General features: G+C 50.3%; 3 protein-coding genes, 1 long non-coding RNA gene and 1 pseudogene across 4 annotated transcripts; 2 read left to right on the top strand and 3 right to left on the bottom strand.

Annotated features, from left to right (window-relative positions):
- Nucleotides 1–33,800: 33,800 nt before the first annotated feature.
- Nucleotides 33,801–66,390, bottom strand: PPME1 (protein phosphatase methylesterase 1). The gene is made up of 14 exons (XM_038762068.1): nucleotides 66,211–66,390; nucleotides 52,664–52,757; nucleotides 51,094–51,186; nucleotides 49,424–49,481; nucleotides 48,544–48,595; nucleotides 46,972–47,126; nucleotides 46,169–46,259; nucleotides 44,601–44,666; nucleotides 43,265–43,388; nucleotides 39,591–39,720; nucleotides 38,933–38,977; nucleotides 36,305–36,369; nucleotides 35,347–35,414; nucleotides 33,801–33,907 (listed from the first exon to the last, which is right to left on the bottom strand). The coding sequence occupies exons 1-14, from the start codon at nucleotides 66,300–66,302 to the stop codon at nucleotides 33,889–33,891; spliced, it is 1,152 nt and encodes a 383-aa protein (XP_038617996.1). The 5' UTR covers nucleotides 66,303–66,390; the 3' UTR covers nucleotides 33,801–33,888.
- On the bottom strand, nucleotides 55,397–55,520 carry LOC119941688 (annotated as a pseudogene).
- A 306-nt stretch (nucleotides 66,391–66,696) lies between the features above and the next one.
- On the top strand, nucleotides 66,697–113,110 carry C2CD3 (C2 domain containing 3 centriole elongation regulator). The gene is made up of 33 exons (XM_038761743.1): nucleotides 66,697–66,751; nucleotides 70,168–70,437; nucleotides 72,785–72,942; nucleotides 74,700–74,920; nucleotides 76,100–76,344; nucleotides 76,869–77,001; nucleotides 77,172–77,312; nucleotides 78,672–78,819; nucleotides 80,117–80,268; nucleotides 81,421–81,633; nucleotides 82,573–82,685; nucleotides 83,272–83,390; nucleotides 84,017–84,139; nucleotides 85,751–86,221; nucleotides 86,506–86,657; nucleotides 87,202–87,445; nucleotides 87,916–88,096; nucleotides 89,058–89,241; nucleotides 91,746–91,918; nucleotides 92,223–92,346; nucleotides 92,683–92,951; nucleotides 93,378–93,467; nucleotides 94,448–95,071; nucleotides 97,024–97,353; nucleotides 99,090–99,228; nucleotides 100,778–100,842; nucleotides 101,773–101,978; nucleotides 103,079–103,203; nucleotides 104,089–104,253; nucleotides 106,778–107,058; nucleotides 107,539–108,439; nucleotides 109,182–109,278; nucleotides 112,365–113,110. The coding sequence occupies exons 1-33, from the start codon at nucleotides 66,697–66,699 to the stop codon at nucleotides 112,503–112,505; spliced, it is 7,053 nt and encodes a 2,350-aa protein (XP_038617671.1). The 3' UTR covers nucleotides 112,506–113,110.
- LOC119941346 lies at nucleotides 102,918–104,238 on the bottom strand. The gene is made up of 3 exons (XR_005455201.1): nucleotides 104,072–104,238; nucleotides 103,122–103,282; nucleotides 102,918–102,977 (listed from the first exon to the last, which is right to left on the bottom strand). It is a non-coding gene; the product is annotated as an uncharacterized LOC119941346 (long non-coding RNA).
- Nucleotides 113,111–114,714: 1,604 nt separating the features above from the next.
- On the top strand, nucleotides 114,715–121,325 carry LOC119941444 (mitochondrial uncoupling protein 3-like). The gene is made up of 7 exons (XM_038761889.1): nucleotides 114,715–114,829; nucleotides 115,513–115,744; nucleotides 116,344–116,545; nucleotides 116,824–117,021; nucleotides 117,521–117,622; nucleotides 118,896–119,073; nucleotides 120,074–121,325. The coding sequence occupies exons 2-7, from the start codon at nucleotides 115,619–115,621 to the stop codon at nucleotides 120,186–120,188; spliced, it is 921 nt and encodes a 306-aa protein (XP_038617817.1). The 5' UTR covers nucleotides 114,715–114,829; nucleotides 115,513–115,618; the 3' UTR covers nucleotides 120,189–121,325.
- The last annotated feature ends 7,930 nt before the right edge of the window (nucleotides 121,326–129,255 follow it).

Raw genomic sequence — 129,255 nt, 5'->3', positions numbered from 1 at the left:
TTCTACCACCATGCCTGCATTTTCAGCTCTCTGGCCTCTAGGAAACCTACTCATGCTCTCTCTCACCACTGACATTCATCTCACAATCAACTCCCCATAATTCAGTTTCCCAGAAGATCAAGTGGACAATGACCTTCCCTGCCTCTCTTCTCACAAAACATCTCCCTCCTCTCGTCCCCAAAAACAACCTTGTGATGCAGAAGAGTCCCTTCACAGGGGCCGGGGATGTCCAGAGTGATTCTGGAGACGGGACTGTGAGCACCCAGAGATTAGACCCATCTATAGAATTAAGGGCCCCCGGGTCTTCTCAGACCCACAGTCGAGTCAAACAGAACCAGTTCCGTGCACAGAGCCCCAACCCCCATATCCAGAACAAGCTTCTGGGTGAACAGTGGACTCCTCTTCCTCACTGCTCTCTCTCCCCCCCAGTCCAACTAACCCTATCCATTCAAACACACACGGGACCAAAAAATAAATAAATAAATAAACAAACACACAGACCTTCCCTTTGAGGTGACAGCACAGCCAACAGCTCCATCTCAACAGCAGGGCAAGTCTGATACTTGACCCGATGGTCCAAACCGCAGAGGGATAGTCCATGAGGCTGGGAAATGCGCTGGGCATCTGCTATAGAGAAATTAAGAGCTAGTCAATCAAACAGCAAAGAGATGGTCCTTGAGGCTGGGAAGTGTGCAACATCTGCTGTAGAGAGTAAGTTAAAAAAAAAAAAAGTCTCTTCAGCAACCCAGCCCCCACCTTTGCACTGCCAGGCTTTGAGACTGAGGGACTTCTAGGAAGACAATGTAGACCTGGAGTGGAAGTTTACATTTATTTTGGGTTTTTTTATTTTTTTAAGATTGGGGAACTGAGGGCATGTTTGAAAGCACTGAGAAATGAATTAATTCAACACAGCAAGTGGTTGAAAATGAACAGGAAGGATGGGGGGGGTGGGCGAGAAAGGGGATTCAAGGCTTTAGGAGGGGTGTTAAGGGTAATCATCATCATCAATTGTATTGAGCACTTACTGTGTGCAGAGCACTGTACTAAGCGCTTGGGAAGTACAAGTTGGCAACATATAGAGACAGTCCCTACCCAACAGTGGGCTCACAGTCTAGAAGGGGGAGACAGAGAAAATAAAATAGAATAGGTACATACAGGTAAAATAGAGTAATAAATATGTACAGACATATATACATATATACAGGTGCTATGGGGAAGGGAAGGAGGTAAGGTGGGGGGATGGAGAGGGGGAGGAGGGGGAGAGGAAGGAGGGGGCTCAGTCTGGGAAGGCCTCCTGGAGGAAGTGAGCTCTCAGTAGGGCCTTGAAGAGAGGAAGAGAGCTAGCTCAGGGGGTTGCATAACTAGTCAGTTTGGAGGGGAATGATTTAGAATTCAGGCAGCTGTGAAAGCTTGAAAAAGAGTGAATATGATGTGCAGTAGGTGAGGAAGGTTTGGGGACAGGGCAAATCCAGTGGCTTCAGCTGTCACTGGAGTCTGATAGTGATAATAGTATTTAACACTTCCTCATTGCAGACCACTGGCAGTTACTTCACTGACAAGGAGTAGGAAGGACTGGGGATTTAATTCTATACCAGAGAGTGAAAGCAATAGGAATGGAATGGGAGTCCGTGAAGGAGATATACTATGGTTGCTGAGCAGGGGGAGAAAGCAAAAGTGAATTACTTCTCACCTCTGAAGTGGTCAAGGTAGTCCTAGTGCCCGGATTTCCCTCAACAGCAGTCTGTGGGATCAGTGCAGGAAAGGAGGTGGTCTAATGGTGCTCCTGGGGGCTGAAAAGGAAGGGGAAAAAAGTTTAAGTGCACACACAATGCAGTTTCTCAGACATTCCTCCACTACCCCAAAAAAAAGCTATTATTCAAAAGGCATCAGAGGACATTCACCTGGGCTTCTCCTCTCCCCCTCCATCTCCACACTCCCAAGGCAGGGAAGACTTGCATATAAAAGGGCAAGAAAGCTCCAGGGCAACTGCTGTCTTAACAGGGGTATGTAAAGAGCTACATCACACACACACACACACACACAAATTTGCCTTCCACACCAAATGCAACAACCCTTCAGATATGGATAGGTTCCTTCTGTGAGAGTCACAGATGGGCAAGGCAGCTCCAATGAAGGAGACTGTTGATTATTTTTGACTCTACTCTTCTACTGGACCCCTCTCTTCCCCAGGTCTCAGACCTGTAGGCCTGGTATTCCTGAATTCAAATAACCTTAACTTCTGGGTATTGTAAAGTCAATTTCTAAGACAATACCTGCATTTTCACCTTTCCAGTTCACTCACAGCATCTCATTCTGTCTCTCACCCCTGACGTCGATCTAAAGTCCCCATAACTCAGTTTCTCAAAACAGGATAAAGGTGACTGCAACCTTCCCTGCCTTTCCTGACAGAACCACCTCCCACCTCTCCTCCCCTGAAGCAACTGTCCAACACAGAAGAGTCCCTTCATGGGAGATTGAGGATGTACAGAGTGACTCTGCAGACGGGACTGTGAGCACCCAGAGATCAGACCCGTCTATAGAATTAAGGGCCCCGGGTCTTCCCAGACCCACAGTCAAGTCTGAACAGAATCAGTGCCCTGCACACAACCCCAGCACCCATTTCCAGAAACAGCTTCAGTATCCACAGTGCCCACCTCTTGCTCACAGCTCTCTCCCAACTCACTTAAGCATAATCCCTTTCATTCATACACACACACACACACACACACACACACACACACACACACTCTCAAAAACAAAAACCCTTCCCTTTGAGGTAGCAATGGCTCCATCGGTGACAGGGCAGGTCTGAGATTTAACATGGTCCAAAATGGCAGAGGGATGGTCCTTGAAGCTGGGAAATATATTGGACATCCACTGTTAAGAGAATAAGACCTAGTAAATATCTGCCTTCAATCATCCCAACCTGGCCTCTGCCAGTAATTAAGGCTGTGGGACTTGTAGGAAGACAGTGTAAGCCCGGGCTAGAGAGCTTTTGGGAGGCGGAGGTGGTGGGGGGAGGGGGGAGAGGTAAGATGAAGAAACTGTGGGCATGTTAGAAGGCAGTGGAGGTCATAGTTTGGCACAGCAGGTGAGCTTGGAAATGATCATCGGAAAGGGAAGAAGAGAGGATGTGAGTGAAGCATGGGTAATCAAAAGCTTCAAGAGACTAATCTGAGTCGGGCAAGTGTGACTTATTTGGGAACAGTGAGGATCGATGTGGAATACATGAGGAATATTTGGGGATGGGAAAAATCCAATGGCTTCGGGTATCAGATTCCTGGGTAGTAGTAATAGTTTTTATTAAACACTTCCCAAGTGCAAAGCACTGTATTAAGCACTGATAGCTACCTCAGTGACAAGGAAGGAGTAGGGAAAACTGAGGATTTACGGCTTCAGTTAGGTCTGGAATCCATGATGAAGGCAATAGGCAAGTAAGTCAATGACGGAGGGGAACCACGGTTGCTGAGCAAGGGACAGCAGAGTTGAATTCCTTCTCACCTGCTAGGAGATGGTCCTAGTGCCCAATTCGCACCAGCTTCCCTCTGAAGCATGAAAGCAAGAAGGTAAGAGATCTGTTGGTGCTCCTGGAGGCTGAGAAGGAAGTGGGAAGAAATGCAAACAATTCAGGTTCTCTAAAGGACGCATTACTCCACCCCCACTCATCAACCTATCGATGAAGATGTGAGAGGGGACACCCACAGGCAGCCTGGATTCCTCACTCTTCCTTCCCCCACCCCTAGGCTAGCTAAGGCCTCCATATAGATAACAGGAGGTCTCCAGGGCACCTGCTGAATAAATGGGGCTGAGGGAAAAACCTACAGTAGCCAGGACCATTTCTGCTTTCTGTGCTCCCTACTCCAACTCACGGAGGAGGCTATAGGGCTCCAGAGAAGAATGGGGTGGAACACACACACCCTATCTTGACACTGACCCCTCGCTTCCTCGTAAACAACCCGACAGATATGGAAAGGTCACTTTGGGGGGCACTGCAGATGCATAAAGCAGATAGAATGAAAGAATTGTTCACTATGTTCTACCCTACTCCTGCACTGGATCCCTCTCTCCCTCAAAGATTCCTCACCACCAAAAAAGTTTCAGACCTATAGGGTTGATATTCTTGACTCTAAAGATACCCCACACTTCTGTATATTGGAAAAATGAATTTAATAGCACAAATGCCTGCAATTTCAGCTTCCCAGCCTCCATGCAACTCATTCACTTTACCTCAAATTTGTCTCATGACAAGTATTTCTCACTAGAGAATGAAGTAGAAAGTGAACTTCCCTGCCTCTCTCCTAGAAGTATCCCCCCCCCCATCTCTACCCCTCCCACCCCCAGAAGCAACTGCTAGACACAGAAGAGTTCTTTTGAGGGAGATTGAGGATTATAGAGTGACTCTGCAGACAGGACTGTGAGCACCCAGAGATCAGACCCGTCTATAGAATTAAGGGCCCCAGGTCTTCTCAGACTCACAGTCGAGTCAAACAAAGCCAGTTCCCTGCACAGAGCCCCGATCTTTTTTTCTAGAAGCAGCCTCTGTGTCCACAGTGGCCTCCTTTGGCTCACTGCTCTGTCCCACAACTCAGCTAATCTTAACCCCTTTCACAGATGCAAAAAAAGGAAAAAAAAAAAGTCCCAAAACCTTCCCTTGGAGATAGCAATACAGCCTACAGCTCCACCTCCAGGACAGGGCAGGGCAGGGCAGGTCTTAAAGTTGCCCTCTTAATCCAAGTGCCAGACAGATGATCCTCAAGGCCAGAAAATGCATCAGGCAGCCTCTGTGGAGATAATAATACCTAGTCAGAGTCTGCCATTGGTCAACCCCACCCCTAACCTGTGCATAGCCAAGAATTGAGGGTGCAGGACTTCTTTCCTGGTTTCAGATTGGGGCAAACAGATGGGCAGTGGAAGACAGAGAATAAAAGGGCTTCTGAAGTAAATAAAAATACCGATGATTGGGGAAAAAGTTTAAAGCAGCAAAGCAGATTGCATTTTAGTAGGAAAATAGATTTTTAAATGGAATGCAATATAGGGTCTGGGTTCTAGCTAGCTGAATAAAGAGAATAAAATAAAGATACAGTGAGAAGGTTGGCATTGGAAGAGTAAAAGCACATAGAGTTGGAGTACAGGAGGAAGGAAGGAGGACAGGAAGAGAGAACGACTGCCTTGAAAATGGTACACATTCAACTCCACGTTGGAAACGAGCAAGTGAGGTTAAACGCAATACCTGCCCCTTGGGGAGTTTACTATCTCCATTTCCTCATCCTCTCCATCCCATCTTACCTCCTTCCCTTCCCCACAGCACCTGTATATATGTATATGTTTGTACATATTTATTACTCTATGTATTTTACTTGTACATATCTATTCTATTTATTAGTATGTTTGGTTTTGTTCTCTGTCTCCCCCTTTTAGACTGTGAGCCCACTGTTGGGTAGGGACTGTCTCTATATGTTACTAACTTGTACTTCTCAAGCGCTTAATACAGTGCTCTGCACACACTAAGTTCTCAATAAATACAAGTGATTGATTTCCCTTTCACAGATAAGATCTTTGATGACCAGAGAAGTGAAGTAAACTTACCCAAGGTCACACAGTACACCCACAGTAGAGTTGAGATTAGAACCCAGGTCCTTCTGACTCTCAGGCTTATGTTCTATCCTCTACACAGTACTGCTTCTCTAAGAAACAGCTGGTCTCTGTATTGATAAGAGAGTAAATTATAGGTATGGGGGGGGGGCGGTTAGTTGCTGGAATGAGCTTCAGGAGAGGAAAGGGCAGAAAAACCCTTATCACGATCCATACTGGATGCAAAAAGAGGAAAAACTAAGAAAGAAAAAACACAGTATTTAAATTACTTAACTGCAGGGGTTGGTTAGAAACAGTCAAGTAACCCTCAGGCCCTGGGTCAGCAAAATATCTGAAAATTAACAGAGAAAATCAGTCAGAATGAATTATTGCAGCCACACAATAGAAATAAATGAATCACCTGATCCTCAAAGCCCCAGCCAGGGCCAGACCCCTCCCCACGCAACCACCACAGCTATAATTACCCATTCCCCCAGAACAGTAGCCCCTGCCTCCCCCGCAAAAAAAAAAAGAACAGAGAAACCCCCACAAATGACCCTCACTCAGCCATCGCCAGCAAGGAAAGTAGACATTCAACAGAACCTGCAGAAACAGCCCAGTAAAGGTTGCCACCTCGCTGGAGACTTATATGGGTCAGGGAGCTTAATTGGGAGCAGCTGATTGGCGGGGGGGGGGGGGGGGTAAGCAGGGGCCGGACTGGCCAAGATTTGCTCATCTCCCGGGCTGGAGTGGGAACACCTGAGCTGGGGATGGAGGGGGCGGGAGCCTCCTGGAAGGAAAGCACAGAGGCCTCCATGGAGGAGGGGGGCTAGGGCGGGGCGGGCCCCAAGAGTCACCCCGGAACCCCCCCAAGTGAACGCACTTTCTGGAAAGCCGTGGTCACAGCGGGCTAGCCGCCCCACATTTGATCTCGTTATCGGGGGTTTGACAATGCCATTATTCCCTTTTCCACTGACATTTTGGCTGGATTTGGCCCCTCCTGAGAAGCAGGGGGTAGGGGGGTGGGAGGGATCTCGGGGAGCTGACGACAAAGCCCTCCGCCCCCACGGCTCTGCCCGGCCGGCCGCCCTGGAGGGGGAGGGGCCCCCTGCCATCCGGGGAGACGGACCCCCTTTCTCTGGATCCTCAGAGAGAGAATAATGATAATAACTGTGGCATCTGTGAAGCACTTACTATGTGCCAGGCACTGAGAGACCCCCTTCTCCTCAACACGTTATCTGACCTTGGCTTCACAGACTCCGTCCTCTCCTGGTTCTCCTCTTATCTCTCCGGTCGTTCTTTCTCAGTCTCTTTTGCAGGCTCCTCCTCCCACTCCCATCCTCTTACTGTGGGAGTTCCCCAAGGTTCAGTGCTTGGTCCCCTTCTGTTCTCAATATACACTCACTCCCTTGGTGACCTCATTCGCTCCCACGGCTTCAACTATCATCTCTACGCTGATGACACCCAGATCTCCATCTCTGCCCCTGCTCTCTCCCCCCTCCCTCCAGGCTCGCATCTCCTCCTGCCTTCAGGACATCTCCATCTGGATGTCCGCCCGCCACCTAAAGCTCAACATGTCGAAGACTGAGCTCCTTGTCTTCCCTCCCAAACCTTGTCCTCTCCCTGACTTTCCCATCTCTGTTGACGGCACTACCATCCTTCCCGTCTCACAAGCCCGCAACCTTGGTGTCATCCTCGACTCCGCTCTCTCATTCACCCCTCACATCCAAGCCATCACCAAAACCTGCCGGTCTCAGCTCCGCAACATTGCCAAGATCCGCCCTTTCCTCTCCATCCAAACCGCTACCCTGCTCATTCAAGCTCTCATCCTATCCCGTCCGGACTACTGCACCAGCCTTCTCTCTGATCTCCCATCCTCGTGCCTCTCTCCACTTCAATCCATACTTCATGCTGCTGCCCGGATTATCTTTGTCCAGAAACGCTCTGTACATATTACTCCCCTCCTCAAAAACCTCCAATGGCTACCGATCAATCTGCGCATCAGGCAGAAACTCCTCCCCCTGGGCTTCAAGGCTGTCCATCACCTCGCCCCCTCCTACCTCACCTCCCTTCTCTCCTTCTCCAGCCCAGCCCGCCCCCTCCGCTCCTCCACCACTAATCTCCTCACTGTACCTCGCTCTCGCCTGTCCCGCCATCGACCCCCGGCCCACGTCATCCCCCGGGCCTGGAATGCCCTCCCTCTGCCCATCCGCCAAGCTAGCTCTCTTCCTCCCTTCAAGGCCCTGCTGAGAGCTCACCTCCTCCAGGAGGCCTTCCCAGACTGAGCCCCTTCTTTCCTCTCCCCCTCGTCCCCCTCTCCATCCCCCCGTCTTACCTCCTTCCCTTCCCCAAAGCACCTGTATATATGTATATATGGTTGTACATATTATTACTCTATTTATTTATTTATTTATTTATTTTACTTGTACATTTCTATCCTACTTATTTTGTTGGTATGTTTGGTTCTGTTCTCTGTCTCCCCCTTTTAGACTGTGAGCCCACTGTTGGGTAGGGACTGTCTCTATGTGATGCCAATTTGTACTTCCCAAGCGCTTAGTACAGTGCTCTGCACATAGTAAGCGCTCAATAAATACGATTGATTGATTGATTGATTGATTGATTGTTCTGAGCACCGGGGTACATACGAGGTAATCGGGCCGGGCACAGTCTCTGTCCCACGTGGGCCTCACCATCCTAATCCCCATTTTACAGAGGAGAAAAGTGAGGCACAGAGAAGGAAAGTGATCTGCTCAAGGTCACCCAGCAGAGGGTTTAGTGGATAGAACACGGGCCGGGGATTCAGAAGGACCTGGGTTCTAATAACTGCTCTGCCACTTGTCTGCAGTGTGACCTTGAGCAAGTCACTTCACTTCTCTGGGCCTCAGTTCCCTCCTCCGGAGAATGGGGATTAGGACAGTGAGCCCTTTGTGGGACAGGGACTGTGCCCAACCTTGCATCTACCACAATGCCTGGGACATAGTAAGTGCTTAACAAATGCAATTATGATTATTACGTGGCAGAGTGGGGGTGAGAACCCACGGACTCTGACTCTTGGGCCCGGGATCTTTCGGCCTCCTCCAGCTCTGATCGACCGATCATATCGATTGAGCGTTTCCTGAGCCTAGAGCGGTCGGGCAGTTTTATTTATTGAATGCCAACTGTGTGCAGGGCACTGTACTGAGTGCTTGGAATTTACACCTTGTATTTACACCTGAGCTATTTAACACCATACTAAACACCTGGGTTGCAGTGTTCACAGTTTGTGTATGTTTTCTGCATTAAAGCCACAGTTTTTGTATGTTTATGCATTCAAGCTCTAGCTTTCGTAGAAAGCCTCGGGGCGGGGGACCAGGAGCCCCCCGCCCCGGGCCCCTTCCCGCACCCCTGAGAAGCAGCGTGGCTCAGTGGAACGAGCCCGGGCTTTGGAGTCAGAGGTCAGGGATTCAAATCCCAGCTCCGCCACTTGTCAGCTGGGTGACTTTGGGCAAGTCACTTCACTTCTCTGGGCCTCAGTGCCCTCATCTGTCAAATGGGGATTAAGACTGTGAGCCCCCGTGGGACAACCTGATCACCTTGTAACCCCCCCCCAGTGCTTAGAACAGTGCTTTGCACATAGTAAATGCTTAACAAAGGCCTCCAAGAGGCCTTCCCAGACTGAGCCACCTCCTTCCTCTTCCTCTCCTCCCCCTCCTCTCCTTCCCCACAGCACCTGTATATATGTATATATGTTTGTATGTACTTATTACTCTATTTTACTTGTACATATTTATTCTACTTATTTTATTTTGTTAATATGTTTTGTTTTGTTCTCTGTCTCCCCCTTCTAGACTGTGAGCCCGCTGTTGGGTAGGGACCGTCTCTATATGTTGCCGACTTGTACTTCCCAAGCGCTTAGTACAGTGCTCTGCACACAGTAAGCGCTCAATAAATACAATTGAATGAATGAATGAATGCAATTGTGTGTTTCATTTTTCCAGGGCTGGATCAGAGGGCCCAAAGACAGACCCCCCTCCTTCGGGCTATGTCCCCCTGTATTTATCAATAACAATGATGGCATTTGTTAAGCAGTTATTATGTGCATAGCACTGTTCTAAGCGCTGGGGAGGATACAAGATGATCAGGTTGTCCCAAGTGGGGCTCACAGTCTTAATCCCCATTTACAGATGAGGTAACTGAGGCACAGAGAATTAAAGTGACTGCCCAAAGTCACACAGATGATGAGAGGCAGAGTTGGGATTAGAACCCATGACCTCTGCCTCCCAAGCCCGGGCTCTTTCCACTGAGCCACGCTGCTTATTGTTCGCCCCCGTGACTGGGCCGTGAAGAGCGAAAGGTGAAGACTCAAATATGAGGTTCATGACACGAAGCCAGGCGAGCACTCAGAGGGGAGGAGTTTCTGCAGGATACCGGGGTGGATGGACAACCGATGGATGGTCTTGGGGTCCGGAACCACATTCTCTGTGTACATCTATATGGCTGATATTTAAGTGTTTACTATGGGTCAAGTACTGTGGGTCAGTGGAAAGAGCACGGGTTTTGGAGTCAGAGGTCATGGGTTCGAATCCCAGCTCTGCCACATGTCTGCTGTGTGACCTTGGGCAAGTCACTTAACTTCCCTGAGCCTCAGTTACCTCATCTGTAAAATGGGGATGGACTGTGAGCCCCACGTGGGACAACCTGATCACGTTGTATCCCCCCCAGTGCTTTGAACAGTGCTTTCCACATAGTAAGCACTTAACAAATGCCATTACATATGTATATATATACCGTAGTAAGTACACGCTGGGGTAGATACAAGCTGATCAGGGTGGGCGGGGTACCTCTCCCACATGGGGCTCACTGTCTTAATCCTCATTTCACTGATGAGGTAACTGATGAGAAGTGAGGTGATTTGCCCAAGATTACACAGTAGCCGAGGGGCAGAGCTGGGATCAGAATCCAGGCCCTCATTCTATCCCCTAGGCCCCACTGCTTCTTCAAGGGGTTAGGGTTCGGGCCTACCTGCTCTGCAGAGCCCTTGGACAGCTATAAGGAAGAATGCCGTAGAACCGTTCACTGACCTGCAAAAATGTTGGTTATGAAAGGAGCCTCTGTCCTGCCCGTCGGCAGACTCCACCCCTTAGGACGGCACAGACCCAATCCACGAACAAGAGACCACAGACAGGCCTGAGGCTGGGGTTAAGAGATTTTTATGCATTGTTCCCCGTATGAGACCAGAGGGTCCCGGGGCTTATCTCGGGGGGCACCCGAAGGCGGTCAGAGACGACCCGGGTGGACGTTCAGTGACCGAGGCTCGGGTGGTCACGGCCGGGGGTGTCGAGGAATGGTGAATCCAGTGCTTTGCCGGATGGCTGCCGGTGGATTCCGGAGGGAAGCGGTCCAGCTGGTGGGCCGCGGGCCCGCGGTCCACAATTGTGGAGTCACTGCTCTATCTATCACTGGCTTTATTTCGGTGGGGGCCGGTGGGGGAATACTGAGAGGAGATGAAGTCAAGGGAGGGAAAGAGCATGGGGGCAGGGGTGGCGGTGTGCAGGGAGAAAGAGTCCCCAAGCATTGCCTGCCTCCCTGCCCATCCCTCCCCGTGACGGCCACTGTCCCCCCTGCAATCTCTCCCTCAGGAGGGTCAGGGGGCACTTAGTGGCAGAGCTGGAGGGAGTTCAGACCCACAATCCCACCTATTCCAACCCTGTCCTCCCACTCCCCTTCACTGTGCCACCTCTACTGCCCCCCCCCCTGCAATATGGGGCTGCAGAGATGGCCTCCGGGAACAGAAGCAGACACAGTAGCACGACCCCATCGCCGGACACGGAGCTTCTCTCTCAGCCACCTCTTTGCCTCGTTCTTCCTGGAAGCGGGGATGTCCGGGTCCGCTCTCAAGCTAGAGGGTAAAAATGACCTCTATGCAGATTTTTTAGACAAAGACCCAAGACAGAGATGAAAGCCTCGATATGGAATCGGCCCGAAATTCCCTCGCCCATACAATTCACGCCACGGATCACCGGGGAGCCCTCCTCCTCTGGAAGTCTTCTCCGACCCGTCCTATCTCGGCTCGGGTGCCTCCAGCCGTGCCGCCCTGGAAGAAACTGTCTGCTGGAGGGGATTAGAATTTACAGAAAAAAATCATTCTCTTACACCAAATCCTCTGCTGAAAACAGTCGCTCGCTCTAGGCCCGACACACAGCCGGAAGAATCCCACAGACCTGTTGGTTACTCCTCCGTCATTCTGGGAGTCACGGTTGAACCCTGCATCTACAAAAAAGGCGAGAGAGAGAGAGATTTAGAGACTGTCCGGTAACTGATAGGGCCACCGATATACAGAAGATTGTCAACTCCTCCTGGGCAGGGACCGTGTCTATCGGCTGCATTATACCTTCCCCCATGCTCATTACAATGCTCTGCACACAAACGTCCATCGTGGACTGAGATCGGTTCAATAAAGGGATGCGGGAGGAATCTGATCGTGCGGTGACACATAGGCTCAACTAATCGTTGGACCTTTTTTAAAAACCAACTTCTTTAGAACGAGCCAAAAGTGAGAGCTTAGGTCTAGACTCTCTAATTCTCTGGTAGGAAATCCAAAGTTTGTTAGATCTAGAGTAATTCAATCAGTGGTATTTATTGAGCACTTACTTTGGAGACTAAGCACTTGAAAGAGAACAAGACACTAGTAGACCCATTCCCTTCACCCAGTGAGCTCACAGTCTGTAAAGGGTTACAGCCATTACTATAAATAAATTCTAGATATGGACTACATAATAAAAATGGCATTTGTTAAGCACTTATTATGTGCTGAGCACTGTTCTAAGCACTGGGGTAGATACAATGGAATCAGGTTGTCCCACATGGGGCTCAGTCTTTACCCCCATTTTACTGATGAGGGAACAGAGGCCCAGAGAAGTTAAGTGACTTGCCGAGGTCACACAGAAGACAAGTGGCGGAGCTGGGATGAGAACCCATGACCTCTGACTCCCAAACCCGGGCTCTTTCCAATGAGCCACGCTGCTTCTCTAGATAATTGTCATAGCACTTTGGGAGCCTTTTCGAAGACTTCAGAACTCAGACTGCCACTCTCCCAGAATAATAATGATAATAATAATAATAATAATAATAATAATAATGGTATTTGTTAAGAGCTTACTATGTGCAAAGCACTGTTCTAAGCACTGGGGAGGTTACAAGGTGAGCAGGTTGTCCCACGGGGGGCTCACAATCTTAAGCCCCATTTTACAGATGAGGTAACTGAGTCACAGAGAAGTTAAGTGACTTGCCCAAAGTCACACAGCTGACAGTTGGCCGAGCCGAGATTTGAACCCATGACCTCTGACTCCGAAGCCCGTGCTCTTTCCACTGAGCCACGCTGCTTCGCTGCTTCTCAGGAAAAAACTTACCCTTGAGACTTCTACCATCCTGAAGTGCAGGCTGAAAAAGACAGGATGAACTTCAGCTGGGGCTTTGTTCCTCCTGAGGAAGGGTCTCTCTGGTGTTTCCCTCTTCCTCGTCGCCGATTCCAGGGCAGCTCCAGCCTGGGCAAGGCCAAACAACGGGTATCACGGGGTCCTTGCCACCACCTCAAGTCTTCTCCCAGATAGGTACGTCCCGAAGCCGGACCCCATGCCATGTTGGGCTGCTGGTTCTGGCCGTCAGAGAGGACACTGAAGACCCTCGTGGCTCCTTCGCCGGGCTGGAGCGGGTGAAGCATCGGGGCACCGGAAGTGCAATCGAGTGCTATGGGGTTGAAGGAGGGGTGAATAAAGGGAGCAAATCCAAGTGCAGGTATTGAATCAACATGTTACAGGCTAAGAAACTGAGGTACGGCAATGTTAAGTGACTCGCCCAAGATCACAGAGCAGGCAAGAGGAAGAGATGGGATTAGAACCCAGGTCCTCCAATGCCCAGGCCTGAATCTTTCCTGCTCAGCAACACTGCCCAAACCCAAGTTTTAAGAAAAGATAAAAAGCACCCTGCCCCAAGGTCATGGTGCTTCTAACCTGTTCGGTAGGCCCAGAGTCCGAGAAATACGGTCCATCCGGTCACTGCAAAGATAGTAGAGCGGACCGGTGGGAATGATGCGGGTGGAAACTCTTCCGGTGATCGTCATCAGAATGAGCGGGAAGCTCTTCGACCCGTTGGGCCTCAAATATGGCTGAGCCCCAATACCGAGGGTAAAGTCCGACCGAGGGCAAAGTGACAAAGCCAAAGCCGTCTTCCCTCTTCCTAAAGCCCAGGCCCAAAAACCCAAATTGAGAGAATCAATTACCCAAGGTTCTAAAGCCAGTCCCTCATTATTCTGACACCAAAATTTTTCTCGCTCTGCCCGATACTCAGGCCGTTTAGACCCAATTGGGAGAGTTACATCTGGGGTTCGTGGCACTGTCGGCCCCGCTTTTGCTGGAACTCATTTTTATCGTTCTTCCCGGCACCCGGACCGTGAAGGCCCATAGGGGAAGACTCATATCTGGGGTTTGGCGAATGAAGCCGGCCCCCTTTCGCTGACATTCCTATTTCATTGTTTTTGCCGGTGCCTGGGCCATAAAGCCCCAAATGGGAAAACTGATGTCTGAGGGTCATGGCCTGAAGTCAATCCCCACCTTTGCTGGCACCCGTCATTTTTATTCTTCTCAGCGCCTTGGCCGTGAAGACCCAAAATAGGAACACTCAAATATAGGGTTTGTGGCATGAAGTCAGCCCTCCATTTTGCTAGCGCTCATGTTACTATTGTTCTTCCCGGCACCGAGGCCACAGAGACCCAAATGGGAAAACTCAAATTTTTGGTTCATGGCATGAAGCTAGCCCCTCTTTTGCCAGCCCTCGTGTTATTATTGTTCTTACCTGAGCCTGGGCCATGAAGACCCAAATGGGAAGGCTCAAATCTGGGGTTCGTGGTGGGAAACCAGCCCACGTTTTGCCAGCACTCACATTATCTGTTGCCCTTTTTGCCTGGGACATGAAGACCCAATTGGGAAGACTTGAATATAGGATTCATGGCATGAAACCAGTCCCCTGTTTTGCCAGAACCCATGTTATTATCAAGCTTTCAAATGCCTGGGCCATGAAGACCCAAAAGGGAGTCAAATCTGGGGTTCATTTCATGAAGCCACACCCTCTTTTGCCACCATTCATTTTTATTGTTCTTCTCAGTGCCCAGGCCTGGAAGACCCAAATGGGAAGACTCACATTGGGGGTTCATGGCATGAAGTCACGCCCCCTCTTGCCGGAATCAATATTTCTCTCTCGCCCTGGTACCTGGGCCATGAAGACCCAATAATGGAGTGAAATCTGGGGTTAGCAGCATGAAGCCAGTACCACCCTTTTGCTGGCATATTTTTATTGTTTGTTCCGGTGCCCCGGCCGTTAAAAGACCCAAATGAAACTGCTCAGATCTGGAGTTCGTGACATGAAGCCAGACCCCCCTTTTGCCGGCACCCAAATTTTTTAGTTATTCTCCCCAGTTCACAGGCCATGAAGACCCAAATTGGAAGGCTCAAATCTGGGGTTCATGGCATGAAGCCACTACCCCCTTTTGCCGGACCTCAAAGTTTTTAATTCTTTTCCTCCGGTACCCAGGCCATGAAAACCCAAACGAGAAGACTGAGATCTGGGGTTTGTAGCCTGAGGCCAGTTCCCTCTATCTTTATTGTTGTTCCCAGTGCCAGGGTCATGAAGTCCCAAATAGGAAGGTTCATATCTGGGGTTCGTGGCATGAAGACAAGGCCCTTTTGCCAGCATCCACATTTTTTCCTCTCCCCTGGTACCTGGGCCGTGAAGACCCAATAGAGAAATAAAATCTGGGATGCATTGCACACCCTCTTTTGCCAGCACTCATTTTCTTTGTTCTTCCCGGTGCCCGAGCCACAAGGACCCAAATGGGAAGACTCAAATCTAGGGTTTGTGGCATGAAGCCAGCCCCCACTTTAGCTGGCATCCATCTTTTAATTGTTCTTCCTGGCACCTCGGTCATGAAGACTCAAATTGGAGGACTTAAATCTGGGGTTCATGGCATGAAGCCAGTTATGCCTTTGCCGGCAGCCACAGTTTCATCGTTGTTTCCAGTGCATGGTCCATGAAGACTCAAATGGGAAAACTCAAACTGGGGATTAGTGGCACGAAGCCAGACCCCTCCTTTTGCCGGAATCCATAGTTTCAGTTTTATCTGGCTCCACAGTCATGAAGACCCAAATGGGAAGACTCAAACTGGGGGTTTGTGACATAAAGCCAGCACCCACTTTGGCCAGGATACATGTCATTATTGTTCTTCCCAGTGTGTGGGCCATGAAGACCCAAATGGGAAAACTGTGGCATGAAGCCAGTTTCCCCTTTGCCAGCACCCATATTTGTAATTACTCTTCCCAGCACATGAGCTGTGAAGACCCAAATGGGAAGACTCAAATCTGGGCTTTGTGACATGAAGCCAGTACCCCCTTTTGCCAGGATACATGTCAATATTGTTCTTCCCAGTGCCTGGGCCATGAAGACCCAAATGGAAAGACTCAAATTGGGGGTTTGTGACATACAGACAGCAACCGCTTTGGCCAGGATACATGTCATTATTGTTCTTCCCAGTGCGTGGGCCATGAAGACCCAAATGGGAAAACTCAAATATAGGATTTGTGGCATGAAGCCAGTACCCTCTTTTGCCAGCACGCATATTTGTAATTACTCTTCCCAATGCCTGGGCCATGAAGACCTAAATGGGAAGACTCATATCTGGGGTGTGTGGCATGAAGCCAGTACCCCCTTTTGCCAGGATACATGTCATTATTGTTCTTCCCAGTGCCTGGGCCATGAAGACCCAAATGGGAAGACTCAAATATAGAGTTTGTGGGATAAAGCCAGCACCTGCTTTGGCCAGGATACATGTCACTATTGTTCTTCCCAGCACGTGGGCCATGAAGAACAAACTGGGAACACTCAAATATAGGATCTGTGGCATGAAGCCAGATTCCCCTTTTGCCAGCACCTGGGCCATGAAGACCCAAAAGGGAAGACTCAGATCTGGGGTTTGTGGCATGAAGCCAGTACTCCCTTTTGTCAGCACCCATATCTGTAATTACTCTTCCCAGTGCCTAGGTCATGAAGACCCAAATGGGAAGACTCAAATCTGGAGTTGTGGCATGAAGCCAGCACCCTCTTTTGCCAGCACCCATATTTGTAATTACTCTTCCCAATGCCTGGGCCATGAAGACCTAAACGGGAAGACTCATATCTGGGGTGTGTGGCATGAAGCCAGTATCCCCTTTTGCCAGGACACATGTGATTATTCTTCTTCCCAATGCCTGGGCCATGAAGACCCAAATGGGACGACTCAAATATAGGGTTTGTGGCATGAAGCCAGTTTCCCCTTTTTCCAGCACTGATATTTGTCATTACTCTTCCCAATGCCTGGGCCATGAAGGCCTAAATGGGAAGACTCAAATGTGGGGTTTGCAGCATGAAGCTAGTACCCCTTTTGCTGGCATCCATATTTTTAGTGTTCCGCCTTGCACCTGGGCCATGAAGACCCAAATGGGAAGATTCAAATCTGGGGTTTGTGGCATGAAGCCAGTGCCCTTTTCTCAGCACCCATACCTTTTTCACTCTTCCCAGAGCCTGGGCCATGAAGACCCAAAAGGGGAAATCAAATCTGGGATTTGTGGCATGAAGCCAGCTCTCCCTTTTTCCAGCAGCTAGATTTTAATTGTTCTTCCAGGCAACGGGCCACAAAGACCCAAATGGGAAGACTAATCTGGGGTTTGTGGCATAAAGCCAGCCCCCTTTTTTCCGTCATTCTGGCCAATGAGCAGACCCTGAAGCCTCACAGGGTCAGACAGGTCCATTATCTGTCACGACAGCCCTGCCCCTCGGTGCAGTGTGGGGGCTCAAGGGTCAGACAGGAGCAACATCGGGTGGCCCTGCCCCAGGGGGGCACTTGCAGTGTCACACAGGTACGACATCATGGCAGCCCTGCCCCAGGGGCCTCTCAGAGTGTCAGACGATCACAACATCATAGCAGCCCTGCCTCCAGGGAGCTCAGAGTGTCTGACAAACCCATTGTCAGTTGTGGCGGCCCTGCCGCCTCGGTGCGGTGCAGGGAGCTCACAATGCCAGACAGGCACGACGTTACGGCGGCCCTGCCCCAGGGAGGTGCTCAGAGCATCAGATGGGCACAACATCATGGCAGCCTTGCCCCCAGGGAGCTCAGAGTGTCTGACAATCCCATTGTCAGTTGTGATGGCCCTGCTGCCTCGGTGCAGTACAGGGGGCTCACAGTGCCAGACAGGCACGACGTTACGGTGGCCCTGCCCCAGGGAGGTGCTCAGAGCATCAGATGGGCACAACATCATGGCAGCCTTGAATCACAGTGCCAGACAGGCACAACATTACGGCAGCCCTGCCCCGGGGGGGCACTCGGGGTGTCAGATGGGCATAACATCATGGCAGCCCTGCCTCCAGGGAGCTCAGAGTGTTTGAGAGCCCATTGTCACTTGTGGTGGCCCTGCCGCATCAGTGCGGTGCAGGGGGCTCACAATGCCAGACAGGCACAACGTTACAGCGGCCCTGCCCCAGGGAGGCGCTCAGAGTGTCAGATGGGCACAACATCATGGCAGCCCTGCCCCCAGGGAGCTCAGAGTGTCTGACAAACCCATTGTCAGTTGTGATGGCCCTGCCGCCTCGGTGCGGTACAGGGGGCTCACAATGCCAGACAGGCACAATGTTATGGCAGCCCTGCTCCGGGGGAGGGGGCGCTCAGAGTGTCAGATGGGCACAACATCATGGCAGCCCTGCCTTCAGGGAGCTCAGAGTGTTTGGGAGCCCATTGTCAGTTGTGGTGGCCCTGCCACATCGGTGTGGTGCAGGGGGCTCACAATGCCAGACAGGCACAACGTCACGGTGGCCCTGCCCCGGGGGGTGCTCAGAGTGTCAGATGGGCACAAGGCACAACATCATGGCAGCCCTGCCTCCAGGGAGCTCAGAGTGTCTGACAAACCCATTGTCAGTTGTGGTGGCCCTGCCGCATCGGTGCGGTACAGGGGGCTCACAATGCCAGGCAGGCACAACGTTACGGCAGCCCTGCCCCAGGGAGGCGCTCAGAGTGTCAGATGGGCACAACATCATAGCAGCCCTGCCTCCAGGGAGCTCAGAGTGTCTGACAAGCCCATTGTCAGTTGTGGTGGCCCTGCCACATCGGTGCGGTGCAGGGGGCTCACAATGCCAGGCAGGCACAATGTTACGGCAGCCCTGCCCCAGGGAGGCGCTCAGAGTGTCAGATGGGCACAACATCATAGCAGCCCTGCCCCCAGGGAGCTCAGAGTGTCTGACAAGCCCATTGTCAGTTGTGGTGGCCCTGCCACATCGGTGCGGTGCAGGGGGCTCACAATGCCAGGCAGGCACAATGTTACGGCAGCCCTGCCCCAGGGAGGCGCTCAGAGTGTCAGATGGGCACAACATCATAGCAGCCCTGCCCCCAGGGAGCTCAGAGTGTCTGACAAATCCATTGTCAGTTGTGGTGGCCCTGCCGCCTCGGTGCGGTGCAGGGGGCTCACAGTGCCAGACAGGCACAACGTTACGGTGGCCCTGCCCCGGGTGGGGGGGCGCTCAGAGTGTCAGATGGGCACAACATCATGGCAGCCCTGCCCCCAGGGAGCTCAGAGTGACAGACAAGCCCATTTTCGGTTGCTGTAGCCCTGCCCCTTGGTGCAGTGCAAAGGGCTCACAATGCCAGACAGGTACAAAGTTACGGCAGCCCTGCCCCGGAGAGGTGCTCAGAGTGTCAGATGGGCACAACATCATGGCAGCCCTGCCCCCAGGGAGCTCAGAGTGACAGACAAGCCCATTGTCGGTTGCTGTAGCCCTGTCCCTCGGTGCGGTGTGGGGTGGGTTGGGGGCACAGTGTCACACAGGCACAACGTTGTGGCAGCCCTGCCCCAGGGAGGTGCTCAGAGGGTCAGATGGGCACAACATCATAGCAGCCCTGCCACCAGGGAGCTCAGAGTGACAGACAAGCCCACTGTCAGTTGCGGTGGGCCTGCCCCTCGATGCAGTGTGGGGGGGTCACAGTGTCACATAGGCACAACATTGCTGCGGCCCTGCCCCGGGGAGGCGCTCAGTGTCACACAGGCACAACATCATGGCAGCCCTGCCCCTAGGGAGCACAGAATGTCAGACAAGCCCATTGTCGGTCACGGTGGCCCTGCCCGTCGGTGCGGTGTGAGGGGGGCTCACAGCGTCACACAGGCACACCATTGCCGTGGCCCTGCCCCGGGGAGGCACTCAGAGTGTCACATGGGCACAACATCATGGCAGCCCTGCCCCCAGGGAGCTCAGAATGTCAAACCCACCGTCAGTGGAGGTGGCCCTGCCCCTCGGTGTGGTGTGGTGGGGGCTCACAGTGTCACACAGGCACACAGTCGTGGTGTCCTAACCCTGCCCCCAGGGGGCTCACCATGGTGGATATTCATTCATTCAATCGTATTTTTTCGGCGTTTACTGTGTGCAGATCACTGTACTAAGCACTTGGGGGAGTACAATATAACAATAAGCAGACGCATTCCCTGCCCACCGTGAGTTTACAGTCTAGAGATAAGCTTACAGTGGCAGTGCCAGACAGGTCTAACGCCCTGGCAGCCCTGCCCCAGGTGGGTGCTCAGAGTGTCAGATAGGCACAACATCACAGCAGCCCTGCCTGCGGGGGGCTCAGACAGGCCCGTCCTCAGCCACAGCGGCCCTGCCCCTCGGTGAGGTGCTGGGGGATTTGGGGGGGGGGGGGGGGGGGGCGGTGGCTCACAGCGTCATACAGGCACAACATCGTGGCAGGGCTCACGGTGTCAGAGAGGCGCATGGGTCCGAGGCATGAAGCCAGACCACTTTTGCCGACTAGTATTTTTAGTGTGCTTCCTGGCACCCGGGCCAGGATGATGCAAATGGGTACCGTCAAAACTTGGGTATATGGCATGGAGATAGTCTTGCCTTTGGCCAGCACTCATGATATTATTGCTCTTCCTGTTGTCTGGGTCACAAAGATCTAAATGGCAAGAGTCAAATCTGGGGTTCATGGGAGGAAGCTACTACCCCCTTTTGCTGGCACCCAAATTTTAAAATTATTATCCCTGGCGCCCAGGCCATAAAGACCCAAATGGTAAGACTCAAATCTGGGGTTTGTGGCATAAAGCCAATGGCCCCTTTTGCCAGCATCCCTATCTTTATTGTTGTTCCCGGTTCCTGGGCCATGAAGACCTAAATGGGGAAGAGTCAAATCTGGGGCTCATGGCATGAAGCCACTTCCCCCTATTGTCAGCAACCATATCTTTATTGTTGTTACCGGTGCCTGGGACATGAAGACCCAAATGGGAAGATTAAAATCTGGGGTCTGTGGCATGAAGCCACTACCCCGTTTTGCCGGCACCCAAATTTTTAAAATTATTCTCCCCAGTGCCTGGGCCATGAAGACCCAAATGGGAAGACTCAAATCTGGGGTTCACGGCATGAAGCCGCTACCCCTCGTTGCCGGCACCAAAATTTTTTTAATTATTTTCCCTGGTGCCCAGGCCATGAAGACCTAAATGGGGAGACTCAAATCTGGGGTTTGTAGCATGAAGCCAGTCCCCCATTTTGCCGGCACCCTTATCTTTATTGTCGTTCCCAGTGCCTGGGCCATGAAGACTCAAATCTGGGGTTCTTGGCTTGAAGCCAGTCCCCCCCACAGCTTTTGCCGGAACCCATATTTTCATTGTTTTTTCCAAAGCCTGGGCCACGAAGACCCAAATGGGAAGACAAAAATCTGAGGAGTTTGGCATGAAGCCAGTCCCCGCTTCACCGGCACCCATATTTTTCCATCACTCTCCCCGGCACCCAGGCCCTGAAGACCCAAATGGGAACATTGAAATCTGGGGTTCCAGGCATGAAGCCAGTCCCCCTCTTTTGCCGGCACCCATATTTTCAGTGTTCTTCCCAAAGCCTGAGCCATGAAGACCCAAATGGGAACATTGAAATCTGGGGTTCCAGGCATGAAGCCAATCCCCGCTTTGCCGGCACCCATATTTTTCATTATTCTCCCCGGCACCCAGGCCATGAAGACCCAAATGGGAACATTGAAATCTGGGGTTCCAGGCATGAAGCCAGTCCCCCCGTTTTTGCCGGCACCCATATTTTCATTGTTCTTCCCGGCACCTGGGCCATGAAGACCCAAATGGGAACACTGAAGTCTGGGGTTCTTGACATGAAGCCAGTCCCCGCCTTCTTGCCGGCATCCATATTTCCATTGGTCCTCCCAAAGCCTGGGCCATGAAAACCCAAAAGGGAACATTAAAACCTGGGGTTCTTGGCATGAAGCCAGGACCCCCTTTCGCTGGCACTCACATTTTCATTGTTCCTCCGGCACCTGGGCCATAAAGACCCAAATGGGAACATTGAAATCTGGGGTTCATGGCATGAAGCCACTCCCCACTTTTGCTGGCACCCATATTTTCATTGTTCTTCTCAGCGCCTGGGCCATGAAGACCCATAGTGGGAAGACTGAAATGTGAGGTTTGGGACATGAAGTCAGTCCCCATTTTTGAGGGCACCCATGTTGTTGTCCTTCCCAGGACCCAGGCTGGGACAACCTTAATCTGGGGTTCATGACATCAAGCCAACCCCCTTTTCTGGCATCCAGATTTCTATTTGTTCTTCCCAGATCTAAATGGGAAGACTAAGGCCAGCCCCATTTTGCCACCACCCATATTTTTAATCATTCTTCCCAGCATGCAGGCCCTAAAGGTTTACCGTGTTACACAGGCACAACATTGCTATGGCCCTGCTCACAGTGTCACACAGGTACAACATCATGGTGGCTCTGCTCTGCATAGGCTCACAGTGTCACACGTGTAGAACGTTTTTATGGCCCCGCCCTCGGAGGGGGGGCACTCACGGTGTCCGACGGGTCCAATGTTGCAGCCACCCTGCCCTCGGCGGGGGACTCATGGTATCCGACGGGTCCAATGTTGTGGCCACCCTGCCCTCGGTGGGGGACTCATGGTATCCGACGGGTCCAATGTTGCGGCCGCCCTGCCTTCGAGGGCTCACAGTGTCACGCTGGTAAAATGTGATGGTGGCTCTGCTCTGGATGGGCTCACAGTGTCATACGGGCAGAACATTTTTGTGGCCCTGCCTTCGTGGTGGGGGGTGGGGGGACTCAGTATCCGACGGGCCCAGCGTTGCAGCGGCCCTGCCCTCGGCGGGCTCCCAGTGTCACCCAGGCACAACATCACAGCATCTCTGCTCTGGACGAGCTCACAGCTTCAGACCACTCAAAGTTGTGGCAGCCTTGCCCTCAGTGGCGGCGGGTGGGGAGGGGGCCGACAACCACAGGTCATGGCCAGCCACCCTTCCCTCAGTGGTTTCACTATGTCCGACGGGTCCCAGGTTGTGGTGGTCCACCCTTAAGGGGGCTCACTGTGTGCGACAGAGAGCCCAGAACACTAGAGTAAGCACAATTTTACATTACAGGCATTTAACAAGTGCAGTTGCATGCTAAACTTTGGGGAGGATTCAGCAGAAACACAGACCACCACTGTGCTTCAGGAGTTTACAAGTACTCGGCCTAAGGCATGTATGCAATAAATACCATGGATTCATTGTATTGTACTCTCCCACATGCTTAGTTCAGTGCCCTGCACATATAAAGTGCTTAAATACCATTGACTGCTTTGAAGGGACACAAGCATTATGATTTTTTTTTTTTTACAGCATTCGTTAAGTGCTTACTGTTTACCAGGCACTGTACTAAGTGCTGAGGTAGGTGCTTAGAACAGTACTTGGCACACAGTAAGCGCTTAGCAATCAATCGCATTTATTGAGCGCTTACTGTGTGCAGAGCACTGTACTAAGCGCTTGGGAAGTACAAGTTGGCAACAAGTTAGCAAACGCTGTCATAATTATTATAGGCATATTTATCAGTTTATCCCTGTGTCACAAGGGGCTCACGGTGTTAATCCCAGTTTTCCAGGTGACGCAACTGAGGCGGAGAGCAGCCTTGCCCAAGGTGATGCAGTAAACACATGGCAGAGCTGGGATTAGGATCCGGGTTCTTCGGACTTCTAGGTTCAAGTTCTATCCCCTAGGCCCCACTGCTTCTTTGTTGTCTGTAATTCCTTGCACCGGGCTGGAAGAGAAAAAAGAGGGAGAACAGAGATAGAACAGGAAGCAGCCCCCCACCCTCAACCCCCCACTCCCAGACCTGAGGAAGCAACACGGTCTCTGCCCAGAGGCACGGGCTCCTCGCCCACAACCCTGCGGGGGTGAGACCACCGACCCCCGTAATGCAGACACGGCAGGGGCGGCCCCTCTTCATCCTCGACCGGTACATCCTGGGCATCGGGCATCATTTTGAGTTCTGGGTTCTTTGTTTACGGTCTCTGTTAAATGTTTCCTGTGCGTCAAGCACTCTATTAAGCGTAAGGATAGATACTAGCTTATTGGACTGTGTCCAACCTGATTACCTTGTACCTAACCCAGCGCTTAAAACAGTGCTTGACACATTCTATTACTGTTAGATTATTATTATCATTAACTATTATTATGATTGGGATAAAATTATAGTTATATAATATAATTATAGATGACGTTATGATTATATATTCCATAATGTTATTATATATTATAGAATGTAATACATTATATGTTGTATTATCTAACGTTTACACATATTATTATAATTATACAATATAATCTAAAATTATGACATCATAATTATATAATAATATAATTCTAGATCATATAGTGTAGGATTATATCATATACTATGTAATATATCAAATTATACATTACATAGATATATGATATAATTATACAATATATCATCTATGATTATGATTATATTATAATTATGATAGTATAATTATAGGTTATAGATTGTATAATTATACATTATATATGTGTAACATAGTATATAATATATTAAGTAGTTGTTATAGTATAAATTATAATTATTGTGGTATTATATTGTATTATTGTTGTTGTTTTTAGATGTGTTGTTTTAGACGTGTTATTAGGTCATGTCCCACATGGGACTCCCAGTCTTAATCCCCATTTTACAGATGAGGTAACAGGCACAGACAAGTGAAGTGACTTGCTCAAGGTCACACAGCAGACAAGTGGCAGATTTGGGATTAGAATACAGGTCTTTCTGACTCCCGGCTCCACATAGGACAACTTGATGACCTTGTATCTACCCTAGAGCTTAGAACAGTGCTTGGTACATAGTAAGCGCTTAACAAATACCATCATCATCATTATTATTATTATTATTATTATTATTAGAGGGGAGTGGAGCAGACAGACCAACGTTCAGACAAACAGCGGTGTAGACAAACTGACAGATATAGACCGACAGATAGACAGTGAGCATGCATCACCTGACACTCAGCCCACAGGCCCCATGCCTCCGTCAGTAAGTCATCCTCTGTCCCAGCCCTTCGGGACCCTCGACCCGAGGTCCAACCGGCACCCCCAAACCGGGCCAGATTTTCCCCAAGACCAAGGCTAACTGATCCCCAAACCTTCCCCCAACCACTACCCCCCAACCAGCAAGGGCAGCGCTCAGCCTCCAGCCCCTTCCTCCTCAGACCCTCCCCCCAGCCCCAACCAACGAAAACAATCAGCCCCCCACACTCCCTCCCCAATTTCCCAAATCCTCCTCACCCCAGGCAATGCACAACATATATACATCATAGGCAATGTCACAACCCATTAGGCACCCAACAGCTTTCCCATGCTGCCCAACATGTGCATTTAAGTCATTTCAGAAACCCTGGAATCAACCCCTCCCCCACCCCTCCAACCCAGCAGCCCAACCCTAATTGCTCTCCCAACCCTTCTTTGTCGTCATCATCATCATCATCAATGCAATAGTCAGCAGCAATCCCAGCAATTTCAGTCCCACACCCACCCTAAAAAAATGAGAGGGGATAGCAGGAACAGCCAGAGCTCCCTCCTTACCTGAGCCCACGGCGGGCCGCGCTCTGTCTCCTATCCTCTTGCAAACTGAGGCAGGCTAGAGTCTGGAGCCTTATATAGGGCTGGGAAGCCCCCCGCCCCCACCGCAGCCTCTGGGGCCATAAAGGGCCAGTGCCTCCTCAACCCACTGGGATGCACCTGGGGAAGAAATGGGTTGGTTAGAGTTGGGGGCTGGGGGCTGCTCTGGGGCCTGGCCTAGCTGTCCAACCCGATTTGCTTGTATCCACCCCAGCACTTAGTACAGTGCCTAGCACATAGTAAGTGCTTAATACCATCATTATTCTTATTATAAGGGAAGTGAAGGCTTAATCAGGGAAGACCTCTGGGAGGAGGTGTGGTTTTAATAGGGCTTTGTAGGTAGGGAGAGTGATGGTGTGATGTGGAGTTTCTGTTTGAGGCTGCCTGTAAACTCATTGTGGCTAGGGACGGTCTACCAATTCTGTTGCATCGTACTCTCCCAAACACAGAGTACAGTGCTCTGAACACAGTACGTGTTCAATAAATGCTACTGATTGATTGATTGATGCAGAAGTGGTTGGGCAACACCTGGAGGTTCTTTGAGGAGTGGGGAAACACGGGCTGAATGCGTATTTTAGAACAATGATCTGGGCAGCAGAGTGAGGTATGGACTGGAGTGGGGAGAGGCAGGAGGCGGGGAGGTCAGTGAGAAGGTTGAAGCAGTTGTCAAGGTGAGATAGAATAAGGGTTTGGATCAGTGTGTCACCTCGCCCCGTCCTATCTCACCTCACTACTTTCCTACTACAACCCAGCCTGCACATTTCGCTCATCCCCCCGGCCCTACCTCCTTTCCCTCCCCACAGCACCTGTATATATGTTTGTACAGATTTATTACTCTATTTATTTTACTTGTACACAATTACTATTCTATTTATTTTATTTTGTTAATATGTTTTGTTGTCTGTCTCCCCCTTCTAGACTGTGAGCCCGCTGTTGGCTAGGGACCGTCTCTATGTGTTGCCAACTTGTACTTCCCAAGCGCTTAGTACAGTGCTCTGCACACAGTAAGAGCTCAATAAATACGATTGAATGAGTGACTAAACCTTCTCCCTGTGCCTCCATCTCATCTGTCTCGCCAGCGACCCCTCGCCCACGTCCTCCTTCTGGCCTGGAACGCCCTCCCTCCTCAAACCTCAGAGACAATTACTGTCCTTCCGCTGCAAACTCTTAGTGAAGGCACACTTACTCCAAGAGGCCTTCCCAGACTAAGCCCTCCTTTCTTCTCCCACTCGCTTCTGTGTCGCTCTGACTTGCTCCCTCTGTTCTTCCCCGTTTCCCAGCCCCCCAGGACTTACGTACATATCTGTCATTTATTTATGTATATTAATGTCTGTCTCCCTGCCTCTAGACTTGTTGTCGGCAGGGAATGTGTCTGTTTATTGTTGTAGGGTACTCTCCCAAGTGCAGAGTACGGTGCTCTGCACGTGGAAAGCCCTTAATAAATATGTTTGAGTGAATGAAGTGGAAGATTCCGTTGTGGCTTCCACTGAGAAGCAGCGTATTCTAATGGAAAGAGATCGGAGACCCGAGAGACGGGAGACTGAAGTTCCAATGCCCCCTGCGCCCCTTTTAGACTGTGAGCCCACTGTTGGGTAGGGACTGTCTCTATTTGTTGCCAACTCGTACTTCCCAAGCGCTTAATACAGTGCTCTGCACACAGTAAGCGCTCAATAAATACGATTGATTGATTGATTGTCAACTGTGTGCCATTGGGCAAGGCACTTCACTAACTGAAAGAGTTCAGATTGGGAGACAGAAGAACCGGGTTCTAGTCTCAGCTCCACCACTTGTCTGCTCTGTGACCTTTAGGCAAATCACTTCCCTTTCCGTGTTTTTGTTCCCTAATCTGCAAAATGGGGGCTCAATCCCTGTTCTTCCTCCTACCTAGGCAACAAGCCCCATGTGGGATCTGATGACCTTTTATCTACTTCAGCACTTAGTATATTAGAAGCACTTAACAAATACCACAATGATTTCATTATTATTATTGTCTGAGCGAGCTGGGAACGGTTTCAGCTGGTGGTAGGTGGGGACGAGGAAAACTGCTGGGAACACTGTGGGAGCAGGAAGGGATGGGGCGAGAGGGAGGGAGGCCTGCTGCCATTGGGCGGGTCAGGAAAGGTGACCTGCAGCGAATAAGTGGAGTGGGAGGGGTGGGGGCAAGGGGGTGCCCGGGCTTAGGAGTAGGGGGGATGGCGATGCCCGGGATTAATAATTAATAATAATCATGGTGGTATTTGCTAAGCGCTGACTGTGTACCAAGCGCTGGGATTGATCAGCATGGCTCAGTGAAAAGAGCCCGGGCTTTGGAGTTGGAGGTCATGGGTTCAAATCCCTGCCCCGCCAATTGTCAGCTGTGTGACTTTGGGCAAGTCACTTCACTTCTCAGTGCCCCAGTTCCCTCATATGTAAAATGGGGATTAAGACTTTGAGCCCCACATGGGACAACCTGATTACCTTGTAACCACCCCAATACTTAGAACAGTGCTTTGCACATAGTAAGTGCCTAATAAATGCCATCATCATTATTATTATTATTATCGGGGAGCCCAGAAGGGAAGGAGGGAGGGTCATCCAGACCCCTGCCTCCTGCAGTTCTACACTGTGAGCCCCTTGTCGGGTGGGGACTGCTTCTATCTGTCTCTAGCCAAGCAATCAGTCCGGTGCTCTGCACGCGGTGAGTGCTCAATAAGTACAAACGAATGTACAACTTGTACTTCCCAAGAGCTTAGTATAGTGCTCTGCACACAGTAAGCATTCAAATGATACCCAGACTGACTAATTGGACAGGGAGGATCAGGGGGTGCAGTCTGCAGGGTTTGACGGAGCAGGCTGGACATCCTGGATGTCCAAGGGGCTGGAGTTTACTAAGTCTCGTCATTTGGGGGGAAAGCTAGAAATCCCGGAGTCGCCATGTTTGGGCGGGGCAGAACCGCCACCTTTGGATAGGGCGCACTGAACCGGTTCCGCCATATTTCTGAAGGAAGGGGACGCCATCTTGAAGATGGGCAAAATTACTGACCTAGCCAGGTGAAAGAGCGTAGACACCATCTTGAGAAAGGGCACTGTAGCCAATTGTCCCATTTTATTTACGGCTTTAGCCACCATTTTTAATAAGGGCATAGATGCCGGTCGCGCCATGTTTCTGCAGAAGACGATCGCCGTCTTCTGAATGGGCACAAGAGCCAATCCGAGGAAGGGCGGAAACGTCGTGTGTTGCCGTATTTCTTTAGGGTTCGAATGCCCTCTTGGGACGAGAAGCCAGAATTGCCATTTTTCTGGAGCGTATCAAAGGAGGGGCGGAGATCCGTCTTGCCGTGTTTCTGAAACCCATCTTGAGGCTAGGAAAAATTGTCGGCTGCCTCCATGTTATCGAAAGGTGTCGGCGCCACATTAGGAATGGACAGAAGTATGGTGCCGGTCTGCTATTAAAAGATGTAACCGCTATTTGGCTCAGTGGAAAGAGCCGGGCTCCCCTTCTTTCCTTCCTCCCCCTCCCCCCCCGCCTTACCTCCTTCCTTTCCCCACAGCACCTGTATATATGTAGATATGTCTGTACATATTTATTACTCTATTTATTTTACTTGTACATATCTATTCTATTTATTTTATTTTATTAGTATGTTTGGTTTTGTTCTCCGTCTCCCCCTTCTAGACTGTGAGCCCACTGTTGGGTAGGGACCGTCTATGTTGCCAACGTGGACTTCCCAAGCGCTTAGTCCAGTGCTGTGCACACAGTAAGCGCTCAATAAATACGATTGATTGATTGTCAGAGGTCATGGGTTCAAGTCCCAGCTCCGCCAGCTGTCAGCTGTGTGACTTTGGGCAAGTCACTTCACTTCTCTGGGCCGCAGTTACCTCATCCGTAAAATGGGGATGAAGACTGTGAGCCCCCCGTGGGACAACCTGATCACCTTGTAACCTCCCCATTGCTTAGAACAGTGCTTTGCACCTAGTAAGCGCTTAACAAATACCATCATTATTATTCTTATTATTTGGGGGAAGGGCATGTAACTAGTCCCTCTAGACTGTAAACCCAGTTTGGAAGGGGATTGCCTGTCTTTATTGCTGCATTGTACTTTCCAAACCCTTAGTACAGTGCTCTGCGCTTAGTCCAGTGCTCTGCACACAGTAAGTGCTCAATAAATACGATTGAATGAATGAATGAACTCGGGAAGCAGTGTGGCTCAGTGGAAAGAGCCCCGGGCTTTGAAGTCAGAAGCCGCGGGTTCAAATCCCGGCCCCACCACTTGTCAGCTGTGTGACTTTGGGCAAGCCACTTCACTTCTCTGGGCCTCAGTTCCCTCATCTGTAACATGGGGATGAAGACTGGGAGCTCCCAGTCTTGTACATATTACTTTATTTATGTATTTTACTTGTGCATATCTATTGTATTTATTTTATTTTGTTATGTTTGCTTTTGTTCTCTGTCTCCCCCTTCTAGACTGTGAGCCCACTGTTGGGTAGGGACCGTCTCTAGATGTTGCCAACTTGTACTTCCCAAGCGCTTAGTACAGTGCTCTGCACACAGTAAGTGCTCAATAAATACGATTGATTGATTCAATTCAATTGTATTTATTGAGCTCGTCGTGGGCAGCAGTGCTTCTGTTCGTTTTTATATTGTAGTCATTCGATCGTATTAAGCGCTTGCTGTGTGCCGAGCACTGTATTATGTGCTTGGGAAAGTATAACAATAAACAGTATTAAACGCTGTATGCAATAAACTCACCGTCTAGAGGGTGCTTCTCTGTGCCTCAGTTCCCTCATCTGTAAAATGGGGGTGAAGACTGTGAGCCCCACGTGGGACACCCTGATTACTTTGTATCTACCCCAGCGCTTAGAAAAGTGCTTGGCACAGAGTAAGCGCTTAATAAATTCCATAATTATTATTATTATTCCAGGGGGAGACAGACATCAATACAAATCAAATTACAGATATATACGTCTACCCTTTCTAGACCATGAGCCCACTGTTGGGTAGGGACCGTCTCTATATGTTGCCGACTTGTACTTCCCAAGCGCTTAGTAGAGTGCTCTGCACACAGTAAGCGCTCAATAAATACGATTGATTGATTGTGAGCCCGTTGTTCATTCATTTGTTCAATCGTATTTATTGAGTACTTACTGTGTGCAGGGCACTGTACTAAGCGCTTGGGAAGTACAAGTCGGCAACATATAGAGACGGTCCCTACCCAACAACGAGCTCACAGTCTAGGGGGAGAGTCAACAAAACAAAACGTATAGGCAGGTGAAACAAAACATGTAGAGTAGGGACTGTATCTGTTGCCGACTTGTAATTCCCAAGCGCTTAGTACAGTGCTCTGCACACAGTAAGCGTTCAGTAAATATGATTGAATGAATAAGTGCTATGGGGCTGGGGGGACAGAGAGCAAACAGAGCAAGACAGGGCAATGCAGAAGAGAGGGGGAGATGAGGAAAAATGGGGCATGGTCTGGGAAGGCCTCTTGGAGGAGATGTCCCTTCAATAAAGACTTTGAACAGGTGGAGAGTAATTGTCTGTCAGATAAGAGGAGGGAGGACCTTCCAGGTCATCAATCGTATTTATTGAGCGCTTACTGTGTGCAGAGCACTGTACTAAGCGCTTGGAAAGTCCAAGGTCAGAGGCGGGACATGGGCCAGGGGTTAGTGGCATAATGGGCGAGATGGCGGCACGGAGAGGTTAGCACTAGAGGAGCGCTTTCTCTTGTAGAAGACAAGCGAGGTGAGACAGGAGGGGTCAGAGTGCTGGAGCGCTTTAAAACCAAGGGTGAGGAGTTTTTGTTTGATACCGAAGTGGAGGGACAACCACTGGAGTTTTTTGAGGAGGTGGGGGTGACAATGTCATGAACGTTTTTGTATAAGGATTATCCGGGCAGCAGAGTGAAGTATGGGCTGGAGTGGGGAGAGACAGGAGGTTGGGAGGTCAGCAAGGAGGCTGATGCAGTCATCTAGGCAGGATAGGATGAGTGACTGTCCTAAAGTGGTGGCAGTTGGGATGGTGAGGAAAGGGTGGATTTTAGCAATGCTGTGAAGGTGGGACTGGCAGGATTTGGTGACTGATTGAATATGTGGGTTGAATGAGAGGAGTCAAAGATAATACCACGGTTAAGGGCTTGTGAGGTTTAGTAAGCGCTTAACAAATACCATTATTATTGTTATTACTACTCTCCCAAGCACTTAGTACAGTGCCTTACACACAGTAAGTGCTCGCTAAAAACAAACGAATGGACACCCCCACCCCTCCCACAATGTTTCCCCTCCACCATCCCGCAACCACTGGAATGTCCAGGGGCCAGATGAGGGTGTCCTGCTACATTTTGATGGGTGCCATGTACAGGAGGTTTTCTCAATGTGACACACCTATGGATATACTCTCACCATTGACAGAGTCATCTTCGAACCCAAAGACAACTCCATAAATGTGTTAGGCATTTCTCAGCTTGAGACTGCCTACTTGTTGCCATCCACACAAACAACCCCCCACCAACACACACACACACACACCTCTCTCTCTCTCCCCCCTTCCCTCCCTTCTTGGAGGAGACAGTAGAGACCCCTTGTTGGGCGATGTGTTCTGAGTCCGGCACGTTTGAGCTTTGATCCCGGTCGGCCTCATGTGGGTTGGGAAATCTTTATTCTCTTGAAACCAGGTCATAAATATCAAAGGAACGAACAATTGATTCCCAAGCACCCACTGCACAGCAGAACAGACAGAACAGTTGCTTGTAGTGCTTCACCTACGACAGACAGAAAAGGCTTTGGGGGCAGCCCAGACTTCCCCGCCCTCATTGCCGTTCCCTTCCCTAATGACGAGGAGAGGTGGGCGCCCGGGCCTCTGGGATTGGCCCGATTGCCCAGTTCCTATGGCTACGTGATGTGGAGACAGAGGAAAACCATCCATCTGGGCATCGTGGACCGTGACCACCTCCAGGGTCTGGATGGCGAAAGGAAACTCAGCGGCTGAGTCCACAAAGGCCGGGATGCAGGAGGCACCCAAGCCCAGCCAGGCAGACTCACCTAAACACCCACAGTCGACTCGCAATTTTGCCATTTGGGGATTAACTGCAGCTTTTTAAGCTCCTCTCTCCAGCTCTTCTCTCTCCCATCCTGCAGGCAGGCTTCCACTGCCCAGGCAGGGCTTGGGATGGCCCACCTCGGCCCCCAGCCCGCAGTTTGGTATGATGGGTTTGGCCTTCTCCCTGCCACTCTGCCCCTCCGCTGGTGGAGCAACCGGGAATTATTGGTATCCCTGTCCGTAGTGATGACCCTGTACCTCTAAATGGGGTGTCCTGCACAGGCCAGACCCCGGAACAAAGTAAATCTGCTGCCCCAGAAATCTCTGCCCCCAAGAGAAGGTCACAAGTGGCTGGCAGAGTCGTAGCAGAAGCCTCAGGCTGACTGGCAAGGGGTAGGGGAAGTTGGGTGCCAAGGCCAGGCTCTCCAGCCATACCACCCTTTTGGAACACAGTTATCTAAGGCTCCGCTCCCCTCTGGCCACCACCCCACCCCAAAACCTGCTTCTTTCAGACCTGGTACCAGACCAAAATGCACCTGAACAAAAGCACGGCAAAAACATCTCGACACCCCAGTCTGGAAGGGTAAAAACACGAAGAGAAGAGCAACCTGACTCCCACCCCGCCTCCCACCCCGCCACCCACCCACCCACCCATCCTGTCTTCTAGTGCATCTGCCCTACTGCTCTCAGTGGGGAGTCCGGCGGGCGGGCGGGCGGGCGGGCGGGGAGGCAGGGCACCCTGCCTGCACGGGACTTGGGTGTTCTAGGAGCAACCTTCCTTCAGCCCATGGAAAGAAACTAACGGGCCACACCAACGCCTCACCTCGGGCTCCGGGACTCACGCTGGGGCCCGGGCCCCGGCCCAAGCAGGTCTTTCACCGTCCCGGGAGCAGAGACGGAAAGAGCGAGCCGCTGGGACCAGGCTGGTTTCACTTCTGCCGATGGAAAAGTCGACAGCCAGAACTCGGCCCTTTGCGAATTTCCTCCGAGAGAACAATCCCATAACAAGGTGCCTGTCCTGACTCGGGCCTGTGGGCAACGGGCCAGCAGTGGCTCCGGACCTAGGAGAGGGGCGAGGCGGGGCAGAGGCGGAGCGGACGCTTCCTTAAGAGAGCAGATGGAAACCGAGATGCAGACACCCAGCGGGAGACGTCTAGCAGGATTCCACGCGAGCGGGGAGGCTAGTTCTGCCGGCGAGCTGAAGCCAAGATCTCCTTGCCAGACTAGGGAGAGGAATGGTCACGGACGGGCCACGCGGGCCTCCCTCCGATGCACTTTATTTACAGAGGAAGTGGGGGCTGAAGAGTGCCGGAACCCTAGCAAGCCGGGAACACGCTGTCGGGAGGAAGACAGAAAGAAAAGACGCTCATTAGTGATGTGAACATCCTTCCCACAGACCGCCGCCTTCCTCTTGGGCCCCTGAGAAGCTTGGTGGGGGAGGGGGGCCTAGCCCTAGATCCCCGGGCCCGGCACCCAGCAGGGTGGCACGCAGACGGCCACGCTTGGCCGGCCGCGCCTATCATCGAGGGTGGGAGAGAGTCCAGGAGTGCCCCCAGGCCCCGGTTCCTCCAGGGCTCCTTCCCGGTGCCCGACACACGGTCCCGGGCTGGGTGGCTGACCCAAAAATGTCATCTTTTAAAGATTCTTACGCCCCAGTGGCACAGACGGAATTATAACACAGCCCCAAAAACCAGGTGAGAAGAGAAGGAGATTAACACGCTCTAACAGCCTGGAAAACAAGCATTAAGTGCTGACTGGGCCCCAAGATGTCGTCTCCGGAGAGAGGACAGCTGAAGCTGTCCGTGAGAGTCGGATGAGCAACACGAGGAGGAGGCCGGAAAGGGAGAAGGGGAAGGTCGTCCCCAGAAGGGAACCTCGAGGGACACCGCGGTCCGCCATGGGGGACGTGGACTGCATCCAACCTGATTAGTCTGTATCTACCGCAGCGCTCGGTAAAACGCCTGCGACGTACTAAGTGCTTCAATACCACATTAAAAAGAGGAACCAGTGAAAGAGACTGAGGAAAAACAGCCAGAGAGGTAGGAGGAAAACCAGTAGAGAACTCTGTTGGGGAATCCAAGGTTTAGACGGTGTTTCCGGGAGGCGGGAGCGGCCTACGGTGTCGAAGACGGCCCCGAGGTCAAGGTGACCGAGGACAGAGTAGTGATCGTGAGATATGTTGAGGAAAAGGTCACTGGTGCTCTCCACCCAAACACCAAGGCTGAAAAGTGAAGTCCCCAGAAAATGAGACTCCCAGCCCCACCTACCGAGTCAGATCCACAGTCCATCCAGCCCGGAGCTCTATCGCCAATAGGGGCCCCAGGAAATAGGGAGGAACCAGGTGCTGGGAGCCTTCCTAGATATCCACCTCACGGTTGGGATGGACCTCCCAAGGTCCCCAACTTTTCCCTCAAATGACCCTGCCTGGATCTATCTATTGTCCACGAACTTGGCTAAATCATTTCTGACCCTATGGTCAGGGACAGGAGCCTGCAGTTTCTGGTGCGCCGGGCCTGCCAGAACATGGCAGCACTAGATCACCACTTTCTTCCACCTTTGTGAGCGGCTCTGTGTGCAGGGCACCGTACAAGGGCCGCGGGACCACACAATGTAAGTAGAAGTCACGGTCCCGACCCTTGGGGACATCGGGCGTTCTACGTTCAGGGCCCGAGTTTTGGAAACGCCGATTCCTGCCTCGTCCCATTTCACTCTTAGGGGTGAGATTTTCCTAAGGGTGAAGGAAGGGCAGGACAAGCCAGAAACCCCATCCTTACCATTGGAATCCTCCAATTGGCTCGGCAAACCTGTGACGGATCAAAAAAGTGGCGATGGCTTCAGCTACCTGCAACGGGGAGAAAGGACCAGAAAAACTCTACTCCTTGAACGCGGAGGCAATGGCTGCCGTGCAGAGGGGCCCAGGGCCAGCTCGTTTCAGAAGCCCAGATTGGGTGGCGGGGACCATGAGCCCCAAGCCCCGAGCCCCGCCCAGGGACAGTCCCAGCCCCTCCAGCAGCAGGAGGAAGCCCTGCGGCTTTCTGGCTGGACACTGTTTTGAGCGGGGGGGAGTTCCCACCAGGTAGGACCGAGCACGATCTCCCCTTTGGAGGAAGCCACCTCCAATGGCCCACTGGGAGAGAACTGGCCAGTCTGGGGGCAGCATAGTGATGGCCCGGAAGGAGCAAGATCCCCATCAACCCTTTCATTTCCACAACCTTCCCCTCCTCCCTCAAGCAGTCAATCCCACTTCATCCGGGCAGGGCGAGTGGCTTTGCTGCCTCCTCCTTCTCCACCTCAGCCCAAGGCGGGTGGCCACCCAAGCCGGGGAGCAGCCTGACAGCCTGTGGGCAAAGGGGACGGAGAGGGGAAGGGGAAGGAAGGGGGACCCAGAACTGACATCCCACTCTTCGGACGGCAGGGCAGACCCATACGCGACATATCTCCCAGCTCCCCGGCCCCCTGAGGGGCACGATATGAACTGGTTCTGGTTTCCCCAAATGGGCTCCCAGAGATTTAGTAATAAATAGGCCACTTCTCAGGAGCCAAGCCAGTTCTGTCTTTACGGAGTGGGCAGGAGGGTCCCTGGAAGTCAGCTAGGGGATCTGAGAGGAAGGAAACGGGCAACAAAGATTACCTTCAACCATCCCCTTGTCTCCAGCCCTCGTCCTTCTCCCGCCCCTCTCCCAGCTCCAAACGAGGAACAGACAGAAAGGCCAGCCAGCAACTCAAACTCACTTTGTCTGGAGCATCTTCGTGCACTGCATGGCCACACTGAGGGAGTACCTGCATCTGGAATTTTCCTGGAGAACAGAGAAAGCCAGGAAAATCATGATGAGGGCGGTGCCGATCCTCCTCCTTGACGCCAACCTAGGTGGAGCAGCCTAGCGGACCCGCTAGCCCTTTCCCGTGCCAGGGCGGAGAGGCAGCTGGTCGCAGAGAGCACGGGGGCTCAGCGCAGCCACGCGGGCCGGACCCCCAATCCTGACTTACGTACACGGTCTCTCGCCTGCGGCCCGGCTGCTCTTCGCCTCATTCCCCTTGGGCCTCGGTCTGGGGCCTGAGCTGACTTGCACAGTCACCGACCCCCAGCCCAGCCAAAACCCACGGAAACCCCAAGTAGCCCTGGACATGGAACTGATGAACTGGTGGTGTGCCAGGGGACAGAATTTCCACCGAACTCAACGAACCCGTACGAAGGGAACTTATTTTGTGACCACCTGCTGCTGTACCCAAGAGTCAAGGGCTCAGGACAAGAGGCAAAAACGAGCAGTTCTGCAGTTTTCAACAGAGAATGGCCTGGAGGCCACAAGTGCTCTCCCCATTCAGAGCTCCGGAGTTCCCTTCCCCACAGCACCTGTATATATGTATATATGTTTGTACATATTTATTACTCTATTTATTTATTTATCTTACTTGTACATATCTATTCTATTTATTTTATTTTGTTAGTATGTTTTGGTATTGTTCTCTGTCTCCCCCTTTTTAGACTGTGAGCCCACTGTTGGGTAGGGACTGTCTCTATATGTTGCCAACTTGTACTTCCCAAGCGCTTAGTACAGTGCTCTGCACACAGTAAGCGCTCAATAAATACGACTGATTGATTGATTGATAAAAGCAGATCTGCACGTTGAGGCAGGATCTTCAGCAATTACAGGAGGGAGTGGAGGGCTGCCACCTGGGCATTCTCTGCAGCCCAAGAACTCCACTGAACTTCACCTCTCCTTCCCTTCTCCCCAGAGCTACGTATACAGAAAGCACTTAATAACAACTACCACTGAACACCTGGTGTCTGAGTCTGAGGTCCAGCCCATTACTAGTGATTTGCCTGGCGGGGACACAAGAGGGGCCACTCCCACGAAAGCCTCCAAAATACCCTTGTAATAATAATAATGATAATAATATAACAATGATAATAGTGATACTCGTTAAGCATTTATTATCAATCAATCAATGACATTTATTAAGCACTTACTACGTGCCAAGCAGTGTATTAGGCGCTGGGGTAGAAACAAAACAGTCATATCAGTCACAGTCCCCATCCCATATGGGGCTCACGGTCTAAGGGGCAGGAAAAATGGGGTTTTAGTCTCTATGTTACAGATGAGGAAACTGAGTCTCAGACAGCAAGCGGCAGAGCCCAAATTCATTCATTCATTCAATCGTATTTATTGAGCGCTTACTGTGTGCAGAGCACTATACTAAGTGCTTGGGAAGTACAAACTGGCAACATACAGAGACGGTCCCCGACCCAACAATGGGCTCACAGTTTAGAATGGGGAGACAGGCAAAAAAAAAAACCCCAAACAAACAAAAAAACAAGTCCCAGGCCTCCTGACTCCCATACCTGTGCTCTTTTCGCTAGGCCACACTACCTCTTCAACAGCTTATGGCATAATAATAATAATAATTATAATTATAATAATGTTGGTGTTTGTTAAGTGCTTACTATGTGCCAGGCACTGTTCTAATTCTGGGGTAGATACAAGGTGATCAGGTTGTCCTACTTGGGGCTCACAGTCTTGATCCCCGTTTTACAGATGAAATAACTGAGGCACAGAGAAGTGAAGTGACTTGCCCAAAGTCACACGGCTGACAAGTGGCGGAGTCAGGATTAGAACCCACAATCTCTGACTCTCAAGCCCGGGCTCTTTTCGCAAAGCCGCACTGCTTCTCTATATGGCGCCCACATCTGATCATCTCCTGTGCTTGCCAAAGGCAAACCTGGGGCTTCAGATAAGGGTTTCTTTGATCTTTTCCATCCACTGTTCAATCACTTTCTGGGTTAAACACTCAGTTAGAAGCCGGAAGTGTTGGTTTTTAATCTTCCCTCCATCCATACGTTCAATTAGTGGCACTAGCCCCAGTTGTAGGCATCTCAGCTTCCCGGGAGAGAGCTCCTAACGCCTGGTTGAATGGCTTTTGGGTTGCCAAGGGGCTTGGGATCTTGCCCCATCCCTGAAAATCCCCTACCCACCCCTCTCCGGTTCCAACTGGAGAGGGCACTAGGGCTGTAGGAAAGGGCCGAGCACTACCTGAGTGGAATTCATTCATTCAATCGCATTTATTGAGCGCTTACTGTGTGCAGAGCACTGTACTAAGCGCTTGGGAAGTACAAGTTGGCAACATATAGAGACGGCCCCTACCCAACAGTGGGCTCACAGTCTAGAGGACTGTGGAATGTGCCAAAGGAATGAGGTCCAAAAGCATTCTCTCTCTATACTGGGACAGACAACTTCACAGGAAACCCGGGCCCCCCAAACAATCAAGTACCAGAGCCCCCTCGACCCCGTTCCATAGCTTTCCTCCTCCAAGACTGGTCAATCCCTCGATACAGACAACGAGGACACAACACCAAGTCCTTACCTTGCATCTGCCCAATGGTTAGGTCTTTATCCAGCCTATCCACACCTGAAACAGAGCAAGTCAACGTGTGAGGGTGGAATCCGGCTGCAGCCCCCCGCAACACGCACCGAAGGGGAAGGCTGCCACCGCTTACGTGCATCCCTTGCCTGGTAAAACCTCCGAAGGATTTTGAGGACTCCACCCCCACCGCCCCCAGCCTACGAGGACCATCGGTCCCCAATAAGGCATTGGCTGGGGCAGTAGTTCCGGGGCTTGAGTCCAACTATGGGGTGGATCTGCAGAGCCCCAAGCCCCTCTCTCCCCCTGCCCCACACCAAATGAGCCCCAATACCACACCACACCTTGGGGACTACAGAGTCAAAGTCTGGGGGGAAAGGAGGGACTTGTCCTGATTCCAGCTAAACCCTCACCTCACGTTCAGAAGTGCCACCTCCCAACTTTTCAAGAGAACCTGAAAGCGTCCCACCGCCCTTTGTGCACAGGGGTTCGATTTGGGCCAGGGAAATAAAACGATCCCGCTACCTTACTTCTCCAAATGAAACGACCCACAGACCATCCCAACTTCTTTTCTCTCTCTTCTCAAACGCTGCGTATTTAGTGGCTGGTTCCATGTACCGATAAAACAGAACCATTAGTTGTGTCTCACTTGTGGTCTTACCTGCCAGAAGCAGCAATTTGGGACTCGGGCAACTAAGGAAGAGGTTGGACAGGCCCCGGAACCAGCCATCCCAGTACTTTTCGGTTTTGGCGAGCTCGATTCTCCAAGTATATGGGTGGTCTTTCTTGGTCTAGAGGGGTTGGGATGGAAAGACGAAAATGGGGGCTGAGTCCAAGAGCAGCCCAGTGGGGAGAACGATACCATGACTGGCGGGGGGAGGAAGCCCCACTCGGGGGAAAGCTAACACCAGCTCCAAATATGGTCCGGCACCACGAAAGGATAAAACCAAAAGTTCCCTTAGGGGAAAAAGGCAGACTCCGGTCTGGTGCCCGGTCTGTAGTGTGGAAAAGTTAGGGATGTTGGATGGCCCTCCCAGAGACGTTAGGATGGAGGACCAGGAGGGCAACCCACCATCCCGCTGCTCCTGGCTGGACGAGCCGGACCCCTGCTAAGACCCAATAACAGCAGTTCTCGGCACTCAATCACCTTTCCCCCTCCTACCTTACCTTGCTACTCTCCTACTACAACCCAGTCTGCACGCTTCGCTCCTCTGATGCCAACCTACTCACTGTACCGCCATCTCATCTATCTCGCCACGGACCGCTAGACCACGTCCTGCCTCTGGTCTGGAACGCCGTCCTCCGTCTTCGTATCCGACAGACGATGACTCTCCCCACCTTCAAAGCCTGATTGAAGGTCCATCTCCTCCAAGAGCCCTTCCTCGACCAAGCCATCATTTCCCCTTTTCCCACTCCTTTCTGCCTCGCCCTTGCGCTTGAATTTGCAGCCTTTATTCACCCCTCCCTCAGCCCCACAGCACTTAGGTACATAACCGTAATATATTTATTTATATTAATTTCTGTCTCCACCTCTAGACCGTAAGCTTGATGTGGGCAGGGAATGTGTTTACCGGCTCTGTTACATTGTACGCTCCCAGGAACTTAGTACAGTGCTTCGCACACAATAAACACTCAATAAATATGATTTATTGACTGAACGATTGATTGACTTGTTGAACATCGCTAAGCTGGCTTTGGCACCAGATGATCTACTCAGAAGGAGAACTTCCATCACACATCGAGAGTCAACCCGGACCTCGAGCAAATATGCTTTTGGGATTATAAAGATGGCATTTATTAAGCGCTTACTATGTGCACAGCACTTTTCTAAGCGCTGGGGAGGTTACAAGGTGATCAGGTTGTCCCACGGGGAGCTCACGGTCTTAATCCCCATTTTACAGATGAGGGAACTGAGGCACAGAGAAGTTCAAATAATCGATCGAATTTATGAAGTGCCCCCCTGGGGGCAGATCGCCGCACTCTGCACTTGGGAGAGTAGAACGCAATAGACATGGGTCCTGCCCTCTGGGAACTTACAATCTAGTGGATCCACCGGCCTGACCTTTAAGAGCTCTTCCAACAGCAGCAACCCTATACGAGCCCCTCTCAACTGACAATGATGAACCACAATTTGTTCTGCTGTGCAGGAAACAAGCTGACCAGTCTCCCTTCCCCAAATAAAGCAGAATTTTCCCCTCTAGACTATAAGATCCCAGTGGGCAGAGAACGTGTCTTCCAACTCTGTCATGCTGTACTTGTCCAGTGCTCTGCATACAGTAAGGACTCAGTAAATACCACTGACTGATTGATTGACTGATTATTTAATGCTCAAGCCTGATCTCAAAATTACCAACCTGATCTCAAAAGTCTGCATGGGAAACACAAAGGCTCCCAGCGGACTTGAGACCAACATCATTTGTATTTCGTTGAAAATGTCCCAGGGGCTTTTCAGCCACGGAGGAAGAGTCATGAATCCAGACCAAGGGAATGAACGAAAGTGAAGAGAGCCCCAGGACTCCTCACTGGTGTTTTTGGAGGCAGGATGGGATATCGTCTTGGACCTGCTGAGCATTCTCAGAGGGCAACGAAGAGAGCAAAAGAAGCAGTGGCCTAGTGGAAAGAGCACAGGCCTAGAAGTCGGAGGACCTGGGTTCTAATCCTGGCTCTGCCACTTGCCTGCTGTGTGACCTTGAGTAAGTCACAACTTCCCTGGGCCTCAGTTTCCTCATCTACAAAACGGGGAGTCAATGTCTGTTTTCCCTCTTCCTGAGATCACAAACCCAAGTGTCCCGACTCCCAGTCCCTGCCCCTTGGCCGGGCTGCTGTCTTCATCTTGTAAATGCCCCCGGCACTCTTCCACCCCTCAGAGGACCTGCTCTGGGAAAGGCGGGGGCTCCTTTCCCAAATCGTCACTTCACTCTGCTTGTGGTGCTGAAAGGAAGGCAGATTTGGGGCCTTCCAGAATGAAGCATTTGCTTTCCCACTGTGGCTGACAACAATTTGTTGGAATTGTTCCTGCCAGGCAGGGAAGAAAAGAAGGGGAATCTGGCAGTGTGTGGATGGAGAATAGGGTTCTCAGCAAACGCCTATGCTCACTCAGACCGAGAGACAGTCAGGCTTAAAGGAAGACTGAAAGACCCACCAGAAAGGTAAAACACAGGGACCAGGAACGCACGTGTTCCGAAAAAAGCAGCCCAGGCGTGAATATACATAACAGTGTCCATTTTAAGTGTGAGCTACTTTAAAATACTTGTCAAAAAATCTTTTTAAGGTAATGCAAAACAAAGGACCGTGAGAAACCTAACCCCTAATCCCACTGATTTAACACCTCGAGAACCTGTTCCCACTCAACACGCTTATTAAGAGTGCAACCTGGGAGTCATACAGGATACGGTATGACTGTCCTGTGCCAAAGTCTACATTTTGATGCTTAACTGAGGACAGAACTGCTCAAGAAGAGTTATTTCCTACTAAATGGATATTGTCAGCTGCCTCCTTGCACGGGGCAAATAATCATTAAAGTCAGGCAAAAGGGGAGAAGCTCTTTCCTCCGGAGAGCTGTATGGGTTCACTATTTAGAACCCGACCCGGAGGTTGCTCAACCATACTGTGCTCAAACCTGCTCCCCAAATCTCCTCAACTCCCTCAACCCACAGCTTTGCTGCCAGATACCACAGATGGGGCCCATCCAGTACAGAGACCTTTGTATTACAGGGTTTAGAAGGGGCAGGGGGGTTGAACGACACTAGGAGAACAGTCTGCTAAGGTGGGGAGAAAACAGGGGGCCCAATGCAGTACCTATGAAGGTCTGAAGCCTCTAAAAGTAGAGCACCCCTGGAAGAAGGTGCAAGCAGAAGAGCACTTATGTGGCCACTCTGTCCATCTGCCCATCCCCTACCTGAAGCACAGCGGTACTGGCCGGGGCGGAGGCTGGTAGGAGTGGGAGGAGAGAAGAAGAGGGAAGGAGAAAGGGGGCAGCTTCAGCAAGGTGGTGGAACAGTCCTGGCTCTTCTTCCCCCTGGGGCACCTTGACAACGGCAGCGGCAATACTTTTGTCCGTTCCTTCAGCCAACGCCTGCCAGTCTGGCCCACGCTCGGCCCAAGCCGACACCTGGACACTAACGTATTCCCCGATCCCACCCACGGGCCTCCCTTGGCCTGGTTTCTTTCAACCCTACAGGAGATTCTTCCCAATGTCAACCCAAACTCTTTCTGCTGAAGCTTAACCCCATCCTTTGCAGTCCGATCCTCTGTGGAAACAGAAAAGAGCTGTCCCCCACTACCCATCATACCACTTCACACTCCTTTCATTAGAGCGGAGCAATGCTTGCCCACCTCAGTATCATCTTCCTTCTTCCTTTTGTTGACAGACTCGCCCCCCTCGTCATCTTCCTCCTCCTCCTCTATGATCCCTTCTTCTATGGCTTTAGAGACTTCTGGACTAGTCGTTCCCTCACACCTGGCGTAAACAGAAAAAATGTTATAACATGCAGGCATACATCCACACAAGCACCGCTCTCTATTACTGAAATAACCTAGTGTTTCCTTATCACCATCACCAACAGCACTAACAATGTGCAAAGCCTGGGACCAGATGCTTGGGAATGTGCTGTGGACCCTGCCCTTGAGGAATTTATCATCTCAGTGAGCCCACAGTAACTGCACAGTATTTCATCATCAAATATTAGCTCATCCTTCCCACACCCCTGGGAAAGAGTTGGGTGAACAGATTTTATTTTCCAGAGTTTTACAAGTGGACCGGAGGCAGCTCAATCTTGTGGGAACATCAAACCCTGTCCCGATCTGAACCAACAAGTATAGTGCAGGATTAACCTCACCAAACATCGAACATAAAACCATCAATCTGCCAGAATTACAGTCTAGGCTTAGAGTCCAGAGGGGGAGACAGACAATAAAAAAATTACAGATATGTACATAAGTGCACATGAACATTCATGAGGGGCCGAGGTCAGGGTGAATAAAGGGACCATAGAAGCTACGTGCATGAACCAAAATGTCTATGAAGCATTTTAACAATCAGGAACATCGTCGGGCAAATAAATATTTCCACTAACACCACAGACAGCAGAGGCCTGGGAGTTAGAAGACTTCGGTTCTAGTCCTGGCTCTGCTACCTACCCACGGTGTGCCCTTGGACAAGTCCCTTCACAGCTCTGTTTCTTGTTTCCTCATTTATCAAAGGGGGAGAAAACACTTATTTTTCCCTTCCTCTTAGACTGCGGGCCCTTGGGGGTGGGCCGGGGATGGCATCCGATTCGAAGAGCTTCTATTTATCCCAGTGCTTAGCACACCGAGGGCGCTTAATTTATTATCACCAAATGGCCACAATCTGGGCCTGCCTAGAACCAATGACATCACCGGCAGCCCCTCAGAACCCAAATTCCTGAGCTGTTTCATACATTTCCGAGTTTTTTGTTCCTAGAGTGGGCCCGGATCCACCGTGGAGTTTTGTATTTGATGACAATTGATGTTGCTGTAAAAATTGCCTAAAAATTATTTACAAAATTTGCTGTGGGCACTGGGTCATTTCCAAAATCCACTTAACAAATGATGAAGTTATCCCCTTTGGTAGTGATACCTGTACATGAATGATCATTGCTGGATTCTGTTTCATTGTTTGAGCATGATTAAGAGAAAGAATGGAACCTACTGCTTTACTTGGCCAACCATAGAAACTCGCGCAGATTCCAGATTTCTTATCTGACCACTCTTCACACTGGAAAGGGAGTACGGGAAAATAAGAGGAAAGGAGGAGAGAACCCAAGAAAGCATTACTCCACAGTTCACTGTGCCGTGTAGTCAGTCAATCAATCATATTTATTAAGCATTTACTGTGTGTACAGCACTGTACTAAGTTCTTGGGAGAGTACAATATAACTGACTCGGTAGAGACGTTCCCTGCCCACAATGAGCTTACAGTCTGGAGGATGCGCTTTCCATCTAGGTCACCTAAAGTGACCAAAGCCTAGCTGGTGATTCTCTCTGAGGTCCCTCAAGAGTCACGATCGCCTCCTCCACTAAAAACAAGGAAGCAAGGTATACATGGACTGTGATCAATTTCAACATGAAATCGGCAATCTCGGGCTGAAAGTTTTGAAATCATTTGCACCGGATAATCAAGCGCAGAGCTACGCTTCCCTTATGGCTAAAATTGTCCACGGATTTCCAGGTTTGGTGACACAAAGCGGCAGACGGGATAGGGTGTGAGGCAGCGATGCGCCTCACGAGATCCGACAGAATCCAGTAGCAGACGTCCCTTTCCTATATCTCCCTCAGGCTTAGCCCCGAGTTGGTCAATCTAGATCAGGGAGACCTATCTTTTTTTCTGTAATTATTTGAGCCATCAATCGATCGCTCAACCAGTGGTATTTACTGCATGTTTACTGTATACAGAGCACCGTACCAAGTGCTTGGGAGAACATAAGCTCGTCTCTAGTCTGTGGGCAAGGACCGACTCTGTTGTACTGTACTCTCCCAAGCGCTCGGTACAGGGCTCTGCACGGAGTAAGCGCTCTATAGATACCACTGATGATGATGAGAGGACAACAGGGTTGGTAGACCCGATCCCCAAGCACAAGGTTCTTCCAATCTAGTCAGGGGTTTACAATCTTGTGAGCAGGCAATCAGTGGAACCTATTTTTGCTGACAGTTGCCCCTTTCTTTTCCCTGTATGAAAAGGGGTAAGAGCCAAAGCTCACTGGCCTTGAAACAACTTGGCCAGCCACAGAACCAAGTTTATCCCTCTGTGATCTCTCAACCCAGTTCATTCCCTTCGGTATCATTTTCCCCTCATTTGATTTCTCCCCTGTGCACTTCTAGTCGCGCCCTTCATTTTTACAGGAGAGACACGGGCTTGGCGAATTTGTGGGAAGAGAGTCTAAGGTGAGAGGATCAACTGCTGGGAGAAAAGATTTGTTCTTTCGCTGGAAGCGGCCTCCCTGGAGAGCAACCGAGGGATTCTCACCTGGCTCGGTGCAGGGGTGGAGGCCACGGGGATTTAGTCTCCGTCAGGGTCTCGAAAAGTCTGGGTTTTCTATCGTTTCCAGGTTTGTGACAGTCAGGCATTAATCTCAGTCAACCTAGACCTACCCCAACTTCCTTCCCCGCAACGACCCCCGAATGCCAAACCGAAGAGACAAGTCGGTAGATATACTGCTTTGAACTGTGACATTCAGGTCAAAGGTCAGTAAGGAAAACGCTACAAAACTGGCACACTACCTCCACTCTATTGCATTCTCCAGTGACTTGAAGGTCTTCGGGCGGCCACGTAAGAAATTCTGCATACTGTTGAGCGCATCCATGGCTGTGCCTAGGTAGTCAACCACAGTATGAGCCATTAGCGGTTCCCAGGGAGGCTGGAACATTAGGGGCGGCCCACCCGCCCACGGAATCCCTCCTGAACCCCACTTGAACACGGACTGATAACCAGGGGGAAGCTGGCAGGGAAAAGTGGGGAGCGAAGGGAATTGCCTCGAGTCCAGAGGTTCAGTGGCGGATGCAGGGATTCCCATTCCCACTGCTCAGTCACCTGGGATGCTTCTTGTCTCTCAGGGAGGGATGCAGAGAGCGAGGGAGAGGGAGCGGGAGAGAGAGAGGGAGCCTAGAAGGGGTAGTATTGGAGCAGCTTTAACCTTCGATCATAGTGATCGGGTCCTTTGGGCCTTGCCTCTCTGACACACTGTTCAGTGATATGTATTCGAACAGGATCCCAAGGCCTGTGAGGCTTCCTCTGCCGTGGGAGGGGGGCCCAAAGGGCCAAGATGAGACTGTCTGCCTGGGCTGTGTCGAGTCCACGTTAATATTGTCCTCTGTGATGCTGTTTCTGTAACTAATCTAATTAGAGGTGAGGGCTGGATCTTCCTAAAAAACAGCAAAAACCCAACCCTCTAATTCCCCCACTTTCCCCTTCTTGGACTGGTAAGAGACTTTCTTCCTCCGACAAAGGCCCGCTGGCCAGTTGCTCTAACCCACCCGGAGGGAAGTCCCCGGGCTAGGCCACCAGAGGCTACGGCCAAACGTACCTTCCACCACGTCAATCATGCAGAGCCCCAGTAAGCTCGGAACCAGGTTGGAGGCTGCGGTGTGGACTGCAATAGCCCCACCCATGCTGTGCCCGATCAGCATGATTGGAGGAGGCAGATCCCCATACAGAGCTTCAACCACATTCCCAATATCCCTGCCGGGAAGAAGAAACATTGGACGATAAAGCAAAACTTGAGCAAAAAATAGAGCAAAAGCAAAGCACGACTCCCATCTCGCTTCCTTGGTTTCTACCTCTTTCTACTTCAAGCAGTCAATAACTGTGATTGAATGGTGGCTGCAGGCACAGCACTGGACCGAGTACATGATGCTCGCCCTCAAGGAGCCGGGACGAGAATACTGCACCAGGGGAAGGGAAGGTGGGCACGGAAGAAAGAGACAGAGAGAGCCCTTCACTGGGCAGGGCTGGAGACTGATTGATTGATCGACTGAGTGGAGTTTAATTCTCCCACCTTGACCACTGCATCAGTCTCCTCGCTGACGCTCCCTGCCTCCAGTCCATCCTTCACTCTGCTGCCTGGGTCATTTTTCTACAAAACTGTTCAGTCTAGGTTTCCCCACTCCTCAAGAACTTCCGGCGGTTGCCCGTCCTCCTTCACCCCAAACAGAAACTCCTTACTACCGTAGGCTTAAACCACTCAAACACATCAGGCCCTCCCAGCTTACCTCCCGGATTTCCTACCACGACCCAGCAGGCTCCCTTCGCTTCTCCGGTGCCAACCTACTCACTGTACCTCCACCTCGTCTATCTCACCGCCGACTCCTCGCCCACACCTACCTCTGACCTGGAACTCCTCTCCCTTCGTATCCAACAGACCACCACTCTGCCCAACTTCAAAGCCTTGTTAATAATTATGGTATTTTTTAAGTGCTTATCATGTGCCGGGTACTGTACTAAGCACTGGATTATTAAAATCACATCTCCTCAGAGAAGCCTTCCAACAACAACAATCGTATTTATTGACCGCTGACTGTGTGCAGAGCACTGTACTAAGCGCTTGGGAAGTACAAATTGGCAACATATAGAGACAGTCCCTACCCAACAGTGGGCTCACAGTCTAAAAGCCCCTGACTAGGCCCTCATTTCCCCTACTCCCTCTCTCTTCTGTGTCGCCTTTGCACTTGGATTTGCACCCTATATTCACCCCACCCTCAGCCCTACAGCACTTATGTAACTACCTGGAATGTCTTTTATTGTCTGTCTCTCCCACTAGACTGTAAGCTCATTACGGGCAAGGAACATGTCTACCACCTCTGTTGTTCAATACTCTCCCAAGCGCTTAGTACAGCGCTCTGCACACAGCGAGTGCTCAATAAATACCACCGATTGATTACTTACACTTCAATGAGTTTTTTACAACACTATTTCAGGAACACGAAAATGCTGAAAGACGTTCTCATTAACAGAAGCCGAAAGAGAACCTTTCTAGACCTCCTTCGATCTCTACTCTAATCCTGGCCCGATCCCCTAAGGGGCCAGAGGGGGTTTCCGGTGGACGGGGAGACAAAGAAGCCAGGCAGGAGCGGCGGTGACAGCACTAGGCTATACTTACTTGGCCATCGTCTCCGCAGACAGGTCTTCGGTGTTCTTGACTTTCGTTTCACCTAAAAGAGAAACGTCAAGGGCGTGGGATGAGACACAGCATTTCCTTCGTATCCCAGATCGCTAACCCGCCGGTGGAGACTGACCACGCTCCCAAGGCGAGGCAGACCGGGTGGGAGGTCTGGCCGGTAGTTGACGCACTCTGTTCATTACCCCTGCCAAAATCTGACCAACAACCACTTTCTTCGATCAACCTAACTCTTTATGACAAGGGGGACACCTGGGGCCAAACAGAATCAGTCTTATTGCCAGGATGGCTCTGTGGAAAGAGCCCGGGCTTGGAGTCGGAGGTCACGGGTTCTAATCCCAGCTCCCCTACTTGTCAGCTGTGTGACTTTGGGCAAGTCACTTAACATCTCTGTGCCTCAGTAACCTCATCTGGAAAACGGGTATTTAGACTGTGAGCCCCACGGGGGACAATCTGATCACCTTGTATCTCCCCGAGCACTTAGAACAGTGCTTTGCACATAGTAAGTGCTTAACAAATGCCATCATTATTATTATTATTATTACCTGCCCTAGCATTATTTCTCATCCCAGTTATTTACTGAGTGGACAGAATTAGAGAGCTCAAAGGTTTGCTATGTCGAAGAATCTGTCTGCAGTAGACTACTTAATCAGAGAGAGGCATTCGCGACTAATGGAATGTGGCCTTGCAGGATAGAGGTCGGTTTGTGATTTAAGCTCATTGTGGCAGGGAATGTGTCTGTTTATTGTTGTACTGTACTCTCCATAAGTACAGTAAGTGTTCAATAAATACGACTGAATGAATGAATGAATGACGGCAGTGGAAGGTGGGTGGGATTCTTAAGCTTCATCTCTCCACTTACCATGACTCCTCAGATCCAAGGCTACAATCCTACACTGAATCCTGCTGATGATGGCAACCTGTTGGGAAAATAAGGGCAAGAAGTTTGCACAGAGGCACCTAACTGAGCAAAAGAGGTAACACTTTAGCCCTACATGCTTGCCAACACCATCCAGCTCCTTTCTATAAGCCTCAAATCAAAGCCCAGAAAGACAGAAGGGAAAAACACACTGTCAATAAAATCTAAAACGAACATCAGGGAACGACTGTGCCTTTGGCATCTGGAAACTTATCCCTATTACAACTCTTCCTGAAAACTTGGTCCTTCCAGGCTTTCCAGAAGCGTGAGAGGACCCAATGCTGCTGGCTCTATGCTCCTTCCCTAATTCCTTTCTGCCGAACCTGAACTGGCGGCCACCTGTTCCCCAACTTCACCCATTTCCACGTCCTGTACAGTGGTCGGGGCCATGCTAATGGCGACTCGAGTAACACTATGTATATGCACGAGAAGCAGTGTGGCCTAGTGGAAAGAACTCGGACCTGGGGACGAGGAGGCCCGGGTTTATTCTTGGCCCTACCCCCAGCCAACTTCTCTATCCCTCAGTGTCCTCATCTGTAAAATGGGGATAAAACACCCATTCTCCCTCCCTCAAACCGCGAGCCCCACGAAGGACAGGGTCTGTATCCGATCTGTTTATACTGGAACAACCCCAACTGCGCTTCACAAAGAGCACAGTTATTATTATGCACGGAGAAAATTTTAAAAAAATTTTGAAGGGTTGAGCATCTGGCTAATAGGTGGTTTAACAAGATATGTTCTTGGCTCCCTTCCCTCTCTACCTCCTTAAACTAGAACCTCCTCCCCGGTATGCCCCGGGTCCCTACAGAATGGTAGTTGTACACGGCTTTAATACAAACCTAATTCTTTTTTAAAGTACAAATAGGTGATTGTTATAGTAATACCCACAACAAAACCTATTTCTGTTCCCCATCACTGACAAATGGTGTTCTAGGGAGTTAATTTTCCCTAAACATTTCCAACCTGATCATTATATCGCCCTAACCACCAAAATAAAAATACCTTTTGGAATGTGGGAAAAGTCAAATCATCTGGTTAAAATACAGTTTGGGTGATATTAACCGATGACTGCTCCCCACGACAAAAAACAAAAGACAAGAAACAAAACAAAAGACTTTCGTCAACTCACACCTTAGAGGCAACAAATTACCACCTAATGTTGTTGAGATGCACCCCTCATTGCTCTCAAGGACTATGTCTGAATCACTGATGGATTGTGCCTCCACAGTGCTCTAATACAGGGTTCTCTGCACATTCCAACCATTTACAAAATACCATTGCTACTGCATGACGGGGGCAAACGCACTGACAAGAAAACTCATAATATCACTCATTTCGTGCAGTGTCTTTCCCGGTTCTCAAGTCCGCACCTGGATTGCTGGCATGCTCAGAACCTAAAAGGACCAGGAGCCTTTCCCAACAGAGATCTGAAAGCCACAGGGGCAGTCACTTAACAGGATTACAGATCAGCGTGGCTTTGCGGATAGAGCCCAGGCCCGAGAGTCAGAAGAACACCACGTGCAGCCTCACCAACGCTTGAAGTCATCTGTGAATGGCTTTAAAGGGAAACCCTGGGTACCACTAACCCCCACCTGCTTTTGTCAGAAACTTACAGTGAAAACGGCCCAGGAGAGAGCAGAATGGCCTCCCCCGTGCAGCAGCAGCAAGACGGGGCCCTCGGAACCACTCTTGTAAATTCGAAAAGTGTACGAACAGTTAAGGATGACAAAATTCTAGCTCGGTTTGTAGTGTTATCTCTCGTTGCTTTTCTTTTCTGATTTTATGCCAGGATTGTGGAATTCAGTTCTTGGGATCCTTTCAACACATCTGCAAAGCTGGCAACATTTTCCCAGCCAAAGAACCTGCTTGGCAGTTACTCCGAGTACAGGAGGTTTCCCGGGTGTGAACCTTGTTAATGGATCATGTCGGGGCAAGAGAAGCGGGGTTCCCTCATCCACCCGTCCCCAGGAGCTCGGGGACAGCCCCAACTCCCGGGTAGAGACACACACAACCGAACAAGCTGGGCCCAAGGTAGAAGGGCGGGACCAGCCAGAGGGGAACTGGTAGGAGCAGACGAGCAGCCTAAGGGTGGCCCACAGGTCCCTGGGGACCCAGGCCCGCTGAATCCCAGAACTGGCTCCTCTGAAGGGAGGGGAGACACCAAAGTACCAGGCTAGGAGGGGCCGCTGCCCACTTTTAGACTGTGAGCCCACTGTTGGGTAGGGACCGTCTCTATATGTTGCCAATTAGTACTTCCCAAGCGCTTAGTACAGTGCTCTGCACATAGTAAGTGCTCAATAAATACGATTGATGATGATGATGACGACGGGGAAGCAGAGTCCCCCAGCTGGCTCTACCCAAAGAGGACTGAAAAGGAGAGCTGACTACGAGATCGACTGAATGTCTGACCTGAAACAACTGCCGATGGCTCGAGAACGTGCAAGAAGCAGCGTGTCCAACGGGCAGGAATTTAGGCCTGTAGACTCCTACCACCTTGCTGGCTGTGGACTTAACTTGAGATGTATGTCGATCACAAAACACGTCTGTCTTTTCAGAAGACAGTCGGCAGTTAGCCAATAGGACACATATGTTAACAGGCAAGAAGAAAATCCGTCTTGAATGAAACACGGACTAATAGCGATTCAGAATGTAAAGAATCTCTTGTTGAGAGGTCTCTAGAATCCTCTCTGCTCACTCTTGTCCAACGGTACGGGAGAAACAAATGTCGGCTAGAGCAGAATCGAACAAAGTTCCCAAAAATGTGTGATATGCGATTCTCAGCCCGCATTCGCATCTGGGAAGGGGAACAGTCGCCACCGCAGGCCATGAGGACTCGCTTCCCTGGAGACCCGGTCCCAGCGTAACCTGGATGTCCAAATCTTCCATGGGGCATCACCCTACTCTGGTTTCTAGGGACAGGCACATGGGAACCGTTCAGCTACCGCACCCTCAGGCCCTTGGAACTTTTGAAACCCAAACCTCGACCTGAACCGGTCACTTTCTGGAGTGACCATTCCTCTCTCTCCCCATGGTGATTGTCTGGGTCTCTGCCTTCACTCTACTGCTGATCCATGCATTCTTTTGGACGTGACGCCCAGATATCCACCCCCCTGTGAATACTGCTTTCACACGGGGCAGACTGTGACCGATTAGCCGAAGGACAGACGGTTTGTCAAAGGATATATCTTTACCCGTTTCATTCTCAACCACAACGTCTTCCATGGATTCAAAGTACTGGCTCCAGGGGACCGGGGAAAAATCCCTCTTTCTTCCAGGGCTGAAAAACAACATTACAAACACAGTAAAATTTTATCCTTAAATGCATACAATGGAAACTTTACATTAAAGTACAAGAGTAGAGTTTCTCAATAGAAGAAAAAGGCTTTAAAACCACAGGCGCCACATAAAAAGAACTTTAGATAAGGCCAAGAAAGTATCAACTTAAATTCACGCTGCAAACTTTCGAAGTATTTTTATTCGGATCTGCATTTTAATTCAAACATCTCCAGAAGGAAGCGAGAAGGGTCGTTTGGCCCAGCAGTCTCTAGAGATGGGAGACGTACCGCCTGTCCCCAAGGAGGAACCTTCGCCTCCCAGCTCTTCGCCTCCCTTGGTGCTACGGCCTACAACCTTCCATTCCCATCTTGCTTCCCTCCATAGCATCTTCCCCAGGCCCACAGAAACCAATGCAAAGTCATTACTGAGTCAGGCCAGGCCATACATCCAGCCAGTCCAAAAATCCCAGCCCCCACAGCAATCAGTCCATCAGTGGTCTGGATTGGACGCCTACTAGGGACAGTGCACTGTACTTGGAAGGGCAGAGCCGAAGTCCAAAGACAACTGCCCCTACCCTGTGGGAGCTAACGACTTAACGGGGGAGTCAGGGAGACAGGCAGACACACATTACCTGCAAAGAGAAGAACAACAAGGATACGTCCCAGAGAACGACAAAGAATGAGATATATCAGAGTGAGAGAAATGAATAAACGAGTGTTCCAATGTATATACATATAGATGTGCACTGATGCCTAGGCAGGTGAGAGTCAAGTGCTAAACAGCACTAACAGGGTGCTGAGAGGTAACGTGTGATTGCATTCTGAACCATTCGACTGACCTTTCATCATCCCCGCTTCACGCTGCTCTTCTCTGTTTGCACCTCCACCCTGCACCCTTTCTCCCCACCTCTCCCTGCCTTTCTCTGGTCAGCGGAGTGGGACACTACCTGCACAGACAGAAGCTAAATCCTCCAAACCACACCTCTCCCCATCTTTACAGCTCTCCTGAAATCCCACTTCTTTGGGAAGTCTTCCCCAACTAATACAAATCACCATGGAAGCATCAACCTAGCACTCACCCTTATCTTATTACTTTAATATTTTATGCCTATTTATTCCACATATATATTTACACACACACATGTGCATGCATAAATATGCATATATAATAAAATGTATGAACATATGCATGTGAATATACATATATTAATATTCAATTATGTTCCTATTTCAGTCTTTAAAAACTGCATATTTCCAGTTCTATCCTTAGTCTTCCTCCTGCTATTTGTAATTTTGCGGGGGAGGGCAGTTTTGTAAGCCCCCTGAGGGCATGGGATGTGGGCCTTTGCTGCTGTTGTACCAGTCCCAAATGCTTGAGGACGGCTTAGCATTCAGTACGTGCTGGATACCATTGGTTGACTGATTGACAACAGGTTCTTTCCTCCCAGCGCCGCTACCTCATTAAGAATAGAAGAGACACCACCAATCTGGCTCAGAGGAACAGCCCATCTGCCAAGAGTTCTGACAGTGGAATCAGAGAATGCTCAGAGTAATCATGTGATGACAGCCCACCATGGCGGAAAAGAATGGCTCTCAGCTCTTAAATTCATAAGGGGGATATTAAAATGGGAAAATGATTCAAATCCATTTTTTGAAGTTACTGACATTTTTGACCTGGACAAATTCTACAGTCCTATCACCAGTAGTGGGAAGATGGGTTTCCTTCCTCTGTCTCAGACTGACTCCCTTCAAGCCTTATTGGGGTTCTCCAGTTCTGTGCAGTGGGGTGTGGTAAATAACCATTCTGTGTTCGCCCCGTTCGTTCAATCTCTCAGCTTTCATTTTTCCAGACTTAAGAGCCTATTTTTTTTTAATGCTATTTGTTCAGCACTTACTCTGTGGCAGGCTAAGCGCTGGGGTAGATACAAGATATTCAGGTTGGACACAGTCCCTTTCCTATATGCATCTTACAATATTAATCCCCATTTTACAGATGAGGTAACAGGCACAGAGAAGTGAAGTGTCTTGCCTAAGGTCACAGGGCAGACAAGTGCTTGACTCCCAAGCCCGTGCTGTATCCGTTAGGCCACGCTGCTTCTCGCTTTTTCCACCTATCCTCACAGAGAAGCTGCTCCCTGACCCCGATCACTCAAGTCCCCCGCCCCTGTACCTTTTCCAGCTCTATAACGTCCTTCCTAAAATGTGACAATGTTTGACGCATCATCATCATCAATCGTATTTATTGAGCGCTTACTGTGTGCAGAGCACTGTACTAAGCACTTGGGAAGTACAAATTGGCAACATACAGAGACAGTCCCTACCCAACAGTGGGCTCACAGTCTAAAGGGGGAGACAGAGAACAAAACCAAACATACTAACAAAATAAAATAAATAGAATAGATACGTACAAGTAAAATAAATAAATAAATAACTAGAGTAATAAATATGTACAAACATATATACATATATACAGGTGCTGTGGGGAAGGGAAGGAGGTAAGATGGGGGGATGGAGAGGGGGACGAGGGGGAGAGGAAGGAAGGGGCTCAGTCTGGGAAGGCCTCCTGGAGGAGGTGAGCTCTCAGTAGGGCCTTGAAGGGAGGAAGAGAGCTAGCTTGGTGGATGGGCAGAGGGAGGGCAAAAAAAATATGGAACGCTTCACGAATTTGCGTGTCATCCTTGTGCAGGGGCCATGTGACACAACGGCAGACAATATTCCCGGTGTAGCTGTTCCGTACTAACTGGCTTCAGGCTTATATAGCCTGAAGATTGTAGATTCTAATCTCCTTGTGGACAGGGATGGAGTCTAATAATAATAATAATAATGATTTTTGTTAAGTGCTTACTATGTGCCTAGCACTGGGGTAGATACAAGTTAATCAGGTTGGACACAGTCCCTGTCCCACACGAGGCTTACAGTTTAAGTGGGGCTGGCAAGGAGGAGCGAAGTCTTTGGCCCGCTGCTATCTTTGTGAGCTTCCAGCGGCCCTGCGCTTTACTTTCAGTTTCTCCAATTGCATCTCTTCAGTTCGGTTTTGCTTCTTTTTCCGGCACGGCCTTTTGGGCGCCGGGTCCCTCTTCACCCTCCTGCAACCGGAGTGGAGGTGGGGCCAACCCACACATTCAAAATCCTTCCTAGGCCCCAGGCCAGCTGCAGCCAGGACCGCTCCTCTTCCCACAGCCCAACTGGTGGGCTCAGTCCGCCCACCTCCCCTTCGCAGCTTCTGCCCTGAACTGAAACTCTATTACATTATACTTTCCCGCACACGCAGTACTGACTGAGCTCCGCACACAGCAAATGCTCAAAAAGACCCCACTGTGAGATTGATAGGAATTTTCTTTCAGGGAGGATCCTGACCGAGCTCAGACAGTGGTTAAATATTTCCCGTTTGTTTTCAATACTTCACTGATGGGGTCCGGCACTTATTAGCCTACTTGGCTGCCACCCCACACTAAACCAACTATTTTAAGGAACGGACGGCAATGATCCGAGATCCCTTTTTTCAGAGTCGTAACTGAAAGCTTATCACCGAAGAGTCGTATCTTGGATTCTCTCCCTGTTGGCACGAACTTTCACTTGAGGCCCCCAGGCCGCTTTTCTGTCCACTCTCTCGGCTTTGTGGGACCCTCCCACGGGGCTGTTATTAACGAGGCGCTTCAATCCTCAGAAAGGCATTAGTGCCGGTGGGAAACCTACAGATTCCATGGGGCAAACCTTCCCCTTTCAGATCACTTGTGATCACTTTAGAGAAAACCACTCCTAGCACTGATCCCTTGGGGCCTCCGCTCTTCCGCTTCGAGATGCATCATGGTTTTTCTTTAATGGCAAAACGCTTGTCTCTAGCTTTATGACACAGTCTCTGCCCCAGTTTAAGAAAGGGGGAGGGAGAACAGGTAAAACCTGGAGCAATCCAGGAGGTGCTCATCACCAAAGCTCTAAGGCAGAAGCTTCTTCGGAAAAATATAAGCGGCGGCACCATTCCCTATTCATGCTTAACAAGAAGAGGAATGAATCCCTTTGGAGTTGCGTGGATTGGCTGCGAACAGGCCGCAGCTGACTAAGCAGTCCCACAAAACACATCATAACACTGGATGCTTTTAATCCCACCTAAAATACCGGTTCCATTCACTCACCACAATTTAACGAGACAATCAACTGCACCGAAGCTAATAATGAAATGCCGACAGAAGTAACGTGGCCCGAAATTCGGGGATATATGGGCAAGCTCACCCACTGTACCAGGACTGATTGTGCTTTCCTTTTTCTGACTGCTCTTCAGAAAATGGATCAGTGAACAGATCACCCCTCTTCCCCTGAGCTCCAAAACACAATTCTGCCTGTTCAAAGGCTTTAGGGGATGGAGCTTCAGAAGATGATGAAAGTGAACTCTAGAATCCAGGAACAGCATTTTGCAAATGAGCCGAAACGAAGAAAAAAAAAAACAACCAAAAACCAAAACGGAAACACTCCGACGGCTATACTACATTGACATTCAAAGAAAACACTAATGAAATGGTCAGAGGGAGAAGCACATCACGCCAAGAATGAGCCATAACAAACTGGTGAAAAACAAAGTATATTATTATAATTGGCTTTCTGAATTTCTCATCATGGAAAATCCACCTTAGGTCTCCAGGCCAAGATTACTCAGCCAGCAACCATTTTAAAATGGAGATCTTGAATATCTGTTCCTGAAATATATTAACACTCAGACATCAAAGCTCCCCTCGTTAAGGCTAGCACTGTAACTTAAGAAGACCAAACATGCGGCAGCTCTGTTGGGGATCGTTAAACCGCTGTTGGGGATCATTATGAGTTACGGCCGCTAAGTGACATCAGACCACAGGGACAAAATCTGAAATCAATTCTGGGGTCCATTCCGAATCCCACAGTCTATCCCTTGCCCCACCCTCCAAAGAACTCCCATGTCTCTTGGAAGTCGGACCGTGGTAGGAGCCAGGTTTCAAGGTCATAGAACGCCTGGCGGACAATCCCTTTAGGATGAGGTTGTCTTTTTCCTACAGTGATGAATGTCACCCTCTCTTGGTCTGCGGGTATTACTTGTACTTTACCTCCAAATTATTTTCCTTAGTAGGGCCCAGTTCTGAATACGTTACAACTAGGTTTGGCACTCTGGTTTCCCAAGTATTTTGCAATTAATAAAAATGCCAAACCACATTCCAATTCGTACGTGTGTACCATACAGCAAATTCTCAAATAGCCAGGTGGAACTTATGTGAATTTTCATGTGAAAGTTTTCTGCCATCCACCCAACTCCCGGAACCCCACGTTTTTTGGCCTGTTCCCTTGTTCTCTGCAGTGTCCCATTTCTGACACGTGGCCAGAGGCTAGAAGACTCTCATGGGTATTTACACCCTTTACTGTTGAAATAATCTATTTTTCCATTCCCTTTTTCTCCTATCTGTCATTACTTTTTCTGCCTGACTCGCTTGCTAGAGTGTAAGTTCCTTGCGGGAAAGGGCCGTGCCTTCAAACTCTATGGTGCTCTCCCTGCAAGCACTCAGTTCACTGCTCTGCACACGGTGGGCACTCAACAAACACTACTGATTGAGGAACATTACTGCCTCGGCTGGCAATGATTCCCAAGCATCCCCTTCTTCCCAGCTACTGGAAAAATGTGGGAAATCACAGAGGGGTGTCAGGACCCACATTTCACAATGGGAGTTTTGCTCTGTTTTTGTTCATAAATATACCTAGCTGAAACCTCCCCAGTATCACGGTCCCATGGAGCAGTACAAAAACAGAGCTGGAGACATTACAACAGTAATAAAAGGTATTGAACAGGTAAGGTTTCTGGTTTGAAAAAGTCACATTACATATCTTGAGGCTGAAAATGCCTGTAATTCATTCATTCAATCGTATTTATTTAGCGCTTACTGTGTGCACAGCACTGTACTAAGCGCTTGGGAATCTAACCACCCCAGAGGTAACCACCCTCCTGATCCAATGCTCTACCTCCCTCAGCAGCTCCTATGTCCACCAGTCCCAAACTGGTTCCTCCCCCAGAATTGGTGTCACCCCAGATGATGTCACTACCTGAGAGACTGACACCTTAAGTAGACTGTTCTCCCCCGAGGAGACAGCAATTTATCTCTTCTTTTCTCAGCGTGGGGGTAGCCTCGCTTGAACAGTTCCACGGGATCCTAATAATTATTTTTAAAGAACGAACCCAAAATGAGGGACTATTTTTGGGAGAGAAGTTTCCTCCCCCTGGTTCTAACTTTCAAGGCAATAAATCAATCAGTGGCATTCACTGAGCACTGTACTAAGCACTTGGAAGAGTACAATAATATTAGACTCTCTTGGTCCACTGTAAAATGATATAACTGCATTTGTCATCACTTTGGGCTTAAATTCCTCCAAGCACCCTCAATAGGAAAAATATTCTTGGAGTGCTTTTTGGCCAGGATCTTAGTAACCACACCAAATTGGGATATTTAGGAAGGTATTTTTTTAAATGACCCACACGGTGTGGCTGAGATCACCGTCATGCGTGTTCCCTTCCGGTCACTGCTCACCTCACACCGTTTTTAGCCAGTTTCACCACTGTTTTCAATCAATCAATCAATCAATCATATTTATTGAGCGCTTACTGTGTGCAGAGCACTGTACTAAGCGCTTGGGAAGTACAAGTTGGCAACATATAGAGACGGTCCCTTCCCAACAGTGGGCACACAGTCTCACAGTTTTCTTCAATCCAATACAGAGACATGAAAAGGACAGACTGGATAAGCCAGAAGTCTGCCGCCACTAGTAGCGGATGGCCAGCCCTACTAGTTCCAGGTTTCAGGAAAGAAAAGAGGAAGGAGTGAAGACTCTTGGGATCCAGTCTCAGCTCCACAGCTGCCCCAATCAGTGACCTGTGACAACTCCCTTCAGTCCCAACTCCATTTCACTATCTTTTCCAACGAAGCAACAGTGCCTTCCGGAAAAGCCTGACGCTCACAATAAACTGGGGGGGTGGGTGGGGTGGGGGGGAGTGATTTACTAGATCTTTCAGATGCTATAGAAGGCCCTGAATAAGAGCAGCTTCAGAGTCCTCGGATACGGGTCCTTAATCCCAGATAGGGTCTGATCGCAACATTCATTCGTTCATTCAATCGTATTTACTGAGCGCTTACTGTGTGCAGAGCACTATACTAAGCGCTTGGGAAGTACAAGTTGGCAACATCTAGAGACGGTCCCTACCCAGCAATGGCTTCACGGTCTAGAACACACCTCAATCAATCAATCAATCGTATTTACTGAGTGCTTACTGTGTGCAGAGCACTGTACTGAGCGCTTCGGAAGTACAAGTTGGCAACATATAGAGACAGTCCCTACCCAACAGTGGGCTCACAGTCTAAAAGGGGGAGACAGAGAACAAAACCAAACATACCAACAAAATAAAATAAATAGGATATGTACAAGTAAAATATAGTAAATATGTACAAACATAGATACATATATATAACTCACTGAACTTCTCTGTGCCTCAGTTTCCTCAAAGGCAAAATTGGGATTCAATCCCTGTTCTCCCTCCTACTCAGACCGTGGACCCCGTGTGGGACGGATACTGTGCCCGACCTAATGTTTGACACATAGTAAGCGCTTAAGGATTATCCCCAAACAAAAAGAGATTCAACACTGGAGACACCAGGAGAAAGGCTCCCTCAAGACACCAACGAAGCAGGGCCTGAGCTGGGTACTCTATTAAAAGATCATTTGGGACATATGTTTTTAAAGAACTTCAGGAAAGACCCTCAACCAACAAGAATTGACAGATATGAGACATAAACCACCCCGGCCTCCCAGAATTTTCTGTTAAGATTAGATTAAAACATTTAAAAGCCTTTAATGTGATTCCTGAAAGCAAACCCATTCAAATCCACCTTCAAGATTCCCTCTCCGGCCCCCAGTCCGATCGATCGAGCAGGCCTCCGCCCTGGTGAGGCCTCCATCTCCGGCCTGGCCTGAGTCTTCTCACTCCTCGGTGCTCGGGGAATTCCACATCAAAGTGAGACCTTACAGACCCTCTTTCAAATGTGCTGGGCTCCTGAGGGGGCCACCAACCACCACTTTCTAGGGGACTCTTCTGGCCCGAGACTGCCCTGTGCCAAAGTTTAACCTCTTGGGGCAGCTTCGGTTCACGGCCACGGGATCCCAACAGGCTATTAGTCTGTGTGCCTTTGATCATCATCATCATCAATCGTATTTATTGAGCGCTTACTGTGTGCACAGCACTGGACTAAGCGCTTGGGAAGTACAAGTTGGCAACATATGGAGACGGTCCCTACCCAACAGTGGGCTCACAGTCTAAAAGTGGGGAGACAGAGAACAAAACCAAACATACTAACAAAATAAAATAAATAGAATAGATATGTACAAGTAAAACAGAGTAACAAATATGCACAAACATATATACATATAAACAGGTGCTGTTGGGAAGGGAAGGAGGTAAGATGAGGGGGATGGAGAGGGGGACGAGGGGGAGAGGAAGGAAGGGGCTCAGTATGGGAAGGCCTCCTGGAGTAGGTGAGCTCTCAGTAGGGCCTTGAAGGGAGGAAGAGAGCTAACTTGGCAGATGGGCTGAGGGATAATGATGCATTTGTTAAGCGCTTACTATGTGCAGAGCACTGTTCTAAGCGCTGGGGGGGGGATAAAAGGTGATCAAGTTGTCCCACGTGGGGCTCACAGTCTTAATCCCCATTTTACAGATGAGGTAACTGAGGCTCAGAGAAGTGACTTGCCCAAGGTCACACAACAGACATGTGGCGGAGCAGCATTCGAACCCATGACCTCTGACTCCAAAGCCCGGGCTCTTTCCACTGAGCCATGCTGCCTCTTCTTGATGTGAACAGTCAACCTGGCACCCGAGAGGCCCAGAGCATTTATGAGGGCTTCTTCCAGAACATCAAGGAGCAGTCACGTCAGCACATGGCGGAGGACTGGTTTCTGTGCCAAATGGCTGGCCTATATTCACAGAGGCAAAACAAATCGTCTTCCTGATGTAAAAGCTAAGCCTGTTTTTAAAAATCAAAAAGGCACCAAACCGTGAGAAATTTAAGAACTGCTGGAGCCAGGATTCCTAAGCTGTCTCTTCATTTCCGTAACCACGGAAGCACGTCTTACATCACAAACGGGAAAATAGAGCCTCCAGTGAAAAGCACATGAAGGAGGGGAGTGAATGAGATGAGACTCATTGACGTCTTCAAAGACAACATTTATTGAGTCCCTAAGAGCACAGAACTGTACTGATGCTTGAAAGTATCTAACATTAGTAACGGTTGCGGTAGCCTCCGTCCTTGAGTAGTTTACAACCTCATGGGAAGCTGACAAGGCCTATCCCGATAATAGAGTATTATCAAACACACAAGAGGGTTGGACTAGAGGGTTATGTTGCCAACTTGTACTTCCCAAGCGCTTAGTACAGTGCTCTGCACACAGTAAGCGCACAATAAATACGATTGATGATGACGACTAAAGTGAAAGCTTCAGGCAACACATCGGCCGTTCAGCTAGACAGGCTAAACCCTCCAAAAAATTTCTAAGCAAAATCAAGGCAGTCTATTTTAACCAATTTGATTTTACTTTCCTCTTCAGACCCAAGAACCTGTAAACAGTTTGGGCTAGAAAAGTTAAAGCACTTTACGTTTACAACCTTAAGGTGGTAGTGCCTACGCTGGAGAAGCAGCGTGGCTCAGTGGAAATCAATCAATCGTATTTATTGAGCGCTTACTGTGTGCACAGCACTGGACTAAGCGCTTGGGAAGTACAAGTCGGCAACACATTGAAACAGTCCCTCCCCAACAGCGGGCTCACAGTCTAGAAGGAAAGAGCCCGGGCTTTGGAGTTGGAGGTCATCGGTTCAAATCCCGGCTCTGCCACTTGTCAGCTGGGTGACTTTGGGCAAGTCACTCAACTTCTCTGTGACTCAGTTCCCTCATCTGTAAAATGGGGATTAAGACTGGGAGTCCCACGTGGGACAACCTGATCACCTTGTAAAATCCCCAGCGCTTAGAACAGTGCTTTGCACATAGTAAGCGTTTAATAAATGCCATCATCAATATTATTATTACAGTCACCGCACCCTCATTGTGCCACCCGAATTCTAATCCCCGTCCCTTCTCTGTGCCTCAGTTTCCTCATTTGTTAAACCTGCTCCCTCTCCCCCCCACACACACCTTTGACTGGGAGCCGCACGCTGGACAGAGGCTGTGTCTGATCTGACTGGGTTGTATCCACTTCAGCATTTAGTGGTGTTTAGCCCACAATAACTGCTTAACAAATACCACCATGATCACTGTCCTCCCTCTTTCTTCTTTCTCCCACCCAAGAGTCACTTACTCTTTCTTCCTCCCCAGTGCTTAGAACAGTGCCTTGCACGTAGTAAGCACTTAATAAAGGCCATTATTATTACTATTATTATTCCTCATAATTAACTCCCCTAATCCTCGCTCCACTCCTCTCCTTGGGCATGCGACGCCTTCCTTCCATTCTTACTTCTCTCCCTGGCCCACTCTCCCCCGCCCCTTCCCGTCCAGCTACGAGAAGCAGCGTGGCTCAGTGGAAAGAGCACGGGCTTTGGAGTCAGAGGTCATGGGTTCGAATCCTGGCCCCGCCACATGTCTGCTGAGTGACCTGGGGCAAGTCACTTCACTTCTCTGGGCCTCAGTTACCTCATCTGTAAAAATGGGGATTAAGACTGTGAGCCCCATGTGGGACAACTCGATCACAATGTAACCCCCCCCAGCGCTTAGAACAGTGCTTTGCACATAGTAAGCCCTTAATAATAATAATAATGGCATTTACTAAAGCACTGTTCTAAGCGCTGGGGAGGTTACAAGACTTCTACAAGAGGTCACAGTCTTCTAGACTGTGAGCCCACTGTTGGGTAGGGACTGTCTCTATATGTTGCCAACTTGTACTTCCCAAGTGCTTAGTACAGTGCTCTGCACACAGCAAGCGCTCAATAAATACGACTGATTGACTGACTGATTACAAAGCGATCAGGTTGTCCCACGGGGGGCTCACAGTCTTAATCCCCATTTGACAGATGAGGGAACTGAGGCCCAGAGAAGTGAAGACACTTGCCCAAAGTAACAAATGCCACTATTATTATTAACTATTAATTATTACTCTATTTGTTTTACTTGCACATATTTATTCTATTTATTTTATTTTGTTAATATATTTTGTTTCGTTGTCTGTCTCCCCCTTCTAATAACAATAATGGTGTTTATTAAGCACTTACTCTTGGCAAAGCACTGTTCTACAGCGCTGGAGAGATTACAAGGTGATCAGGTTGTCCCACGGGGGGCTCACAGTCTTAATCCCCATTTTACAGATGAGGTAACTGAGGCCCAGAGACGCTACATGACTTGCCCAAAGTTGCACAGCTGACAATTGGCAGGGCTGGGATTTGAACCCATGAACCCATGACCTTTTACTCCAAAGCCCAAGCTCTTCCCACTGAGCCACGCTGCTTCTAGCCTGTGAGCCCGCTGTTGGTGAGGGACCGTCTCTACATGTTGCCAACTTGGACTTCCCAAGCGCTTAGTCCAGTGCTCTGCGCACAGTAAGCGCTCCATAAATCCGATTGAATGAATGAATGAATGAACTGCCCCCCCTTCTCTTCGGTGTGTTCGTTGGTGTGTTCTCTCCCCCCTCCACACACACACACACAAATAATAATAATAATAATAATAATAATAATAATAATAAGTAAAATAGAGTAACAAATATGTACAAACATATGTATGTATAGACAGGTGCTGTGGGGAAGGGAAATACAATCAATCAATCAACCGTATTTATTGAGCGCTTACTATGTGCAGAGCACTGGACTAAGCGCTTGGGAAGTCCAAGTTGGCAACATCTAGACAGGGTCCCTACCCAACAGTGGGCTCACAGTCTAAAAGAATGGAATAGAATGGATATGTACAAGTAAAATAGAGTAACAAATATGTACAAACATATATACGTATAGACAGATGCTGTGGGGAAGGGAAATACAACCAATCAATCAATCATCAATCGTATCTATTGAGCACTTACTGTGTGCAGAGCACTGGACTAAGCGCTTGGGAAGTCCAAGCTGGCAACATAGAGAGACGGTCCCTACCCAACAGTGGGCTCACAGTCTAAAAGAATAGAATAGAATGGATATGTACAAGTAAAATAAATAGAGTAACAAATACGTACAAACATCTATACATGTAGACAGGTGCTGTGGGGAAGGGAAATACAATCAATCAATCAATCGTATTTATTGAGCGCTTACTATGTGCAGAGCACTGCGGACTAAGCGCTTGGGAAGTCCAAGTTGGCAACATAGAGAGACGGTCCCTACCCAACAGTGGGCTCACAGTCTAAAAGAATAGAATAGAATGGATATGTACAAGTAAAATAGAGTAACAAATCTGCACAAACATATATACGTATAGACAGGTGCTGTGGGGAAGGGAAATACAGTCAATCAATCAATCGTATTTATTGAGCGCTTACTGTGTGCACAGCACTGGACTAAGCGCTTGGGAAGAACAAATTGGCAACATAGAGAGACGGTCCCTACCCAACAGTGGGCTCACAGTCTAAAAGAATAGAATAGAATGGACACGTACAAGTAAAATAAATAGAGTAACAAATCTGTACAAACATACATACGTATAGACAGGTGCTGTGGGGAAGGGAAATACAATCAATCAATCAATCGTATTTATTGAGCGCTTACTGTGTGCAGAGCACTGGACTAAGTGCTTGGGAAGAACAAATTGGCAACAGAGAGAGACGGTCCCTACCCAACAGTGGGCTCACAGTAGAATAGAATAGAGTGGATACGTACAAGTAAAATAGAGTAACAAATATGTACAAACATATATCATCATCATCATCCTCATCAATCGTATTTATTGAGCGCTTACTGTGTGCAGAGCACTGTACTGAGCGCTTGGGAAGTACAAATTGGCAACATCTAGAGACGGCCCCTACCCAACAGTGGGCTCACAGTCTAAAAGGGGGGAGACGGAGAACAAAACCAAACATACTAACAAAATAAAATAAATAGGATAGGTACAAGTAAAATAAATAGAGTAATAAATCTGTACAAACATATATCCATCTATACAGGTGCTGTGGGGAAGGGAGGGAGGTAAGATGGGGGGATGGAGAGGGGGACGAGGGGGAGAAGAAGGAAGATATATATATATATATATATATACATATATATATATACATATATATATATATACATATATATATATACGTATAGACAGGTGCTGTGGGGGAGGGAAATACACACACACACACACACACACACACACACAGACAGGGGGAAGGGAAATACACACACACACACACACACCCAAACAGACAGACACACACAGAGAGAGGCCCGAGGCGGGCCCCCCCCGGCCCCCTTCGGCGGTGACGTCATGGGTCGGTGGGCGTACGTACCCCATCCGCATCTTGGCCCCGGACTGTCCGGCGCCGCCCCCGGGCAGAGGGGGCCGGGAGGGCAGCCGGCCCAAGTGCATCGTCTTCTCCATGGCCCGCGGGGGGGACGGCGGGGACGGCGGCGGCGGCCACGGGGACGGCGGGGACGGCGGAGCCCCCCACCCCGGGGACGGACGGACTGACTGACTGACGGACGGACGGCCGCCCGGCTCACACGACGCGCCTCCCCTCAGCTCCCCGACCGGAAGTGCGCGCCGCCCGCAAGGCACCCTGGGTAGCGGGCTCGTCCGTCGCCACCAGCGCCGCGCGCGGGGCCTCCCCTCCCCCCCCCCGCAAAGCACCTTGGGCCCCCGCAAGGCTCGTCGGGAGTTGTAGTCTCCCGTCGGCGGGCTCGCGCGCGCGCGCGCTGGGGCGGTTGCTAGGGAACGAGGGGCGGGCGGGGCGGTTGCTAGGGAACGGGGGGGCGGGGGGCGGGGGACACTGGACATGAAGCGGCGGAAGGGCCCCGGCCTCGGCGCCGGCCGAGCGCCGAAAAAGACGGGTAACGGAGGACGCGGGCATCCGGGCAGGGGGGTGTTTACTTATTTTACTATTCTATTTATTTTATTTTGTTAGGATGTTTGGTTTTGTTCTCTGTCTCCCCCTTTTAGACTGTGAGCCCACTGTTGGGTAGGGACCGTCTCTAGATGTTGCCAATTTGTACTTCCCAAGCGCTTAGTACAGTGCTCTGCACACAGTAAGCGCTCAATAAATACGATTGATTGACTGATTGATTCCTCCCTTCAAGGCCCTACTGAGAGCTCACCTCCTCCAGGAGGCCTTCCCACACTGAGCCCCCTCCTTCCTCGTCCCCCTTTCCATCCCCCCCTTCTTACCTCCTTCCCTTCCCCACAGCACCTGTATATATGTATATATGTTTGTACAGATTTATTACTCTACTTATTTATTTAACTTGTACATATCTATTCTATTTATTTTATTTTGTTAATATGTTTGGTTTTGTTCTCTGTCTCCCCCTTCTAGACTGTGAGCCCACTGTTGGGCTGGGACTGTCTCTAGATGTTGCCAGTTTGTACTTCCCAAGCGCTTAGTCCAGTGCTCTGCGCACAGTAAGCGCTCAATAAATACGATTGATGATGATGATGATGACGACAAACGGGGGACGAGGAGGAGGGAGAATTTCTTTTTTTTTTTAATGGCATTTGTTAAGCGCTTACTATGCGCGAAGCCCTGTTGTAAGCGCTGGGGCGGATACAAGGTGATTAAGTTGTCCCCCGTGGGGCTCACAGTCAATCCCCATTTTACAGATGAGGGAACTGAGGCTCAGAGAAGTGAAGTGACTTGCCCAGGGTCACACAGCAGACATTTGGTGGAGTCGGGATTCGAACCCCTGACCTCTGACTCCAAAGCCCGGGCTCTTTCCACTGAGCCACGCTGCCTCTCCATTTGACACGCCAATTCGTGAAGCGTTCCACATTGTTTCTTCCTCCCTTCAAGGCCCTACTGAGAGCTCACCTCCTCCAGGAGGCCTTCCCACACTGAGCCCCTTCCTTCCTCTCCATCCCCCCCATCATACCTCCCTCCCTTCCCCACAGCACCTGTATATATGGATATATGTTCGTACATAGTTATTACTCTATTTATTTTACTTGTACTTATTTTATTTTGTTTGGTTTTGTTCTCTGTCTGCCCCTTCTAGACTGTGAGCCCGCTGTTGGGTAGGGACCGTCTCTAGATGTTGCCAACTTGGACTTCCCAAGCACTTAGTACAGTGCTCTGCACACAGTAAACGCACAGTAAATACGATTGAATGAACGAATGAAGGAATAAACTGATTTAGTGGGAACTTGAAGGGATCCCAGGGACAGTGCCCCATCTGCACACGCTGGATCTTCCCAGGGCCTTAACCCATGCCACAGCCACTGCACCAGCCTCCTGTCTGGTCTCCCCGCTCTCCCCTTTATGGTTAATTAATTAATTAATTAATTAATGGTGGCATTTATTAAACACTTACTGTGTGCAAAGCACTAGCATACACTCTGTTGCCCTGATTACTTTTCATTCAGTCGTATTTATTAATAATAATAACAATTATAATAATGGTATTTATTAAGCACGTACTATGTGCCAACCACTGTTCTAAGCACTTTTATTGAGCGCTTACTGTGTGCAGAGCACTGTACTAAGCGCTTGGAAAGTACAATTCAGCAGTAAAGCCGTAAATCCCGCCCCACACCGGGCTACTTTTCAGAAACGTCATTCGATGCATTACGTCCCACTCCTCAGAAACCCACAGTGATTACCCATTCCTTTCATCATCATCATCATCATCAATCGTATTTATTGAGCGCTTACTGTGTGCAGAGCACTGGACTAAGCGCTTGGGAAGTACAAGTTGGCAACGTATAGAGACAGTCCCTACCCAACAGTGGGCTCACAGTCTAAAAGGGGGAGACAGAGAACAAAACCAAACATACTAACAAAATAAAATAAATAGAATAGATATGTACAAGTAAAATAAATAAATAGAGTAACAAATATGTACAAGTTGGCAATCAAGAGACAGTCCCTACCCAACAGTGGGCTCACAGTCTAAAAGGGGGAGACAGAGAACAAAACCAAACATACTAACAAAATAAAATAAATTGAATAGATATGTACAAGTAAAATAAATAGAGTAACAAATATGTACAAGTTTCCACATCAAGTAGAAACTCCAGACTTTAAGGCGCTCAATCCGTTCTCTCTTTCTCCGGCCTCCCAGTCTTTTCTCCCAATACAGCCCAGCTCACATTCTTCATTGCTTTCAAATCAACCCAATCACTGTCCCTGCTCTTTGTCTCTCCCACCTCCGACTCCTTGCTCACACCCTTCTGAATCCTGAATCTCTCCCCCCTTCATACCTGACAGAGCGTAGCCCTCCCCAACTTTCAAACCTCTTCTGAGATCACATTTTTTCCAAGAGGTCTTCCCTAAGCAATTTCTAATAGCTCTCCATCCTATATTCCCTCAACTGCCGCTTCGAGCACACCCAAGTTACCACAGCCTCAGTAGCTCTTATGTGCAAGTTTCATGTACTCTATTACTGCCTCTCTATGTAATTTATGTAGATGATTGTCTCTCCCCACTAGACTATAAGCTTGAGGGCCAGGAGCGCGTCTTTTACCTCTTTTGTACTCTCCCGAGTGATTAGTGCAGTATTCTGCATAGAGAAGACACCTAATAAATGCTATTGCTGGTGGTGATAAATGCTCTTGCCCTTTAGTAGAGCTAAAGAGTTTAGATTGATTCATCTTGGTTGCCTTAACCAGCACCCAAACAAATCCCTGCCAACTGTCCCCTGTGATACTGGGACATAACCATAGTTTGGCAAATATAACTTCTGTTTCAGCGTGAGAAATTGCTCCATACCGACTCTTACAATTCCAAGGTCAATGATGTCTCCCATGTACACCATAACATATCCTTTCTAAGCTGAAAGGAGGAATAGTATTTTTTGAAGACCGCTAACCTTTACCCATTGTATAGGACAAAGAGTACATTTTTTTAAAGGTGTTTTTTAGGCTTGGTTGCCTGGGTTTCAGGAAAACACAGTATCCACCTGTCAGCCTATGACGTTATGCAACACCTAGTGGGAAATCAGAGGCGCCAAAGTGCTTACTATTCTATTCCTCACACTGAAAGCACTCAATAAATAGCGTTGATGAATTAACTGAAGAAAACAATTTCAATCTGCAGTAATTGCATTGAGAGGATGCTGGGAAAGCGAGGAATAAGCCATCTGACGGGGGACAACTCTACAGGACAGCTAAAGAAACAGTTCATTCAGGACTGAAAGCAGGTTAAACCTGCCCATTGTGGGGATTGTTTTGCCTATAGTAAACATATTCTTCAGTTCTTTACTATCTACACGGATTTTTTTTCCTCCTTCAAATTCAGATTTTATGTTTTCAACAGGTTTGAGTGATGTTTCGCCTTCCACAAGCCTGCCTCCCCTTGTGGAAGGGCATCTGCACTGCTTCCTGAAACTCACCATTAGCGAAGTCCTGTGGATGGTGAAGAAGCCTCCGTCTTGTGCTGACATCCGCGTGCGGTGGTGGGGGGAGACGTCAGATGGTACTCGGTTCTGTCCCAGAGATTCTTCCCAATCTGAGCAAAAAGCTGTAAGAACAACTACGCGCTATGCCGTTCGCTGTGGCCCAAAGCAGTTTAGCGCCTATCTGACAGGTAGGTTAATGTGTCTTTTGATTCCATTTTCTGGTCTGAGAAGATTAATTGGTTGCAGCTTTTAGTATTCATTTCCAGTGGTGTGTAGAAAGGGGCTTAGGCATGCTCATCCATCTCCTAGACCTCAAAAGCCTAGTTACAAAACACTTGGGGGCAGTTATTGTTTTTGCATTGTTCCCACCAAATCTCCCCACTTAGTGGCATTCTTTACCCACTACTCCCCAACTCTCCGGCCTCTTCTTGTTCACCCTGTTCCTCTGGCCTTGAACCTCCCTTTCCCACCAAATCAGCCAGACCAACGTTTTCCCCATCTTCAAGTCCTTCTGAAGTGTCTCCATCTTCAGGAAGCAAATCCTAAGTCATTCACCATCCCCGAGTCATATTAATCTATCTACATTTACAGCTCCTCTCTATTTTCAGTTACTTAGCCTGCAGTTTCATCTTGTTATAGTGCAACTTCTTATGCTCACTCTTTGTAATTTTTCTGTCTGTCTCATCTATTTGATTGTCAGCTCCTTTCAATCAAATGAATAAATCAATCAGTGGTATTTATTGAGCACCTACTGTGGGCAGGCCACTGTACTAAGGGCTTGAGAGGGCCCAAAACACTGGAGTTGGTAGACTCTGTCCTTCTGGAGCTTAGATCCAAGACAGGGAGGCAGACATTAAAATAAATAAGTACATTGCGGAAATGTACGTTAGTGCTGTGAGGCTGAGGGTGGGGTGAATGAGGGTGCAGCTGAGGATTCTTGAGGTTCTCAATCACCGGTGGCTACAGAGAGACCACAGTGCTGATTCCAGGTGACCCAGAGCGGTGACACTCAATCAGTGGTATTTATCAAGCGCTTATAGCTCACATTACGCCTAGAATAGCTAGGTACCTAGATCCTCCTCATACATAGTCTGTACAGATAACTGAATTTTTATTTGACTAAATTTGTTATTCAGTACTATTGCTTAGTAACTGTAAACATAATTTAATTGGCCTGAGGGCGGAATGGTGACAAAGGTTGCTCAATTTTAGGGAGTCATCTTTTATATTAACTCACTGTAGGCAGGGAACTTGTCTACCAACTGTGTTATACTCTCCCAAGCACTTCGTACAGTGCTCTGCACACAGTAAGTGCTCAGTCAGTTCCACTGACTGATGTACAGTGATGGCGCCACTGACAGTGAGTGCAGGTGTGTGGCTGGAGAGACCAAAGTGGAACTGCCCACTATAGCTACTCCCACGCCACCATGAAAACTCACCCTCCTTGTGCCGTCCTCAGTGACATTACAGCACCTACCCCCGGTTTTTGCTTTTACCTCTTTGTCTCTTGGTCCTTGCGAAGCGCCTGCGCAAAAAGAGCTGCTCCTTTCTGGATCGCGGTGGCCCGGGCTGGTCCGTCTGCCGCAGCGGAATGGCCGTCGTTTTTCAGCTGAGGTGCTGCATTGCCTGATGCTTTGTTTCCCTGGATCCTCTGCCTCTCTAAATCTCTTTGAGGCGTGATTTCCCTCCATTGCATTGTTGCTGCTGATGGTGGAAAAATGCTTTTGTTTCAGGGGCAGGAGTAGGAGCATCGGGTATCCACTTGCACTTTTGGGCAGATTTAGAAGGCCCGATATCCAACGGCCCCTTATGGTGCTGTTCCGGAGAGGGAAGATCTCTCCGCGCACCGGCTCTGGAAACGGTCCTTAGTCGGGTGGTCTCGTCTCGTTTGACTGGGTACCTGACCAGATGCCAGATCGCGTCATGGGCTATGCTTCTTTTATTGCCTGAACCCTCTAATCTCTTTTTTTACAAAACAGTCTTTGTCCCCTACTCCCACCCAGTCTGTCTTCTAATCTTGTACCTGCCCACTACCAGTTTGGCTTTCACTTTTACACTTAAGTCACACTACCGTCCCTTTGATGTCTTACAAGCCTTGGGGGGTCTAGCCAACAGAGAATAAAAGAGAATAACTGAAGTACCGTATCTATTTCCGCAATCTTCAACTCATGAGCATTTTGTGAGTAATAATTATAAGTCTCTTTGAAATTTGGCAGAGCCAAGTGAGATAAAAAATAAAATTACCAAGGTTCTCTCTTCCTCCTCCTTCCCTTGCCAACACACACACTCACAAGTCCTTTGTCCTAATGTGATTCAGGAAGGCGACGAGGCTCGTGTGTAATTTTTGTTTGGCCTCCCCACATTGGATTCTAAGCTCTTTGAGGACAAAGAGCGGGTTTTCTTCTTCACCTATGCTTGCCTTCAGGCCCAGGTACAGTGGGTTGCACCCTGAAACAACAGTTACTATTCTGATGCAATAAAGTGCTTGACAAATGCCGATGATGTTGACGATGAAGTGTCTGGTTTTTTTTTTAGATATGGCGATCCTCGTCCTAGAAGTATTCAGCAAACCTGACCACCTACCCATTGGCAGCGTTCAGATCAGCGGACTATCCCAGCTCTCTCCAAACCATCCGATCGATGGATTCTTCACTATTGTTTCACCAGCATCTGAAAAGCTTGGGGAACTCCAGGTATAAATATTTTTGTTCTGTATTTTTCCCCTTTACCTTTGCAGTAAATTCTACAGGGTGAATTTTTGATGGGAAAAAATATATACGGGAACAAAAGGTGTTATCAACGACAAACAAAGTAGTATACACATCACCGTGTACCACAAGGTGCCACACTACTATGCAGGGCACGTATTTACATTGATGAGGTATCTAAACCACCTATTAAGCCAGCGGCAGAGACCAACTACAGCAAATTGTCAAAGTGCCACCCATTGTCCCAAGATGTTGTTGGAGGAGTTAGGAGCTGTTCTTGTGCCCAGAGTGCCCCCTTCACCCAGAATGCAGCGCACTCTCACAAAAAGGAGGTGTGGGCATATGCCACCACATCAGTCAGGGTGCCCGCACTTTAGCACAAGTCCCCCTTACCACGAGGAAGGTCTTCGAGAGCACAGCCCCTATGTGATCCTAGAACCGACTGGAATACCAGTCATTCTTCCAGAGGTGGGCCCCGCAAGTGCCACGAAGCGTGGTCAGGGAGAAGGGCGGGAGACGCTGGGACCGGGGGGAACGGGGACCACGGGGGGCCCAGCTACAGGAAGCGGATGGGCAGGAGCAGGTGATGAAATGGTGCATGGGCCTTGGAGGGACAGCAGGCTTCAACATTTCTGGGGTGTGAACAAGTTGGAGGTATTATGAGGTTAATCATTCATTCATTCATTCAATCGTATTTATTGAGCGCTTACTGTGTGCAGAGCACTGGAGTAAGCGCTTGGGAAGTACAGGTTGGCAACAGATAGAAATGGTCCCTACCCAACAGTGGGCTCACAGTCTAGAAGGGGGAGACAGACAACAAAACAAAACATATTAACAAAATAAAATAAATAGAATAAATATGTACAAATAAATAGAGTAATAAATATGTACAAACATATATACAGGTGCTGTGGGGAGGGGAAGGAGGTAAGGTGAGAGGATTTTATTTTGTTAACATGTTTTGTTTTGTCGTCTGTCTCCCCCTTCCAGACTGTGAGCCCGCTGTTGGCCAGGGACCGTCTCCAGGTTATGGATGTGGATGGTCTGGCTGGGGGCCAGGGGAGAGTAGTCATGGGCCGATTCCTATTGTTATTGGCTTATGTATCCCCTCTTGTTTAGATCTGTTTTCACCTTTTTTAATGATCGTTTAATCAGTTTATGTCACTTTGTCTTCCCCCTTAGCCTGAAAACTCCTCAGGGCAGAGATTGCCTTTTGTACCTTTTCCATATGCCTTCCCTCACACCCCCACCCTAAGGCATCTATATTCTGCATCCCAAAAGCCCTCAGGGGATATGCTATTGCCAGGCATTCCAAGACATTGCCGGTCTTAGGGGGAGGCCTAGGCGAACCTTCCGGTGAAACCTTGAGACCCCAGGGGATTCAGCTTCTGCAAATTGTGGCAAACTCCAGAGCGTGGCACCTTGCAAGTGGGACCCCCCTGAAAATTCAAGCTCTTCTTGGATCGAAGTACAGAAGTCTTTTATTCCGGCTCCTGTGGGACACGTAGCTGTACCTAAGTATAGTGAGGGAGGAGAAGAGACGGAGAACCAGTGCAATCCAAGGTCTTCCACGGGCTATTCTGTTATCCTCACAATGCAGTCTTTTTGGTTTTCTAACAGCTTATTAATAGTGCTAATTCCTTTGATCAAACCGCCAGTATGGAGAGAATCTATGGCTGCTTCCTAGAGTTTGCCAAAGAAAGGTAAGAAAGACATGGGCCTTCTTGCTTTGTTCTCTCCAGGTGTCGCTTGCGTTAGAGCCTCTGTCGGAAATGTATGGGAGCCGCGGCTCTCTCCCTGCCACGGATGTGAGTGTGGATGGGCCTCTGGCTGACCGGAGGCTCAGAGGGAAGGCCGAACCCAGCAAGACTCCGGTCCTGGTTCCATCTCAGCCGTCTAGATTTGCCACAACCAGTTCGGCCTTAAAAGAGTCCATAAGCAGCAGCAGGGCCACAACTCCAAAGTTAGTACCCTGTTAACCCCTCCTTCCTAATTTTGATCTTTCAGATGTTCCTCGCCAAACCCGATTCTGCACTCCTGCATTTCCTCTTGACTCCAGCCCTCTCCACAGGGATGCCCACTGGCTCCTTAAAGGCAGTGTGGCTAAAACTAAACGTCTCATTTTCCATCCCAAACCCACTTCTCCTCTTAACTTTCTCAATGCAGTCAACACCGCCATCCTTGCCGCTTTCACCTCTGCCATTCGGTCTGTGCACCCCGTCCACAACTTTCCCTGGATTGCCTCTCCCTTCCCAAACTTCCACTACCAGGGAACCGGCTCCCACCTTATCCTAACTTGCCTGCTTTATCAACCTCCACACTGGTTTCCCTGCCTCCAGGCTCTCCCCTCTTCAGTTTGAACTAGTAGTAGTAGTTGTAGTAATGGTAGTAGTAGGGGTATTTGTTGAGCATCGCTAGTTGCGATTCGCTGGAATACGAAAGAACAGAGAAGCACAAGACTCGTTCCCTTCCCGCAAGGAACTTGCAGTCTAAAGGGAGAGGCAGACACACGGGGTCGGTACACGGATGCTTCCTGCTCCAGCAGTGCAGCAAACAATTGGTGGAGTCACGTGGTACTTTCCTTAACGTACTCGCATCGTAAAAATAATAATTGCGGTATTCGTTAAGCACTTATGTTGTACCCAAGCACTGTACTGAGCGCTGGAGTAGATTCAAGATAATCAAGTTGGACACGATCCCTGTCCCATGTGGGGCTCCCAGTCCCAGAGGGCGGGGGACCGGTATTAACTCCACATTTTTACAGATGAGGAAATTGAGGTACTGAGAAATTAAATGACTGGCTCGAAGTCCCAGAGCAGGAAAGTGGTCGAGCTGGGATTAGAATCCAGGCCCTCTGCCTTCTGGGCCCGGGCCCTTTCCCCTAGGCCGTGCTGCTTGCTGAAGTTGTCCTTTCATCATCATCATCATCAATCGTATTTATTGAGCGCTTACTGTGTGCAGAGCACTGTACTAAGCACTTGGGAAGTACAAGTTTGCAACACATAGAAACAGTCCCTACCCAACAGTGGGCTCACAGTCTAAAAGGGGGAGACAGAGAACAAAACCAAACATACTAACAAAATAAAATAAATAGAATAGATATGTACAAGTAAAATAAAATACTTTCCTTGTTTTCAAATAGGCAAAGGGATTATTTGTACGTCCAGGAGATCAGTGACCCCACAAAGCGTCCTTTCTTTGGGCCGCCCCCACAACTGAGTTCAAGCCAGGCCGGAGAGGGAGGTACCCGCAAGCCCGCGCCTCCAGAGCAGCCGTCCCTCCCCACTCCCGCCGAACATCCGACACCAACCGGCAGAGCCCCCGACTGGTGCGGTGGATCCCGCGTCCCCTCCGGGACCAGTCCCGCCACCAAAGACCTCCTGTCAGGTGGGTGACTATCTGGGGGCTGGGGACGAAGGACCTGAACAGCTCATCCCGCAAACTCCCGTGGAATGAGAACTAGAACCTCGGCTTAAGTCTAATTTCTGAGTCCGGTGATCACGTACAGGAGGTGCCGTGGCTAATGGTGTCCTAGTGATTAAGCCCGTCCAGTGGTAAATGGTAGGGAAGGAAGAAAGCACGATCCCGACTGGAGAGTCCTTTTCTCAGGCTGCCACCTGAGACAGCTAAGCTTGGTTTTTCAGGAGCAGCATTGGCAGCCCAAGCAGTATCACATTTGCCACCACGCGGCGGGAGCTTACAGCCCACAGCATCCGGGCATCATCATTGGCCCGGGAATCGAGGCCGGACTTAGAGGCGATCGATCAGTCAAGAGAGAGAGGGCACTGGGGCTGGGAACGCCTCGGGTTGCCCCACATTAGCAACCCACAGCAGGATGGGTCACTGGCCTGACCCCGTTTGGCCTGGTTTAAGGACTGCTATTCCTGTTCTTCTGCTTTTGTCCTTCTCAGCTCTTTTGGAACAGGGAAATAAACTCCGAAATGCCATGGTGGTTTCTGCAATGAAGTCCTGCGCAGACATTGACGTGGACTTGCCCGAAGTTCAGCTTTCTTCAAAGAACAGCTCCTCCAAAGCATCAGCCAAGTGAGTTGCGGGAGAAAGGTGAACTGATCAGTGATTGAATTGTGCCTAACAAGGCCATCGCCATCTCCACCCCTAACTCCCCACCCTCGTGGCATTCGGGCTTTGGTCCCCTATGACTTGTCGACGAGGGTGTCACACTTGTTCCATGAGAGTCTCTTGTCAAATCTTAGGGTGCCAGTGCCATTCGGGGGCCTCTACAAAGACTTCATTGTACCTGAAGCTGAAGTCCCCTTCCTCCCACCGGCTGAGGATGGATTTTGGGAACACGACCCGCAAGCGGAGGCTAATGCAATTCAGTTACTGCTGGGCAGGTGAGAGAGGCGTCATCTTGGTCAGGTGCCCCCGACACGGTTGCAGGCCTCTTCCGGGTGTAGGCTGTCCCTTGGGCCGATTCATGCTTCATTCCTCATTGCTTTGAAAACCAATGTCAGATCAATCCATTTTCTCAAACCCACGTAGGTGGACTGTCCCTAATCTGTTTCTACCCTCCTTAAGCCCCCTCACATCCTAACTCACCTTGAGAAGCAGCATGCTTAGTGGAGAAGCACAGGCTTGGGAGTCAGAAGGTCATAGGTTCTAATCCCGGCTCCACCGCTTGTCTGCTGTGTGACCTTGGGCAAGTCACTTCACTTCTCTGGACCTCATCTGTAAAATGGGGATTAAGACTGTGAGCCTCGTGTGGGGCAGGGACCGTCCAACCTGATTTGCTTGTACCCACCCCAGTGCTCAGTATAGTGCCTGACACATAGTAAGTGCTTAACAAATACCATAAATATTATTAATTATTTATCATTATCACTTTATCCAAACTCTTCTCGAGCCTATTGATTTTTTTCGGCTTGCAGAGTTGCCTGCAGTAACAAACCCTATAGGAGTCCCTCTTTCAGCCCCAATTGCCCCTCACCGGGGCCAGCTGGGCAGAGCACTGTACATCGCACCACACGCTTGGGGGGCCCACATAAGCAGGGTGCGGTGCTGTTCCTGCCCTCCAAAGCTCCATCTGATAGAGGGTGTGGTGGGGAGGGAGAAGAGACATGAGGACCTAAATATAGTAGCTGAACTACCCTGATCTGAAAATAGACATAAATTCAGGTGAATACAAAAATAAGACTTACCATGGGAAGAGTTGTTGTTCACTTTTATATGCCATTCTCCCCACCTAGAATACCCTCCCTGCGCCTCTTCATCAAAACAGGTTCCTGCCCACCTTCAAAACTCTACAAAAAGCCCCCCTCTTCTATGACGACTTCTTAGAATCACAATACCTGCTTCCAAAACTTTGGGAATAAAACCCAGGTCACTTTTATGGACATATCTATAAATTAGAACCGTTTGTGTCCTTGTGCATCTTTGGAGTGATTTATCATGTTCTTATCCTGTTTCCCGTTTTTGCTTCTTTTTATGTTATGCATTGATGTCATTCCCATTGTACTGCAGGCTTCTTGTGGGCAGTGGCCCTGCCTTTCCCAATTCTTAATTCCAACCCTTCCCCCAGTGCCTAGCACAGTGCCCTGCAGACCGTGGGTGCCCAGGAAACACTGTCACTGACCAATAGGGAAGGAAGTCCTAGCTGAAACTCTGAGTGTGTTAAGTGTAGATTTCTAGGGGAAGTGAGCTATATTAATGGTCCTCTTGCTTTGTGTGTATTGAAATCTGTTGTGTCTCCACAGTGTCGAGTTAGCACATGGGCATGGCTGGGCCGGAGTAGGCTCTCCTCCAAACTCACTTTCTCCCAAGAGCGAGCTGGATTGCAACAGTGAGCTCAACGATCCTCAGTATGACCAGAGTCTGCTGGAGAACCTGTTTTACACGGCACCGGTAAGTGGTAATTTGGGTTAGGGGACGGATGTCCAACCCTATTCTAGCCGGGAGAAGCCCAACCACCCCCTCCGTTTTAGGAAGCCAAAAGAAATATCCATCTCAGACCTGACCTGGGGATTGCATTTTACACCTGTACCAGGTAGGACCACGAATGGCTCTCTTTCCTTCCACGCCGTTAAGGACAGGTTGGAGAACTCGGCTGTGTGGAATAGTATTGGGTGAAGTTTTCCTGAAAGCAAAGAATAGATTAACTCGGGATGCCAGCGAGGGATCCCAGCGGCCCCATGTCCTATCACATGCGACTGCTGAGCACTGGCAGCCTCGCCCGGCCTTGTCCACAGTTAGGAAGACTCGGGGAGGAGTGCCCACCCATGCCATCTCAGATAGATACTCTCCGCCCCGGTCGCCTCCAACACAAATGTACCCGACCCCCCGCACTGCAGGTGCATAGAAGTACACACTCACCATTTCTCTCGCTGTCCTTCATGAGCCACACAGACGCACACAGAGCACATAAATTCTAGTAGACCCCCACACCGAGGTAGTGTTCATGACAACAGGTGAGTTGATGAGTGGACAGAAGTTCAGCAGCTTGGACTTCCTCAGGGCTGGGGGTGTGGGGGTAGAACCCTGCTGCTGCTACTGCTGCCACCGCCAGTGCTTTTACCCCCTGCGTTGGTCAGGCTCTGGAGATATTTGGCTTAGTTGTCCTCCTCCAGAAGGCAGGGTCGCACGAGGGCATCCTCTGTTTGCCGGTCTACAGCATGGGCTGCACAGAACAGCCCGGTGACGCCAGCCAAGGAAACACGGCTTTCCCACCAACTGGTCTTCGGGAGATGGAAGGTGAAAGTGTCCTTCTGACAAATGCTTTTACAAGCAGACTCTATTTGTGCAGTTCCACTTTCGAAGCCCAATTTTCTCTGAACTCAATTTTTCAAGTGTGAAAATAAGCCTGGCTGGTTTGACTAGCCGGTCACAGCAGGCAGTTTAGATAGCAAACAATAGATATCCCATTCTTTGGTAATCTGTCCACTGGAAAGAGTATAGGGTCCTGGAGTCAGGAGGAGATCTGGGTTCTAGTCCCAGCTCTGCCTCTGACCTGCCCTGGAATCTCGGGTAAGGAACTTTGAAATGTGAAAATGCTGTACAGTTCCAAGTCGTGGTATTGTTGTGTTTGCAGTGAAAAATGTACCTACGACAGTGTATTATATTTATGCACAATAGTATTACTAGAGTCCCAAATGTGTCTTCAGAGGCTCATTTTTGTTTCTTTTCTTTGCTGCTCATAATTAAGAAATCTGATGTCAGTGTAAGCGATTTCCTCAATGAAGACGACGATGACACGCCTTCTAAAAAAATAGAAACGGGGGGGTTTTCCAGGTCCGTGAATGGGCTGGACTCTAAAGACCGTGGCCAAAAGAAGATGGCAGCAGGAAAGAAGCTCAGGTGAATTTATTTCTGTACTTCAGTCGTATTGTGTAACGCATTCAAGTTGAAGGACGGTCATCCCAGAAGCGTCTACTGAATTTCTAATGGCAAAACTAGGGGTGTTCAGGAAACGATCCGGCAAAAGCAATCCAGTTCCTTAACACTAGATCCTATGGGGAATGAAGGTACTTTGGGTGAAGACTTGCCTGTCTGGAGAAGAACACCATTTAGAGAAATTCCTTTTTTGAATTTCAAAAGAGCTCTTTCACTGTAAATAAAGTCTTGGAGCTGTGATAGTTTCCTCTCATGGTGAGTTGCTGAGAGACCAGTTAATCAATCTTCCTCTTCCTTCTGCCTTGAGTGCTTCTCTTTTCATGAGTGCATTTGCTATGGTCGGGCTATAGGGTAGAGAGGGGAAAGAAAATTCAGAAGGATCTGCTTAGCTCCTACTGAGAAGCTCTGGTAAAAGATCTGCTGGGGAAGGAAATTGAAATTAATGGTTAACCTAATGGAGGTTGGGAATTTGTGTGTCTGGGGATTTTTTCTGTCCTGGCACTTGCCCTCTCCCCATCTCCTCGATGTCAGTGAGGACTGGCTTGGTAATCCAGAATGAGATTCTCCATGTGCTGCTCCCTTCCCTCCTTCTCAGAGAAGCAGCGTGGCTCAGTGGAAAGAGCACGGGCTTTGGAGTCAGAGGTCATGCGTTCAAACCCGGGTCCACCAATTGCCAGCTGTGTGCCTTTGGGCAAGTCACTTCACTTCTCTGTGCCTCAGTTACCTCATCTGTAAAATGGGGATTAAGACTGTGAGCCCCCCATGGGACAACCTGATCACCTTGTAACCTCCCCAGCGCTTAGAACAGTGCTTTGCACATAGTAAGCACTTAATAAATGCCATCATTATTATCATTATTATTCTCCTTTGCTGCACTCCTCGGTGCCGAAGATTAGGTTCTCTGCATTCAGAGGCAGAATAAGGTGCAAGCCTCCCCTGGCTCCAGCTGAAATAAAGGGAACTTTTGCTCCTGTCCTGCTCAGGAGGAGAGATTTTATAGGAAAAAATTAGAAATTGTAGCTGTGTGGGCAGGGCAGATCAATTTGCATTAACAGGTCAAACAAAATCTGTCGTAGTTCAAGCATCTACACCCAACTCTTCTCCAACTTCTTTCAGAAATTTTCCTGTGGGACGGAAAGCCACCTCTGAAATTCCAGAGGAAACCCAGCTGACAATGCTAGGTGTGGATAGGCTGGCACTCCTGGGTCGCATACACTCAGCCAGAGTCATCATCGAAACGCTGAGCATTCCTCCAGATGGTGTTCCGGCAAGTCTGAGCCCAAAGAGCTGCAGTGGGAAACCACCCCGACCAACGGTAGCCAAAAAGCGGTAAGGATTGCCTCTCTACACGGAGCCCAGTCTGGCCCATGAATGAAACATCTGAGTTTGCAAGCTCCCCTAGTGAGCCTTCCGCTCCACACTCCCGGGCCTGAGCTGTCCATGGTTTTTCTATGAGTCAGCCTTGCCAGTGATTACAAAGATTTGGGAGGATGAGTTCATGTTTGTAAACTACTTTGAAGGTAAAAGGTTTTTAGGAGAAGCCCATATTTACTATCGTTCTCCATTAGACGAGAAAATCGGTCCTGTAGGTTCAAAGAATCAGTCCCCATGGCTTAGCCTGAAGATGAGAAAAAGTTAAGCCCTGATCAATCAAGATATTTATTGAGCACTTGAGACGGTACAATAAAAGCGAGAGACACTGTCCTTGCCTACAAGAAGCTTACGATCTAGTAGGAGAGACAAACAGAATAAATTCCAGATAGGAGGAAGATGTGCTTAAAGAGCAGAATATGTGAAGCAAAATGCAAATGCTATGGAAGGCCAAGAGGGCAAAAGTGCTGAGATGATAGTTGGGAAGGTGTCTACCTGGGAACACTTCTGGGAGGTAGTGTGGACTAGTGAAAAGAGCACAGCACTGGGAATCAGAAGATCTGGGGCTCTGCTCCTTGCCTTTGGGGACCTTGGCTAAGTCACTCTTTTTCTCTGTCTCAGTTTCCTCATCTGTTAAATGGGCACAGATACTTTCTCTCTTAGACTGTGAGCCTCTCATGGGATAAGAACTGTATCTGATGTGATTATAATTCTCGTATATTATCTACCCCAGTACTTAGCAGACTGTTTGGCCCAGAGTAATAAGTGTTTAATGAATGTCATCTTTTTAAAAAAAAATATCTTCTATTCCTCTGCTTGAATTTTTCCTCTCTTGAAAAATCTCTGCTGTGGACATTGCACTGTGATATAAAAAAAAGATTGTCCGTTTTACCTTAGCACTTTCTTCGTGGAATACCGCTTTCCTGTAAGATCCTCTAGAGATGGAACAGGGCAGACTTCAGTGACCGTGGAGATCGTCCAGCTAGCATCAAGGAAAATTGCAGGAGGAGGTAAACATCAACTTTTAAAAAATGGTTTCTCGGCAGAGACGCTTCCGTGCGAGCACCCTGGAAACTAACACAAAATATGAGTTGGTTATGGAGCATATATCCTGACTGTTAATCATCTCCTCCTCCCTTGAAATTGCAGCCCGGGGACTGTCTCTCACAGGACGCTCTCCCCACTTAGATGTGGATCCACTCTACACTCCCCTTGTCCAGACCGTGACACTCCCCTCACTTCAAGTCATTTCTTAACATTACTGTATCTATTTGAACCTGTAGCGGGTTGTATGTGGGTTGTGTGGTTGTCTGTGCCATCTGCCCTCTTAAATTGTAAGCTCTTTGGGGGAAGGGACCAGGTCTGTACCTTAACACATCTCTCAAGTGCAGAGTACAGTGCTAAGCATTTCATAGGTGCTTCAGTAAAGGCTGACCTGTCTTTTCCCAAAACAGAAGTGCAGCTGGATTGTTCCCAATTCCTTCGTAATTAAAAAGGTAGTCCTTCGACTCCCTCTTACCAGCATATGAAATCTCCCAGGCCAGACAGCCCTTGTCCACCTCACTCCGACACTCAAGTCTGTGATTTTCCTTACAGTGGTGAAATTCCAGCAGCGGTTTGTGTTTCCTGTCCATTTTGATGGAGCAATGATAGAACATTGGTGGAACTCATTCCTCACTTTCAAAATTTTCCTAAGGAAAAATACGGAGAAAAAGGTACCTCAGATGCTCTTCACTTTTCGAATGGTAGCCCAAAGCCAGCTGTTGCGGGTGGCTGGCAAGAAGGCAACTGTCACACACTATCCCTTTGGGGGTCCTTTGGTGCCCGTCAAACCAATGCTTTCTGGGGAAGCAGTCGTGGAACTGGTCGGGTGAGATCTCGTGTCCGGAGTCGTGGATTTTGGCAGGAAGATCCAATTGGGAGTCAATACCTGTTCTCCCTCATACGTAGACTGTGAACCCCATGAGGGACAAGGGCCTGTGTACAACCTGATTTACTTGCATCTACCCTAGCGCCTCAGACAGTGCTTGACACATGGCAAGCGCTTAACAAATACCGTAAGTCTTAATGATTATAAATGGCATTTGTCAGTCCCAGTGAGCCTTTCTGTTAAGACAAAGATGAATGTTGGATTTTCTTAACAACTGAAAAGCTGGTCCGGTCCTTCCGGCCCTTCCACCAGCTTTGGAAGTCCCACATTCTCCCAGGCCTGTCGGACGTCATGGCCACAGCCGACTGCCGCTTCTCTTCACCAGATAACGCGATTGCGGTCTTGGGAGTGGGAGGCTGGGTTCAATGGTCTTCTCTGGCCCGTCTGAGTCTCTTTCCCTCATTCTTTCAGCCAGGGACGATCGGGTCTGCCTCTCTTCCTCTGCGAGACATCCTTCAGTCGGAACTGCTCTCTTTCAGCGGCGAGCTGCACGTGGTGGAGGAAGACGGCCAGGCACAGATTGGACCCCTCAAGGTCTTTGCATGTTCCTGCCGAATTGAGTAATGAATCCAAGGAGACTAGTCAGGCAGTCAGTCAATCATAGGTATTCAGCACTGTACTAAACACTTGGCAGAGTACAAGTGTAAACAGACACAATCCTGCCCGCCACAAGCTTACAGTCCAGAGGAGATTAGGGTTTTCCCCATATAGACAGAGGGACAGATCATCTCCACGCATTCTGAGTTTCAAGTTATAAGACAACTTTGTTTTGGAAATGTCTTTTTTCAAACCGAATTCCCAAACATGCATTTCTGAAGGGAAATTTTACTGCCAAATTAGAGAAGCTGCCTGGCCTAGTGGACAGAACACAGATCTCAGGAGTTAGAAGGACCTGGGTTCTAACCACTTGTCTGCTGTGAGACTTTGGGCAAGTCACTTATCTTCTCTGTGCCTTAATTACCTCATCTATAAGGTGGGGATTAACTGTGAGCCCCATGTGGGACATAGACAGTGCCCAATCTGACTAGCTTGTACCTTACCCTAGTTCTTAGTACAGGGCCTGGCACACAGTAAGAGTAGCAAATACCATTCAAAAAACAAAAAAGTACCACAATCCACATCTTTGTCTCAATACTGATGGGAGGTGACCTCCTCCACGTGCAGTTCATTCTGACCTGCAATGCAAGCTCTCATTTCGTCCTGCCTCCGGGACATCTCCACTTGGGTCTCCTGGCACCCTCACACTCAACCATGTCTAAAACTGAACTCCTCAGCTTCCCTACTTAAACCCACTTTTCAGAATTTGCGCATCCCGTGACGAGTGACATCTCAGGAAGATGATCTGGGCAACGGCATGTGGTTTAGCTGAACGGGGAGTGGCTAGTATCCGGGAGACTAGTAAGAAGGCTAATACAGTAGTCTCAACGTGAAATTCTGAGAGCTATCAGCAGACTGGAGGTTCTTGGGTGCAGAGCTCTGCGCTAAGGCCTTGGGAGAATAAAATAGAGTTAGAAGACACGATTCGTGTTGCAATGGGGCCTTCAATCTAGTGGGGAAAAGAGAAGAATTAACACCTAGAAAAGAAAGGAAAAAATTGAGATCGTCCTTAATGAGCCGACTGTGTGTTTCTGACTGCTCGGACAAGCGCTGGCCGGTTACCTTGATGGAGTTTCCGTCAAGGACAGCAGAGGGGCGGGAGACTTTAAGGACCGAGATCCTGCGTGAAAGAATCGCTTATGGCGTTTGTGGCTGCTCAGCGCCATTCACATCCTGCTATCCCTGCCCGTCGGGTTCCCTCTGGGGCACGGGGTGCAGTGAGCACCAGTCGGTGAAGCGCCTGCCAAGATTTTACATGCAGGACCCATGGGTGGCCAAAGCGGCCACAGCCCAGCGTCAGCACTCGGTTTGAGCACCAAAACCCAGCAGACGGTGGCTGAGGTAGCCATTGTGCTCTTTGCCATCCACGGTAGCCTGCTGCTTCCCACGGTTTCCGTCCGGCTAGTCACTTCACAGCCTTGTTGAATAACTCTTACTCAGTAAGCACTTTTCTAATGAGAATGCGTTCAGAAGGGTTTTTTTGGTTAAAGGACCATTTTCAAAACAAAGTAATATTCTGACCGTTGTTTTCCTCCTTCTGGTCCGCAGATATCCGTAGCCCTTGTAGTAAATAACAAAGACTTCACGGATGTCTCTGCTAAGTTGGTCAATGATCACCTGCAAAGCCCCGTATGCCCTGAAACAAGTCCAGGAAAGAAGTCACTAGAAGCTGAGTGCGTTGTCGTATGTGACCGGAGCCCTCAGACCCTGCCACAGAAACCTGAAGCAACTTCAGAAGAATCACCCAAGTTCACCCCGAGTGTGTTTAAGCCCCCATTCTCCGAGGCCAAAGCAACCTCCCACTGTCCCAGGGGCCAGCTGAGTGGTACAGCGGAAGAGAATGGATTGCTCTTACACGTCTTGTTGATGGTGCCAGATGGAAAAGACTTTCTCTCGGGGAGCTGTGAAAAGCAGAGGCCATGCAATGTGTATTTAAAGTGCAAACTCTTTAACACAGAGGAAGCCACGAGGTCAAGTGTGGTCTGGGGCACAACCCAGCCAGCCTTTCATTTTTCCCAGGTAAAGCAGATGGTGCTCTCTGGGCCAGGCCCATGTTCTTGCTGAAGTGGGGAATGTGCTCATACTATGATTCTCCCTCGAAATCCAAGTTCCAATTCCCGCCTACCTTCTCCCTGACAGAGGGGCGGGAGATCATAACGCAGTCCCTGGGAAGTTAGAGAGAATTAATGCTAAGCGTTTCATACAGTGTTCTGCTCACAGTAAGCACTTAATAAATATTGAATGAATGACTGAGCCCCCAGGCAAAGTCTTTGTTCCCATTCTGACTAAACCCTCCCCTCCAGGTAACTCCAGTTTCTCTGAGCCCCAAACATCTGGAAAGACTGAAGAACAACGTGATGGTGATTGAGGCTTGGAATAAGGTGGGCAGAGCAGGGACGGACCAGCTGCTCGGCCTGGCGAAGCTCCCCCTCCATCAGTTTTACCTGTCGTTCCGGTAAGCGGGCACCTGCCCACTGTGCGGGAGTCAGTGCCCGCGCTGGAACCATGGTCACCTCCTGTCTTATTTAGGACTGATTCTTGGTCCACCTTTCATGAGGCAAGTTGCTGCCCTTTTCACTGGTGCAGATTTCAGCACTTAGAACAGTGCTTTGCACATAGTAAGTGCTTAATAAATGCCATCATTATTATTATTATTATTGTTATTATTTAAGGGGCTTTTGTGAATAAGATTCAAAATTTTCCTGCTCACAAAAATCTCTTCCCAGCCTGCTGTCACTCCTGGGTTGCCCAGCAGACAACTGCTGGCAGTGGTTTTTTTCCCCAACTGCCCACGGCGAGCAAGTGGGCAGGGGCAATTTGAGGAGGAGGAAGGAGGATGCTGCTCTGAGCATCTGAAGCCCCTGCATTCAGCATTGCTCTTTAAATAGGGAGGGCAGTTTAACAAAGAATGAGGTCAGTGAGGTGATGAAGAAGTAGCCTGTGTTCTCTGGGGTGATTGATGGGGACAGCATGTTTACTTCCCCGTTATTTCCTTTCAGAGACCCCAAGATTTCTCGGCTGCTGCTCAAGGCTCAGTACCCGGTGGTGGCCATAGACAGCTACGTGCCAGTGATTGATATCTTCACGGGCCACCAAAATGGAAGCCTCAGAGTGCTTTTAGCCATGGGTTCGGCTGAACAGGTCATGGCACTGCAGAGGCTAAAGAACGAGGAGGAGACCCTTCCGTCCGATCCCCAACGACCAGCCCATTGTCTGGATCGACCGCCGTCTCCCGTTACCACGGTAGGTCTGTTCTGTTGGATTCCGACTCCATTTCCCTCCAGATCTGTGATTCCAACAAATCAGTCCTTCAATCAGTAGTATTGATTGAGCACCTACTGAGGGCACAGCATGGTGCTGAGTGCTTGGGGGCATCCAATCGAGTTAGTAAACTGCACAAGTTTCTTTTGATCAGAAAGAGATTCGAATTGTCAGAAGAGCATGGCCCGATTCCCAAGTCACATTCTAGGCAAAAGCATAGTTAAAACATATGCGCTGTGGCAAAACTGAGGTATCTGATTTGCCACAGCAGCAGCACGTCTTTGTCAGGTGACTAGTTGCAGAACGTGTAGCACACCGTCCACGGAGGAGTTGGCCACCTTATTCTGTCGGGTCCTTTCAGTTCACTTTTGGCAGGATTTGGAGAGAAGCAGCAGTAGCCTTTGTCCAGTGACTGTTTTGACATCTGGGATGCATTTGATTTCCTCCAACAGGCAGAGTTTCAAAGAGATGGGCTGGTGGAGCATACATTTGAGGTCCATGTGGAGAAGGTGAAAGGACTTGCTCCACTCCAATCGACCGTCTGGGGAGAAGCAGATTGCTATGTCCAGTACTATTTTCCAGCTCAAGAAACGGACTCTAGTGTGTTGAAAGGGACCGAGTTAATTGAAAGCGGTAGGTTGGGCAGGTCACACCCTCGTTCGCTTGCCTCATTGAACTCTCTTTACCATCCCAACAGGGCCGACGACAAGGGCAAGCAGAGACATCGCACTGTAGGATGTGTAGATAGTTTGGGTTTTTTGTTTGGTTTCATTTTTTGTTTCTGGTTGTTAGTATGGTATTCATTAAGCACTTACTATGTGGCAAAAATTGTTCTAAGCACTGGGGCAGGAAGAAGTTAATCAGGTCAGACACAGTTCCTGTCCTGGGTGAGGTTCACAGCCGCAGTAGGAGGGAGAACAGGTATTGAATTCCCATTTTACAGTCGAGGAAACAGAAGTGAGGTGACTTGCCCAAGGTCACACAGAAAGCAGTTGGCAGAGCTAGAATTAGGACCTAGGTCCTCTGAGTCCCGGGCCCATGCTCTTTCCGTCAGGCCACAGTGCTTTGGTGTGGAAGAAAACACCGCTGATGGCAAACTGTCCATAGGTTACCCTCATGGCTGTAATGGCTGGGTGTGTCAAGGAGGCAACCGTGCCATTGTGGGACTGAACCCGGGGCCGGGTGGTCCATGGGTCAGATCCAAAAGCAAGCCTACCTCAAGAGCTGGCACAGTTTGGAAATCACCCACCCCTGGAGGGCATCCCACCCATGATTCCTTGGTAATTATGGCATTTATCAAGTGCTTACTATAGGCTAGGCATTGGGGTAGACATCCCACAGGGCTCACACTTTATCTTATCCCCCTTTTACAGATGAGGAAACGGAGAACTAAAGAGATTTCGTGACCTGCCCGAGGTCACACATTAGGCCAGTAGTGGAACTGGAACTCAAATCCGTCCTGGTGCGCTTTCCGCTAGTTCCACGGGCTCTTCATTGCTCCAGTGCAACGCGCTGCCCTTCCTGGAGGTGGGGAAAGGCCCTCCCTGGCCAGGAGTGCTTAACTGGTTCTGTCCTGCATCCCTTGTTTTCCAAGGCACTGTGTTGAAGCCCCGTCGCTCAGCAACCACGTTATGCGTCCCTGATCCCATCTTCAATGACAAGCAGCTCCACACTCTGCTGGTGCCCCCTGGGATGCCTTTGCAAAGGATCCTGCTCTGCGCCTTCTCCACGCCGGGTCATGCCGCCGGCGTGGGAGTTCAGTTCGAGATCTGGTGCAGGTACAGCTGGTGACTCTAGACTGTTAGCTCATTGGGGGCAGTGAATCTGTCTGTTTACTACTATATTGTACTCTCCCAAGCACATAGTACAGTGCTCTGCACACAGTAAGCACTCAATAAATACAACTGACTGACCTGGCAGCCTGGGAGCTTCCAAACAGCTCTGGCCAACCCACTCCCCATCGCTGGCCCCCTGTGAGGCCTTTAAGGAACTTCCCCTGCATAGGTTACCTTTGTTATCAGTCAATTGTCAGTGGCATTTATTGACCACGTAGTGTGAGCAGAGCACTGCGCTAAGCACTTTGTTCCAAGACAGTTCAGTGGGAAGGACCACTTGTTGACAAGAGGCACTCACCCACCGCTGAGTGCTTGCTTCGTCGTCCCAGCCGAATCCTGTTGATTTTATTCCATTACCACCTCTGTCCACGAATAGAAGTCAAGATTGTCAGAGGCGGGGGTCCCTACCGCTGAAGGAAACCCCACCCTGAACCAACTGCACACGTGTGCACCCCAACTGCTCCTTCCGGCCCACATTGCATTCTGTCCAGGCAGACATGCATGCCCAGGGGAACATTCCCAAATTCCCAAGCGGCAGTCTACCCAAAACGTAGAGGGAAAGCAGTGCACATCTTGAGAGAACTAACGACGGAAGGTCTTTTGGGTTTCGAAGGGCTCTTGGAGGAAAGTGCAATAGAAGCAAAAGGCGCAGTCCCTACCTTCGAGAAGCTTGCGGCATTCTTGTCACTGTTAGCTGAGCTGTGATGAGCACCTCTTCAGAGCTGTAGCCAAAGCGGAAGTCAAAGAGCAGGCAGGAATCAGAAGTGGGGCGGGGGCTCGTCAAGGAGAGTGTGGGAATGTCAATGAAGCAGAGGTTTGGGCATCAGGGTTGGAGTCTGGGGAGTGGAGAGCAGACAGGGATCTGGGGTCCCAGAGTAGGGAAAAGCGGGATAAGGAGGAGAGGGGTGCATCAGGCTGAAAAGGTGGGTGGGCAGGTGGGCGATAACAAACCCACATGGATGCAGAACTAGCAGAGAACGGGGCTGCTAGGAGGGAAAAAAAAGGTGTTGGGGAAGCGAGGGGAAGTGGAACCCTAGGGCTGGGGGAGAGGCTGAGCCTGGAGGAGACTGGGCTGAGGGAGAGGCCGAGCCCACAGGAGGCTGGGCTGGGGGAAAAGCCCGAATCCAGAGGAGCCTGGGCTGGGGGAATAATAATAATAATAATGACATTTGTTAAGCGCTTACTATGTGCAAAGCACTGTTCTAAGCGCTGGGGGGATACAAGGTGATCAGGTTGTCCCACGTGGGTCTCACGGTCTTAATCCCCGTTTTACAGATGAGGGAACTGAGGCTCAGAGAAGTGAAGTGACTTGCCCAAGGTCACACAGCAGACGTGGTGGAGCAGGGATTCAAACCCATGTCCTCTGACTCCAAAGCCCGGGCTCTTTCCACTGAGCCACGCTGCTTCTCTAGAAGAGGGAAGAGGCCGAGGCCGGAGGAAGCTGGGCTGGGGGAAGAGGCCGAGCCCAGGGTAGGTTGGGCAGGGGGAAGAGGCAGAGCGCAAATGAGGCTGGGCTGGAAGATGATCCGGGGAAGCCAGGAGAAAGTTGAGCAAAGATTCCCAGTGTCACTGTAGAAGATCAGACCTGTGTGTCCATCCAGGCAAGAGTTCCGAGAGCAGTCGGCATCAAGAAGGCTTACAAGAACTGGGAGGTGGCTGCCCTCCTTGAGTAACATTCCTAACTTTTCCCCCTCTCTTCTTGAGCCTGCTGTCATTCCAGTCTTTTCCCTGTTAAAAAAAAAAAAAAAGCAAAAAACCTGTTACAAACCTCTGGCATGTGAAGTCTCCTCCAAACCCTCCAGAAGTTGCTATTTTCTGCTGCCTAGCTTCCAGCAGGAATGAATCCACATGTTTCCCAACCATTGATCTTTCCATCTGTCAGTTTCAACACCAGCTAACTTCTCCTGGTGATGTAAAATTCCTTGATGCACCTGGCATTGGACCACGGTTCCTTTGAGAAGTTGGGAGAAAAACCAAGCATTACCCAATTCGTTGCCTTTGAAGGTTCTGAGACTGAAAAACTCATGATTCTTGTTCCTGTCCCAGGATGGGTGCTGTTAATTCCCCATCATCATAAAGGATGCTGAATATCATTCTCTCCTTTTCCTGCTTCTGGTTGAGCAGTTGCTGTGTTTCAGGTTCAGCAAATTTCCTTTTCCGGGCTTGGTGTTTCTTCAAACTTTGGGGACGTATTGCAACTTGAGGGAGAAAGAGATCTTCCAACTTTATACCCTGCCATTACACTTGAATCTTGTAAGATGAGAAGGTTCCATTGCTTCCCACCAACATTTTGTTTCTTGGTGTTTTTTTTAACTTTGGGGACATATTGCAACTTGAGGGAGAAAGAGATCTTCCAACTTTATACCCTGCCATTACACTTGAATCTTGTAAGATGAGAAGGTTCCACTGCTTCCCACCAACATTTTGTTTCTTGGTGGTTTCTACAGATACTACTACCCCAACGTCAGAGACCAGATGGTGGCCAAAGCAACTTTACCATTGTCCCGGCTCTGTGCCCTGGTGACCATGCAGCACTCGGGGGATGTGGGGATCCAGACCTTCAGTCTTCCCTTGATTCCCTGGACTGCCCACATGGAAGGACTCCAGCCTCTGCCTTCAGGTTCTTAATTATTTCAATCAGTAGTATTGAACTCTTCTCTGCTCCGTGCCTCTCCCCACCTCCACCCCACCAAGACACTCCCGGGCAGAGAAGAGAGACTTTTGGCTTCCCAGAATTCTTTGTTCTCTGTTCCCGCAACCGCTGCACTCACACGCAACCTCATCTTCCACTTCTCGCTTTTTTTAAAGAATGATATTTGATAAGCGCTTACTATGTCAGGCACTGTTCTACGTGCTGGAGTAGAAACAAGTTAATCAGGTCGGACATGCGCGAACCACTCAGTGTCCTCTTTGCCCTGGTTCAGGGGTGCTGGACGTGAGCCTGAGGTACAGGCAGTCGCTGAAAACAGCAGAGGGTGTCGTGGCCGCTCGAGCCGTCTTCATTTCTGTGCACGTGCGCAGAGCCGCCGGTCTGCAAGCAGCGGCCAGGTGAGGTTCCTTTCCAGAGGCTCCTGCCGACCAGACTCCTGCCTTATTGAGCCCAGCTTCCTTTGGCACTGGGAATGGTCAGGGCCAAAGCGGTGACCTCCCAGCCTTTCACTCCCCTCCCTTAAGATGGATGTACTCGGGTCCTGATGAGCACCCCTGCCCAGAGAACATGTTCCCCAGCGGGGCAATGGGAAAGAGAAGGAGGAGGGCCACGAGGGACCCTGCCCCAGACCGAAAGTCGGTCTTGGGGGCTCTTGACCTTGGCCGAGCTGCACCCTGGTCAGTCATGCCGATGCCTTCCTTCTCTGCACCCTCTTCCCCGCTCCCCCCTTCCAGAAGAGCAGCCGAAGAGACGCCCTCACTCCGGTCCAGCGCCGAGGTGGGCATCAACGCTTCGGTGGCTGTGCACTTCTCCTTCCTGCCCAGAGGAGAGGTGCGCAGGACTTGCCCCGTGGCCCAGACTTTCTGCCCCGAGTTTGCCTATCACCTCGAGTTTCCCTGTAACCTGGCGATCCAGCGTGGGGGCGGAGAAACCTGTTTCCTGGCAGAACTCTTGGAGTTCGGTGAGGTGACCTTCTCCGTGTATCACCAGGAGGCCAAGGCAGGTGAGCCAAAACCCACGGCGTTTACCCAGTGCTGGCGGGGGCTTACTTGGCGGGTACTGAGCGACCTCATCCGTTTCCTCGGACTTGCGCCCCGCCCGAGGGTTTAGGCTCCCCCCGGACTGTCGTGTCAGCTCCTCGTGGGCAGAGAACGGGTCTACCGACCCTGTTGTATTGGACTCTCCCAAGCGCTTAGTACAGTGCTCTGCACTAAGTGCTCAATAAATGCCATTGATCGATTGACTTCTGGTCTGCCAGGGCTTTTGAAGGGATAACTTGGACAGCAGCAGCACAAGCTTCTGACAGCTCCCAGCCTCAAATCTCTATCCTTAAGGAAGCGCAAGTCCTGTGGGGTCTAGATTGCCAGGACCACCACCCCGGGGACCAGAGAGAGTGGTCCAGTGACAGTTTTTAACCTTGACTTTTCAGCTAATGAGGCATCCAGAATGCAGCCCCCAAGAGATTATCTCCTCGGAGTCGTGAGGGTTCCAACAAGAGACCTGCTCATCAGGAGATCTGGTAAGGATCCGACCGTTCCTTCAGGCCGCGGGTATTTCCTGGGCGCCCACGGGCTGCTGATGCCAGCGGGTCCCTTTACATTGTTGAGGTTGGCCACATAGAGTGAGGACGGGATTACCAGTTGCCAAATCCCGTAACATCAGGTCAAGGGAGCGCCGCCATAGTGAAGCTTGAAGGTGGTTGTTCAAAACAAAGAACAAGAGAAACGTTCTCACGCAAGGATTATGGATGTTGGAGAAAAAAAAGGGAGGCGTTTGAAGCCTCAAGCACGGTTTGGAAGAGTTCTTGAAGACTGGGATCCATGGGAGCGAAGTGACAACGTATGAGAATACCCTGACCCAGCCCCAAGAGTAGTTACAGGGTTCGGGTGGCCATCGCACCGTGCTCCCCCAAGCTTCCTTTGTTGCCGGTCATGGAAGCCGATCCCGGCCTGGGCATCCCATGGGCCTGGCCCCTAGCAACCTTAAGTGCTTAGTAGGGTGCTTTGCACACAGTAAGCTCTCAATAAATACGACTGAATGATTGTACCTTGTTGGCGTTCTTACTCGATAAAGCTTCAGGGCCGGGTTAGGGTTTCTCAGTTTGTGGTCACAGGAAGAGCTCTTGTCTTTCCAAGGCAAGCCTTCTTGCTCCCCAGGCCTTTAAGAGAGTCCATTTCCCATTCCAATCGAAAGTAGCGCTCACAGCGGGCACACATCTGTGTCCCTAAGCAAAACGCCTCAGGGATCCTTCTCCAAAGGACCTGTTCCTTGAGTCTAGTATGCTGCTTTCCTTCTCTGTCCCGTCAGTCAGTGGTATTTACTGAGCACTCCCTGGGTGCAGAGCACCGTACTGTGCTCAGAGCACTCCCAGGGCTGTGTTCAGACCTCCGGTCTCAGTAGGCACTTCGCACATACCACCGGTGGGAGCCTTGTGTTGTGCGTGCTGAGGGAGGGGTCGGGTCTTAGTACTAATCAGTTCTTCCCACTTTGTCTCGGCAGGGATTTCCGGGTGGCATCCAGTCACTTTGCCAGAGGATGCAGCGCTGCCTTCCGGCACAGGCTCGTTGCACTCGGTCGTGGGTGGCCTGGAGCTCTCTGTGGCCTTTTCCCGTCGCGGTGACCGAGAGCGTGTGGTGGATGCCGCTCGGCTGGCAGGCAGGAGCCGGGGGGATGCCCCGGGCGGCGGCCTGGATGGCAGCCTGGACGGGGGACCCCGGGGGCCCTGGGGCCCGGCGGCCCTGTCGGTCTGCACCCCGAAGGCCTGGCTGCCGGTCCACTGCCTGCTGCGAGCGGGCCAGAACCACGTCCCCCAGAACACCTACTGCTACCTGCGCTACAAGCTGTACGATCAAGAAGGCTTCTGGACCCCGCTCGCGAAGCCCCGGGTCACAAGGGACCGGAGGCACGTCAGCTTGAGGTTCGAGGTGACGAGGAGCGTCCGAGTGACTAGGAGCCAGTCCTTGCTGTGGTATTTCAGGGAGGAGCGCCTGGAAGTGCAGCTGTGGCACGCCCTGGGGGACGACAGCGGGGAGAGGCCCCGTGACACGGACCGCTGGATCGGCTCCGCCTACGTGGACCTCTCCGAGCTCGGAGAGAGGCCGGCGCCGGTGCGGACCGTGTGCGGTGAGTGGCGGCGGGGTGGGGGGTTTCTCGGCACAGTCCAGCCCTCGCGCGGCTCCCTCCCGGGAAGGTCGAGCCTGGAGCTCTTGGACTAGTTCGCTATCATTTTTCTCTTTTCATTTTCCCGGTTGATTGACCAAAACTGTGGGCGGTTCAGTGGGAAGTCATTTGCCGGGGATATCCTGTACGAACCCACTGGGTGGTTTAGGTTTCCCAGAATTCAGTTCTGGGCCTGAGAGTTCAAACTCCAACCCTCTTAATGATGGCATTTATTAAGCGCTTACTATGTGCAAAGCACTGTTCTAAGCGCTGGGGAGGTTACACGGTGATCAGGTTGTCCCACGGGGGGCTCACAGTCTTAATCGTCATTTTACAGATGAGGTAACTGAGGCACAGAGAAGTTAAGTGACTTGCCCAAAGTCACACAGCTGACAATTGGTGGAGCCGGGATTTGAACCCAAAACCTCTGACTCCAAAGCCCGTGCTCTTTTCCACTAAGCCACGCTGCTTCTCTTATAATAATAATGATAATGGCATTTGTTAAGCGCTTATTATGTGCAAAGCACTGTTCAAAGCGTCCCGGGGGAAACAAGGTGATCAGGTTGTCCCACGTGGGGCTCCCAGTCTTAATCTCTATTTTACAGATGAGGTAATTGAGGCTTAGAGAAGTTAAGTGACTTGCCCAAGGTCACACAGCAGACATGTGGTGGAGCTGGGATTTGAACCCACAACCTCTGACTCCAAAGCCCGTGCTCTTTTCCACTGAGCCACGCTGCTTCTCTTATAATAATAATGATAATGGCATTTGTTAAGCGCTTATTATGTGCAAAGCACTGTTCAAAGCGCCCCGGGGGAAACAAGGTGATCAGGTTGTCCCACGTGGGGCTCCCAGTCTTAATCCCTATTTTACAGATGAGGTAATTGAGGCTTAGAGAAGTTAAGTGACTTGCCCAAGGTCACACAGCAGACATGTGGTGGAGCCGGGATTCGAACCCATGACCTCTGACTCCAAAGCCCGTGATCTTTCCACTGAGCCAAGCTCCTTCTCTTCTGACGTGCTGGGTATCATTGGGCGAGCCCTTAGCACAGTGCTCTGCACACAGTAAGCGCTCAGTAAATACGATTGAATGAATGAACTCGCTTACCCTCTCTGGGCCTCGCTTTTCTCATCAGTGTCTACCGAAACAACAGCGTGGTTGTGAGGATGAATTTCTGAGATCTGAGTTCTTTTGATCTTCTATTCAACTGAAAGAACTACTTGTTAATCATTAATAAGCAAAGGCTCTGAAGCCCAGGGCTGCATGGCAGAAGCTTTGATTTGAGCCTAGCAGGGTCCCTGCCATCTCACCTAGACAGCTCAGTGGATTTTTGTGGGGCCCAAGCCTAAATCGGGGTACCTTACTGAACACCTGACTTGGCCTAGATTCACTCAAAGAGTGGCCCTGGAAAAAGCCACTGTGATTGTTGGATCGAACTTTTAGATGAAAAAGAGCAGAAAAATATGCAATCGACTCCTACTCAGGGAAAATGGTAAATTTTCATTCCTCCTGAGATGCAGCAAGGTTCTGAGTGCTGAACCCGTTATCTTTCTGGGAGAGGAGAATTGAAAAATAAATCAGATACAGTGGAGAAAACCCTCAAGCAGGAGGAAACCCAGGAATGCACGCACGCACGCACCTGTATTTAAATACCTTTGTTTTCCAAGATGACATCACCGATGGCGAGAAGCCCTGACCAGCGGGGGGGATATACATTAAGGCTGTCCTCTGTGTTGTAGCTGGATTTTCAGTATACCGTGTCTTCGGATGTTTTCCCTTTTTCCTCTCCCTGGATCATTTTAGATCTGTTTCCCAACTGTTTGCTCTGGGAAAAAAAAAAAAAGACGTGGGAGTAAAACTCAGGGGAAACACAGTAATGTTCCCCAAAAGGTGTCACTTCATTCAATCTTCCCACAGGTGTTTACCCTCTGTTCAGGCGCAACGCTGACGACCTGTCTGGAGCCGCTGTCCGAGTTCGCGTCACTCTGACTTCCAGAGTCGACCCCAACAGTCCTGTCCTGGGGAGCGACTCTGCTGGAGACGGCAGTGACGGTGACTCCGAAGTGACCCCCAGCAGGGATGTCCCGGCCTCCAAGATCCTTGATGTCCCAAAGGATTGTGCAAGTCCAGAAATGCCCTGTGGACCCCCAGCCCCAGATCCAGCTTCAGCTCCAGCCCCAGCCCATCTGGAAAGTACTTTTGCTGTCAACATCCTTGTGGAAAGAGCACTGCATCTAAGTTTAAAAGGTAAAACTTCGTCTCTTTAACTACCGCAGGGGCTCTGGCCCTGGAGAGCCATTGGACTGTCTCTATTTGTTGCCAACTTGTACTTCCCAAGCGCTTAGTACAGTGCTCTGCACACAGTAAGCGCTCAATAAATACGATTGATGATGATGATGATGATGATTGCAAACCCTGTTGGAGTTGGTTTAGGTGGTGGCGTGCCCACCCAGAGTTAGGGGAGCGGCCGAGAGACCACCCCCAACAGTGGAACAGACTGAACAGGCCGACTGCCTCCTCCAGCTCCTTTTGGACTAGTCCGCTATCATTTTTCTCTTGTCATTTTCCCGGTTGATTGACCAAAACTGTGGGCGGTTCAGTGGGAAGTCATCACCATCATCATCATCATCAATCGTATTTATTGAGCGCTTACTGTGTGCAGAGCACTGTACTAAGCGCTTGGGAAGTACAAATTGGCAACATATAGAGACAGTCCCTACCCAACAGCGGGTTCACAGTCTAAAAGGGGGAGACAGAACAAAACCAAACATACTAACAAAATAAAATAAATAGAATAGATATGTACAAGTAAAATAGAGTAATAAATCTGTACAAACATATATACATATATACAGGTGCTGTGGGGAGGGGAAGGAAGTAAGGCGGGGGGATGGAGAGGGGGACGAGGGGGAGAGGAAGGAAGGGGCTCAGTCTGGGAAGGCCTCCTCTGGGACGTCATTTGCTGTATCCCTAACAGTCATTTTCCTTCAAGTTATTTTGCTTACTACGGAGGTGGCACGGACCAGGTTCCGGGGCGCCGGGTCCAGCGGGTCTGATAGCTAAAGGGGGCGGTGCGGGAGGTGCCCTGGCTGCACGGGCAGTCCTGCCGGGCCCTGTAGCACCTCAGGCCACCACAGCAGCAGCCCGTGAACAGCCATATTTCTATGTCCTCCTGGGTTTTGCTTTCATCACAAGGACTTGTAAATGTGCATTTCAGCTGCCCCTTCCCTCTTTCTTCTCTTCCTCCTTTTCTTTCCCCTCTCCCCCTACTCCTTCCTCCTCCTTGTTGTGGGACAAGCAGTAGGAAGCAGCGTGGCTCAGTGGAAAGAGCCCGGGCTTTGGAGTCAGAGGTCATGGGTTCTAATCCCGGCTCCGCCAATTGTCAGCTATGTGACTTTGGGCAGTCAATCAATCAATCAGTCGTATTTACTGAGCACTTACTGTGTGCAGAGCACTGTACTAAGCGCTTGGGAAGTACAAGTTGGCAACATATAGAGACGGGTCCCTACCCAACAGTGGGGCAAGTCACTTAACTTCTCTGGGCCCCAGTTCTCTCATCTGTAAAATGGGGATTAAGACTGTGAGCCCCCTGTGGGACAACCTCATCACCTTGTAACCTCCCCAGCACTTAGAACAGTGTTTTGCATGTAGTAAACACTTAATAAATGCCATTATTATTATTATTATTAGGAAGGGGAGGCTGCCAAAGCCCTCCAAGCCAAACTGCTGTGGCTATATATGTGTGGCAACTCCTAGGAGGAATTGCGGGAAAGTCCTGGGGGCTCTCTCCAAGAAGCCTTTCCTGTCTTCATTTCCTTCATTTCCCATAGGAGCTGGGATTTAATCGGGGGTGGGGAGAAGGGGGAGAGAGACAGACAAACATAGCCAGGTCACCTCCACCCTCTGGAGTTAGCTGTTTCTCCTGTTTCCAGGGGTCCTGGTCACTTGACTGGGAAGACTCAATCCAGCGCATTCTTCTCTAGGGAGCCCTCTGACTGAACGAAGTGTTGCGTCTCCCAGTTGCTGTGTGTCTTTTGTCGCTGTGGAGGAGAGGTCCCCGATCTATACCCCGGTGGTTGAAAATACAGACTCCCCAGTCTGGGACTTTGAGCAGCAAACAAGGTTGGTGCTGACTTTGAACTTGGTTTACCACCCAGGATCTGTTGGATCTGAACATCTGTCTATAAGGGACTTGAGGGCAGACGCTGAGCCATTTCCCAGTGCCCACACCCACCCAGTGATAGGGCCCAAAGCAGTCCCCCACCCCAAGAAGCCCCTGTCCTACTTCTCCCCCGCCAGACAGACAGGCACACACACACACACACACACACACTTCATCACCTGCATTCCCCTGTACTGTGATGGGACACATTGCAACGTTCTTTGAGTTTACGGAATGGAAGACCCTGCCCCAGTTGGCCTGACATCAGAAAAGTGGCCAGGCAGCAAAGTGCGTAATCACATTTTCAGTGACTCAGAGGAGTGAAGTGGACCATGGATCACACAACAAGATCCAAGCCCCAAGAAGCAGGGAACTAGACTCAGGGGAGTTTGTTCCTTCTCTTTCATCATCATCGATCGTATTTATTGAGCGCTTACTGTGTGCAGAGCACTGGACTAAGTGCTTGGGAAGTACAAATTGGCAACATATAGAGACAGTCCCTACGCAACAGTGGGCTCACAGTCTAAAAGGGGGAGACAAAACCAAACATACTAACAAAATAAAATAGAATAGATATGTACAGGTAAAATAAATAGAGTAATAAATATGTACAATGTACAAATATGTACAAACATATTTACATCTTTCCCCACCAGGCTTCCTAGGCCTGGAGGGGGCCAGCAGGAAGGGCCAAGGCTCGCCTACTGCTGGAAATGGCTTGGGAAACAGAGGCCAAGGAGCTCCCTAGAACCCTTTATAGACTCAAACATCCACTTTTTCGCTGCCTACCTGCCAGCCAAAGGCTCCTGACTGAGTTTTGCCCTCCTGCCAGGTTCAGCCACACTTTCTTCATCCCCTCCAAGTGACCTTCACCTTCCCATCTGGTCCACGCACCCCCACCCCGTCACCAACAGCTTACTGTAAACTCAGTGAGGGCAGGGAATATGTCTGCTGTTATACGGTACTCCCTCAAGCGCTTAGTTCAGTGCTCTGCACACTCTAATCACTCAGTAAATACAATTGACTGAACAAAGATGATTGGCTGATGGTTTTGAAAGGAAACTGCCTTTTTAGCTCCTGCCAGTGCTGGTGATTGCAAGGGAAAACCCAGAGATGGGCAGGACACTCAATTACTGAACTAAGCGCTTCGGCGAGTACATCAGAGTTGGTAGACACAACGAGCCTACAGAATAGAGGGGGAGATGGACATTAATATAAATAAATAAATTATGGACAAGTCTCCTACTCACTCAGAGGACTGATTCAAGGTCTTCATTTGCTGCAGTGTATTTCATGACTCCTCACAATCCTTTTGGAGAATCACAAATTATTGTATTTTATAGCAAATTTTATAGCAGACACTGATTCTCTCCCGCTCCCTCCCCAACTCCCCGGAAGAAAAGTGATTGACAGTATCTGACTATCCAGGTCTCCAAAGGCCTCTTCCATCTGATGGCATCTGCAGAGTTGTCTTGCAAGAATTTTGAATACGTGATTGTTTTCTAATAGGTTACCCAAAGAACTTCTGCTGGACCCCCGGCAGGCCCTAGTCTTCAAAGTTTGGCACAAAACAGGTAATCAGTGTTCTCAGCGCATGAAGGGGTTCTGCTGGTGGGACTGAGCTCAGCTTCCAGGCAGGCATCTTGTGGCTTCTCTCGTCATTCGCTTTCCTCAACTGGGAGGGTGGTGAAGGAGATGTGGGTGAGGGCCAGAAAACCCAGGAAATACCCCTTAGAGCTCCAGGGTCCATCGACAGCATTTCCCCCTCCGTTAGCAGAGGGGGGCTGCCAAAAGCAGATTCTGAGACCCAGATTCAGTTAGAAACCTTCCGAGGGAAACTTTCTTAATGGAAAGCTCATTCTGTCCTGGGGTTGTCAGGGGTGACAGGCCACTGCCAAAAACCTGGTGACCACGTCCAAGTCATACAGCTCTGGAACCTCCCTCTGGATCATCCACTGTGTGGAACTAAAGGCTGAAACTGCCTTTCTTGTCCCCCTGCTCCTCTTTTGTCTCTGAAATCCTCAAAGGCCCGGCAGGACAGGGCGTGGAGAGGTGAGTGGCACCGAGCCAGATGGGACTTTTCAAGATGAGTAACTGAAAAAAAATAAACCAAAGACCAAGTGGCTGGACTGATTCCCGGGTTCACGCCTCAAAGCCTGTGCTCCTCCCCCAGCCCCTCAGTCCCAAACCCCCGTCTCTGCATCTCCTGTTTGTTCAAGGCTTGGAGGAACAAGCTTCATTTTACCATTCAAGTAGCTACCTGCTGAACTATCTCCCTACAGTCCGTGGCCTTTCCTGGGCATGAGGGAAGCAGCAGATGCCCCCCAGCCCCATCCCACTGAGGCAGAGCCCCAAGGAAGGGGAGGAGAAGAGGACGGAGAGGAGGAGCAAAGCAGAGCCTATGGGAAAATCCTTTTGTTGGAGTCAGTCTCATTGTTTCAAGCTCCTTGTCTCATCCTCACGGCACCCAGTGATACCGGCTGTCTACTTTGCTGTTGCCCTAGATGTTGAGAGAGTGATTGGTTTCGCCTCCGTGGACCTCTCGCCTCTACTGTCTGGCTTCCAGTTCATCTGTGGCTGGTACAACATCACCGACTTCAGCGGGCAGTGCCAAGGGCAGATCAAGGTTGCCATCTCCCCTCTCGAAAACATAAGCCATCTCAAGGAAGAGAGGCTCGCGAGGCCGGCACCCAAAGCTTCGGGATCAGCAGTACGTACCTTAGGTCTGGTGGGAACCACGAAGGGCTTGTTCTCGTTCACCTTCCGAGGATCTCTAGGCCCAGACTGGCTGGATTTGGGACTTCTCTGGAGTCTGCAGCCTGTTCCTTTCTTTGGCGATAACTCTGGGCCCTCGATTCACGTCCCTGCTGCCTGTTGGCTCGGAAGTGTTAAGTGCTCATGTAAAAGTCCAGAGACACACACCAAGGCCAGGAAGAGATCCGTAGAGCGGACTCCTCCCCTCCAGTTGGTATTTCGTAAGCATTTCGGTGCCCAGTACGTGCAAGCAGGCTTTCCAAATGATCTCCAGGCTGAAAGGTGTAACTGAGTCCCCATGCAGCCGCAGGCTAAAGCGAGTTGGAGTCTCTGGACATTCCCAATCCCTCCATTCTCTGAATATAAATCCCAGACCACTGCAGTTAAAAGTGACCCTCCCGGTGGAAAATCCCCATCCCCCAGGTGTCAGGGAGACCCATCTCTTACAGTAACTTGGTCGGTTGGTCAGCCAGTCAATCAGTCGGCAGTCCGGCCCAAGACCAGGATGCTATTCTTAATCCTGGTCAGCACCTGCTTTCCCAGCAGGCATTCTGCGATGGAGAAATGGCCCTTGTGTCCTGACTGGGATTTCAGAGAAGTCTAGAGGGGATTTTAACCGGGATGGCTCATCTCTGTTACACACAAGGCAATGGGGGGAAGACCTACTCCTGGACTATTGGGTGTGTTTTAATAGTTTCCAACATGGAGCTCTGTCTGCACTGGCTCCTAGATGTATCTTAGTTAGAATACTTACATTCTCTCTCTCTGTGTCTCTCACGTTGTGACAACCAGCTGATACAGAGAGCCTGGGCTTCTTTCCTCCCCTAATACAATACATACTCAGAGTGGATCTTGAGTGTTCTGCAGTCTTTCTCCTTGTCTTTTGTTGTTGTTGCTTTCCTATTTTGATTTTCATTGACTGAATGCTTTTTCTTTCAGGGTTGTGTTAGTTGTCCTGTAACGTGAAGTGTGTGTGAGGTCAAGTGATTGTGAGGAGATAACTACTTCCACCGGGAACCCCTCCTGAAATAAGGAATTTCGTCTTCCCCTTTGCAGAGTCAACACTTTGGGACTCTGTTCCCTCAAGCCTTGACTGTACCTTGGCCTTCACTTCCCAGCTGTATTTCTAGAGGCGTCGCAGACCCCTCGGCCCAGGGCGTTGGCTTCTCAGCCTCTAGTCAGTAAGTGATCCGTGTCAGCGGCGATGTGAAGAGAACGGGGCGTGCCGAGACCCGAGTGATAACGCTGATCCGCCTTGTCCTGTAGAAAGAGAAGAAGCAGAGCCTGAGGCGGAGACTGAGTTCAGTAACCCCTCAGGGTCCCATCCTCGCCTGGGTTTCATCCAGAAGTAGAGGTTGGAGTTAGGCGGAGCCGGGATGAGGACGGAGCCAGGATTAGAACCCAGGTCCTTCTGACTCCCAGGGAGTTGTTCGTTAGACCAGGCTGCTTCTCCCTGTTGCATGGAGGCTCTCCCCATCAGCTGGAAGAAGCTTTGGCCAGCTTCAGGGGCCACTTCCATCAATCCACAGCCCAGCTAGGGCTCTGCAGTTTTCCCGGTTCCCGAATGGGTCCTGACCTCTTCAGCTTTCAAGAAGGCAGGCTAACGGGATTAAATCAGAGTGGAGTTAACAGATTGGGAATTCCCAACACCAAGGTGCACTCACTCCAAGGATGGCCAAACTGTGGCCCTTGTTCTCTGATTGGGGTTACTCGTGCTCGGCTGGTTCAAGAGCCAAGATCAATCAATCAATCAATCATATTTATTGAGCGCTTACCGTGTGCAGAGCACTGTACTAAGCGCTTGGGAAGTACAAGTTGGCAACATATAGATCTGAACCAGGGCTACTGCATTCTGCTCCGGTCAAGCCATACCGGGCCAGGCCTAGGGTGCCAGTGTGCAATCTGTGGTCTCTTTCCACCCGCCCTCCTTATTGGCAACGAACGATCCCACAAAAAAGGTTGTCGAAAGTTATTTGGTGCTCCGTGCCTCGCCTTTGGTGAGGGGGAGGGCAACTTATCCTACTCAAAAGAAAGATTTTAACTAATGACCTCTTGATCCGGGGCAGGAGCAGTCCTTCGAGAAGCCGATCAGCACGTCGCGAAGAGCACATTCAAAACGTTCGCCGATTTCATGAGTCCCTGCAGCAAGTGGAAGGGAGTGGTGCGCATGGTGACATCAGACTGGAATCGCTGTCTCACTCATCCCGCTCTTCACTCCGAGCCTCTCTCAGGTGAAGAGCTTGTTAGAGAAAGATCTAGAGGTTATAGTGGATCACAACTTGAATAAGGGTCATCTGGGGAGTGCTGTTATTAGTAGTAGTATTATTATCATTGTTGTTGATCACTTACTAGTGTCAAGTACAGTGTTCTGCACACAGTAAGCGCTCAATAAATACGATTGAATGAATGAAAGTATTGTTCTGACTGCTGGGGTAGATAGCAATTAATGAGGTCAGACAAAGTCTCTGTCCCACATGGGACCCCCAGTCTAGTGGGAAGAACAGATATTGAATCCCCGTTTTACAGCTGAGGAAATGGAGGCCCGGAGAAGTTAAGTGACTTGCTTGAGGTCACACAGCAGGCAAGGGGCAGACCCAGGATTAGAACCCAGAACCCCCCAGGCCTATGCTCTTTCCATTAGGCCAGACTGCTTCCCCTAATGTTTCAAAAACCAGAACTGACCTTTGTGAAGCAGTATGTTTGGTGTAAATCTGAACAGCTGAAGCAGGAAAGGTTTCAAAAAGTGACAACAAAAATGACTAAAGATTTGGAGGGTAGGACGTAAAAGGGAAGTTTGATGAGCAGAAGTTTGAAGGAGGAAAAGGAAAGTTTGACAGGGCAACTTAACAACACTCCTCAGGGGCTGAAGACCTATAGGAATCAGTAGACCAAGCTGGCTAAGAAAGACTTAGAATGTAAGCTCCCTGTGGAAAGAGGTATTTAGTGAGTTTACTATGTGCAGAGTACTGTACTAACTGCTTGGGAGAGTACAATACAAACAATACAATACAAAAGAGAACACATCTTTGCTTGTGTTGCACATTTCCAAGCACCCAGTACAGTGCATTGCCCTCGGAGGGCGCTCAATACATACCGTCAACAGCTGTCACTCACCAGAGGGCTTCTACTTGCTTGAATTTGAGGGGTTTGGTTTTGTGGCACATAATAATAATAATAATGATGGCATTTGTTAAGCGCTTACTATGTACAAAGCACTGTTCTAAGCACTGGGGAGGACACAAGGTGAGCAGGTTGTCCCACGTGGGACAGATCTTACCTGGCATCTACTATGGTACTATATCAATCAATCTATCAATCGTATTTATTGAGCGCTTACTGTGTGCAGAGCACTGTACTAAGCACTTGGGAAGTACAAATTGGCAACATATAGAGACAGTCCCTACCCAGCAGTGGGCTCACAGTCTAAAAGGGGGAGACAGAGAACAAAACCAGACATACTAACATAATAAAATAAATAGAATAGATATGTACAAGTAAAATAAATAAATAAATAAATAAATAGAGTAATAAATATGTACAAACATACTATATAAAGCAGCTTCCAGACTTCTGGAAAGCGATTTGGGTTTTCTGGCCTCTCCTTTAACACTTTTTGCTAACCAAGGTTTGTATTCTATCAGAATTCCCTTTTCCAAAATTCATTCTCTTTTACGGTGAGACTTGGGCCTTTTTTTTGTTGTTGAGTTGTTTTTTTGGCCTGTGCACCCTGACCTACCCCCAGCAAGAAGGCTCAATTTTACTGAGTTGTAGTTACTGCTGTGGAATGGATCTCCCCAGTATTCATTCATTCAGTCACGTTTATTGAGCACCGAGAAGCAGCATGGCTTAGCGGAAAGAGCCCGGGCTTGGGAGTCCGAGGACGTAGTTTCTTAATCCCAGCTCCGCCACTTGTCCGCTGTGTGACCTTGGGCAAGCCACTTAACTTCTCTCTGCCTGTTACCTCCTCCATAAAATGGGGATTAAGATTGAGAGCCCCATGTGGGGCAACCTGATTACCTTGTATCTACCCCAGCGCTTAGAACAGTGTTTGGCACCTAATAAGTGCTTAACAAATACCATAATTACAATTACTACAATCAATCGTATTTATTGAGCGCTTGCTTTGTGCAGAGCACTGTACTAAGTGCTTGGGAAGTACAAGTTGGCAACATAAGAGGCAGTCCCTACCCAACAGTGGGCTCACAGTCTAAAAGTCTACAAGGCACTTGGGAAAGTAAAAATAAAAGCAAAAGGCCCACTCCCGGCTCTTGAGGAGCCGACAGTCTAAAGGGCAAGACAGATGTGAACTGGGAGAAAATGGAGATAAAAGCAGGAATACGAAAGAGTAAAGTAAATGGAAATGTGAATCGATGGTGAGAACAAGGTGTTAATGGTGGCTGTTAGGGAGGCGTGACCGAGGATGGCAGAAATGAGTTGGGGTGATGATGATGATGATGATGATGATGGCATTTGTTAAGCGCTTACTATGTGCAAAGCACTGTTCTAAGCGCTGGGGGGGATACAAGGTGATCAAGTTGTCCCGCATGGGGCTCACAGGCTTCATCCCCATTTTACAGATGAGGTAACGGAGGCTCCGAGAAGTTAAGTGACTTGCCCAAGGTCACACAGCAGGCACGTGGTGGAGCCAGGGTTCGAACCCATGACCTCTGACTCCAAAGCCAGTGCTCTTTCCACTGAGCCACGCTGCTTCTCACTGACCCCACTGGGCAGCTCCTTTGTCATTTCCTGTCGCAGGAGAAACCTGAGGGAGTTGGACGAGATTCAGCGCCACTTCAGCAGGAAGCTAGCCAAGCCTCCTCCTGGGCTCCAGGGTGGCCGTGAGACCCCGCGGGAGCGGCTGAGTCGGGAGGAGCCTCCTCCTGGGCACCACCGTGGCAGCAGCGCGCCCACACAGGGCTGGCCCGCAAGGGAGGAGCCGACCCCTGGGGCGGGAAGGATCAGCCTGGACCCGGAAAGCCGCGGCATTCTAGAGAAATCCAGCCACCTGGTGTCTCACGTCAGCGCCCTGATTACCGGTAGGAACTGGTGGGCTCCTCTCTGCCCAGTGCTCACTGAGGCTCTCGAGTACCGGCTTCTTGGAATCCTGCCTGACCAGTGGCTTCTGCTTTGGGGATTCTGGCCACTTTTTCCAAACTGAGGTTCACATTTTATCAGGGTTCCCCTTCCCAAAATGCACTATCTTTGTGTTTCCTCGTTACCTTCACCCCCCTCCTCCTCTTCCTCACCCACCAGTTGACCCTCATCCTCCTCCTCCTCCCCCCGGACTCTTTCTATCCCCAAATGTGAGCACAGACGTGCCCGCGTCTACCGGTGGATTAGCCAGCAGCCCGTTAAAATTAGACAGAATACAATGCTGGGACTTACTGTGTCGAAGAAAGCATCACGACCCTGGTTTCTGGGGAGGGAGGAACTGACTGAAGTTAATCCTAACTCCATTTTCAGTTGATCTTCTGGAGTGAAAGATGATCCTACTGAGAATGTGTTTTCTTGTTCAGATCTGCAGAATATGACCAAGGGTGTCCAAGACCCGGCAAGCCTTCAGCAAGGCACAGCAGTTGAGACTCTGCTGGGCGTACAGAGTCCGGCTGATGGAGAAGAGAGAAATGGCTGGCAGCAAGAGGAAGCGTCAGCCAGAAGCCCAAGGGGCCAAGTGCCCACACCTTCTCCGCCCCCTCTCCATAGTGCACCGCCGTTGGGAGGTGGGCTGTTTGAGATTCCGGACCAAGCAGTGACTGCACAAAGCCCTCCCCGGCTCACCCGAGGACCGAGCCAGCCCGAGGCAGTGCCGGCTTCCAGTGAGGATGAGTATGAAGAAGAAGAGATCATTGAGCCAAAGACCCTCAATGAAATAACAGCAGTGACTGATAGGACCAGCCCCTGGTCCAGCATCCTTTCAGAAGCCGAGAAGACTGCTGCTGCTGCTGCTGCTGCTGCTATGGAGGGAAGGGGTGACCCCCTGCACCCCTCCAGAGCGGGTAGACATGAGGGAAATGACCCTCTGTCCAGACTCCAGCCAGAAGACTCCCCTAGTGGACTCAGTTCGGCCAGCTCAGGCGCTAGCCCCTGTACTGAGATGGGCGGACTGGGCAGCACTGAGCCAGGAGTGGGTGACTTGTCAGATGGTTGGGGAGCCCAGAAGAAAGATAGGCCAGAGGCCCAGGCAGCGTCCAGCCCATTGACTGGTTCTCCAGGGTGCTGCACCACTACCGAGGCCCCAGCTGCCTCGGAAACAGAACAGAGTTTCGTGTCCGGGATCTGCGGTGCGACCCGGACAGATGATGAATGGCATGGAGGGCTGACCTCTCTCTCCTCCAGTGGTGATGAAGGCTGCCCTAGTGCCCGACGGAAAAGGGGGCTTGCCATCCGGAAGGAAACTTCAAGGCCTCAGATCACGTTGTATCCTTTGGGGTTTCCCAGCAAGTTGCCCAAGCCCTTCCCCACTAAGCCCTTTTCTGGAGTACACCAGGACCTCCCCCCTGCCCACCCCCAAGGTCTCCCCTGGAGCTGCTCCCCCGAGCCGTCCTTTGAACTGCCAGCTTTGCTGGCTGGAACTAATGGACCGATTTTCTTTGGGTGGTCACCACTGTCCTTTCACATTTCAGAGCTTTAGAAACCAGTGCTCCCACCCACATTCAAGATGAAAGTTCATGTTTTCCTCATTTCAACCATTTCCAGGAATCCAACCCACCTTTCTGTAAGCAAAGGGTCCAAACAGCCACCTGGCCTGGGTGGCAAGGGCCCCCTGTACCTGGAACTATGGGCTGGCGGAGGGGCAGGACCCAGTGCCATCCTAAGGCCCCTGCCTGCTGGCTTCACAGTTCTCCAGGTCGCCGGGAAGCTCCGGGGCGTGTGGTGGGGAGGAATTCAGGAGCAGGGAATGGAGTCAGGGTTCGGGGAGGAAGTCCAGCCTTGTGGAGTGGGGCTAGGCAGCCATCCCAGGAGCGGAGCCGCTCCCCCACAGGCTTCTGGGAGCAGCTTCCCATCGCTGAACACGCTTGGGCACGCTTGTCCTCCAGCTGAGTCCTTTTCCTTGAACAAACAACAGACAGAGGAAAGACCCAAACTTGGGGTCTGGAACTCTGGGGGGCAGTCAGGGAGTCCACCTCAGATGAATTGTTATCTTAACCATTCCCTTCAGACCGGACCCGATTGTGGTCCCCAACTTCTTCCTTCCATCCCGACAGCTGGAAGCATCTATGAGGCTACTGGCCCTGTCTACAGCCCCGGAGGAGCTGGTGAGTGTGATGTCATCCCGCTCCCCCCCCTTCCAGCGCTTAGAACAGTGCTTGGCACATAGTAAGCGCTTAACAAATACCAACATTATTATTGTTTTGGCCAAAGTCAGTTAGAGCGGCAGAGTCCTTCTGAAAGGCACTTCCAGGGAGTTGCTGGAAGTAACGGGGAGTTCTGACCCTTGTTCCAAGTCTCCCTGAGCACATTGAGATCTGAAATCCAGGGGTGGAGTGGAGTGAGTGGCTAGGGGGGTGGAACATGACGTCAGGCTGAGCCAGGGCCCTTCCTGGCAACAGGAAAGCCTCGGGGCTAGAGCCTGCCTTCCTTCTTTGTTCCTTCCCTGCTTCCTTCCCTTCCTTCGCTGCAGTTGACAGCACATCCAGTCTTGGTTCTATAACTTCAACGTTTTTTAGTCTGTGCCCATATCTGCCCTGCTCCCGTGTCCTAAATCCTGGCCCTGGTTTAGATTGCATGGTGCTCCTTTCCCTCCTTCCAGCCCCAGCGCCTGTGTCCCGTGGTTGGCAGAGGTCTCTGGGCGATGCCCCAGTTCCCTGCCTGAGGTAAACCAACCCACTCTGTGGGTGAAAGGTGAAACAAGCCCCGTCTATATTTAGCATCTGACAGGTCTGATTCCAGATCACGGTCCAGCTGGCTGATCTCCGAAGCTGCCGTTTGCTCTTGGTTTCCAGGGCGTGGCTATCTGTCTGCTGAGTCGGTATCTGCAGAACTCCAGGAAGCTGCTTGGAGGGCGAGGGGGAGAGGGGCTGGGTTTGGGGGAGAAAAAGCCCTAGCAGGGAGAGCAGAGATCCCCTCCCCCAGAGGGTCTGGCTCAGGGTCGGAGTGGGACCATTGTCATTTTGGGTGTAATACGTGCCCTTTCTGGCCTGATAGCTGAGACGGCGGGAGGGTGGAACGGTGATAGGTGGGGTTTGGTGGAGTGGGAGTGCGGTGGGTGAGACCGATAAAGACCTTCTCCACCCTAGAGGAGGCTCAGTGCAGTTTGGAGGAGGACAATTTCCCAGGCAACTGAGCCAGGCACTCCCTGTTAGGACTCCCTTCGTTTCATCTCCTCCAGGAGGCCTTCCCTGACTAGTCAATCACTCAGTCGTATTTATTGAGCACTCACGTGTGCAGAGCAGTGGGCTAAACCCGTTCCCTTGCTTAGACTTGGCCAGCATTTCAGAGCAGGGAAGACCCTCCTTCCGGGCTCTCATGAGCAATCCCACTCGGCAGCACCCGCCCCGGCGACCCTTCCTGGCAGTCCCTGCTGAGCGGGAGCCACAGCTCCCACCAAGCAAGCCAGTCTTGTCGCGTTGGAGCCCGGCCCAGAGTGACCTCTCACTCATTACGGGGGGTTGGGGGGAGGGGTATCTGAGAAGTATCTCACAATCGCTCATTCCCATGGTACCTGTTTCACTTCTTCTTTGAAAATACCGTCTGTGGAAATGCAGAAGTTTTCTTGGTGTAGTTGCCATGACTCCAGGGAGACAGCTACTCCTTCACTGCAGAGATAAAAATAAAACTTTTAGTTCAGCAAAACCCAAATTTTGGTTTTAGTTCTTCTTCCTCTGCAGCTCTGTGTATTTAATCCCAAAGTACCGTGCCCAGCTCTGGTTTGAGGAGATAAGAGGAGCTGGAGACTTGGTTCCAGACTGCAGTTTGGGTGTTTCGATGCTGACAGGCTCAGCCCTGCTCTTGCAGCCCAAACATGAGGAATAGAAGATGTGGGCACATTTGCTGGGGGATTCCCAGGTTCAGAGGGAGCTTAATCGGAGAAAGTTTGTCTGGAGGAGAAGTGATAAAAATAAAACTGGTTGGATGGGGTCTCTTTCTGAAGAGGCCACATCTTCCATGTAGGAACTGGAAGCCTTCCCGCTGAAAAAGGCTGGAGTGTCTTCCGCTGGCCGCAGCGGGAGAACATTCCCACAGGAGTCAAGCGGCTGATCGTGTTAGTCACTCAAGGGTGTCGGAACCCCAGTCCAGCCCCTCTCCAGCCAGGCCCAGCCTCTCCAGGCCAACAGGTTGAAACATCTGGGGTTTCATCCTAAGTGCCTGGGACTTGGGGTGCCGAGTGACTGCACTCAGGCTGCTCTTTGTGCTCTTTTGGGCATCTCGGGGCCCAGGGCTTAAGTTCAAAACAAAAGAATAAAAAAGAAGAGGAAACACTTATCCACCAAGTGGGTGAGTGAAATACATTTCCTCAGGAAGCTGTTTTACCAAAGGTTTGGGTAGCCCCATGGCCTAGGGTTCAGGCTGGGTCACTGGGGGAAGAGTCACAGCTGGAGGTGGGGAGAGTCAAGGTCCATGCTGGATCACTGGGAGAGACAGGAATGGAGAGTGGTAGAGTCGGGAGTGTTGGATGGTCTGGATTGGGTCACTCAGTAGAGTCAGGGTTGGAGAAGGGAGAGCCAAGGGTGATGGATGGTCTGTGCTGGGTCACTGAGGGAGAGTCAGGGCTGGAGAGGGGAGAGTCAGGGGTGTTGGACATCCGGGTTCACAGAGGGCGATTCAGGGGTGTTGGATGGTCCAACCTTAACAATGAGTATGGCTGTCCTGGAGGGCCACCAGGACCCAGTTCCTCCCAGCATCCGGGTGCCCTGTAGAGCCAGAGTCCCGGGCTGAATGGGGCCTACGTAGATCTCAGGAAAAGGCGTTGCTCATGGTCTGAGGAAGCCTGAGCTAGCAGAAAACAGAGCAAGAGCTCAACGTCAGCATAGCAGAGGGCCCAGGCTGAAAGAGGCTAGCCACTCAAGGAACTTTTCAGTCAGACTTATCCCTGCCTCGACTGACCTTGTGGGGGAGTCCCACGGCCGTCCCGTGGTTTCCTGGATCCCACAAGAAACCCGTGGCAGAGGAAGGATCAGGGTCCAGGTCTTTCCATGTGGGAGAATGTGCACACAGCATGTGCGTGTGTACACACACACACATGCACGCACACACACACCTCAACCCTCTGTCTAAACAGCTGAAATGCGGGGGCAGAGAAAACTCTGAAACTCACCTGGGTGGCTGGGAGCGCCAGGGCCTGTGATGCTGCATGTTGCACTTGCCCACATCCTCGGTTGTAACCCGGCCAACTCTTCTCTAGAAAAGAAGCAATCCTTCCGAGAGAACCCCGAATTGGAGCCGCAGTCGCCCTAAACCCAGCCGGGCTCCTGCAGATCTGCCTCAGCAGGAGGCCCGAAGAATCGCCAAGATATTCTCTGGCCAGTATTCCAAGGAAAACTAGGCAGACCTGCTTAGAGGAAGAAGGCTGGAGGATTGGTGAGCAACCCGGCGGGGCCGGCGGCCTGGAGCTGAGGTCCCAGCGGGGGCTTTGCCGGAGAGGGAACTCGGGGGACCCTCAGCCTCGCCGGACCAACGCCGGAACCGGTGCCTCTCCCCCTACCTCCCCTCCAGAGGCAGCCCCCACTCAAGAACCTTCTCATCTGGGCTGGTCCTGGGTGGAGGTAGATCAGTCCCAGGCCAAGGAAGCTGGGCAGGGGGAGAGCCGGCTGGTCCTCAGGGACCGCAGTCCCGGCCCCAGGGGCAAGTCAAGCGAGGCTCTCTGGCCAGGGGAGGAAATGGCTGCTAGTGACCCCCAAGCACTGTGCTTGGCTGGGCCAAAGACCCCACAAACACACAGTGCCCCCACCCCTGACCTAGCCCCTTGGGGAGGGTGGGGCCACAATGGAAATTCATTTTTTACTATCCCCTGGAGTCACTGTGGAGTAAAAATCCACCCCTTCCTCCTCCACTTCAGGCAGTTGTCTTAAACTGAAACTGCACTTTTAAATTATTTTTTTAACAAAGTCATCAGAATTATTTTCTCGTTTCAATAAAGCTACGTTTGTATTTTTGTGTGACCATTTTTGTTTGACCATTTTCTCCTGGCCAATTCTAGTTATTCTGCAGGAGTAAGGAGCTCCTGCTGCCCTAGCAGCTGGGGTCTTGGGGAGAGTGATGGGGGGGTGACCTGGTGAGAGGGATGGTGGCAGCAACCTGGCTGGGGCGGGTGCTCATAACCAGGCCAGTCCCTACTCTCTTGGCGGTCCTGACAGACGAGCCAGACCAGGCCAGGCGTGCAACCGGGGCCCAGTGGGTAGAGCAGGGGCCCGGGGAGTCAGAAGTACCTGTGATTTTATCCCGGCTCTGCCACTTGTCTGCTGTATGACCTTGGCCAGGTCGCTTCACTTCTCTGTGCCTCAGTTACCTCATCTGTAAAATGGGGATGAAGACTGTGAGCCCCATGCAGGACAGGAACTGTGTCTAACCTGACAACTATGTATCTACCCCAGCACTTGGTACAGTACCTGGGACAGAGTAAGCACTTAACAAATACCATTTAACTGGGCTCTTGAATTAGGTTGGGGATTGGGAACCTTACAGTTTGAGACAGAGGGAGGACAGGTACCTTATGCCCAGTTTTACAGAGGAGGAAACCAAATCCCAGAAAAGGTAAGTCTCTTGCCTAAGGTCCCACATGCCCAGCTGGTAATGGAACCCAGGTCTCCCGGCTCTGTCCCTTGCTCTTTCCAGCAGGCTCTGCTGCGTCACTGTTATTCCATGAACTGTGTTTGCAGCCTAATCTCTTATTTCACACTTCTTTAACCGCAAACCACCTGCTGCCAGGAACTGGATTTAGCCTGCAGATTCTGTAAGCCTAGTAGCTGCTACAGTTGTGAGTAGTTCACCCTGAGGGAATCCCCATAAAAAAGGTAAGGGGAAGGGTTTTGCCCAGGAACTGGATTCATCAATCCAGGTTGCTCCATGTCGGCCTACTGGCCTGCTGACCCCGTGGTCCCGAGCGGCAGGCGTGACGGTACTTGGATTTGGCAAGGCCGATGCGATTTCCAGTTCCTGCCGACCTGTGTGTTCCTCTCCATCCAGCCAATGTACTAATCTTCCCAGGCGCCTGCCATCACCTTTGCTCCAGTTCCCGGCCCAGTTACTCCCCTTCCCCAACGGCGGGCTCTGGGCACCAAGCCTGGCCCAGGCGCTCGCTCCACGAGGCATCCGGGGCTGGCCCGGCAGCCTTGGCCCTGCCCTCTCTGACCAGGTTTGGAGGGCCACCCTGAAGACTTCACACCCAGCTTCCCCATTCGGTCCCGCCAGCCCCTGGGACGTTCGGGTGCCAACCGCTCCCAGAATCTGTCTCCCTTTCCGGAGACGGGAGTGATCCGTTTTAAAGGGCAACGGGCCTGGAGAAGGGAAAGAGTGTGTGACCTTACATTAGCTGACCCTGTAGTCAAGTGATCTGGGTTCCTGTTGGATAAAGTTTCAGCCTGATGGGAGGCTATAAATGAAGGGGTCTCCCGGCAGCCCGGCCACAGCTAAAATCCCAGGAGGGGAGAGCCAGTCACCGGCCTATGACTCTTTGGAGGAGTCCGGTCCCCACGGCAGCCCGTGCTCATAGGTGAGGTCGCAGTTCGGAGCTCACCAGATAAGTAGTCTTGGCTCCAGGACTGCCTCTCCGGGAGGGCGGTGGAGTTTGATATTTCCAACTCCTGAGTCCAGCCAGAGCAAGTGGGAAGCGCCCGGAGGCGGCACGGGGACCTGCCCCAACCTGTGGAGGTGAGTTCCCGTCACCAGCTAGGGACCAACAGCAAGGGGCTTGTGGGGAGCCGGGCCTTTGCGAGGGTGCTAAGTGGAAACTAAGGAAACTGATGAGGGTCAGGGTCAGGATGAGGGTCTTCCTCATCCTCCTCCTAAACCTCATCTTCATTCTCATCATCCTTGCCATCAACCTCAATGCAGGGAGAGCTGGACCTCCCTGGGGGTGGAGAAAAAAGCCTGGGGAGACCAGAGGAGGAAAGAAGCACCTGATGCCACCTCCCGCTTGCAACCTGACTCTGGGATCCTGGGGGGTTTGTTTGGTCAGTGGACTAGGCCCAGGGCTAGGGCTTGGGGCTCACTGGCTTCACCATCTATGCAAAAGGAGCCCACTCAGGGTTACGGGACCCAGAAGCAAGGGGAGGCCCGGGGCCGGGGGTCCAGCTTCGATGTGCTGAGCCAGGCGCCCCGACCCTAGAGAAGGTTTAGGCCCCCGGAGGCCTGAGCTGAAGTGACTTCAGCTGGGCAGCAGGGCCTGGCTGAGATTCGGGATGACCCCTGGAGCCTGGCAACCCCTCGGCTCCTCTGACCCGCTTTTGTTTCATCTCCTATAAAACGGGGTGACCTCGCCTTGCCCTGCCTTGCTTTGCCGTGCCAGTGTGGCTCAGACCCAGAGAAGGTTGTTTCATTCTTTAACTCTGTAGCCTCCTAGCCTCGGCCACACGTGCAAGCCAACGACGGAGCTGCCCCCTTTAAGGGCCTCTGTGACCCTCTCCCATTCCGGGCCGCCTATTTCAATCCTCTGGGACGATGGTTGGCTTCAAGCCCCCCGACGTCCCTCCCACCACAGCGGTCAAGTTCTTTGGAGCTGGCACAGCGGCCTGTTTCGCCGACATCCTCACCTTTCCCCTGGACACGGCCAAGGTTCGCCTGCAGGTATATGGTTTCCCACCCTCATGCCCGCAAACACAAAGTTGAAAGGAGGCCTGGGGGTGGCCCCACACTCTCTGTCTGCCCTAAGGGCTCTGCCTTTTGCTCCCTCCCTTGCCTGATGGGCTTGTTTCTGGGCTTCCTCCACCCTGGTCCTGGTCCCTCCCTGTCTCTGGGGCAGGGAGGGTTAGGGAAGGTGTCCCGGGAGAGGTGGGAGGAAGAGGGGGGAGAAGGGAATGGAGGAGAGGAGGAAATGGGACTGGAAGGGGAGGGATGTGTGGGCCTAATGTTCACAATGTTAACTTTTCTGTGCCCGTTACCTCGTCTGTAAAATGGGGATTAAAGCCGTGAGCCCCATGTGGGACATGGACTGTGTCCAATCAGACTAGCTTGTATCTACACCACAGCTTAGTACAGTGCTTTGCCCATAGTAAGCGCTTAACACATACCATTAAAAAACAAAAAAACTGCAGCTCATTGTTGACCCCTGCTACCCAGGCGGTGAGAATATAGCCCCGACAGACTCAGGTCTAGCTCCCGAGGTAGCTAAGGCGCTGTCCTCTGGCACCTTGCCTCATCGCCCCCACCGTCCACGTGTCCTGCAGATCCAAGGAGAACGTGGGGCAGGGCAACCTGTGCGGTACCGAGGCGTCCTGGGCACCATCCTGACCATGGTGAAGACCGAGGGCCCGGGCAGCCTGTACAGCGGGCTGGTGGCCGGCCTGCAGCGCCAGATGAGCTTCGCCTCCATCCGCATCGGCCTCTACGACTCGGTCAAGCAGTTCTACATGCCTGCGGGATCGGAACGTGAGCGTGGCATTACGGGGGGCGGCGGGCAGGATGGCATAGGGCGTCAGGCATCGAAGCCGGGGGCCGAGAGGCTCAGTTCTAGACCGCCAGGCCTGGAGTCAGAGCGCTGAGCCGCTGGCCCGGCCCCTAGCCTGGGAAGCAGGCCCCTGAGGCTCTGGTTCCCCACAGCGGGAGCCCATGAGATCGTTCCAGGGACCCCTGAGGCCTCCCCATCTCCAGGCAGGCCACCGTCACCTTATGCCTCACTAGTCAGGCAGCCTCCACATCCCTTCCAGAGTCTAGCATTGCTGTGCGGCTCCTGGCGGGGTGCACAACGGGCGCCATGGCGGTGACCTGCGCCCAGCCCACGGACGTGGTCAAAGTGCGTTTCCAGGCCTGCCTGCAGCTGGAGCCGGGAAGCAGGAAATACAGCGGGACGATGGACGCCTACCGCACCATCGCCAAGGAGGAAGGAGTCAGAGGCCTGTGGAAAGGTAGGTTCTGGTTCCAGCTCCACTTCTGGCTCTCTGGGGACCAAGCCCTGGGGGAATGGTGCTGACTCCTGGCCTCCAGATCCAAGCCAAAAGAGACGGAAGATGCTTGTCCCCCCCCTCCACCCCCGCATCGGGCCATCTGGTTGTTTCGGCCCCCCGCCTCATCGTTTCTGGTCTCCTCATCTCCAGAAGCCACGCTCCTCTCCCCTTCAGCAGGACTGCCCACCCTGGCTGGTTTCTAGAGACAGAGGGAAGGGGGTCTCACCATTTCTGGTCTCTCCTGAGAGCTGAACAAGAGGACAGGGCCTTGAGCTGCGGCACGGGGGCTTCGGCTTAGACCCGCAGAAAGAAAATCACCCCATTTTGGGAGAGATCACGAGGGAGAGACTCCCATCTGCCTGGAGGCAGGAGGATGGACCAGGGGACCTCTCAAATTTGGTCACTCCAGGTGGCCGGGATTCTTTCCTTGCTCACCAGCTGCCTCTGCTCTCCCGAACAGGAATCATGCCCAACATCACCCGGAATGCCATCGTCAACTGTGCCGAGATGGTGACCTATGACCTCATCAAGGAGTCACTGATAGACCATCACCTGATGACAGGTGAGGCCTCTTGGTGTCTGGTGCCCAGGCAGCAGGGAGAAATGGATTGTAAGAAGGTAGCGTTCACACTCAAACACAAAGGGCAACCCTATACTGTGTGTGTTGTTCAACGCATATGTGCTTATACACACACATGCACAGAGTAAAACCTTTTTATGAAAGAACCTCTCAAAGAACAGACTTTCTTAGGTACTGACACCAGCTGAGGACCATAATCCAGAAAGAAAACTCCCAATTGGCAGGTAGGCCTTGTGGCAGAGTGGGGCTGAAACCCTACCCCTTCTCCCCGGTCATGGGTTCTAATCCCAGCTCCGCCACTTGTCAGCTGTGTGACTTTGGGCAAGTCACTTAACTTCTCTGTGCCTCAGTGACCGCATCTGTAAAATGGGGATCAAGACCGTGAGCCCCACGTGGGACAACCTGATTACCTTGTATCTTCCCCAGCTCTTAGAAAGTGCTTTGAACATAATAACCACTTAACAAATGCCATCATTATTATTATTATTATTATCATTCTCCACGGCCTTGATGGGCAGGGTTGTTTCTCACTGTTGCCAGGGCTACCACCTGCTCTGTCTGTACTTCCAATTTAATGAAGGCAACAGATGCCCCTGCCTAAAGTGCCAGACAGCTCCCAACTCTCCGTGGACAATTGTCTGCCCAGCCTCCCTCAGAAAAAACCCCGCTCACCTGGGCATCTCCTGGCCTGGCCTTGCCTGCGGGTCTCTGCTGTCCTCAGCAGCAGCTACCCTAAGGTCATCTGGAGGCTGAGCTTGTTGAGCAGGCCTGGACTGGAGAAGAGCAGGAGCTGGGCGGGCTGGGGACAGGCCCAACGTCAACAATCAATCAATCAATCGTATTTATTGAGCGCTTACTGTATGCAGAGCACTGTACTAAGCGCTTGGGAAGTACAAATTGGCGGTTTGGGTTAGGGTTAGGGTTGGGTTGGGGTTGGGGTTAGTCAACAGAACTGTCCTGTCTGAACAGGGCTGCATTCCTTGGCGCCATGGGACTTGGGGGTGGGGACGGGGTGGGGGGATCTGGGAAGGCAATTGTGGATGGATGTCAGCGCTAGAGAGGGAAATTTTTTTTTGTCTAAATGCACGAGGAGGGTAGGGTGCCTGCAATGCAGCTCTTCAGATGCCAGTTGAGCCTGAACAAATATGGACACAAAGGCTCGCTACAAGCCCGGCTCCCAGTCAGGGCCAGCCTGAGCCGGGAAGCCTCTTCCCAGGACACCGGGGCCTGAGCGGCTTTCACCTCTCCTCCGCAGACAACTTCCCCTGCCACTTCGCCTCGGCCTTCAGCGCCGGCTTCTGTGCCACGGTGGTGGCCTCCCCGGTGGACGTGGTGAAGACACGGTATATGAATTCTGCCCCTGGCCAGTACCCCGGCGTCTTCAGCTGCATGAAGGTGGTGGCGATGGAAGGGCCCACTGCCTTCTACAAGGGGTGAGGAAACTGGCACAGACCTTTACAGGGGCTGGGCTTAGAGAAGCAGTAAACCATCCCCAACCCGGCTGCAACCTCTAATCCCTCTGGCCAGAGCTCTTGGGCTCCTCTGACCTGCCTGCCTCCCTGCCACCCCTCCTCCCAAGCCGGCCAAGGCAGAGAGCCTCCTGCCTACTCAGCAAGGCTCCCACCTCCTGGAAATGGGGGCTTTTCAGAAAACCCAAGTGCTGATCAGTGGAGGCAGGAAAGGAGGGGCAAGAAAGGAGAGGAGCGGCTAGTACAGGAAGGTGATGTAAAGACTGGGCTGGGGGAGGGAGAGAGGAAGTGAGGACTAGAGATTTTTTTTTCTCCTGTTGATGCGATAGTGAGTTTCTGAGGAGCAAAACTGTCTTATTCCTCCCTCAGTAGTCAAGGCAGAGCTGCAGGGCCGGAGAGCTGGCTTGCAGTTGGTGCCTATGACTCACTGACTGAGGTCATGGCCCACTTGGAGACAGGAAGGAGTCTGCTTTGTGGGGGCAGTGCAGCCATCCCCAGGGCGGGGGGCCGGGGGGCATGACAGAGTAGCACCTGAGGCCCCTGGCTGGGCAGCAGGGCTGCCCCTGCCTTGGCAATCCCCTGCACCACTCAGCAGAGAAGTCAGTCAGTCAGTTACCTTAACTGTAAAATGGCAATCGAGACTGAGCTCCACGGGGGTGTCTAACCCAATTTGGATCCACCCTAGTGCTTAGTACAATGCCTGCCACACAGTAAGCACTTAAATACAACAACAACAACAATAATAATAATAGATGACAAGCTAACAATCTAGAGGAGCAAATGGGTTTCAGAGCCTGGGGAAAGGGGAACTGGCCAGTAACAGGGAGAGAGTTTCAACCGGAGGTCAGCGCTCCCTGGGGAACTGTTTTCACCAAAGAAAGCCCTTGCCCAAGGCCCAACCCCAGAAAAGGGGCCCCGACCACTAAGCTGATGGAGACATCTCTTGGGGTCTGTTTCTACCCAGGTTTACCCCCTCCTTCCTGCGGCTGGGATCCTGGAACGTGGTGATGTTTGTCACCTACGAGCAGCTGAAACGGGCCCTGATGGTAGTCCGCATGTCATGGGAATCTCCATTTTAGGAGAGAAGGGGCAGGGGATCACCGAGGCCTCACACCAGTGGCGGATGGACAGCGGTGACCCTCCTTACACGCACACAGATGCACACTCGCACTCACGCACTCCTGCCCCCACCCCGCTTCGCGGAATGGTAATTTGCTGCTGAATCTCAAGAAATACCCCTTCGGGATGCAAGTCTGAAGAGGTGGAAGAGCAGAAGGGTTCTACCCTTACACCAGCCTCTGCTTTTAAAGGAACACTTGTCACAAACTGGCAAGATGGAAATGTAAATTATATTAATTTTGGAAACGCAATAAGGCTATGCCTAACATTTAGGTCACAGATCGTTGAACTTTATAAAATGATCCCAAACAGGAGCCAGTAGGCCACACCGCTGAAACCTGAGGCATCTGAGAGCGAGGAGCCGGCAGACGGGCACTCGGTGGCCTTCATCCGTCAAGAGGGTGGAACTGGGGAGCCAAGGGCAGAAGCGCGGAGCAGAGGTCTACTGGGGGGATGTCTGGGTGACTGCACCAACCCCAGAAGACCCGCATAACATCCTCCTCCGCCCTGGACTCCCGGAGCTCGAGCCAGCGGGATCCTCGGAAATGCTCAGCTGAAGCATAACCACCTGTGGGAAAAACCCTGCCGCAGGTCGAACGACCGACCGATCGGGAACCCCAGTAGAGCAAGGATTTCATTGACGAGGACGAACCGAGGCTGGGAGAAGTTCATGGACCCACTCCCATTTCAGGAGGGGACCCAACAAGTTTGTTTAGATGGGAGCTGATGAGGAGCAGCTGGACTGCTGCTAGGAGTGAGGTGTGGGCAGAGGAGGGCTTTGTGGGAGGGCGCTTGGTGTACTCTCTGCCCTGTGGCCTAGGGCAGAGAGACGAGTCTCTTTGGCCTGAATATTTGCTGAGCTCCACCTGGGCACCGGGACTATGAAGGAAAGAATTGGTTTTGCGGTCTCGACGGCATGAGCCGAAGGTTCAGAAATTTAGGAAACTTGGGCCGCCCACCCAATAAAGGAAACCACGGACTCTGGCAGGGGAGATCGTGATGGCCATTTTCTTTGCTTTCTGTTCTTCTGTACTGCCCGATTCCACCGGTCAAGTCCACCGAGCCCTGGAGGGAAAGGCCCCAGACACCCACCCGCCTCTCTGCCCAGATGCTAGCAGCAGAGGCCGAACGCCAAATACACTGGGCAAGCACTGCAATCAGGTTCACCCAACCCCTTGTCCTCACAACCTCAGCAGCATCAGCCTCCTCTGCCCTACACTGGGCCGTGACCCTGGGTGCTCAGGTTCTCCAGCTGGCACTGCCAGGCCTGAAGAGCGGCCCCAGCCGGGACAATGGGCCAGGCTGAAGGCCCGTACCTCGCTGGGGGATGCTGAGGCTGGGGGCAGGAGAGCACCATCAAGGAGGAAGGGGCAGAACATGGGCCTTGGAAGCCAGAGGATCGGGGTGCTAATCCCAGCTCCACCATTTGCCTGCTGTGTAACCCCAAGCAAGTCACTTAACTTCTCTGTGCATCAGTTTCCTCAACTGTAAAATGGGGATTCAATACCCGTTCTCCCTCCTACTTGACTACGAGTCCCATGTGGGACAGTGACCGTGTCCCACCTAACTTGCATCTACCCCAGTGCTTAGAAGAGTGATTGATATGTAGTATAATAATGATGGCATTTATTAAGCACTTACTATGTGCACAGCACTGTTCTAAGTGCTGGGGAATTTACAAGGTGATCAGGTTGTCTGTCCCATGTGGGGCTCACAGTCTTCATCCCCATTTTACAGATGAGGTAACTGAGGCCCAGAGAAGTTAAGTGACTTGTCCAAAGTCACACAGCTGACAAGTGGTGGAGCCGGGATTTGAACCCATGACCTCTGACTCCAAAGCCCGTGCTCTTTCCACTGAGCTACACTGCTTCTCATAGTATGCAATTTAATACCATTTTTTTTAAAAAGCAGCAGGGGGTGGGAGGTGGGTTTGCTGTTTCTAACACCGTGTTCCACAGGGCCCAAAGGAGGGAGATTCTCCAAAATGGCTGTGAGTCTTCTGTTCGAATGTGGGCTCCTTATGACCCTGGACCATGTGAAGGCCCTCTGGGCCATTCCTGATGACCCTGTGGAAGCAGCATGGGCTAATGGATAGAGTACTAGACAGGAAGTCAGAGGACCTGAGTTATAATCCCAACTCCACCACTTGTCTGCTGTGTGACCTTGGGCAAATCACTAAACTTCTCTGTACCTCAGTTACCACATCTGCAAAATAAGGATTAAGACTGCAAGCCCCATTGTGGGACAGGGACTGGGTTCACCCGGATTATTTTGTATGTACCCCAGTGCTTAGTACAGTACCCTGTACCTAGTAAGCACTTAAATACCACAGCTAATTAAACTGAGTCAGTCAATTGTATTTACTGAGCACTTATTGTATGCAGAGCACTCTACTAAGCACTTAAATACCACAACTAATAAAACTGAGTCAGTCAATTGTATTTACTGAGCACTTAGTGTATGCAGAGCACTCTACTAAGCACTTGGAAGAGGACAATATTAATATAACACATTCTCCACCCATAGTGAGCTTACAGTCTAGAGGGGGAGACATGCATTAATCGTAATAAAAAAATTACAAATATGTACATAAGCGCTGCAGGGCTGGGAGATGAATAAAGGGGGCAAGTCAGGGCGACACAGAAGGGAGTGGAAGAAAAGGAAGCGAGGGCTTAGTCAGGGAAGGCCTCCTGGGAGAGGCCCGGGCAGCGCTAACTCCCACACAACATGTGTCTCTGTCCCTCTCTCTATAATAATAATAATAATAATGTCATTTATTAAGTGCTATGTGCAAAGATGTGTTTGTGTGTCCCTCTCTATCTGTCTGTGTGTGTGTATCCCTCTCTCTTTGAAGAGAAAGTGGAAAGAGCACGGGCCTGAGAGGCACAGGTCATGGGTTCTAATCCCCACGCCACCACTTCTCAGCTGGGTGACTTTAGGCAAGTCACTTAACGTCTCTGTGCCTCAATTACCCCATCTGTATAATGGGGATTATGGTTGTGAGCTCTACGTGGGATAACCTGATTACCTTGTATCTACCCTCAGTGCTTAGAAAAATGCCTGGCACATAGTGAGCACTTAACCAATACCACCATGATTATTATCTGTGGCTCAGTGGAAAGAGCCCGGGCTTTGGAGTCAGAGGTCATGGGTTCAAATCCTGGCTCCGCCAATTGTCAGCTGTGTGACTTTGGGCAAGTCGCTTCACTTCTGTGGGCCTCAGTTGCCTCATCTGTAAAATGGGGGTTAAGATTGTAAACCTCCTGTGGGACAACCTGATCACCTTGCATCCTCCCCAGCGCTTAGAACAGTGCTTTGTGCATAGTAAGTGCTTAAATGCCATTATTATTATTATCAATCATATTTATTGAGCGCTTACTGTGTGCAGAGCACTGTACTAAGGGCTTGGGAAGTCCAAGTTGGCAACATCTAGAGACAGTCCCTACCCAACAGTGGGCTCACAGTCTAGAAGGGGGAGACAGAGAGCAAAACCAAACATACTAACAAAATAAAATAAATAGAATAGATATGTACAAGCAAAATAGAGTAATAAATCTGTACAAACATATATACATATATACAGGTGCTGTGGGGAAGGGAAGGAGGTAAGATGGGGGAGGGAGAGGGGGGCGAGGGGGAGAGGAAGGAAGGGGCTCAGTGTGGGAAGGCCTCCTGGAGGAGGTGAGCTCTCAGTAGGGCCTTGAAGGGAGGAAGAGATCGAGCTTGGCGGGGTGTGTGTGTGGGGGGGTGTGTGTGGGTGTGTGTGGGTGTGTGGGTGTGTGTGGGTGTGTGTTGGTGTGTGTTGGTGTGTGTGTGTGGGTGTGTGTCTCCCCCGCCCTCCGCCCCTCTTGCTCCTGCCTTCTTCGGCCCCTGAGGCGGCGTTGGCGGGAACAATGGCGCGCGCACGCGCAGACACGAGCACATCCGGGACACCCACCTTGTCCGCCGCGCCCGGAGAAACGAAGGGTGGGAGGGCGGGGCCCGCTCGCCGTGCTCTTATTGGTTCGTTTCGCAGCAGCTGTGGCGGCTTAGCCAATGGGGGAGGCCCAGCCGGCCGGGGGGCGGGGCCCGGCCTGAGGGCGGGGCGCCGCCCGCCTTCTCCTCAGAACAGCCTCCTCCTCATGGCCAACCTGACTCTGTCATTCAATCGTATTTATTATTAATAATATAATACAATTAATATAATATATTATAACAATAATATATTATAATAATATATTATTAATAATAATAATGGCATTTGTTAAGCGCTCACTATGTGCCAAGCACTGTTCTAAGCGCTGGGGCGGATACAAGATGATCAGGTTGCCCCCCGTGGGGCTCACAGTCTTCGTCCCCATTTTACAGATGAGGGAACTGAGGCACAGAGAATAATAATAATAACGGCATTTGTTAAGCGCTTACTATGTGCTAAGCAGTGTTCTAAGCGCTGGAGTGGATACAAGATGATCAGGTTGCCCCCCCGTGGGGCTCACAGCCTTCATCCCCATTTTACAGATGAGGGAACTGAGGCACAGGGAATAATAATAATAATGATGATGGTATTTGTTAAGCGCTCACTATGTGCCAAGCACTGTTCTAAGCGCTGGGGCGGATACAGGATGATCAGGTTGTCCCCCGTGGGGCTCACAGCCTTCATCCCCATTTTACAGATGAGGGAACTGAGGCACAGAGAATAATAGTAATAATAATGATGGCATCTGTTAAGCGCTTACTATGTGCTAAGCACTGTTCTAAGCGCTGGGGCGGATACAAGATGATCAGGTTGCCCCCCGTGGGGCTCACAGTCTTCATCCCCGTATTTATTGAGCGCTTACTGTGCGCACAGCACTGGACTAAGCGCTTGGGAAGTCCAAGTCGACAACATCTAGAGACGGTCCCTACCCAACAACGGGCTCACAGTCTAGAAGGGGGAGACAGACGACAAAACAAAACATGTGGACAGGTGTCAAGTCCTCAGAACAAATAGAAGTAAACCTAGATGCACATCATTAACAAAATAAATAGAATGGTAAATATGTACAAGTAAAATAAATAGAGTAATAAATCTGTACAAACATATATACAGGTGCAGTTGGGAGAGGAAGGAGGTAGGGCGGGGAGGATGGGGAATAATAATAATAATAATGGCATTTATTAAGCGCTTACTATGTGCCAAGCACTGTTCTAAGCACTGAGGTAGTTACAAGATGATCAGGTCCTCCCACAGGGGGCTCACAGTCTTCATCCCCATCTTACGGATGAGGGAGCTGAGGCACAAAGAAGTGAAGTGACTTACCCAGAGTCACCCAGCTGACAAGTGGCAGAGCCAGGATTTGAACCCACGACCTCAGACTCCAAAGCCCGGGCTCCTTCCACTGAGCCACACTGCTAGGAAAAAGGGGGCTCAGTCTGGGAATAATAAGAATAATAATAATAATTGGCATTTGTTAAGCGCTTACTATGTGCAAAGCACTGTTCTAAGCGCTGGGGAGGATACAGGGTGATCAGGTTGTCCCATGTGGGGCTCACAGTCTTAATCCCCATTTTACAGATGAGGTAACTGAGGCCCAGAGAAGTTAAGTGACTTGCCCAAGATCACACAGCAGACACCCAAGGGTCATGGGTTCTAATCATGACTCCGCCACTTGTCTTCTGGGTGACCTAAGCAAGTCACTGAGCCTCAGTTACCTCATCTGTAAAATGGGGATTTAGACTGTGAGCCCCACATGGGACAGGGACCGTGTCCAACCCCATTTGCTTGTATCCACCCCAGTGATTAGTTCAGTGCCTGGCACATAGTAAGTGCTTAACAAATACTATAATTATTGTTATTGCCTCAGTTTATAACAGTGCTTTGCACATAGTAAGCGCTTAATAAACACCCTTATTAGTATTATTATTATTATTATTATTCCTCAACTTCCCACTCCCAGGGTTGGAGACCAGGGTGTTATCATTTGGATGTCTACTTATTTGTATTGCTGCCTGTCTCCCCTTCTCTAGACTGTGAGCTCGTTGTGGGCAGGGATTGTCACTCTTTATTGCTGTATTGTACTTTCCCAAGCGCTTCGTCCAGTGCTCTGCATGCAGTAAGCGCTTAATAAATTCTATTATTTATTTATATCGATGCCTGCCTCCCCTTCTCTAGACTGTGAGCTCGTTGTGGGCAGGGATTGTCACTCTTTATTGCTGTATTGTACTTTCCCAAGCGCTTCGTCCAGTGCTCTGCATGCAGTAAGCGCTTAATAAATTCTATTATTTATTTATATCGATGCCTGCCTCCCCTTCTCTAGACTGTGAGCTCGTTGTGGGCAGGGATTGTCACTCTTTATTGCTGTATTTTACTTTCCCAAGCGCTTCGTCCAGTGCTGTGCATGCAGTAAGCGCTTAATAAATTCTATTATTTATTTATATCGATGCCTGCTTACTTGTTTCGATGTCTGTCTCCCCTCTTCTAGACTGTAAGCCCGGTGTGGGCAGGGATTGTCCCTCTTTATTGCCAAATTGTACTTTCCAAGCTCTTAGTACAGTGCTCTGCACAGTAAACGCTCAATAAATGACTGACTGAATGAATGAAAGAAATACGATTGATTGACTGAATGAATGAAAAGTTGGACACAGTCCCTGTCCCACATGGGGCTCACAATCTTAATCCCCATTTTAGCCCCACAGCACTTAATGTACATATCTGTTAATTTATTTATGTGTATTGATATGTCTCCCCCGCTCTAGACCGTAAGCTTGTTGCGGGCAGGGAATTTGACTATTCATTGTTGTAGTAATAATAATAATGATGGTATTTGTTAAGTGCTTACTATGTGCAAAGCACTGTTCTAAGGGCTGGGGGATACAAGGTGATGAGATTGCCCCACGTGGAGCTCACACTTTTAATCCCCATTTTGCAGATGAGGTAACTGAGGCACAGAGAAGTAAAGTGGCTTTCATTCATTCATTCAGTTGTATTTATTGAGCGCTTACTGTGTGCAGAGCACTGTACTAAGCGCTTGGGAAGTACAAGTCGGCAACATATAGAGACGGTCCCTACCCAACAGCGGGTTCACAGTCTAGAAGGGGGAGGCAGAGAACAAAACAAAACGTATTGACAAAATAAAATAAATAGAATAAATACGTACAAGTAAAATAAATAGAGTAATAACGTCACCCAGCTGACAAGTAGCAAAGTACAAGTTGGCAACATATAGAAACGGTCCCTACCCAACAGCGGGTTCACAGTCTAGAAGGGGGAGGCAGAGAACAAAACAAAACGTATTAACAAAATAAAATAAATAGAATCAATATGTACAAATAAAATAAATAGAGTAATAAATAGGTACAAACATATATACATATATACAGGTGCTGTGAGGAGGGGAAGGAGGTAAGGCGGGAGGGGGATAAGAAGGAGGGGGCTCAGTCTGGGAAGGCCTCCTGGAGGAGGTGAGCTCTAGAATAATAATAATAATGGCATTTATTAAGCGCTTACTATGTGCAAAGCACTGTTCTCAGCGCTGGAGAAGTTACAAGGTGATCAGGTTGTCCCACGGGGGCTCACAGTCTTAATCCCCATTTTACAGATGAGGTCACTGATGCGATTGAATGAATGAATGAATGAGGCCCAGAGAAGTTAAGTGACTTGCCCAAAGTCACACAGCTAGAAGGGGAGGCAGACAACAAAACATATTGACAAAATAAAATAAATAGAATAAATATGTACAAGTAAAATAAATAGAGTAATAATGTCACACAGCTGACAAGTGGCAGAGGCAGGAGTCGAACTGATGACCTCTGACTCCCAAGGCCGGGCTCTTTCCACTGAGCCACACTACTTCAATACTCTCCCAAGCTCGAAGAACAGTGCTCTGCAGACATTGGGCGCTCAATAAATACCAATGGATGAAAAAGAATGAATCCCCGGCCCCGCCGCAGTAAAAGAGGGGTGAAGCCCACGGGGGAGGTTTTTCCACTGAGCCACACTACTTCAATACTCTCCCAAGCACGAAGAAGAACAGTGCTCTGCAGACATTGGGTGCTCAATCAATCAATCGTATTTATTGAGCGCTTACTGTGTGCAGAGCACCGTGCTAAGCGCTTGGGAAGTACAAGTTGGCAACATGTAGAGACAGTCCCTACCCAACAGTGGGCTCACCGTCTAGAAATGAATACAATAAATACGATTGGATGAAAAAGAATGAATCCCCGGCCCCGCCGCAGAAAAAAAGAGGGGTGAAGCCCACGGGGCAGGTTTTTCCACTGAGCCACACTACTTCAATACTCTCCCAAGCGCGGAGAAGAACAGTGCTCTGCAGACATTGGGCGCTCAGTAAATACGATTGAATGAAAAAGAATTAATCCCCGGCCCCGCCGCAGTAAATATATGTATATATGTATATACCTGTATATGTGTATATATGTTTGTACATATTTATTACTCTATTTATTTATTTATTTTACTTGTACATATCTATTCTATTTATTTTATTTTGTTAGTATATTTGGTTTTGTTCTCTGTCTCCCCCTTTTAGACTGTGAGCCCACTGTTGGGTAGGGACTGTCTCTATATGTTGCCAATTTGTACTTCCCAAGCGCTTACTACAGTGCTCTGCACATAGTAAGCGCTCAATAAATACGATTGATGATGATGATGAGTAAAAGGGAGGTGAAGCCCACGGGGGAGGTTTTTCCACTGAGCCACACTACTTCAATACTCTCCCAAGCGCGAAGAAAAGTGCTCTGCAGACGTTGGGCGCTCAGTAAAAACGACTGGATGAAAAAGAATGAATCCCCGACCCCGCCGCAGTAAAAGAGGGGTGAAGGCCAAGGGGGAGGTTTTTCCACTGAACCACACTACTTCAGTACTCTCCCAAGCGCGAAGAAAAGTGCTCTGCAGACATTGGGCGCTCAATCAATCAATCAATCAATCAATCGTATTTATTGAGCGCTTACAATGTGCAGAGCACTGTGCTAAGCGCTTGGGAAGTACAAATTGGCAACATATAGAGACAGTCCCTACCCAACAGTGGGCTCACAGTCTAGAAATGAATACAA

Source organism: Tachyglossus aculeatus, chromosome 20 (assembly GCF_015852505.1).
Source record: "Tachyglossus aculeatus isolate mTacAcu1 chromosome 20, mTacAcu1.pri, whole genome shotgun sequence".
In the NCBI taxonomy this organism is placed as follows: domain Eukaryota; kingdom Metazoa; phylum Chordata; class Mammalia; order Monotremata; family Tachyglossidae; genus Tachyglossus; species Tachyglossus aculeatus.
This window is presented reverse-complemented; position numbering and strand designations above follow the sequence as displayed.

Excerpts from the sequence above, each read along its gene's own strand:
- PPME1 (XM_038762068.1), bottom strand. The coding sequence starts at position 66,302 with ATGGAGAAGACGATGCACTTGGGCCGGCTGCCCTCCCGGCCCCCTCTG. Across the intron at positions 52,758-66,210 it reads GGGGCCAAGATGCGGATGGG|CCCTGGAAGAAAGAGGGATT; the intron begins GTACGTACGCCC and ends GTTGTTTTTCAG. Across the intron at positions 39,721-43,264 it reads AGAAGGAAGATGATACTGAG|ACCAAGAAAGACCACCCATA; the intron begins GTGGGCAAGCAT and ends CAACCCCTCTAG.
- C2CD3 (XM_038761743.1), top strand. The coding sequence starts at position 66,697 with ATGAAGCGGCGGAAGGGCCCCGGCCTCGGCGCCGGCCGAGCGCCGAAA. Across the intron at positions 80,269-81,420 it reads GCAGCAGGAAAGAAGCTCAG|AAATTTTCCTGTGGGACGGA; the intron begins GTGAATTTATTT and ends AACTTCTTTCAG. Across the intron at positions 95,072-97,023 it reads GCCGGTGCGGACCGTGTGCG|GTGTTTACCCTCTGTTCAGG; the intron begins GTGAGTGGCGGC and ends ATCTTCCCACAG.
- LOC119941444 (XM_038761889.1), top strand. The coding sequence starts at position 115,619 with ATGGTTGGCTTCAAGCCCCCCGACGTCCCTCCCACCACAGCGGTCAAG. Across the intron at positions 116,546-116,823 it reads CATGCCTGCGGGATCGGAAC|AGTCTAGCATTGCTGTGCGG; the intron begins GTGAGCGTGGCA and ends CATCCCTTCCAG. Across the intron at positions 117,623-118,895 it reads AGACCATCACCTGATGACAG|ACAACTTCCCCTGCCACTTC; the intron begins GTGAGGCCTCTT and ends TCTCCTCCGCAG.